Source organism: Pavona decussata, unplaced genomic scaffold (genome assembly GCF_977016875.1).
Source record: "Pavona decussata unplaced genomic scaffold, jaPavDecu1.1 SCAFFOLD_38, whole genome shotgun sequence".
In the NCBI taxonomy this organism is placed as follows: domain Eukaryota; kingdom Metazoa; phylum Cnidaria; class Anthozoa; order Scleractinia; family Agariciidae; genus Pavona; species Pavona decussata.
The window spans coordinates 470,656-614,034 of record NW_028145460.1 but is presented as its reverse complement, the minus strand read 5'-3'; the positions used below and the strand labels follow the sequence as shown (position 1 = coordinate 614,034).

Here is a 143,379-nt window from a genome sequence, read left to right as displayed (position 1 = left end):
TTGATACCCTCTTTTGTTGCAAACTGTTGTGTTTCTTGGTACGGCTATTTGTCTTTTGGTTCTTACTTTATTGTTGTAGCTTCTAAAAGAGCTGTGCAACCACAGGCGTCCCAAGCTCACGTTTAGAGAAAGCTTAAGAGCAATTCTCCAGGAAAGTGAAGCAAAGTTGGAAATGAAAATTTTTAACCCCCCTTCATTTTTTGTGTGGAGTAGTACCTGGAGGGATGAACAAAAACAGCCATATATGGATCGGCAGGTGCGTCGTTGCCATGGAAACCGCACTTGATCACGTCGGCCTGAGGTCTATGTTTTGACCCAAAAATTCACTCTCAAATAGTAAAAATAAACGAGTCTGGTTCTCGAGTGCATGAGAACCAATTCAAATGAAATTCATACTGATAGTAGAGGCACTATCCCAGTTTATGAAAATTGCCGTTAGAGTATTTTGGGTTCTATAATCAGGAAGACAATGTTCGCATTACTATGTTGTCTGTCAGCCATTTTGACAAGCAGGAAAAACAAGCACAACCATATTCGTTGTTTCTCCGAAAGTACTCTTTCCACATAAGCCAAATTAGCAGCAGAGCTTACATAGATATTGAAGTTTATAAATATTATAAAATCTATTTGGGGAAAATTATATTCTGGCCATGGCTGTTGAAGACCTCCGAGGCAAGTTGCAAAAAATTGCAAAATTGGAAATGTTGAGGTCTCCAGTATTTGGCTCAAACAGGCTTTAGATAGAGAATATCAGCTTCAGGTTTTTTTTATTCATCTTATCTGTTATCTACATTTGATTGATTAGGGTTTGGCCAACGAGTTTGATGAAATATAAATTAAAACAAAGCTTACCTTGCAACTTTTGGGAATTTCTTCAGGATGCTTTTGTTGTATAGTATGGGTCTCTCCTCAGTTCGCTCGCTCCATTTTCTTGACCAAATCTTGCACAGACTCTAGCAGAAAGGGCAAATCTAACTGGCTAGCCTCGCCGGACATCTACTTTTAGACCAAAGATGATGATGCATTAACCCGAATAAAGAACAGTCGAACAGGTCAAACACAGTTGTGTGTCGAGTATCGAAATAATTCATCAATACAATCCATCCAGGAAGTTAAATAGATGCATCAAGATCACAGCTGAGCAAATGCATGTCTGCAACGATTCTGAATAAAGTCTTTGCCTAAATCGAGCCGTACATTCCGTGGTGCATGGTTGAGAAGCGAAGAAATCGTTGTTTACGACCTGTTTACGACCAAACGTATGTAGACCGGAAATGCAAGCAGCAAACCTGCTGACCGGATGTACTTTTAAATGTGATATACGCGCTTTTTGTTTGCTTGTTTTTGTAGCTTTAGCTAAAGCGACATTGTCGCAATGGCATTATCTCTTCTTTAGATGTTTTTGGTACAATATGTCATTGATAGAGGGATAAAAGGACGACTTTTGATCCGCTTTTATGACTGTTTTACAGTGGTGAATAAAGAGGACAAAATAAAAGTGCTTTACTTATCGTTTTACGCAACCACATAAGCCGCCTATGTTTCCTGGGTTTGTTTGTTTGTTGTTTGTTTTTTTTTCCTAATTCATTGCTTATTGGATGTTAAGGATGGCCTGCATGTAAGATATATCGCTGATCTGGGGCATTAGCGTACACATTAGAAGATACGAAGTTGGAATGTTTGACCCACCTCTCCTCCAGAAATAAATAAGTCCTCTCCAAGCCGATAAATTTTCACATTCAGTATCTAATACGTACCTGCCCAAATTTTGGCATTCTTTCGGTTTGTTTATTTATTTCTTTATTTATATTTTGCTGTTGTTTTTTTTTTTTTGGTGGGGGGCAATCTCGTACCCAGGCTTCAGGCTTTTTGGTCAGCTGGGCAACGCCGGGAAGACTCTGGGGCAATTTTTTTGATTGGCTGTTCCGTAACGGTTTCCATTGTTTTACCGCAGAAATCCTGCGGTAATAAAATTCGATGTCCCCAGAGTCTTCCCGGCGTTGCCCCGCTGACCAAAAAGCCTGAAGACTCTGGGTACGAGATTGGGTGGGGGGAGGGGTGACCGGAAGTAAATTTGTGCCGTCGATCAAAAACACTGTAAGGGAAATTTGCATATCGTCATGCGAAGGAAAATATCCTGGTCGGGACAATGGAAAGTTGTTCTTTCAAATCCCAAAAGGGACGTTTGTGAGTGCAGTGGAAACAATATAAAACTCAGTGAATGTCAAAGGGATATTTCCAGGCACGTGCAAGCCTACGGACTTAGTATAAACCGTGATGAAATCAGCGACGAAATGGATCTTATTCTTTGCTGTGTAGGTAAATAAATGTAACATTTCACCCGCGAATTTTTCATTCTCTTGTCACGAATAGTTTATCATAACTGAAGCTGTAATTGCATTTTCACAGTTTAAAAAGCAATCTTTTTTTTTGGGGGGGGGGGGGGGGGAGGTGCAGCTATTGTGTATCATGCGTTCAATTTTCACCCAAGCTTCAGTTCAGCTTCATTTCCTTTGTTTTTGTTTTCATTCGGTTATTCCGTTTTCTTCTTTTTTTGTTTTGGCTTTCTTCACCATTGCCATTGTGAAACAACCCCATGACAAGAGGATATCATTACACTTACATCCAGTGTTACATCCCATTACATTGTGTTACATCCGGTCAGCAGTCGTGCTTCTCGGACTTCCGGCCTATGCGTTCAGTTTATTCACCATTCTTGGCTTGTCGACTATCGCAATATCTGACTCGATTTTAGCTAAAGACGTTGCTTTGGATTGTTCAAAGGCATGCATTTGCTTTGTACATTGATCTCGACACATTTACTTTACTTCCTGGTTGGATAATATCGATGAATTTAGGTGTTCGACGGCAGAAATCGCGAGTATCACGACAATGTTTTGGACCTTGTCAACTATTCTTTGTCAAGTGTATGCGGGCTACTTGTATCATCTTCTCTGGTCTGAAACACGGCAAACTGGATATTCGATGGGAGTAACTGTTAGTCTGCGCTAGATTTGGTCAAAAAACGGAGCGTGCGAAGGAGAGACACTGGAGAGAACAACGCGACGAAAGCATCCTGAAGAAATTCCCAAAACCTTCAAGGTAGGTTTTGTATTAATTTATATTTCATCAAATTTGTTGGCCAAAACCTTATTTACTAAATGTAGGTAGCAGACAAGATGATAAAAGATACTTTTGAAGCTAATTTTCTCTCTCTAAAGCCTGTTTGAGCCAAATACTAGAGCTCTCAAAATTACCAATTTTGCAATTTTTTGCAATTTGTCCCAGGTGTCTTCAGCACCCATGGCCAGAATATAGTTTTCCCCAAATTGATTTTATGATATTTAAAAACGTCAATATCTGCGTAATCTCTGCTGCTAATTTGGTTTATGTGGATAGAGTACTTTCGGAGAAATTAGGGATGTGGTTGTGCTTGTTTTTCCTACTTGTCTAAATGGCTGACAGGGAACATAGTAAGACGAGCATTTTCTTCTTGTTTATAAAACCCAAATTATTGTAACGGCGAATTTTATAAACTGGAAGAGTGGTTCTACCATCTGTATGAATTTCATTTGAATTGGTTCACATCCACCTGAGAACCAGTCTCGTTTACTTTTACTTTTTGAGAATGGAACTTTTGGTCAAAACATGGTCTCAACGCCGACGTCATTTAGTGCGGTTACCATGGCGACGATACATCTGCCGATCCAAATATGGTTGTTTTTGTTTATTCCTTAAGGTAACCTACCTCCACACAAAAATTGAAGGGGGGTTAAAATTTTTCATTTCCAACTTTGCTTCACTTTCCTGGAGAATTGCTCTTAATTATCTATTTATTCATATATGCGTCACGGCTGTGTGAGTTGGAACGTGACCTTTCATCTTACGCGGTGTTAGGTTACATGAGAACCGTTGAGAATTTGAGCGCTTTATAAGACGTTGTATGGGGAATAAAATATCGTTCATTTAGAACGCCAAATACATTAAAATATCCTCATTTTTTACGTAAGATGATTAAAACAAACTCGCCTCTTGTGTGTCCGTTGTGCTTTTGCGTTATTTTCGCTGTTTTGGGCTTTTTATGCCACCACTGTTCTCTCCTTCATTAAACGAAGAAGAGAACAGTGGTGGCATAAAAAGCCCAAAACAGCGAAAATAACGCAAAAGCACAACGGACACACAAGAGGTGAGTTTGTTTTAATCATCTTACGTAAAAAATGAGGATATTTCAATGTATTTAGCGTTCTAAATGAACGATATTTTATTCCCCATACAACGTCTTATAAAGCGCTCAAATTCTCAACGGTTCTCATGTAACCTAACACCGCGTAAGATTAAAGGTCACGTTCCAACTCACACAGCCGTGAAGCATATATGAATAAATAGATAATTAATTTTTCGCTTTCTCTAAACGTGAGCTTGGGACGCCTGTGGTGCAACGTGTATTACAAGTGAGACGGTTCTGCTTACTGATTACGAAGGTGTGTTTGTAAATTTTTCGCTTCACTTTATAACTTCACTAACTTCGGCGTTTGTATTGCGGGAACTCATTGGTGATCTCCCCCTATTTTTACAGTAGTCCATTGACTGTGTTTTGGCAGACAATGCTTGGTTCAGGCACCACTGTTAGCCCTTCTGAGTGAAGCCGATATTTTCTGTTATGTTGAGTAATAGTCTGGCAAAGTTACATCCTTGTTGTTCCTCGACTAATCTCGTACCCAGATCGATCCGGCTTCTCAGTCTTCGGGAGAGAACATCTTGTAAAATCCGTTTTGAGGGAAAAATGATCAACCGAGGTTCCACGCCGGAAATGCGAACGACGCCATTTTTGATGACGTCATTACATAGACAGAAATGTCTACGGCCCGGACTGCTCAACATTGTAGCAAAACGACTTTGCTCACGAATTGCCCAAGATAGACTTTCAAGATCAATTTGTCGCTATAAATGTCAGTAATATTCCACCTGCCGCATTCAGAAAAAAAAATGATGTTCAGTTTCTGGGAAAGAAGAAAGCCTCAGCTTAAGTTTTGTTCGCAATCGTGGCCAAAGAGAGCGCGCTGTCAAAACGTGCAGATGTTGTCGCACCATTTTCATGTGAAAGGTCAAAACCCCCGTGATATTTCCCCTTTACTCAGTGATAAGGCGGTTTATACGAGAAAAAATAAGCTGCGGCTCAGTCAACCCGTCGCTTAGGATGGTGTCTACTTTTGTTACTGCGCATACGTTCTACGCATCCCGAGATACTCGGGTTTCCTATGGGTGGTGCCTATTAATATAGGGATATTTGTTTGCGCGGTTTAAAACTATGCGGGTAGGCAGCATATAGCAAGTTTCCTTGGTCATAAACCACACAAAAGTACTTCTTTGTTATAGTAGGCACCGTCCTTAAATAATCTGCGTTGTACACGAAAATGTGCTGTTTATATGAAGGCTAGCCTAAGCCACCACGTCGCTAAGAGCAGCGACCTAAAGTCATTTTTGATACTTATCACAAGGTTCGGTTCGATTGTAATTCCAAGTACTTTCAATTTTTTTTTTTGCGTTAATTGTAGTGAATGTAAAATAGCTATACAACTAACGAGGGTTTTATAGTATTGCATTTTGCAACTTGGAGAATTTCCACTGGGATTTCTTATTTAATCACCGCTGGATTCCCAAGTTCAATTTTTAAACAAATTTAAAGTTATTTATGTAACCTGGTCGTTTCTAAGCCGTTTTTATTAATTGTTGCGAATATGATAAAGCTTACCTTTAGGAAACAAACCACCTTCGTCATTTACAGCGTCAAAATTTTCACTATAAAAACAAAATTGATATCTTACCAGTGTTTCAGTTTATCATTTTAGTGAAATTAGCCTTGATATTGAAACGTGATTCTAGCGATTGTGCATTTTTTGGATAAACACGTGCTTGTCATTTCTTGAATTAATAAACACGTCTTTTTGGATGTAGTTGTCTCGGTCTGTTGATTTATAATGCTGGTCATTGAAAGCTTACTGATTTTTTAGAGGGAGTGTGGGTGGGGTAAGTAAATCACACAGGGCTGGGTAAAGTGGAGTGTAAATAAACCAGTTAAAGTTAATTGGTAAATATCGGTATGAAAATAATTTGAACATTCTTTGTAACAAAGGTAAAACTGGCAGTTATCAAAGTAAAATTATTTTTCTGTATAGACCAAGCTTCCAGTGGTGTGTTGTTTGTGATCAGCTATCTGTAAAATAGAGGCCTGACTAGCACTCTGGAAAACTTGAAGAAGGCTAGTTTTAGTTTTCGGCTAACGACCAAATTTGTAAATAAAGATTATCGTATCGTATCGTATCGTTTGTATTCTTTCAATTTTCATGCGCAAATATGGCAATGGAAGAAGAGTATCGTCTGAGAGCTCGATAATGTATACCCTGGCTTGCAATTCATGAATTGTTTTGCTAAACTTTCAATTTGTATTCCTCCTTTTATCTAGCTAGCCTCCCACGCGCGCAGTCGTTTTTAAGCCGCGGCCACACGAGCGATTTTTTGCTCGCGCAGGTGATGCAATTTTTTCAAATTTTGTCGCGTCGCCAGCGCGAGATGAAAATCGCACGTGTAGCCACCCTCGAACTTGCGACGCGACAGGTGAAAAATCGCAAGAAAAAAGTCGCCAGAATTGAAATTTTCGCGACAAAATCGTCGAGATAGCGCCCGTGTAGCCACCCGGCAACTAAGCCTCGTCATCCGCTATAGCTCGGGAAACGCCGGGATATCAACGACTAAAATTTCCGTCAGAAGTTGATGGTAAAATCTTTGTTCCTTTCTCTTTGCGAGCCATGGACGGACCCGCGTTGACCTTTTCTCAATTTTCTTCTTCCTTCGTTTGCTTTTTATCGTCAAGAAGAAGAATGCAAATAAGCGATAAAACAATGTCCTCGTCCGAAAGGGCCGTCCGCCATGTCTGTTTACAGCGCCAGGTCTCTTAATTGAAGTATGCGATTCACGCGGCTTTCATGCAATTTGTCGCCAAACTCGCTAGAATTTGTCACTCGTGTAGCCACCCTCTCGCGCTGGCGACGCGACAAAATTTGAAAAAATTTCATCACCTGCACGAGCAAAAAATCGCTCGTGTAGTCGCGGCTTTAGGGGAGGAGGTAATACGAGTCCCTTAAAAACGACTGCGTGGGAGGCTACCTTTTATAGGGAATAGAGAAAAAGTTCTCGCCTTTCAGCAGCCAAAACTCTTTACCAATCTTGTTGATTTCTCATACTAAGCGGACGAACCTGTCGCAAAACAGTTATAAGGAAGTGTATCGGAATTGAGAACCTCGCCTCCAATTACTTGCAATCGAAGACGGTAACAATGGGGAGTAGGGGAGCTTGCCATTTACACGGAAAACCCGGTAATTCCGATTGGGAAATCAAAAGTTAAGTATGATTCCCTTTGGAACGTATCTAACATTATGGGCCACCGATTAAAGTGATCCAGGCTTACTGCGCATGCTCTTTTGTGTTTTCTAGTTGATGCTGACCGTCCATTCTGCACGCTACCCATCGTCTTTTAAGGACGGTGCCTCCTTTTGCTACTGCGCATACATTCTGCGCAGAATGGAATGATAGCAATGCATTCTCGACCCCAGTGCTTACGCTTCAAACAATCCTGCACAGAAAAGCTCTGGAGTCGAGAATGATAGCAATGTTGAGTGGCGAGAGTTGTGTGGGATTTTTTGCATGACGCGAGCAGCGCGCGCTCCAGAAATCGCCAACGACAGTCTTAAGGACGTTCGCGCTAATTGTTTATGCGCATCTTTAGTGCGCAAGTAACGTACACGCCACGCAATGTCACGCGCAATTCATGGTTGAGGATACAAGGAGGAACACGGGGGTAAACACACATGTCGGCCGATGTGACAGCATTAAAAAAGGGGAAAAGGGGGAAATTTATTTTCGTTGCACAGTTTTAAAAACGAAAACTCGACGTGAAACGATTAGACGGGTTAACGTTGCAACAAAAAGCCCAAGTAAAGGCGTTGATACGGTCCTGCGGGTATTTCGCGCGAAGAGATTTATATATCGATGTAACAAAATAATTGAAATGCAATACTTTATGTAGTCTATTCGTCAAACGAAGTCACCTTTAAGCTTTTTTTAAGTTTTGATAGTAAACGAGAAAGTCTTACTTTACAAGAGAGCAATTTTATTGATCACCAATCCCGTGTACAATCAATCTCCACATACCCATTCTAGGTAAATAAATAAGCTTACCTCTCACATTTTCGCCTCGCTAACGGCTATAGATACATTTTCTTGGCATTGGCTAAACAGCTGTATAAGTTTTGAAGGTAGGATAACAATAAACAACTTAAGCGATCAGAGTTTTGACAGCACACATTGACTCGAGCAATTATTGTGAGCTGTGCATGATGGGATAGATATCCCTGTTTAGGTTCCAGTGCTTCTCTGACCTGTCACGCAAAAACGTGACTTTGGAATCTGTCACCACAGCGGCTAGCTTGTCTTCATTATAACTCTCTTAGATGTCTGGTGACCCCCACTTTTTTTTCAATCGATCACTTTCTTTATTGATTGTCTACGTTTTAGAGAAAAATGAAAAAAATCCCTGGGGCAGAAGTTTGATTATTTTCTATTTTTCTGTCCACACGCCATCGAATTACACTCATTTTTGTCTGTGTGACGATCGCGAATGTCCTCTTTAAGGGCTACATTTAATTACAAGGATGACACCAGTTGGACTAATTTACGAAACATATACGCTTAGATAAAATTTGACTAAAATAGTTTGTCTCCAGTTCAGTCATCTTGAATATTTTAAACTTAAAACTGTGGAGATCATTTTGAGTTACGAAGGCCCAACTTTTCAAAATCAGGGTACTTTTCCAGCGCTGTATCTCTGAGACGAAGTCGGTGACCCCCAATTTTTTTTTGCATTTCTGACATCAATAACTTATTAGCTGACCATACCTAAAGTATGAAAAAAATCTGTTGGGCAGAACCTTTTCGCGCGAACGTCCTTAAGCAAAAGTTGTACCGTCTAAAACGGCCGTATGGTTGCCGCTAAGAAAGCAGAAATTCTTTTGTGTAGAATAATTGACCAAAAGTATCGCGTCATGGAATTCAAGAGATAAATGTAGATACTGTGTTGCTGAACCATCAAAGTGGGAGGAAACTGGAGACAACGCGTCGAATGGTCATTTCCGCGCACGGAATTGGCGTCTCATTAAACAAACTTTTACTTTGCGAATAGCATTTTCATCGTCTTCAAAACTGTTACCAATCGAGCCTTTTTTGTGCTTTTCCTTGATTTTGAATCTTAAAGAGCCTTTCCCCAGTCGAAAAACGGAAAATAACGTCTCAAAATAAGACTGTACTGGCACAAGGCACGCGCTCAAAACTCTTCTGTGACCCTTTCCTCATGATCATGCCGCATCTACTAGGCAAAGTGAAGGCAAGGGATCAACCTGCACACACACGAAGCTGATTTAACAAACAGATGTATCAACTTCGTTCCCTCGGTTCCCTCTCTTCGATTTCTCTTTCTTTAGTGAGGAAGAGAGAGGTTCCTGGCAACAGAAGTGGCTGAAATCCGTTACCTATCCATGGCAGGTCAGGAAGCCGGACGGTCCTCTGGACATAACGTTCCCTGGCGAACCCGGGCGTTTAGCGTCACCCAGTTTTCGACACTTAAGATTTGAATATACTTTTTGACCCGTAGCTTTATCACCGCGTGATTCTAAACTAAATCCTGATAGCAATTCTCGGAAGCTAGAGATATCTTTGCAATCATTCTCAGATGTCCAAACATTTTTATTCCTTAAAGTTTAACAGCGTTGATGCAGGAAAAGTCATAAATTTGGCCAACTGCTTTAGTGTGGACTGCACGAGAGAACTCTATATGTAACGGCATTGTACGCCAATCCCCGGACTCTGTGATTAATTTTAGTTAATTTTAGCTTATGACGTGGGTGTGTCTTTTTGGGAGAATCCAAAAACGGATTTGTGATCTTAGATCATTCGGAACATGGTGCATCACAGGAACCGACGAATCCTTGTCCAGAGTGGATTCGTTGGTTCCTTTGATGCACCATGATCCGAATGATCTAAGATCACAAATCCGTTTTTGGATTCTCCCAAAAAAAAACGCGCCCAGCTTGTTAGCCACAAATCGCACGTGATATAGAGCAACATAGCTTCGCCCAAAACCGCATTTTAGTTAGTTGGAATCGATCGTGTTAGCGAACAGATTCCCCCCCCCCCCCCCCCGGGGGTGTCTTGAGGTCTCCTCGCCACTTCTTACTACTTGTTTTACTATTATTATTTACTCTAAACTTATGTACGATCCTAGTCTATTATTCACTGTAACTTTCTATGTTTGTATGTCGTGGTGAGTAAATAAATAAGTTTTTTTAAGAATATTTCCCGTAGAAGAACACTGAAGTTTTGGTCTGGAATCGGCATAGCGGGACTGTTATGTAAGTCATTTGACTTCCTTTTCCTTTTCTATAGTTTTAGCATCTTTTTACTTCCGATTGTATTTTCGCTAATTTTTGTTTTCATCGTTCATTTTTGTACTTTCGACCACGTGGCATATGGCCTTCTGTTGTCAGTTTTATGGTGCTGTCCGTGAGTAGATTTCTTCGTGATCAGTCAAGCTTCGCTAGTTCGCTGAAAAACCAGAGTTATCTAGCAAAAACTTAGACAGTACCCCCCCTCCAAAAGTAAAAAATTAGTTCTAAGCCCCCCTCAGTTATGTTAAAAATAACGTCGCACCCCCCCCCCCCCCCCCACCAACACACACACACACGCACTCACTCCTCGCCGCCACCATTACCATAGATGCCTTTAAGTACATACCTTTTATATTGTCATGCTACTGTAAGCGTAAGCTTACTTGTTGGATGTCGTTGTCTGGAACAAATAATACCTCATATGAGTGTTGAACAAAGCCATCCGTTTCGGAGTCATCTGAATCCAACTCAGAGTTGTTTTCGGAAGTGCTTGTGTGAGAATCAGAGTCGCATTCGGAATCACTGGATAGGAGTTCTGTGTCACTGTCATTGGCACTAGTTCTTTCGTTGTTTCGTATTCCAGTTTGCGAGAAATCAAGAGCACGTGCTACCAGCACGGCTTTGCTTCCAGATACAGGAAGATTGTTCTGCTTAAGGTAGATCTTAATTTGTCCGGCTGTGAGGGATTTGAATTCATTTTCTTCTTTCCAGTTAATGTCTGGAAGGGTATTGCGCTCAGTTTCCCTTTTTTGAGCTTTCAATGCAATAAACTCACGGTGTTGAACAAAACGTTGGAGAGTGATTTCATCAACCATCAACTTCTCACACACCTCCTGCAGTTCGTTAGCGTTGGAAGAGGTTAACATACCAGAATCGACTAACTTCTTGACTCGGCACACTTGGAAGTTGTCGATCGATTTCTTCACTCAGACTGGTCACATTGGATGGAATATACCCGCGTGGTAAGGCTGCTGTGTCACTAAGATCAGGAACAGGGAACCAATTTGCAGGGACACCAGCTGTCCACCCTTCCTTTTCACACGAATTACATGTGGGCTCACAAGCAAACTTCAGGTATTCTAAGAAGTATTGCCCTTGTCGTACATGACCGTCCTTAAGCTTCTGAAGCTTCAAGCACATAGCATTTCCGTTTATCAGCAGATGCCTTTCTCCACTGAACGAGATATTTGGCAAGAAACTGTACGATCTTCTCTTCTCTGTTTAACTTTATTCACATTTCGAATAAAACTTAAGGCCCCTCCCTCTGTCAAAATGAGTGATTTTACTTTGAGCCCCCTATCTTGGCAGCAATTTTAGGTAATGCCCCCCTCTCGTTTTTCAGCCCCCCCCCCCCCCCCCCCCTCCTGATAATTATTGCACAGTCCCTTATCGTTTAAGCTTAATTAATTGTTTTTATTCGCTATTTTCTTGTTCTGTTCTTGTTTATTTGTTGATTTTGTACCTTAGATTCGCTTTAGAGTTTGCTATTTTGTGATGGAATGGATCGGAATGTTAGATACTATTTTTTAGGTTTTAGCTTAGTTTCTTCGTATGTATTGTTGATTTCAGATTACGATATGATCTTGGATTCGTGGCTTGTCGTAATAAATTTCAGGTGATTGGCCGTAAAGTATTTCCCGCGTTATTGGTGTGTCGTAACTCGAGCGAAGTTAAAAAATCGTTGAATAGCTTTGAGTGCCGGCCGCTACACTATACACATCACATTAGAACAGGGCGTTTCAACAAGCAATTTCACATGTGCATTTACGGTCCGTGAGATCTAGTGGTAATTCTTAGAAAACCAGGATGTTTTATGTTTCTTAGAATCAAGGCCTTCGACGTCAAAACACTTCAATACAGGCCTTCTGATTGGTTAATATTCTTAGTAGACCCGACATAAACATCACAAGTTTAAAACAAGTCACAAGGCTTCATTGTTTTAAGACTTCGGTTGTTTTAAGGTGTGTTCAACTCGAAACTGTTTCGTTGTTTCCTACAATAATCATGGATATTCAAACATTGTTGCACAATCTTCATGAAGAAGTATCCTGTTCTGTGTGTATGACCAAGTTCACTGATCCAAAGCAGTTGCCATGTTTACACAGCTTTTGCCTTCACTGCCTGCAAAGGATTCAACAAACGAGCGGAATTCGAGAAACTATTTCATGTCCAGAGTGTAGGCAGAACTTCAGGATTCCTAGAGACGGTGATCTTAACGCTTTGCCGACAAACTTCCGTCTCAATAGTTTGTTGGACGTGTTAGCCATAAAAGAGTGCAATACAAGCGGCGTCAAGTGCGGAAATTGCGACAAAAGAAGCGGAGAAAGCTACTACTGCTTCCAATGTTGCTCCTTCTGGTGCGATGACTGCATCAGTCTGCATAATGGCATCAGAGCCAATAAAGAACATCATACTCTGGCTTTGAAAGACTTTCAAGATGAAGACTTTGAGAACATTTTAAAGCAGCCACCATTTTGTGGAAAGCCAGGTCACGAGAAGAAAGAATTAGAGTTCTTTTGCAATGTTTGTAGAGTTGTTATTTGTACGAGCTGTGCTTTAACAGATCACGACGGTCACGCGAAGAAGCCTTTGGAATCAGCCGCAAATGAGCGAAAGTTAAGAGTCAAGTCAGCGATTGAATCTCAGCAACGAAGAGCGCAGGAGAAGATGAATAAATTAACTGAACTCGATGAAAACTGCGTTAAAGTTCAAGAACAAGCCGCTAGAGTGAAAAGTGACGTGCAGCAGTTTGTTGACAGTGTTTTTGCAGTCATCGAAGCGAAAAGCATGAAAATCTTTGATGACGTGGAAAACAACGTGAAAGAATCACTCGAGCGTCTGGGAATGCAAAGGCAAGAGATTGAGCAACAACTGAAAATGCACGAAACAACAATCGAGAAAAGCAAAATACTTTTAAATCGAAGCACAAGCGCTCAAGTCATGCAGGCAAACGAATTTCTAGACAAACTATTTCAGGAGGAAGGTGACCAAGACGACACAGCTGACCGTGACGGCGGAATTAGTTTTCCCGTCGAGTTTCATTTCGTGAAACGTCAACAGTTTTTTGATCATGTGAACACTGGAAAAATTGGCTCCCTTCAGTTTATTACAATGACTTCTCAGGAACAGTCAACTGCTGAAGGCAAAGGAATCCGTGAAGCAACTGTTGGACTTGAAGCACAGATTGTTGTAACAACAAGGAACGCTCAAGGAGAACAGTGTTACGAAGAGCGTGACTGCGTAACGGTGGAAATCAGAAATCGTCAAGGCCATGACTGTGCGACTAAAGCGCAAGTCCAAGATAACAAAAATGGCACTTACGACATCAGATACTTTGCCAAAGAAACCGTACCATGCCAGGCATCAGTGGAGGTGAATGGAGAACATGTTCGTGGCAGTCCTTTTGAGGTTCAAGTAAAACCAAGACAGTTCAGACCCGTGTTATCTTTTGGACAACAAGGTACGTCTGCTGGAATGTTCAGCAATCCTTGGGGGATAGCAGTGAATGAAAAAAATGAGATTGCAGTGACTGAGACTGATAACCATAGGATCCAGGTTTTTAGTAGTAATGGAACCCACCTAGGATCTTTTGGTAAAAAAGGTGATCAGCGGGGAGAGTTAAACTTTGCTACTGGGATAGCTTTTCACAATGATAGCATTATAGTAGGGGACACTAGTAACCATCGCATTCAACTATTTAGTTATCAGGGTGAATTCCTTGGACAGTTTGGAGGACAAGGAAATCTTGATCACCAGCTCAAGCGTCCTCTTGGTTTGTCTATTGACAGTGATGGCAACATTATTGTTGCTGATAGCGATAACAAATTAATCAAGATCTTTTCACGTGATGGTCAGTTTTTGCGTAAAATTGGCACAGAGGGCTCTTTCATTAGACCAATTCACTGCATCCAACATGAGAACTATCTTGTAGTGTCAGACTTCGGTGATTATTGTGTAAAAGTTTTTAGTAGAGAGGGAAATTTTCTGTATAAATTTGGACAGAAGGGTGATGGGGACGGGGAGTTCAATTCATCTGAGTGCCTGTCAGTGAACAAGGCAGGACAACTGTTGGTTTGTGATACAGGAAATCATAGAATCCAAGTGTTCGAATTGAGCGGAAAGTTTGTAACAAAGTTTGGAACACTGGGCTGTAAGACTGGAGAGTTAAACGTCCCAGTCTCTACAGCAATACTGAGTGATGGTAAGATAGTTGCATCCGACTTTTGTAATCATCGTGTTCAGATTTTTGAATAGATATTTTTCACAGGGCAGTAGGACTGGAGAGTTTAACAGAACAGTCCCAGTATAGCAGTACTGAGTGATGGTAAGATAGTTGTATCCGTCAATCATTATCATTGTTTTCAAATTTTTGAATAGATATATTTCTCTGTGATATTACATAAATTATTGATATTTATTACAAAGACACGAGTGTTTTACTGGAAAATATCCTCACTAGTGAGGATATTGATGACGTTATTTCCCTCTTTTAATGGTAGTTTATGCAAACAGTCAGTTCCACAAGTCAACAGTATAGTTTGAAGATAAAAATCGTGAGAAATATATTTTTTCTGATTTTAATGCTAAAACCATTATCTTTTTAATGTGTTGTTATTTTTACTAGTTAAGAATTGAGGTTTCATTTGAGGTAATCTTGGTGTTAAAACAATCAAGAGTCTTTTTGAAATACTAGTAGGTGCTTTAAACTTTGACTTATTCGAGTTTTCAACAATTGAAAGATAGAGAGGTGAAAAAATTTGTATTTTTTCATTTTTGATGCTTTTATTGTAGTCTCTTATTTATGAGCCTCCTGCTCAGACGTTTTTTTGGTCGTTACGTCACGCACTCTACATCATCCGACTTTCTTTGGGTCGTCACGTCACGCAATCACTTACTCGCCTCTTGATTAGTCATTTGTAATACAATGCATGGATGCTGATTGGATTTTTAAAAAGGTGAACGGCTGAAAACGGGAGAAGCCGATCTCTTCTCAGAGATCTCTTAAAAACGGACGTTTGTGGGGAGGATTGCGTGACGTGACGAGCCAGAGAACGTCCGCGTAGAAGTCTATAATTAATTGAAAACCAGTTTAGTTGCAAAGAAAGAGCAAAATGTATTCTATAAAAAGTTAATTTTCTAGTTTGTTATGATTTGAAACGTAGGAAAATGTGTATATAATTATTTTTTTTCAATCTTTACTTATTAATGTTTGAATGCTTAATCAAAATAAGCCAAGTCAGGGAAAAGGCCCTGGCCTAGGAACGAGATTGCAAAATAAACATTAGACGATTGTAGCCTGATTTGTTTTAACTAATGTTGTGACCGCTTACGAGCAAACCTGAGGACCTTTAATTTTTGCAGGACTTAGATGTTGTGAAAATGAAACAAAATTTGCCACTTTAGGACACTGCCTCCTTTTCTTACTGTGCATACGATCTGCGCATCTCTAGAGGGCCTAAGAAACTCGAGTTTTTTAAGGACAATGCTTAATAATACAAAAGTATGTTTTGTGTGGTTTGTGACCCGTAAGTAAAACTAAACAAATAACCACATTGGCGCAGTTGTTAATTTAAGTGTATCAGATGACTGATCTTTTTCATCAGTGCTGCCCCGATACGGTTGTTTGATCATTTCTATTTTTTAGACAACGGCCCTCCAAGCTCCGTGGGTACACCCAACGAAAGTTACGAGAAGAATGCTTCTATCTCCCCTCTTCTGTAGCTCTGCACAGGTCACTCAGCCTTAAACACGTGCACGCGTGAAATCCCCCCTCCCCGGCCACGAGGAGAGGCAACGCCGAGGGCGATAAAGTCCCCCTCCCCCACGTTTCAGAACTGACTGACCAGAACCGGTCGGTTCACAAAATGCAGCAATTTGAAGGAATGATTTTTAAAACACGCTTTGCACTCGCGCCTATTGGATACGAGATCAACATAGCCAATGACGCGCGCTAGTGGCCATAGTCTTCGTGTAGCCAACTCGGCGCTACGCGCCATGATAGCTTTCTACTAGACTGTCTTTCTACTATCATATATCCAACGCGCGCAAGTCTCGGAGTAAAATATGATAAGATGCGCATTACAGTCATGTGTGTTTACACAAAATTGCAGCTTAGTTTACCGTTTACGTTATGCTTTACAACAGGGAACGGATTCATGCGGACGGTATGTTTTTTACAGCGTCTCTGCCACAAAGTAAAAGGTGCGCTTCCTGTTATACCAAAAAATGTCTCCCTAAGAGTATTTCCTATTATGCTTGCGCACTTTACCAGCACGTGCAGTATGTTTCTTTTTTCAGGTGCGACCAAATTTTGTTGTCAGCGATTGGTTTCAGTTTCTAATCCATACTCAACACTAACTTCACACGTAGTTCTCAAATTTGTAAGAAATTCTTTAATTGGGAAAAGCGGTTTGACGGTCCTCTTTAACGAATAAAAATGATGAAATTCGAAAGCGTACTTATAAATCATGGAAAGAAGTACACGCTAAAGGTGAGCCCTATTTTGCAAATATTACTTTAGCGTTTGCTTCATAGGCGGCGGAGGGGGAGGGGCAGGGGGGCTGAAGCCCCTCTAAACGAAAATTTGGGGGGCTCAGCCCCCCACGTTTCGGTCCCGAAAATATCGGTAACGCAGCAGAAAATTGGTTTGGCAAAATATTCCGGTTAGTGATCTTTTCACAAATTGTTTCACAATGGTCGCGCTTGGCGAAATATTATTTTCTAGGACTCTTTAAACAGCTCCATCCCGATTTCGAGAAGCCAATCAACTGCTGCCTTTTTTCCATTTAACTCTGAGACAGCCAGCCTCATCGCTTTAAATGTCCAAAGGATTACTATCGAGTGCAATACTATGAAGCTTGCGACAAAATTAAAACGGAATTAGAAAGCTGGTTCAACCAAGCCAAGTTAAAGCCAGTCTCTAACTTAGAGAAACTTCTTGTGGGCGCAGCAAACAGCGACGACTTCAGCGAACAAACTGATATAGATTGTGGCCGGCTTGGGCGCCAGCTTTACCTCGTGCATGACGCAGTGAAAACTACGCTTCCCGAAGTACGTCAGGTTACAAATGTAAGCCAGAGAGAACCATTTGCGAAGCTTTTAACAAAACTTCTGTCATCAAAACGCTACTAGGGGAGAGGTCCACAAACTGCTACGATTGTATTCGACATTACCAGTGGCATCGGCGACTTCCGAGCGCGCGTTTTCTTCCCTACGTCACCTAAAAACCTACCTTAGAAGCACCATGAATCAGAATCGTCTAAATAACTGCCTCCTCTTGCATTGTCATAAATCTACTACGGACACATTGGACACTGTAGACATTGTAAAGAAGTTTGTTCGTGCAAACGAACAACGCAAAAGACATTTTGGAAAATACGAGTAGACTAGAGGTATGTGCTTGACTTTGTGTACGATGAGCACCCCCATGTTTCAAAACGCTCCGCCGCCTCTGTGTGTGGACGCTACAAACAAACCAGGGATGTGTTGCTAACTAAACACGAGTGTTAGCTTGCTGCTTGTTGAAAATGTCGACGTCGATTGAAACTCTTGACCACTCAAAATCATGGGATAAAACTTGCTCTCGTTCTTAGTAGTACCCTTAGTGTTACTTCGAAAGTTTAAAGAAAGTTTAAAGACAGGCTGTTCCGTTATGTACAAAATTTTACCGAGGTAAGATTTCTGCACAACCCCATAGGTATACATTTTGCGACTCACGTTAAATCCGTGAGCCCCAAAATTAAATATCACACAGTCTACGCAGGATTCTAGTCATATCCTGCACGTATTTCTTGTGGGTGTTTTGTTGTTCACACCCTTACGGGTATGTGATTTTTATTGTAAAAGTTATGTATAAATAAGTTTCCCATGTAATCTTGTTCAAACTCCCTGATGAAGTCTGCAGCCTACAGACGAAACCGGTCAGAGAATAAAAATTGGGTCAACAAGATTTCGTTGCTGTGTGCTGCTCACTAGTACCTTGTTAAAAATTAAAAAATTAAAAATTAAAAATTCTTTATAGCATTTTCTGATTTTCCCTTTGAATTTTCAGTCGAGGAGAAAGTTGGCAGTCTGTAAGGAATTAGCTGACCCTGGATCAGTGTTTTGTCAAACTCAGACAAAAGATGAACACATTATTCAGACAAAAGAGCTCAGCGAAAAATCAGTAACTTAATTCACATATAAGATAACAAAATTCTTACCTTTTTTCTTTGTAATTTCCTATGGCAATGAGGTAAATTGACAAGGCGCTTTCTGAACTCTTGTTGGCAAAACCAATAGGAGCAAGCCCTTAACAGCAACTTGATCTTTCCCTAAAGATATTAAAAAAAAAAAACTGAGAATGACATACCGTATTTTCTCGATTAAACGCCGGCTTCGTATAAACGCGGCGTTTATATGTAGTATATATTTCCCTTCGTTGAGCCTAATTCACTGACTACCTGCAAAAAAGTATATTATTTATATTCGTTTTTTTATCAAAAATGTTACCTAGGGGCCCCTCTATCCGATTTCAAGTGTGACCTTGAATTCTGAAAACCAAATTTCCATAGCTCAAAACTTCCATAATGTTAGTCACACCACACATACACTGACACTCTCATCAAACCCAAATCATAATATTGTCAAAACTATTTACATTGACAACTTTCATTGGTAAATGCATGATATTTGTCTCTTCAAGTATGCAAACCCTCCCCCCCCCCCCCCCCCTGGGACGTGAGATTTTGTAATTACTGGTAGTCCTTCCCATTCCCTATTGCAAAATCCACTTTAGAACATAGCGCCTAGCTGGTTTGTTTTTAAACCATTATACACTCAAATATGTAATATTGTTGGGCTCCTCTTTATAAGCATAAGGTTTGCTTTTCCCACCATTAATAACTTCACTTGGAGTCTGAACTTTACATCACGGCATGTTTATCATGCGGACTGAATGGTGTTCATGTTATTTGCAAGCATCCTTTTGAATTAATCCATTCCATTTAGTGTTTCACTGCAGTTGTTTCAGTTTTGTAAAAAAAAAATTACTATAAAACAAAAACAGAAATGTTGGACGATGTTGAAGACGATGTTTGATAAAAATCAAACTTCGTTCAATATCATCCAACATCATGCACTGATCGTGGAAAATGGTGGCCAATTCAAACGAGTGCAACTGTTGGATTCAACAAAGTTGGACGATGTTGCATTAAATCAATATGTTGCAACCGTTTTGCCGGGCCTTTAATTCCCAAGCCTTTCAGACCAGGTGGTAAAGTAGCAGACGTCTTTTCGCGGTGCTACCCCTGTCTCTAGCCTGCGTGGACACTAGACGCCTTTTCCGGTTTTGGTTTCACGCATCGCGAAACGACGCCGGGCTGTTTACTTCGGCTAGGGGTAAAGCGGCTCTTGCAGGTTGAAATAAGGCAGGTTTGAATGCTGTCAAGGCCCGGCCAAACAATTGCAACATATCCAACATTGTTGGACGATGTTGCACTGTGTTGAACGAGGTGGCCAAACGAATGCAACATTGTTTTTCTCACCTGAGAACAGAAGAAATGTTGGACCATGTTGAAGGCGATCTTTGATGGAAATCAAACTTCGTTCAACATCGTGCAACATGGTGGCCAAACGAGTGCAGCGTGTTGGACGATGTTGCATTAAACAATCACAGTGATGGGAAACCTTTGTGAATTATAATATATAAATAAATAAATAAACGTTGCATCCGTTTGGCAAGGCCTTAAGGCAACAAATTGCACTCTGTCTAGCCTCCAAGCCGGGATGTAGTTGGTTTTATGCTAAATAGTATACTGAGCGTTGCACTAATATTTACCTGGGCCCAGTTGCTTGAAGCATGGTTAGCGCTATCCCGGGTTAGCGCTAGCCATGCTTCGAGCAACTCAGCCCTGCACGCGAAGTAGGTTTACGGACAGCCGGCGAAAACAAACTCTTCTTCTTGTTAATTTGTGCTTTGCTTGCATCGTACACTTACTTACAGGGCGTGTAACATTCTCACTGCTGGGCAATTTCTTGGGCAAGGTTTCAAGATTAGAAGGGACAGCTCTATGGACGTTAATTATGTATACATTTTGCTACTGACAAACAATTTGCGCTCGCCGTTTTTGGAAGCTGAAGAGGGTTAGCATGACAGTTGAGCATCCATAATTAATCGTATGGGGCTGTGCAAACACTTTCCGTTTCTCGAACTGGGCCTACAAGTTCCAGATTTCCAAACCGGCGTAATAAGTCGATGAGAATCGATCGGTCGGAAAGATACCAATCGATGGCACTATTCAATCAATATAATTTCTGAAAACATTGCTCGTAAATTTCTAAAAAAAGTTGTCGAAAAGTCTGTTAGAAAAAATCCTTAGAAAGCAACAAGTAGCTGGTTCCCTAGCCTTATTTTGCCTCATCACTGACAAATCAGGCTTTTTCCGTTGTTTTGCAATTTATTTATTATAATCCGTCAAGAGTGCTATCTACAATGAATGTGTAATTGTAGCTAGTACCGAATTGTTAGTAACAAAAAGTTGATCACCTATTAGCTATCAGCAACCACCCGGATCATATGACCTACTCAGATGGCCAAGCGTGTTAGAAATATTTTACTTAACACGAGCTGAGCTGTGTGGTTGTTAAATGTCAAACATTCATCAAGTGTTTTGTTTAACCTCTGACGAGTTCCATAACTGAACACACTCCGAAGTATCTAGTTTTCGTCAGGGTTTAGGAAGGGACGGTTCGCAGTTATCTAATATGAGACATTACTAAAGCCCTATTCAGACTTAAAGTGCCCTTGTCAGGGCTCAGTGCCCGGGCACTAAAAAGGACGATGTTCAGACTCCTTGGTGCCCAAGGAGCAATTTCTCGTTCGTCAATTTAGCGCCCGCCATTTTCTTTCCAGTATTGTCCGGAGCCCGTGAGGAAAAAAATGCGGGAACCGACAAAATCCTAAACAGGCCAAAGCCTGTGCCGAGGAACGGTGCACGTGTGCTATCCTTGGAGGTACCAGATTTTTGCCGGGCACCGTAATAAAGCCATGTTCACATTAGTGCCAGTGCTCGAGAACCGGTCACAGGCACCTAGTCTGAACGAGGCCCAAGATCGAGACTTCTAATGATCTTTTTCATCATCATAGGCTTGCTTAAAGCGGTTTCCAATTGAGTGTCTAAAAGCAAACCCAAAGTAATTACTTTGGCCAATAGCAACAGATGTAAACAACACAACGAGCCAATCAGAATTCGAAGCAAATACATGTAACTGGCGCCAAGCGCGGGAAAACGCTTGCGGGGAAAACGCGATTGGTTTTGGTTTGGATTCCATTGATTCAGAAAGTGGCGGAAGTTTTGTTAACCAATCACAGAGCGTAGTAATGCAAGATCAAAGCAAACGCGAAATTATTTTCGACACTCAATTGACAACCGCCCTCCACCTTTCTAGTTAGAGCTAAATACCACGTACGAACTGTACAAAACATTCGTTTCAAAATATCCACGGTTTCAAACGTTTCTCTGGATCTCTTGCTAAGAAATCAAAGAACAAGCAAGTCTAATACGAACTTCTTGCGGCCGCAGCCGTTGCTTGCATCTAAAATGCAATCAACTTTTTTTCAACAGTCCGCAAGGTTTAAGCTAATTAGGCTAAAACGGGAAAGCTAAACTGAAACAGTTAACGTTCAATAAAAGGCTCATGCTTCCGTGCAAAAACCCGCAAACAAACAAACAAACAAAAAAAAACGATGCTCCAAACACGAAAAGTTACCCAAAACCTTGTTACAAACATTGTATCTTTTCTGAACTCAATTAAGTGCTAAATTGCTGACGTCAACAAGGTCAGGTTTGATAGTGTACTCGACACTCCCCTAACCAACCCTAACCAAACATGAGTTGAGCCCCCCTCCCCCCAGGGGTATTTTTCACATTTTACTGAGATAAGATGAGATACACGTCTAAGCCAACCGGAGGTAACTTAGTCTGACAATAACCAGGCGTCCCGATAGTGGAGAGAGGTGGGAAAATCCGGGAATATGCGAGCAGGACATTGGAGTGGGAAGGAGTTCCTGCGTCTCTTCGTCGCTTGCGTATCAATTCTACTGCGCCTCTGGAAACAGCTCCAGTTAATGAGGGATGTATGGTTTATTTGGGTCCCTTGGTTTATATCCTGGAAGCTAATTTTTGCGATTACTGAATCGAGACAGTTTGTTACATTTTTATAGTACAGACCAAGAAATGGCCAAATTCCCACGACAGGTTATCCTTTCCTTGACATTATCTACAACTTAAAGGGGCAGTGTAACTGATTTCAGTTTAGTGTGCCTTTGAATAGCGAAAAAAAAAAACATATTTGTTTTCTTTTGCTGTGGATGGCTTGAATGGAAATGGTAACAAATTGAACATATTAATATTAGCCATTTTGTTCAAGATTTTCCCGTGTATATTTCAGTTAGAGAAATTGCTAAAAACTGATTTCTAGTTTCTTCTTCATTGGAGAAATCAGTCAACTTTTTTTCTTTCCAGTGCTCTGCGAACAATTTCATGTTAGAGAAAACGTTCTATGCTAAACATTTGAGTAGTTTTTATCAAAAGACAGCAAAACCTCCGTGACCATGCCCCTTTAAACATATCGAGCTCTATTAAACGAAAAAGCAGCAAACAAATAAACTACGAACAGGGACTTACGCGCTACAGTTTTCCGGCTTTGATGACAAAGTATCTTCCATTGTCTATAGTTTCTTAAGTCTACGATTTCTTAAGTTGATGATTGAACTTTCATGGGTGAAACCAGTGAGTTGAAAGAGGCCGGGCACTGCCCTTTCGTCTGCAACTGGAATTGCATAAGCCTACAACTCCCTTTTGTATACCTGCTAACTTTTTCTGAGTCAAACGCGTGAGATTTTTGTCTCGTCATGACCGGGATTTCCGAAAACGTCCGAGGCACTTCCGAAGATTTACGACGATTTTCCGGAGACTTCCGAACGTTGCCGAAAATGTCCGTTGATATTCCGATGACCTTTGAACACTTACGATTCGAACGGATGGTAGATATTTGATAGCTTTTGTGATTGTTATAAGGAGCAAAGAAATAATACATAAGAAATCTGAGATAAAATGAAATTTTTTAGAACAACTCGTCCGGATTTGTGAGTCAGGCGTGAGAAATTGTCCTTGATGCGTGAGATCGATGTCTTTAGTCTGCAAGCGTGAGACTCACGCATAATGCGTGAGAGTTGGCAGGTATACTTTTGTCGTTTGCCTACTAAGTTAATTCTCAGTTCGTAAGAATTTTTTTTACAATTACGTATATCACCCCCACCTTTGCTTTGAAGAACTTAAGCTAGTCTGCAAGTTAAAATGTTTTTGTATGCCATTCGAAGCTCTTTCCGCATGAAGCCGTAAATAATTGGGTTGACCACACTGCTGCATGCAAACGTTACAATCTGCCAGTAGTACAAGCGTCGTGGGAGGGAATATTGACCGTTAAATGCTTCAAAAATATCGAGACAGATGGAAGGGGTCCAACAGGCAAGAAATGCAACAAGCGTGATGAAAAGCATCTTCGTTATTTTTGCCTCGTTTATGAATGATCGCGAAGCCTCTTGCACCACTTCAGACTTTGCCATCTCCGCAAAATGCTCGCGAACTGTTTTGTAAACTCTAAAGTAGCAAAAAGTCATGGTTGGGAATACAATGACACTTACTGCAAGATAAGCGCAGAGTGTGTACAGATTAACGCCTTGGCTGTATGCCATGTCAAGGTAGCAGCAGAATTTTCCGGGATGAAACCGAAAGGGTCGATTTGTAAACGAAAACACGGCAACCACGACCACGGTGGAGAGGACCCAGGCCAGCGCTATCGATAGCAAAATGTTCCTCCTGACGTACAGCTTCCGATAGACGTCTATTGACTTACAAATCTTGAAAAAGCGATTGATGGCGATCAGCGTCATGGTGAACACGGACGCACAGACAAGGATGAAGATGAGGCTTCCTTGAACCTGGCACAGGGTCTCACCGTAAATCCACTTTCCTTCTGTCAGAGCTCCAAAGGAGAAAGACATGCACAGGCCGCCAAACAACATGTCAGTGACCGCCAGACTTGTTATGTAGTAGTTCTGCGGCAATCGAAATCCTCTCGTCTTGTAGAGAGACAAGCACAACAGAGCATTACCCAAGAACGCGGACAATACGATGAAGACACAGGCTGTTGATTCCCATGCAACAACACCAACCGCTCTGTCTTCTAACGATTTCGCTAGCTCCCTCTCTCTCTCTGATGCATTCGCCATTTGCAACTGACAGGCAACGCTGTAGGCTATTTACGCGGACTCTTTTGTATAGGTACAAGAGCGACAGCTCGGTTAGAAATCGAATGAACGAAGCAGGCGAAGTAGTTAAACTCTTGTAAACACTTCCGCAGCTAACAATAAGAAATAAGATACTCTCGGTGTCACTTTGGGCGGAAAGCGAAACTTTTCCGTGACGGACCTGAACAAAATGAGCAAAGAAAAAGCTAAACAGGAAGAGCCTTCCCATCTCTCGCGGACTGATTTCGTGGAAACTAAGGAAATTTCAAGTTTCCAGGTCAACTGATCAACTTCCGCCGACATAAAAATAAAAATAAATAAATCACTCCAGCTGTGAGGTCACGAATCTATTGATAACGTTGGGATTATCAGCACATGAGAGCAAATGAACTGATTATTAAAGGGTACAAGTAGAGGCCCATATAATGTCTACAATTGAACTTCTTTATTACCAGGATAATATTTATTTCAGTTAATTTCCTACTTTTTATTGATTTGTTTATTTTACTCTTCCCTTCGGCAATTGCTCCCTCTAAATACGTATTTCGCGGAAACAAGCCGGAATCGTTTTGGATTATTCGATTACTCCGGCCACTTTGATCATAAATATTATCACCTTTCCGGTCCTGAGGAAGTAAGGATGTATTGGTGACTGAAACACCAATTGCACTTGGCAAACAGCGTTTCAAGATCCTTGTAAAGTTTACGAGATGTTAAAAATGCTACGACTGCCAGACCACTTTATATAATGGTGGGCCGAAAATCAGTTTGAATTTAACCGTACGTGACGGAATGACGACAAATCAGAGCGACCCAGGAAATGATGATACCGGCACATTGCTGAGCACCATTTTAATAGAAACGAACCGCAGAATGGACTGGGCTTCCAAGTGCGTTTGATACCTACAGTACGGATTACTATCAACGAATCACTTTAAACTGGTTTTATACGAACTTACTGAAAACAAACGTCACGCAAGAACTGTTGCCAACAACTACCTGCACCAAGCAAACGACCTACTGACGGGAAATGAACGAAACAGACGAACAATAGACAAACCAACTAATTTTTCTAACAATAGTCCGACGGACATTTGACTATAAAAGCCCAATCATTTTTATAGTCTGCTGGGTTTTTCAAGCCCTACCCTGACCCTATTTCAGACCTAAGTATGCAATTTTCTGTTAGCCTTTTTCAGACCTGGCTTCATCAAATTCAGACCTGGTTTCTAGAATCCATGCAATGCCCATACAGTTCCCACGTGCTGATTGCCATGGGCTTCTGTTCGTAGCTATCCGGTCTAAACTGGTACAGACAATAAAAATGACGCCAGATGTAACGCACGCTCTTTCACAACGGAAAAATGATCAAAACTCTTACATATAGAACATAAAATGACACCATAAAATGTCAAAACTTGGCAGTGAAACCACTCTCCTGCGGTTTGTGATTCCGCTTGAGTTTTGAACATTTTATTACATCATTTCGTATAAAAAGCTAGTTAATCTACTTACTAATGAAATGTTTTCATTGAAACGAGCCTGGTAAATGAATGAGAACGATAAATTATTCTAGAAAGTGACAGAGGCATACTCGGAAAAAAAAGAAAACGAGTGCTCCTATCAGGAGTCGAACTAGTAATTGGAAGGTCTCAGATTCGACTCCTGATAGGAGCACTCGGATTTCTTTTCTCCGAGTATCCCTGTGTCACTTTCTAGAATAATTCAGTCTCAACATTAAAACGTGTTTTAAGCTTTCTCAAATCGTGATGGTTATTGCCCAGGCTATTATTGCCTTTCACTAGCATGCTTGGCTGTCATGTCAGGCTGCCGAAAGAGGTTGGGGTAAAGTAAAGGATGTCACAAGGGAATCATGCGCAAGGACCAGGATGTTTTTTCGTCTAGGGTGTCACGCAAGTCCGTCAGCTCGTAAGCTCGTGATTTGTGTGTCGTCGCTTGTATGAAATCATACTTCTGCACGGAAGATTGAAACAAATTCCTCCAGCATTCATGGGTCGCCTTGGTGAATTTGTGGTTGTTGTGCTAATCGCCATCTTATCTTACCATGTCCTTAAAACACTGTAAGACTGATATTCTTTTTGTTTTAGTATCGTGTGTGAATGGAAGTCGACTGATAAAAGGAACTGTCTTCTTTTCGTTTTTAGGGTTACTGTTGGATTTTTCACTCACGCCATAAACCACTCTCCTGGGCCTTGTAGAAAAATAGAAGGTAAGCAAGTAACGTTTAAGTCTGTAAGTCTGCCGGTAAGCGAACACTGACTGGTAGGTAGTTTCTCTTGCTTTCTTAGCTAAATTGGATTTAAGATCCGATCCTGCTTCGATTACTGTGTACGTTCAAATTTAAAAAAAAAAACTGTTGCTTAATACTAGCTTTCACAGCAACATGCGAAAATACTCTTTAGAGCAAAGAGCCATATCAGGTATGAATGGCGAGATTTGGTCTGTTTTAATATCTCTGGCCTTTAATATCATATACCTTCATACACATTCACAGTGATCGGAAACCTTTGTGAATTATAATATATAAATAAATACCTGCCAACTCTCACGCATTGTACGTGAGACTCACGCCTGCAGACTAAAGACAGCGATCTCACGCATCAAGGACAATTTCTCACTCCTGACTCACAAATCCGGACGAGTTGTTTTAAACTGAACTTCATTTCATTTCAGATTTGTTATGTATTATTTCTTTGCCCTTTATAACAATCGCAAAAGCTTTCAAATGTCTACAATCCGTTCGAATCGTAAGTGCATGTTCAAAGTTCGTCAAATATCTTCGGACATTCTCGGCAACGTTCGGAAGTCTTCGTAAAATCGTCGAGAATCTTCGGAAGTGGCTCGGACGTTTTCGGAAATCCCGCTCATGACGAGGCAAAAATCTCACGCGTTTGACTCAGAAAAAGTTGGCAGATACACTGATATTATCAGTGTATAAACTGATTTGTGACTTAAGGGAGTTGTCGTCGCATTTGCATTCTTACGCTTGGATGGAATACATTACGCGTGGAGTCACGAAACACTTCCGCTTGCCTTTTAGTTGTCACGAAACACTTTTCCAGACCTCATGGAACTTGAATTTTCTTGTACGACTTTCTTTGCAAGAGAAAGATTGGGAGTTATATACAGGTAGTGTCATAAAATGCTCCCTATAAATAACAAGTCTGATCTCATTTTATCTTTTAGTAAATGGTTCAGAGGATCTCGCTCTTCTTCCTGATGGACTGGTATTTTTATCTTCCGTAAGTGTGTGCATCACTCTGTTCGCAGCTGCTTTGATTTTTTTTTTCTTTTTTTTTTTTTCATTTTTATTTGCTTTACATACCACAATATTTACAATATTGAACACTGCTTACACTATTTACAATAAATACAATACTTACAATACTGACAGTACTTAGTGTTTACATTTTTTTTATTTAAGGCAAATTTTATTGACAGGGTACAACATTTACACAACACACAGTAGCAATACGTAAAGTACACTTACATTGATACTTGCGCAAACAATCTACACTACTAATACAATTTTACATGCACTAGTAAGGATGCATACATTACAATACAAACACTACTTAAATTAGGGTATATTAATAACATTGCTAATTTTATTACAGATAATCATTAACATCAGCAGCATATAAAATTAAAGTAAAAGAGTCCACGTGCGATGAAAATTCGGGAGTGCTTTTTTTGCAACTGCAATTTCTTTAAGGATTTCAAGTTTTCCGGAAATGGACAAAAGAAAGGTTTGAAAATCCAAAACATCTCCGCGAAGGCTTGTGCAAAAAATGCAATATTTGGCCATTACTAAACAATAATTTAGGACTTGCCAGTGCTTTGCGCTATCATGCCAGCCGTAGAGTATATGGCTTGTGGATAATGTTATTGTTTCATTTGTTTTATGGTACCACCAGTCTTGAAACAGCATCCAGAAATCGATTGTTAGCGTACAATTTATTAGCAGGTGGTGCAACGTTTGTTCTTCTGCGTTGCATAAGTTACATATGGGGCTTTCTGAAATGCCGTCTGGATAAAGTGTAGCATGGGTTGGAAGAATGTTATGAATAACTTTATACTGGAAAATTATTATTTTTACTTCATTTGTGGCTGCAAATGGCATAAGATAAACTTTCTGGATGGAATTTTCTGTAAATCCGTGGCGAAGAATTTTGGTTTCAGCAGTGGGAGGAACGAAGATAATGTTTAAAAGAGAGGAGTAAATAGAACTGGTTTTTAGGGTATTGACAGTGGTATCGTGTGTGACGTTCAAAATAGGGTTTTTCGGGATAGATTTCCAATTTTTTGGGATTGCATTAACCAGGCCATAGTACGTGGTGAAAGGAACTTTTAAATTGAATGTTATTGCAAGTTCATGCAACTTCAAAAAATCCTGATTTTGGTTTAATAAATCGCTTATCTTGATGATGCCGGTGTCATACCACTTTTTATAAAAAACATTTTTTTTTCCTACTAGAATTTTCCTATTATTCCACAGTATTTCGTTATTAGGATTAGCTTTGGAATCGATGCCCGTTGAGATTTTGAACTCGCACCAAAAATCTAGCGCTTCTTTTTAAAATGTCGGAAGCTTATCATCAAGGTCTAGTATATTTGTTGAAAAGTTGCATTTTGTTAGAAAGGCGAGACCACCATATTTGTGCAAGAGCTAGTTAGGATTTATTTTCCAGGAGGCTTGAGACTCGTCTTGAATTCTGTACACCCAAGTAATTTTGAGCGCTTTTTCAATTCTCCTTTTTCCTCTTCTCCAATTATGGTGTTTCATTTGATCTTATGGGGTTTTCCTGCCCAAATAGAGTTGAAAATTAGCTTGTTTATTTCTTGAACGTAGTGATCTGGAACAGGGAGCACGGAGGCTGAGTAAATTAATCTGGATAACCCAATTGTTTTAACAATGTTAATCCTTCCATAAAGAGTTAGATTTCTCCGTTGCCAAGTATTCAGCGTTTTCTCGAGGTTAAGTATTTTTTCACTGAAGTTTAGCCTGTTAGCACTTTTTTGGTTGTGAGAAAAGAAAACACGGAGAGCGTTGATAGGGTCTTTTGGTCACTTAAAACCAGACGGTTCATCTGTTCTGTCTTTCCATTCACCTAACCACATTGCTTCGGTTTTACTGGTGTTTATTTCTAGGCCAGAATGTTCTTTGAAAGCGTGTAACACTCCTTATAGACTGGTAACGGAGTCATAGTCACGAACAAATACTGTTGTGTCGTCGGCATATTGACTTATTTTAAGCTCATGCTTGTTGACTTGGATACCTTTAATAGTGGGATCATTTTTTATATATCTAGATAGGAGTTCTATACCGAAAACAAAGAGGATGCCAGACAATGGACAACCTTGTCTGACTCCCCGCTGTAGGGAGAGAAAGGTTGAAGCATGACCGTTATTCAGAACACAGCTGGTAACATTATTATAGAAAAATTTTATCCAGTTTTGAATGTCATGGCCGAAGTTGAAGAGCTGAAGTGTTTCCATTGAGGAAGTTACAATCAATGGAATCAAACGCTTTTTTGAAATCCAAGAAAACGGAAATACCTTTTTGCTTTAGTTTATCTGCATAATGTATCAAGTCGTAATTAGCCTTACATTTTCACCGATGTAGCGGCCTTTAACATAACCTGTTTGATCGGGGTTTATTAAAGTTGGCGGGACTTTTTCAATTCTCTTGGCTATAGCTTTAGTGAGAATCTTGTAGTCGGCGTTCAAGAGAGAGATGGGCCTTAGATTTTCCAGAATAGTTTTATCCGCTTGGATTTTTTGGGATAAGCGAGATTATTCCTCGTCTTTGGCTTATAGAAAGTATACCATGCTAAGAAGCAAAGTTGTAGCTGACTAGTAGCTCATGACAGATGTCGGGCCAAAAGAATCGATAAAATTCAGCCGGAAAACCATCAGTGCCCGGGGTTTTGTTATTGTCGAGGTCCTTAGGCGCATTTATGCATTCTTCTTCGGTTACTACTCCTTTGCAAGATTTCTTTTCTTCTTCTCTTAGTGCGGATACATTTTCTGGGTTAAAAAAGGCGAGTTTTTGAAAATTTCGGGATTGATGTTGGTGGAACAGTATAACGACTCATAAAACTTTTTTTCTTCTTCTAAGATTTTGAACTGATCTTCTAAGTAACGATTTTCCCCAACTTTGAGTTTTGTGACTGATTTAATATCATGATGACGTTTTTCTAAGCTGTAGAAATACTTTGTGTTGCGTTCCCCTTCTTCGTGCCATCTCACTTTGCTTCTTAGAATTGCGCCTTTGGTTTTCGTTAACCAAATTTTTTTAAGACGTGATCTAGTACGTTGAAGTTCCAGTACGATTTTTTTTGTTGTGCGGATTGTTTTCTGCTTTAGCCTGAAGGTCGTTTACTTTTTTGTGCATTGATATTTCTTCATCCCGGTATTTTTTCACTTTTCGTTTAGAATACTTGATTGTGAAACCTCCTATTTCCATTTTTATGAGGTCCCATTTTAAACCTAAATCATGAGTCTCGTTGTATTTCTCCTTAAACAATGGAATGTTCATTTTAAGTGCTGTTACATATGCTTCGTCTTTAAGAAGGGCTGTATTAAATTTCCAGAAACCAGGTCCTCTTTTTTGCTTTAGGTAATTAGACTGGAGAACCAGAGACACAGCGGAGTGATCAGATTCGGGTGCGTGTACGATGTCACATTTCTTTGCAAATTGAATTAACCCGTGTGAAACTAAGAAAAAGTCTAATCGACATTGAATTTTGAAAGATTTGGTTCTCCCTGTGAAACGCTGCTTTTCTTTGTTAAGACTACGCCATATATCACTTAAATTATACAAATCACACAGCGTGTTGATTTCTTAGATGACAGCTGATTTTTTTTATACAGGTTTTCCGCCTCTTTTGTCATTTGAGGTAAACGCGCAATTGAAGTCTCCTCCAATTACAATTGTGTCTTGCGCGAATTCTTCGAGTTGTTGGTTTAGTCTTTTGAAAAAACAACTTGTTGGGCGACATCGTTAGGTGCGTAAATGTTGACGAGAACAATAACTTTCTCTTCTAGCGACAACTTTAGAATAATGAACCTTCCTTGTTTGTAAGGAATGGCTTTTTCAACTTTGAAATTCACAGAGGGCTTAATTAGTGTTATGACACCTTTACTGTGGTTTGTGCCGTGACTAAAGAAAGCCTTGCCACTCCATTCGTTTTCCCAGATAGTTTCAAGCTCTTTGGAGCAGTATGATTCTTGCAAAAACATGACATGATTTTGATTGTGTAGCCAGAGAAAAACAGTTCGGCTAGCGACAGGCATTTTAGGTCGAAAGCATTGGCAGTATCGTCAGCGTTCAGTTTGTTGGTGGATTAAAGGAACACAAGCCAGGCGGAGTTGACAGTTTACGGCCCAGGCAATTTTTTTTTAAGCCCACTTCACAAGAGGTCAGATACAAGATGGCAGATACTATAGAACTATCCAATGTAGTCTGTTACAAAAGCCTTATCGGCTTCCTTGGGCTTCTTTGCCTCGTTAATGTTTTGTTAATATCGTATTTGTTTGTGTGTATATGTAAGGCAAATCAATAAACTGAAACCAAATCAACTACTATAAATCACACACTTAGTTACTTTTTCCTACTTTTTTAAGTTAGAAAAAGAAATGCCCGAAAAAAGAGTTAAACACGATTGCCAAGCGGATTCCCTTACTACTAAACCACCGATGCCTGGCTGCTACAATCAGCAACTTTTTGGCTAGATATCCTAACCCCAAATATAAAGGCCAACCTCAAGCTACCTAAGCGAAATAAGACTAACTGGAGTGATATTTAGGCTAACCAGAGTGTTATTTTGTTAGTTTCCAGTCTGTCTTCAGTGGGTAAGTATCCACCATCTTGAAGTGGGCATGAAAAAAAAAACAATACTAATAAAATTCTCGGGTCCATTCTCGTCCTCAGAGCCTCCTGTTCTTCTTAGCTGGCGGGGCCTTGGTCCTCGTGCCTAGCCTCCGGTGGTCAAGAGGGCCAGGCGGCTCAGGAGATGAGATTGGCCTGGGTTGTGAACTGCAAAGTGGGCCGGCGGGCTGCTGGGCCATGGGGCCATGGGGCCTTGAGCTGGGAAGTGTCCCATGGGCCGCCGGTCCGTGGGCTTTGAGGGAGGCCACAGGCTGTGGGCCACCAGGCAGCAGGCTGCCTCTTAGCAAAATCCAGGTCAACACAGCTCACAATTTTTTTGGCCAATTTCTCGCCATTTCTATGTGGTCATGCATCCGAGCCACGCGAAGGTCTAAGCATTTACAGCTGTCAAAGCAAAGGCAGCACCCTCTCCTCAGTTGTTGTAAGACCCTGAGTGTTGGTCCTGCTGAGGTTGAAACCCAGGCCCTCATTCTCAGCAGTCGGTTGCTCCACCAAATGAGCTAACCATATGGCATCTACCTTTGGGTGGAAGAAGTTTTGTAGTGCTACTGCTTAACCCTTTAATCCCTTATATCAAAGAACAAATTTCCTATCTTGTCCCCAAGAGGAGAAGAGAAGTTGTTTAATATCAAGAAAATTCACCTTGGGTGATCATATCCTTTAAATTCTTATGACTTCAGGGGTTGAATAAGCATTGATATTACAAGGAGAAATTTGATGCTGATCTCTGTTGGGGCTTAAAGGGTTAAGGGTACAAAACTATCAAGTGACCACTGTTTGCGTTAAAGCGGCACATTTTACAGTAGAGAACCAAAAGATAAGGCAGGAAGTATTTGCTAGTAGACTTGTTTGTAATTTCTTAGGGGGTTGAGAATTTGAGCCATGTCAACACAGCAACATTCTGGTACCTTTTGGCTTGTTTTTCAAAAATTCCACTCATCATCCCTGGCCCCACGATTTTGTTTATAAGGGCCCCCCCCCCCCTCCCCCTGGGGCAGTTGGTGGACATCAATTGGGGTCATTGGATCTAACTCTGACTCTGTCTGACCCCTGGGAACTTACTTTTTAGAATGGTTTAACATTGAAAACTGAAAAGCTTAGTGGTTTCTTGATGCATTACAATTATTGTTTTCTCCCTGATTTTTAAATAGGGAATTCGCTCCAAACTTGGTTTATGGTACGATCCGGAGCTTGACAAGCGAGATACTAAGCTGCTAACCTTTGACTTCAACAAACCCAGTCAGGCTCCAGTTGAACTAACCCTGAAGAACTTCAATCGCACGGGGTTTAACCCGCATGGAATGAGCGTGTATTTGGACCAAGCCTCAGGCGCGGTGTCCCTGTTTGTGATCAATCACCGGCCGGACGCTCAAGCTATTGAAATATTTGATTTCGAGCGAGAAACTCATTCACTTATTCATCGCCGTTCTGTTGTGGACGACTTGATCTGGAGTCCAAATAATCTGTATGCAGTAGGTAAGGATCACTGATGATTCGCCTTATCAGGGTGCATGTGGGTGTACCGGAAATGACCATCATAGCACTTAGTTCAGAGTTATGATAGAAAATGACATTACGGTAAGGGCACATATTTAAGGTGGCCTGAAAATTGCAAGAGCCTGTAGGTACACAGACTTGGATCGACTGACAGAATGGCGAATCGACAATTGACAGTGAGGAAAAAAGAACATTTGCATAAACAGACACGTCAACTTTCTTGTGGACTAAGCACTTGACTTACCGACTGACTGTCGGCATGCCCGACTTGCTGATGGCCTGATGACACTGAACCCACTGACTGATTGACTGAATGAATGAGAGAAAGATTGACTGATTGTGTCACTGCTTGAAGAGGAACAAACATACACACGAAATGTTGCACGAGCAGACACAGATGAGAGACGGAGTAGGAAAAATCTGTCTCTCAGACGGAGCAGAGCAGGACAGATGTGTCCCAGACGGTGAGAACAAATGGACCGAAGCAGTAGTAAATGGACAGACTCACTAACTGACTGACAGACTGACTGACAGACTGGCTCGACATCGCAGAGAGGATGGTCTTCTCTTCATCTGAATATCTCGCTATTAAATTTTAGAACACTCTTGCGGGGCTCATGTTTTGTGAAAAGTTAACATTAATAGTCACGTTTGCTTAGTAAATTTTTGTGGCTTCTGCCTTCTGGGAAGGCGGTAGCCAGTACTAAGTTACCGTGTTGTACGTAAGTCCGTAAATAGGAAGCTTTCGGAATTGCAGAATTTACCCGAAGTCGGGTCGAGTTCACCACGACAGGTTGACGGGATCTAAGTCGGCTTTATTCGTAGATCCTTGTATTTCAATTCAAAATGGCTGCCGCGTCTCTCATGCGTGAATTTTCATGGTGGCGGTTTGTGGTTCTTGGAACGAAAACACAGGTGTCCAATGTTGTAAACCAAAAGAACAACTTCCAAGCAACACTCAACTGCTTAAAAAGAGGAAATCAATGAGTTCATAGTGGAGAAATGTCTGTTCGAGATTGTGTCAAGGCGAAACATGTGCGATCGGAAACAAGATCTGCAAATCATCACATGAGCTGAAGACGTTCTCGGAATTTTTCTGTGATCCTGGGAATCCACCTTACAAAGTACCATTGCCGAAGTTGAATGTTAATTTTACCGTGCTTTATGTTAAATTGGTCGATTTGTCATATTTCAAATAGCTTTGGCGAAATTTTCGAAAAACGAGAAATTGTGCTTAAGTGACTCGCAGTTCGCTTGGATCGGTCGACTCTTCACATAGCTTCACTCGAGGCGAAAATTGAACGAATTTGCTTTTCAGGCGTGAACACAGGTCTGTCAGAATAAATTTTTCAGTGAATTAAGAAAGCTTATTGTCTGTTTATCTGTGTGTCTTGATTCACGGAATTGTTTCACCCTGCGATCTTATGTAAACCATGGAAGAGCCAAACCATCTAGATCTATTACTGTCCCCTGTGTAGTAAAGTGTAAAAAAACCGGAATCCTCCAGCGCATACCAAATTCGCCCATATGACAACACAATCAAATTACGCTGCATAATTTTGGCACTGACTAGAGCTGTTCATTTACCCCTCTGAATTTTATACAACATTGCTTTTTTACTGCAATATTCTACAAAAATAAAGCAGTAGCCACATGCAGTCATAGACTGCCTTTTATTCTTTGATTTGAGCTAATTCTCAAATAATTATTGAATTGTTGAGGTGATTACCTTTTTATTCTTCCCATCGCTCACAGGTCCCGATAGCTTTTATGTCACCAACGACAATTTCTTCCACTTTGACAACACTGTACTGCGTTTTGCACATATATTGTTTCTTCATTACTGGTTGCATGGCAACGTCGTGTTTTTTGATGGATTCAAAGGGAAAGTGGCTTTTGGAGGAGGACGCCCCAATGGCATTAGCATGGACAAAGATGAAAGGTAAAATGTGGCCGGAAGTTTGGGGTTATGGACGTATTCGAATCTAATAAAAGTCGGAAATATATGAAATTCATATATTTGAACTGGGGATTAAACAATTTTAAATGACAGACCACCGCAGTTACGTACGCAACCTAGTCTACGGAGTATGGCAGAACTCGACGAGATCTCACGTGTGCAAAGGTATTTTACTGGCGTGCACCGCGTGCAACATGTTCTTCGAAGTCACCGGCGTACACTGGCGGGTGCAGGTTGCTGCATTTCAGTAAAATGGTTTCACTTCAAGATTCTAACAATGTGCCAGTCGATTTGTTTGTCCCGCCGCTAGTCGTCTTGCTGTTTCTCCCGCTGTCAGTCACATAAATTGACTTTGTATTTTGTTGTCTTCAAAATGTGTTTTTGTTTTTATTATAAGCAGTTGGCGATGCAACTTCCCGCCAAACAAACGATGGTCGCAGCACAGCTTCACAAACCTGAGTTTTCCTGTGGTGCTGCGTACGGACGGACGTACGTACGTACGGTCGTACAGATGGACAGAAGCGATGTCATAACTAACCAAAATTTTTGACTTTGATGCATTACCAATTTTGTTACCAATGGGGCACGCGGAGCTCCGCTATAAAACCTCACCTGGAGATTCGTAGTCTCAGGGGTTGAATGATTTATTTTCGTTTGCATTTAACATGAAAAACCCTTTTTTAAGTTTTATTCATTTTAGAAACATTACTGTAGGACAAACGTTTCTCAATATATACTTAAGAAAGAGTAGAAATGTTGTATTCTGAACGGTATGTAGTAAGGCCGGGCTATTTTCCAGCAAGTTCCTTTAGTAAACTACATTTTGGCGTTCTTCAATAAACGTTTGGCGTGCACGCAAAACTTGCGCCAATGATACTTGTTCTGAATTCCTGAAGTTTTTCGGCCTTTCTTTTCGTAGCTGTTTAAGTTGCATACATAACGTACCGCGATGGTCTCTCATTTATTCAGTATTTGAATATCTAACAAATAGGATTGAAATTGAATCTTGAAAGAAACAGAAATTTGCTTTGTGAAAGAAGGAAAAGGACACACTGGTTCGTATTTCTGAGAGCTGAAATAATTTCTTAGCTTCACCAACAAAGGAGCTAGAGAGGAGAAATTTGAATTTACTTCAGGATTTCTGCCAAGGGTAATTAATTGTCCAAACCGGAAGTTTCGCAAAAGGCAAATTTTAAATTAAGTTAACTTGTATCGATATATCTCGCCCGCGGCATTCGCTTGTAGGAAATACGTGAAGTCTTGCATAAAATCAGTTTGGACGGCTATCCAATTTGGTGCTCGTGTATTCATTATTATACTTCCACCTTACTCTTTGTCCGTTTTCTTAAAATTAACTTATCCACGTCCTTCTTCTTTAGAAACATTCCAGGACTGACGAATAATATATTCGTATCTAATTACCGGGCGGGTAGCAATACTCCTAGTTGCTTCATGTTACATAAACTGGGTTAAGCTCCGGCCGTGTGGGCCACTCAGGCTTGTAAAGGGACTTCACCTACCTTACTTTTAATTTAAAGCCACTAGCTTGCTTCTATTTGTGCTGTAATGTTATCGAGAGTGCCACACTCAGCAGCTAAATTCCTTCCCATTCCTTGTAGGTTTGTTTTTGTACCCAACCATTCTTCTCAAAGCGTTGTAATTTATAGACGTCGCCAGGACAACACCTTAGAGGAGTCTCAGGTACGTAGGGTAGACATACGGGGACGTCTCGCAGTGAAATCTCGCTTCTCAAACTCATTAATAATTAATAAAGAGAAAACAAAGAAAATCGATACCGTGACTGAAAGAGGTTTGAAAATGTGATCTTAGTTGTCATAAAATTTGGTGAACTTTTGATGGTTTAGAAGCTTTATCATAGTTAATTGAGGGACTGGTTATGAAACCTTGACATGACAACAATGGTGCTGCAATTTATGTTGGAAGGGCCGCGACCGTGCACAATCCTTTGTTTTAACGTTCACACTACAGTTGAATATCTTAACAGAAACGTTTCTATTGGTCAGTTGCTCCAACACATTTCAAAATCTGGTGTGGTTTGTGTACGGTCAAGGCCAAAAGTGCTGTACAGGCCCGCAAATGATCCCCAAATTGAACCGCAAATGATCACCTCCGGACGGGAAATGATCCCCAGATTGGACCGCAAATGATCCCCGATCGCCTCACCATAAATATAGGATACAATGGACTCAAATTTGGACAGTGGATTTCAACTTTATAGAACTCATTTTTTTTTCACACCTGTCGTTATATTTAAACTATGTGCATGCAAATTTTACAACTTTAAAAATCATAATATAGCAGCACAGTACAACAGAACAATTTACCTTTAAAGTGTAACATGCATGTATATGATTTACTTATACCATTGCAATGCCTAAAATGTGCAAGAATTGTACGAAACTCTTCCAAATTAAAAAAATTAAAGAACGGGTCAGTTAAGACTTTCCGGCTAGATTTTAATTTTTTATTTGTTTGTTTGTTTTTTTTCGAAAAAGGAAGGAGAGTTGGTAAATGCGCTTCAGATGGCGGTCAAATCTCGCCCACTATTGTCGCCTTTGTTCTTAAGAGCGGCGGTCAGGAAAAATCGAGCAAAATCTGAATTTTCTGGCGAAACTTAGCAGAGTCGATTTCTTTCATCTTTTGTCCATAATAAGGTTTTACTAAAGTAAGAATCATGGTGTGGCTTAAATTGGCCAGAAACATTTGCGTTTTGAGAAAATCAGGAAAATCGATCGAAGCCTTGTGAACTGAAAAATGATTGAATTTAAAACCGGAAAATCGCCACTTTTCATTGTCTCCCCGTTTGTTTTAGAAGAAGCGTACGAAAATCGGGATTTCTTATATCGAAAGACAATCTCTTTCTGATATGATAACCGATGAATTTGTGTTTGTTATGATATCTGGCAAATTTAAACAATTTAAAACCAGCGGCATATTTTTACAGCTGGTTTACTCTGTAATGTAGTGTCAAAGGTCAAGCACACATTTCAGTATGTGGTATAACTCGAAATATTCTCACACTTTGGCTTTCAGTAACAATTGCCTTGATGTACTTCATACCTAAATATCAGGCTGGGTTCTCCATTGAGATTTTCACAAAAGGTCGTTAAAGTTGGCTAATTTCGACCACGACATCGTTTGGCGACCAAATGACTGCCAGTGAAAACAAACCGACGCGACGGGCAAACTGCTAATTACAGCTTCAGGGCCTTCAATAATGTTTCTATCTTGCTTTATCAGAAAGATTTCTGTTTTCCCCTCGCTTCCTTTTAACCATTATCGACGGGAAGAGAAGAAATCGAAAAGATTCAGACATGTCTAACAATGTTGCGTGACAGCAAATATGCAAATTAGTTAGATGGTCACTGAGATATGGCAGTAGGCAGTAGGGAAGGGGTGGGGGGCGGGAAGAATTGCTTTAACAGGCCCGTAGTCAGGCTAAAACAACTGGGATGGGGAAAGCAAATTGGAAACATCAAAAAAGGGGCAGATATAGTAAGCAAAACAATAACTTTGCACTTGCATCACACTTTTTGGTACATTAAACTTCTTTTCGACCCTTTGCCGTCACTGAACGGACTACCACGTGAAATTGCCAAACTTGTTCACGTTTAAGGACGTAAAAAGACGACGACAAATTTCCCTTTCTCTTTTTCCAGTGAACTTGGAATCAGGCAGTAAGAATATGTCCGCAAGAAGATTTGTCTAAAATTAAAAAAAAAAAAAAGGTGGGAGCTGGAATTATCGCGATGAAGTTTAAAAGAACGCGAATTCTCTTTGTCTTTTCGAATTCGCTACCATCACCGTCATGTTATCTTTAACTCCCTACTAAAAGACACAAATCGGTCATGAGGATTTTGGTTCTTATTTCCGATTCACAAGGAAGGACTGCCTTTGCTGCTGTTGTATAAAAGCCAAATGTTAGCGGAGGAAACTGTCAGGTAATAAACAATTTATTAAGGGTTGTGAAAAGGCACTTGCATCGTCAGAATTCAAGATTGATTGTTGTACATTATTACTGTTTTTTAATTATTTATTTTTTTGACACATTGTTTTTTACGCTTCTTAAAATTCTGGGGGGGGGGGGTCGCGGCTCGAGTCCCCCCCTGCCCCTCCCCTTGTTACGGACGCGTTTAACAGTATGGCTTTATATACCAGCTGCTTATCTGGAATAACGAACTCTTTGTGACAACTTTTGCGCAAATGACTAGTACCCGTAGTTCTTTATTGAATTTTCTTTTTCGTAGCGACCAGCAACAAAAACCGTCAACGCGAAAGATACACCGGAGGAACAGACTTAAAAAGATACACTCACTGATTTAAGTGTAGAGCGAAATTTTACTTCTTCCTAAGATAGAGGGGAAAGTGGGGTGGGGGTGGCTTAATTAAATACATAACCTTATTTCTTTTTAATTTCAGCCTCTTCATTTCACTTAGACCGTCATAAGCTGCTTCCCTTGTTCTAAAGATTAAAGGAAGGTGCATGCAGACCTAAAAATCCTAGCATTAGGGCGTGGCGAAGACACAAACTTCACACTTTTAAGAGCTGGGACCAGGCTTCTTTTCCTTCAATTGAAAAGTTTTCAATACTTTCCTTTAATAGGGATAATAAGTCTTTAGCATGGGCGTTACACAAGCCTGAAAAGCTGTAACTATGATGTCTTACTTTCCTCAAGAGAAGGACCTTTTTACGACGTAGTGAACAAAAAGTTGTCCACCACAGTCAGTAGCACTAGGACTAGGGTTCCAAGCACAGAAAATAAAAATAATAAATAAATAAATAAATAAATAACACTGAAAACTTCACGTTTAGTCTTATTAACGGCTTTCTCCGCATCTGATGAACTGAAAATACATCTGAATACTAATATTTTGTGCTGGAAAAGACCGAATGTGCAAAAAAGTAAAGTGTTACATCAGACGTTTTTACAGTTTATTATACATAAAAGGTAATGGAAATTATGTAAACGCATACCTGAACCAACTGGAATAAACAGTCCTAGTTTCTTCCATAGCAAATAACACGAATTTTTTTCAAGTCCTCGTTCTAGTTTTGCGGCTTTTTGCGCCTTGCTGTCATGGCTTGATACCGGCGGAGAAGTTTGACACTTATTTGAACTGACCTCGACGCCAGCCAATGCCCAGAGACGAACGGTGTCGAAGACAAATCGTCAATTCCGAAAGGTGAAGGAGATGAACATTCATGGTGAAGGAGATAAACATTCTTGTCAGAATAAGTTCAATTTCGGTTTCTACATCGGCTATTGACAAGGAAGCCTTGTGACCGGCGATGTTCCTTTTGCACTAGTTTACTTCAGTTGATCTGCTCCTGTCTCTGGGGTCGTAAGAGCAAGGACCTCCGACCAAGGAGCTAAAAGACCACCTCCATGCTTCCATGACAGCACAAGAATATCAGACCAAATTTAAAGTGACAAATTTTCCAGTTTCCTTAATTGAATTTATCTTACATTTACTTTACTAATTCAATTTACTTTGGTAAACACCAATGCGTGATATTATTAATATTCACTGATTATTGGTGATTTCGGAATTTGTAAAACGCAACCCTAACTATTTAGCGAATTAAAAACAGAATAGGAAAGTTTGACCGGTCTCCAATTTTTATTTCAGCGAGCATTTTACCATAGTCATAGGGGAGAACTTCAACCCCACAGATTTCCCTTTGATGCGGTTTCATTGGCAATCTGACACCTGAGCGAACTCAAGAAATGGACATCGAGACGCTTACTGCTCCTTACTAGATATGGTTTTATAAGCAAAAATCTCACAACGCAAACGAGAAAAATCGGTTCCCAGACCGGACTTTACCTTATTGTAATTAAAGATTAAAAGAAATTTGTTTTCATTACGCTTTTTTGGTATATGTAAAATTAGTCTGTTTATTGTCACGGTAACGCAACAACGGTTGTTTATTTAGCCGTTGTCGGAATTTTAAACGAATTATGGTGACTTCAAAACGGTCGTGTAAAGTGCTTAATTCAAAACCCAGGCTGATTTTAATACATTATCAAGAACAACGTTACATTACTTAAAAGGCAAAGTTTAAGAAAAATCGGCGTTATACCACATAGCGAAAACTATCTTTAAAATTTATCCGTTTTTGCGGGATTTTTCCTGTTTAGAAAAGGGACATTTTCCTAAGCTCTGTTTGCTTTTATTAATAATGGTTAAGTCTAGTTCAAACTTTGCTATAAACGTGCGGTGCTTCCGCTGTCAATACCGAGTATAAAAATACCATGGATCTTCTTTCCTTCCAGATGAAGAGTCAGTTCAGAATATTAATTTCGCACTGCCGTGCGGGTACTTTCGGGATCCTCGCGGGTCAAATTTGTTTATCTCAGTTTTCTAGAACGTTAAGCGCTCCTAGAGAAAACTGAAGGCGGCAAATTTGTTCTCTACTTAAAGGCTTTTTGTAGCCAGAAAATGAGCGAAATTGATTTCTCGAGTTCTGCCACCAAATGCTTGATATTTTCTGACCGCCGCTCTTAATCAGATCTTAGTCTTATACATAACTCAGTTTAGCTTCGGCCGTCCAATACGTTATCGTGTAATATGTTGATTTTGTCTTTCGTTTTCGTTTTGCCGCTGATTGGACTCCCAGTCAATCTTTAAGTTTTTTTTACAAAACACACTGTCGTCAGCATAGACCTGCAGAAGACCATTGTCCCCCTCATAGACGCCTTGAGAATAGCTGTCAATTTTTTTCCTCGGATTTTAGGCAAATTTGAACTTCAGCAATTCGCCCTTCTCCATACTTCAATTTTAATTCTTCGAGAACATCTGTTATTTTTGCGTCCATTTGCTGAAGGCTATGGAAGTTGCTTTGACGGGCTTCATGGCTCACCAATAAAATGCTGTCGAAATCGGCTTCTTCTTGTCTGTGGTTACTTGGGTAGATTATGGATAAGCCTTCTCCTTAGCTAGACACCCCAGTAACCGGAATATCGAAAATGTTCACCAGACCTGATAAGGCAACATAATTACCTCACTCGCAGGTAATGGACATCCGTCGAATTCGCGTCTTCCACCCACTATGATTCACGAATTCTCTAAAGTGAATGCGTTCGGGATGGGGGTGGCTGGGTCACTTCAGGGAAAGCTCACTACATCAGTGCGTGCGAAATTGTGGTACTCTCCGAAGAGGCTTTCTCATTCGAGTAAGTTGGCCTGTTCCAGTTAAGTATTTTTGAGTTGCACTGTCAAAATTTGTTTCGTATTGTTCGCCCTATTTGAAGACTGATGACGAATTGCGTACAATTCGTGCACATTTTAGGCGTTGTAATTGTGTACGTAGATTATGTACACAGGCATGTATGGTCCAGTTTATAACTAAATCGTTCTGTTGCACTGAGCTTTTACATTATAATTTTTAAAGTTGTGAAATTTGCATACAGATAGTTTAATATAACTGACTAATTTTTTTTAAATATGACGACTGGAGTTATTAAGGGAAAAAGTTGTTGCGTATAAAGTTGAAATCCACTGTCCAAATTTGAGTCCATTCCATTCTATATTTATGGTGAGGCGATCGGGGATCATTTGCGGTCCAATCTGGGGATCATTTCCCGTCCGGGGATCATTTGCGGTTCAATTTGGGGATCATTTCCGGTCCGGGGATCATTTGCGGGCCGCCTAGTGCTTTATTATGCACCAGTCCATGTAAACCCCAGCACCCCCCCCCCCCCCCCCGCCGGGACATAGCGGGGCATTTGACAAGCGCTCACTGCTAAAGTTGCAAAATGCCCCGTACCCTAAGGTCAGGTTTTTCCTCTAATTGAAGCTAATGACCCCGCTCCCCCGCTCTTGCTGAAGAAAAGTGGAAGACACAGGCTAATGTAAATGGTTTAAACTTTATTAATTTGTCAAGAAACACATGTTATCGCATACAGTGCTTTTCAAGTGCTCATTCAACTTTTCAACTTTATAAGGTGTTTGTATAAATTACATGTACAATTTCTTGGCGCCGCAGGTAACAAAGCTAATGTTAGGACGGCCAGGATGACAAAAAGAAAAGTGACCTTAACTGCTAAGTAAGAAGGTAGACTTATTTATAATATCAAAGATACAAGAATAAGGAAAGGTTTCTGGGAGGACTGAAATAATGAAGAACTTTTTTGAGCTTCTTGAAAAGCAACACAAGAGAAAAGACAAGGAAAACATGAAATAGGGTAGGAAGGAAAGGAATGACAAAACGGTAATATACAACTATGCCAGTTGTGATTTGACTTTTGTTACTAGAGATTCAAAATCGTTATACAAGTCCTCAGATTCTAGGATGTTAAATGGTACAATTTTGATTTTCTTTTTGAACAGCGATTTGGGTAATACACGGAGCTTATTGGTAACTCATTCCACAGCTTCACACCGGCGGCTCTAGAGAAAGATTATCTTTTTTATCTCCAGCTCTTTGGTATAGAGTACGAGTAAAATCTGCAACAAAAGATTTTTGTTCACAAAACAATAAATTATATTTATGTGTTCTTAGCATTATACAATGACCTTAAAGATGGATGGCATATTTAGCCAAAGATATAAGGTGATTAAGATAACACGACTCTTACCTTCTTTTCATGGCCAATTAAGCCGCCATCTTGTCGGATTAGCGATTCTTGAACCCAGTCAAGAATTGACATTGACATTTCAGTAGAAAATACCGTGGTCCACTCCCCCGCTGTTCTTGGATGGCGTGCAAAAGAGGTCAAAGTCCCTGATACCTGCGGCCCTTTCGCTCCTCAAATAACCGAAAATTCCCCGCAAATGCCCCGCTATGTCCCGGCCGGGGGGGGGGGGGGATGCGCGGGTTTACATTGACTGGTCCATTAAACACTCGAAAGATTGTTTCATCCGATTTTCAAAATCTCGAAGTTGGTTAAAAAAAATTATCGGCTGTGCCTCGTTTTTTCAACTTACTTCTTGGTGTCTGGGAATCAGATCAAACACTTTTTGAGTGTTTGAAATATTACATAACTCAGGCCGTTAATTTGTGGCTCGTGGGACGCAAGTGTCACTTTGAGTGGCCAAAAACATATTTGAATCGGTAGAATCGTTAAAATAATGGTTCCGTTTTGTTAACAATAACCCTATCAGTGCATAGAAACTAGTATTATTATGTTTAGCTGCAGATGGTTAGGATGAAAATGGATTGCAACTTGAAAAAAATTACCAATTTTTTCAAATTCTTCTTGTGTATTTTAGAGAAGTCGCTAAAAACTGATAACAGTTCTTCCTTGGAGAAATCCCTTAAGATGTGAGTCCATCAGGGGAAACATACAACTTCATCGAGTTAACGGGCCTGAAAGTTTCACGAACGTTTGGGAAAAGAGCCTCTGGTCTGACAGCTGGTAATGTGCTGTACTTTCTCTGAACAGGTTATTAAAGTTGGATCATTGATAGACAACATCAACATAGATCCCGTCACGGGAAATCAGTGGTTGGCAGCATTCCCTCAGGCTTTGCATATTGTTGAGTACACCAAAAACATCAGTCATCTCTGTCCTTCTCAAATTCTGACGCTGCAGCTTGGAGAGCCGTCTGCATCTGGGATAGCTTATCCTGATTACGAGCTTCGCGAGGTGTACGTGAATGATGGGAAGGAAGTGTCAGCTGCCACAGTAGCAACTGTTTATAAAGATCGCCTTCTGATTGGCTCTCTGTCCGGCGACATGCTGTACTGTGAAGTGAAGTTCTATTGAGCAAGCCAAGAGTGTTATAATCAAGTTAGAAATAGCCTGGAAGACTGGACGTTAAAACTCGGCAGATCAATGTGAAATGTAGAGTGTAGGCTTAGGTTTACTTGAACGCTTGATTTTCTTAATGAGGCCCAGACCAAGAGGCGGGTTCGTCCCTCTCCAAAACTCCTATGAGCCTTTGTGATCTGTACGTCACTTATACGGATGCGGCTTTGTTAACTTGTGTCAATTTTATGAAATGAATGAGTTGCAACTCTTGAATGCTAAGTAGCTTCGTATTTGATTGTTTTGTGTACATGAGATTTTTAAATTAATTTTTGTCTATTGCTAATACCCGCCAAGATTAGCTAATGCTATACGCGGTTTGTGCAAATTGTCTGTATATGTTGGTTGAAAATAATTAAAAAAAAGTGTGAAAAGTGTAAGTGTAACCAAATGAGGTACAATTGCAATTATAAACGCAGCTTATGTATGCGCAGCTGCTAGAAGGAAGCCAGCTGAGGAGAAATTCAAGCTTGAACGGGATTCAAACCCGTGATCTCTGCGATAGCGACGCAATCAAACCCATTAGGAGCGGGTGGTTTTGTCAGTTTGCAATATACCAGTGTAACTGAATAAATGAAAGTGAAAACGGTATCTCAGTTTTCATGAGTTCGAATCCCATTAAACCTGATTGTTTTTTTTTTGCGGGCCTCTGTAATCATCTTTGTTCATGCTTTGACTTTAGTACTTTAACATACTCTACCGAGTTAATTCTCTCTCCTCTGAGCCAGCTAGGCGTTTGTTATATAATCCACTTGCCAGCCGGGAATTTTTTTTGTTCCTTGTTTTTCCAAGGAAATTGGTGATATGTTTTTGCCAGCCATGTAGGAAAATAATTAGGAAACTTTTTCCCGGGACTACATTAAAAGCTGCATGTAACTAATTTTGAAATTTTTGAGCTCCATTCTCATCTCCAGAGCACCCACGGATTTAAAAATTGTTACGCGAAGACTAGCGTAGAAGACTAGGGCCTACGATGCAACCGCTGACCGAAAGATTATAGACTCTGAGAACGCAATCTCGCACCCAGAGTCCTCAGGCTTTTTGGTCAGCGGGTGAGCGCCTGGCGCCCACCCGCTGACCAAAAAGCCTGAGGACTCTGGATGCGAGATTGACGAGGAGGATGTTTATGCCTTTGTAGTTTTGTCAATCTGCGCATGATCACATACAGTATATATTATTAACTGCTGACTTACCATCGTTAGATTTCTTTTACCACACTTTTCTGATTGTGGTCAGAAATTCAAGGGAGTCCCGTCCAAAATCTATATCTACTGCGAAGTTCTTCCTCGAGATAAATTTCGCGCTGACGAAAGTCTCTTTCACGTGTTTGTGGACGAATTACTGGAACCAGTAAGTCCGCTATTTTGTTTGTTTTGACAAACTTAGTTTGATCGACCTCGCTAGGTGTGTTTAATTTAACCCTTAGTTTATCTCTTGGATAGTGCTAATCGTGCTTTCAGAAACAGAAACTAATCGAAGGTTAAATTTTCGTCCTGCATTAAAGCGATTTAATCCTCGATTATCGCCAATTGGCTTTCCAGGAACTCGGGTCTGTATGTTAACATACTTACCTTGCAGGCACCACAACCAACTTATTACTAAATATAGTGACATATTCAATAGGAAATTTTTGAAACAAAGCCCCTTTATACAAATAACTTCTCACACACATACTTTGCAACCACTGCAATTCTACCACCAAAAAGTTAACATACGTACATTGCAACCGTTGCACACCCGCAACCAACATCTATTAATTACTAACTGGTCACATATTTACTTGACAACTTTTGCAACCAACACCCTTTGTACGACTAATATCCCACGTACATACTTTGCAGCTTCTGTAACCAAGAACCTTTCTATCACTAAATGTTAAACTACTTCACCTTGAAATCCTTGCAACCAAAGCAACCAGCATGTTTTATTACTAAATTAAATTGTCACATATTAACTTCGTAACTTTTGCAACCACCAAGACTCCTTTTGTCACCAAGTACTAAGATAGTTACCTTGCAACCCTTGAAACCATCGCAACCAACATCTATTACTAAATAGTCGCATAGATAATTGACTTTCGTAACCACTGCAAATACCACCCTTTGTACAACTTATTTTCCACATACATACTTTGCAATCACTGCGGCCAAGACCTTCGAACCTTGCAACCACCTCAACCAACGTCTATTTATCACTAAATAGTCACGTATTAAATTGCCAACTTTCGCAACCACTGCAACGAACACCCTTTATAAAACTAATAACCTGCATGTATACTTTGCGAGCAACACCATTTCGATCACCAAATGTTAAGATACCTACCTTGTAACCTTTGCAACCACCGCCTTTATTTTACCAAATAATTGGCAACTTTTGGCACTGCAACCAACACCCTTTGCAAAACTAATTTCCCGCATATATACTTTGTAACGACTGCAACCGAGACCTTTTCTATCACCGAATGTTAAAATAATTATCTGGCAGCCACCGAAACCTACATCTATTTATTACTAAATAGTCACACATTCAATGGTCAACTTTTGCGACCACTCCAAACAATACTCTTTCTATCACCACGTCGTAACATACTTACCTTTTAACCCTTGCAACCACTGCAACCAACGTCTATTTGATGTAAAGTATATGAAATAATTCATATATGAACTGCGGATATAGAGGAAAGTGAGAAGTGATCATCGCAGTGAATTTTCCAATTTATGCAATTGGAAATTGGAAGCCTGAAAAAAATTCAGGCTTCAACGGGATTCGAACCCGTGACCTCCGCGTTACCGGTGCGATGCTCTACCAACTGAGCTATGAAGCCACACATTGGAAGCCTGAATTTTTTTCAGGCTTCCAATTTCCAATTGCATAAATTGGAAAATTCACTGCGATGATCACTTCTCACTTTCATCTATATCCGCAGTTCATATATGAATTATTTCATATACTTTACATCGTTTCACTCCTCTTACGGGAAAATGGGAACCTACAATTGACCTTGCTCCCAATGTGTGGCTTCATAGCTCAGTTGGTAGAGCATCGCACCGGTAACGCGGAGGTCACGGGTTCGAATCCCGTTGAAGCCTGAATTTTTTTCAGGCTTCCAATTTCCAATTGCATAAATTGGAAAATTCACTGCGATGATCACTTCTCACTTTCAACGTCTATTTATTAGGAAATAGTCCCACATTTAGTGCGCAACTTTTGCAACCACTGCAAGCAACACCATTTGTAAAACTAATTTCCCGCATACATACATTTAACCACTGCAACTAATACGCTTTCCATCACCAAATGTTAACATACTTCCCTTGTAACCCTTGCAGCCACTCCAACCAACATCTATTTATTACTAAATTGTCACATATTTAATTTTGAACTTTTGCAACCACTGCAACTAACACCCTTTGTGCGACAAGTTTCTAGCAAACATACTTTGCAACCACTGCAACTAATGCCCATTCCATCAGCAAATATTAATATGGTTAACTGGTATGTCTTCCAACCTCTGCAACCAGCATCTATTTGTTACTTAATAGTCACATATTTAAATGCAACCACTGCAACCAACAGCTTTTGTACACTGACTAATTTCCCACATACATTCTTTGGGGCTACTGCAACCAAGACCCTTTCTATAACCAAAAGCTAACATATTTACCTTGCAAATAGCGCAAGCAAAATCTATTTATTACTTGATAGTCACACATTCAATGGGAAACTTTTGCATCTATCGTAACCAATACCCTTTCTATCACCAAATGTTGAAATAGCTATGTTGGAACCCTCGCAACCACTACAACCAGGGGTGTAGTTCCCTTCAAGCCAGTAAGCCCGCGCTTACAAACTTTTCTTGGTATATTTATTATGCGATTATATTTTTTTAATTCATAGAACTAGTTTTTTTGGGTAATTTTTTGGAGGAAACGTAGAAGGCCTCCCAAAGTACAATTGGAAAACTCTGGGAACGAGCTTGAAAAGATGGCCGAATGGGGCTGATGCTTTACATGTCTACGGTGCAGCGTTCCAAGTCGTAGTTCAGGCGCCTGAGATCTTGTCCCAGAGTGGCTATGGAAAGGCAAGGGGCTACTTATCCTCCATCGAGCAGTTTGATTTTTGCTCTATGTGCATCAGAGCATTGTCCTTTCCAATACAGTTGCCTTGTAAACAATGTTACAAGGAAAGAATCCGGCGACGGAGTTGCGATAAATATCATGAAAAGTGAGAGAGGCGATCCCTCGGTTTGGGAAACACATTACAGCCGAGTTTGACATTCGGCCATGCCGCATGACCAAATGGCATGGCATGCCAAGAGCAACCGGAAGGCATGCGCAGCAACACAGGATGATTGTTACAAACCCAGAGTCCTACTGGAAAAGAGCTGTGTACCTCCCTTATTGATCGTCTCATTCAAGAAGCGAATGCCAAGCTCTTGTCACAGGAGGATCGCCTCCTTGGCCAGTATCTTCTCCCAAAAACTGCAAGGATTAAGCAACAACGTCCAAGATAAGATGTATGCGGTGTACACGAGCGATCTGACAACGAGATTTTGCGGTGGAAAACAAAGTGCCTGTACTCAACTAGGCGGAACGACCAGCAACCCTGGCTGACACTGTCGACGCGTTATTGAAACGTAAACACCATCCTCACGATTCTTCTCACCGGATGCCTGTGTCAACCGCAACTCCTAAGCGCAGTTGTTTAGCACGATGAGTAGAGTCAAGACTTATCTACGGGCAACCATGAACACAGAGCGACTCTCGGGTCTTGCACTAATGCACGCGTACAAGGACATAACCACTGATGGGGAGGCCATGGCTCGTGTAACTTGCGATCAGGCGTTCTTTTTTCTTTTTCAGACGGCGGTGTGACTCTCGCGCTGCCACACTTTCGCGCTCCCCCGAAAAAAGAACGCCTGATCGCAGGTTATGGCTCGTGCGTTTTGCGGCACGAAGAACAGGATGCTAAACTTCGGATTCCCAGAAAACTTGACTTAAGAAAGTTAGTTCGGCATCCAGTCCAGTAGTACTGGATTGTACTGTACAATCCCTGATAACTTCAAATTAGATGGCGTTTAATTGCCGAGAATTCATGAGGATATTTTATATTAAAGTGCTTTGTCTTAAACATAAGCCACCCTGAGCTGCACCCGCGAGGTATGGAACGGGCTTACAAACTAAAAATGACTAGCCGCGCCCCTGACAACGAACATCTATTTATTACTAAATAGTCACATACTGATTAAATTGGTAACTTTTGCAACCACTGTAACCAACACCCTGTGTACAACTAATTTCCCACATACATACTTTGAAGCTACTGCAACCAAGACCCTTTGTATCACCAAAACCTAACATATTTACCTTGCAATAACCACAACCAAAATGTATTTATTACGATCAGAGTCAGATATTAAATTGGTAACTTTTGCAAACACTGCAACCAACATCCTTTCTGCAACTAATTCCCACATACACTCTGTTTTTTTTTTTTTTTTTTTTATAAGAACGTCTAATTTTGGAGCTGAGGCTGAACGTTCTTATATTTTTTGGAAAATGATCAAAACTCTTATACCCCTCTTACAGAACATAAAATGACACCATAAAATGTCAAAACTTGGCAGTGAAACCACTCGCCTGAGGTTTGTGATTCCGCTTGAGTTTTGAACATTTTATTACATAATTTTATTGTATAAAAAGCTGCCGTCAATTTGTTAAACTATGTTAGTTAATCTACTTACTAATGAAATTTTTCTTACAACATTGAAACGTATATGAAATAAATGTGATGGTATATTTCTAGCCTGGTAAATGAACCGAGTAATCGGAAGGTCTTAGATTCGACTCCTGATAGGAGCACTCGGATTTCTTTTTTCCGAGTATGCCTGTGTCACTTTCTAGAATAATTCATCATTTTCAACATTAAAACGTGTTTTAAGCTTTTCTCCAATCGTGATGGTTATTGCCCAGGCTATTATTGCCTTTCACTAGCATGCTTGGCTGTCATGTCAGGCTGCCGAAAGAGGTTGGGGTAAAGTAAAGAATGTCACAAGGGAATCATGCGCAAGGACCAAGATGTTTTTCCGTCTAGGGTGTCACGCAAGCCCGTCAGCTCGTAAGCTCGTGATTTGTGTGTCGTCGCTTGTATGAAATCATACTTCTGCACGGAAGATTGAAACAAATTCCTCCAGCATTCATGGGTCGACTTGGTGAATTTGTGGTTGTTGTGCTAATCGCCATCTTATCTTACCATGTCCTTAAAACACTGTAAGAATGATATTCTTGTTGTTTTAGTTACGTGTGAATGGAAGTCGAATGACAAAAGGAACTGTCTTCTTTTCGTTTTTAGGGTTACTGTTGGATTTTTCACTCACACCATAAACCACTCTCCTGGGCCTTGTAGAAAAATAGAAGGTAAGCAAGTAACGTTTAAGTCTGTAAGTCTGCCGGTAAGCGAACACTGGTAGGTAGTTTCTCTTGCTTTCTTAGCTAAATTAAATTTAAGATCCGATCCTGTATCGATTACTGTGTACGTTCAAATTTAAAAAAAAAACTGTTGCTTAATACTAGCTTTGACAGCCACATGCGAAAATACACTTTAAAGCAAAGAGCCATTTCAGGTATGAATGGCGAGATTTGGTCTGTTTTAATCTCTCCATTCGCTGTTCTGACCTTTAATATCAGTGCATAAACTGATTAGTGACTGATGAGGGAGTTGTCGTCTCATTTGCATTCTTACGCTTGGATGGAATATATTACGCGCGGAGTCACGCAACACTTCCGCTTGCCTTTAGTTGTCACGAAACACTTTTCCAGACCTCATGGAACTTGAATTTTCTTGTACGACTTTCTTTGCAAGAGAAAGATTGGGAGTTATATACAGGTAGTGTCTCTCACTCATAAAATGCTCCCTATAAATAACAAGTCTGATCTCATTTTATCTTTTAGTAAATGGTTCAGAGGATCTCGCTCTTCTTCCTGACGGACTGGTATTTGTATCTTCGGTAAGTGTGTGCATCACTCAGTTAACTGATGCAGGTGCTTTGATAGTGATTTGACAAAACCATTTTAAAATTGTGAATACTTAATTCCATGTAAGCAAAATGCTCACATGATACCCAGAGGGAGACTGTATGGTTCCAGAAAATACCCATATCTCCTCTACAGAATGTTTGTTGGTTTGAATCCTCTCCCCCCACTGGAATTTCCAGTTTAGCTATATACTTCCCTGTAAGAAGTTAGCCCCTCCCTGCTCCCACATTCCTTGGGGTGGGTATGGATATTTGTTGAAACTACACATTTGTTTTGCATTATTGAAGAGCAATTTAGTGTTACAACAGTATAAGTCACTGCAGGGAAAAAACATACCTCTGTGTTTAAAGTGAAAACAATGCTGTGTTGGAAGGTACAAAACAAACATGATGGCAGTTGCTCCCTGATTTTGCAGATTAGCACAGGTTTTGCTAAAAGGTGAACTGCAGCCCTACGTTCAGTTCACAGCTCCATGGCGTGCGGCCCAGTTGACAGTTCACGGCCCAGGGATTTTTTTTTTTTTACGCCCACGTCACAAGGAGTCAGATACAAGATGGCGGATACCATAGAATTATCCAATGTAGTGAGTTACAAAAGCCTTATTGGTTTCCTTGGGCTACTTTGCCTGGTTAATGTTTTGTTAATATCGTATTTGTTTGTGTGTATATGTGAGGAAAATCAATAAACTGAAACCAAATTAACTACTATAAATCAGTTACTTAGTTACTTTATCCTACCTTTTAAAGTTAGAAAAAGAAATGCCAAAAAAGAGTTAAACACGGTTGCTAAGCGGATAAACCACCGATGCCTGGCCCCTACAATCAGCAACTTTTTGGCTAGATATCCTAACCCTAAATATAAATGCCAACCTCAAGCTACCTAAGCTAAATAAGACTAACTGGAGTGATATTTAGGCTAACCAGAGTGTTATTTTGCTAGTTTCCAGTCTGTCATGGTAAGTAATCCACCATCTTGAAGTGGGCATAAAAAAAAAAAAACAATACTAATAAAATTCTCGGGTCCATTCTCGTCCTCAGACTGAGAGCCTCCTGTTCTTCTAAGTTGGCGGGGCCTTTGTCCTCCTGCCCAGCCTCTGGTGGTTAAGAGGGCCAGGCGGCTCAGGAGATGAGATTGGCCTGGGTTGTGAACTGCAAAGTGGGCCTGCTGCCTGGTGGGCCATGGGGCCTTGAGCTGGGAAGTGGCCCATAGGCTGCTGGGCCGTGGGCTTTGAGGGAGGCCACAGGCTGTGGGCCACCAGGTAGCAGGCTGCCTTTTAGCAAAATCCAGATCAACACAGCTCACTATTTATTTGGCCAATCAAACAAGGGAAACTTGTAGGGTACAGGAAATGGTCATCTCGCCATTTCTATGTGGTCATGCATCCGAGCCACGTGAAGGTCTAACCATTTGCAGCTGTCAAAGCAAAGGCAGCACTCTCTCCTCAGTTGTTCTAAGACCATGAGTGTTGGTCCGGCTGAGGTTGAAACTAACGCCCTCCTTCTCAGCAGTCCATTGTTCCACGAAATGAGCTAACCATATGGCATCCACTTGAATCCTAATATGCTAGTGAGATTAGTATAAGTTGTATTACAGTTAATTGCCTCATGCTACAGAATCTGAAGCTAAGTGCCTGCAGGCAGGCCTAGTACAGGGGTGATTGTCTACCCTTGGGTGGCAGAAGTTGTGTAGTGCTACTGCTTAACTTTTTAATCCCTTATATCAAAGAACAAATTTTCCTATCTTGTCCCCAAGAGGAGAAGAGAAGTTATTTGATATCAAGATAATTCACCTTGGGTGATCATATCCTTATTCTCATGACCTCAGGGGTTAAACAAGCATTTATATTACAAGGAGAAATTTGATGCTGATCACTGTTGGGGCTTAAAGGGTTAAAAAACTATCAAGTGACCACTGTTTGCCTTAAAGCGGCACATTTTACAGTAGTGAACCAAAAGATTAGAGACAGGTTCAGTATTTGCTAGTAGACTTGTTTGTAATTTCTTAGGGGGTTGAGAATTTGAGCCATGTCAACACAACAACATTCTGGTACCTTTTGGCTTGTTTTTCAAAACTTCCACCCATCATCCTCGGCCCCACGATTTTGTTTATGAGAACCCCCCCCCCCCCCTTCCCCCTGGGGCTGACGGTGGACATCCATTGGGGTCATTGGATCTAACTCTGACTCTGTCGGACCCCTGGGAACTTACTTTTTAGTACAGAATGGTTTAACATTGAAAACTGAAAAGCTTAGTGGTTTCTTGATGCATTACAATTATTGTTTTCTCCCTAATTTTTTAATAGGGAATTCGCTATAAAATTGGTTTATGGTACGATCCGGAGCTTGACAAGCGAGATAGTAAGCTGCTAACCTTTGACTTCAACAAACCCAGTCAGGCTCCAGTTAAACTAACCCTGAAGAACTTCAATCGCACGGGGTTTAACCCGCATGGAATGAGCGTGTATTTGGACCAAGCCTCAGGCGCGGTGTCCCTGTTTGTGATCAATCACCGGCCGGACGCTCAAGCTATTGAAATATTTGATTTCGAGCGAGAAACTCATTCACTTATTCATCGCCGTTCTGTTGTGGACGTCTTGATCTGGAGTCCAAATAATCTGTATGCAGTAGGTAAGGATCACAGATGATTCGCCTTATCAGGGTGCATGTGGGTGTACCGGAAATGACCATCATAGCTCTTAGTTCAGAGTTATGATAGAAAATATGACATTACTTAAGGGCACATATTTAGCTTGAGAAAGGTGGCCTGAAAATCGCAAGAGCCTGTAGGTACACAGACTTGGATCGACTGACAGAATGGTGACAATTGACAGTGGGGAAAGAACATTTGCATGAACAGACACGCCAACTTCCTAGTGGACTAAGCACTTGACTTACCGACTGACTGACGGCTGAATGACTGTCGGCATGCCCGACTTGCTGATGGCCTGATGACAATCCACTGACTGAGCTTCTGATCCTAGGAGGTCCAACAAGTACTTATCATCTGAATATCTCGCTTACCTTAAAACGCTCTTGCAGGGTTCATGTTCTGCTAAAAGTTAACATTAGTAGTACACATTTGCTTAGTGAGTTTTCATTGATTTGAGCTAATTCTCAAATAATTGTTGAACTGTTGAGGTGATTACCTTTTTATTCTTCCCCATTGCTCACAGGTCCCGATAAATTTTATGTCACCAACGACAATTTCTTCCATTTTGACAACACTGTACTGCGTTTTGTACATACGTTGTTTCTCCATTACTGGTTGCATGGCAACGTCGTGTTTTTTGATGGATTCAAAGGGAAAGTGGCTTTTGGAGGAGGACACCCCAATGGCATCAGCATGGACAAAGATGAAAGGTAAAATGTGCCCGGAAGTTTGGGGGTTATTGACCTATTCGAATCTGATGAACGTGAAATATATGAAATTCATATGTTTGAACTGGAGATGAGATAATTTTAAATGAGAGATCATCGTAGTTACTTACGTAACCCAGTCTACAGAGAATGGCAGAACTCGAAGAGTTCTCGCGCATCAGTGCAAAGGTATTTTACTGGCGTGCGCCGTTTGCAGCAGTCTTCGGAGTCACCGGCGTGCACTGGGGCATGCAGGTTGCTGCATGTCAGTAAAATGGTTTCACTTTAAGATTCTGATAATGTGCCATTCGACTTGTTTCTCCCACCGCTAGTCGTCTTTCTGTTTCTCCCGCTGTCGGTCACATAAATTGACTTTGTATTTTGTTGTCTTCAGAATGTGTTTTTGTTTTTACTATGAGCAGTTGGCGATGCAACTTCCGGCCAAACAAACGATGGTCGCAGCACAGCTTCACACACCTGAGTTTTCCTGTAGTGCTGCGTACGGACGGACGGACGGACGTACGGCCGTACGGATGGACAGAAGTGACGTCATAGCTAACCAAAATTTCTGGCATTGATGCATTACCAATTTTGTTACTAATGGGGCGCGCGGAGCTCCGCTATAAAACCTCACCTGGAGATTCGTAGTCTCAGGGGTAGAATGATTTATTTTCGTTTGCATTTAACATGAAAAAGTTACTGTAGGTATTCTGAACTGTATATAGTAAGGGCTATTTTCCAGCAAGGTCCTTTAGTAAACTACATTTTGGGGTTCTTCATTAACAGTTTGGCCTGCCCGCAAAACTTGCGCCAACGATACTTGTTCTGAATTCCTGAAGTTTTTCAGCCTTTCTTTTCGTAGCTGTTTAAGTTGCATACATAACTGCGATGGTCTCTCATTTATTCTTGAATCTTGAAAGAAACAGAAATTTGCTTTATGAAAGAAGGAAAAGGACACACTGGGTCGTATTTCTGAGAGCTGAAATAACTTCTTAGCTTCACCAACAAAGGAGCTAGAAAGGGAGAAATTTGAATTTACTTCAGGATTTCTGCCAAGGGCAATAAATTGTCCAAGCCGGAAGTTTCGCAAAAGGCAAATTTTAAGTTAAGTTAAATTGTATCGATATATCTCGCCCGTGGGAAATACTTGAAGTCTTGCATAAAATCAGTTTGGACGGCTATCCAATTTGGTGCTCGTGTATTCTTTATTGTATTTCCACCTTACCCTTTGTCCGTTTTCTTAAAATTAACTTGTCCGCGTCCTTCTTCTTTAGAAACATTCCAGGACTCGCGAACAATATATTCGGATCTAATGACGGGTGTTCTATTATATCAAGATTGCCTTAAGACACACAGGTCGATTATTGTGATTATACGAGTGGATTATTTGTTAAGATGCCAGATGTTTTTCTAATTTAACAGCGGGCAACTGGACTTTTGTCTAAACAAACTTTTGCTGGATGGAATGCAACTGAATCAGAAGCTTGAAATGCGCTTTTCCAATAAATTATTCCCTTTTTAAAAATCCACTGTGGAGGCGAAGTAGTATGGTGGTTAGTGCGTCGGACTTTCAATCGGAAGATCGGAGGGTCACTAGTTTGAGGTCAGGGTGGTCTCTTCATTGCCGTGTTGTTTCCTTAGACAAGAAATTTTGCTCCACCTTGTCTCTCTTTACCCAGGTGTATAAATGGGTCCTGGAGACGTACTGCTGGGGGTAACCCTGTGATGGACTAGCATCCCATCCAGGGGGGAGTAGCAATACTCCTAGTTGCTTCATGTTACAGAAACTGGGTTAAGCTCCGGCCGTGTGGGCCACTCAGGCTTGTAAAGGGACTTCACCTACCTTACTTTTTATTTAAAGCCTCTAACTTGCTTCTATTTGTGCTGTAATGTTATCGAGAGTGCCACACTCAGCAGCTAAATTCCTTCCCATTCCTTGTAGGTTTGTTTTTGTACCCGACCATTCTTCTCAAAGCGTTGTAGTTTATAGACGTCGCCAGGACAACACCTTAGAGGAGTCTCAGGTACGTAGGGTAGACATACGGGGACGTCTTGCAGTGAAATCTCGCTTCTCAAACTCATTAATAATTCATGAAGAGAAAACAAAGAAACTCAATACCGTGACTGAAGGAGGTTTGAAAGTGTGATCTTCATTGTCATAAAATTTGGTCAACTTTTGATGGTTTAGAAGCTTCATCATAGTAAATTGAGGGACTGGTTATGAAACCTTGACATGGCAACAATGGTGCTGCAATTTATGTTGGAAGGGCCGCGACCGTGCACAATCCTTTGTTTTAACGTTCACAAAACAGTTGAATATCTTAACAGGAACGTTTCTATTGGTCAGTTGCCCCAACACATTTCAAAATCTGGTGTGGTTTGTGCACGGTCAAGGCCAAAAGTGCTAACAAAAACATATAACAAAGAAGTTTGCCCATCTTCATAACCATTGCCTAGTGCTTTATTAAACACTCGAACGATTGTTTCATCCGATTTTCAAACTCTCGAAGTTGGTTTTAAAAAAATTATCGGCTGTGCCTCGTTTTTTCAACTTACTTCTCGCTGTCTGGGAATCAGATCAAACACTTTTAGAGTGTTTGATATATTACATAACTCAGGTCGTTGATTTGTGGCTCGTGGCACGCAAGTGTCATTTTGAGTGGCCAAAAACATATTTAAATCGATAGAATCGATAAAATAATTGTTCAGTTTTGTTAATAACAACCCTACTAGTGCACAGAAACTAGTATTATGTTTAGCTGCGTATGGTTAGGATGGAAATGGATTGCAACTGGACAAAAATTGCCAATTTTTGCAAATTCTTCTTGTGTATTAGAGAAGTCGCTAAAAACAGATTACAGTTAGTTCTTCCTTGGAGAAATCCCTTAAGCCGCCGTTACACGTTGAAACTTTTAGCTGAAACTTGTGTGCAACGGCGAACGAGACCAGTTTCACGAAGTGGTGTTACACGGTGAAACTCTTGTTTTTTCACCATTGCGACCGTTGCGAGCCGTTGCTGAAGTAGGAAGCGGTTCTACTTTTCGTGAAACTTGTCTCGCAACGGAAATTCGAAAAAGTTTCACAAAAACCGACCCTGTTACACGGTGCAGTGCCTGCTGAAACTTGTTTCGCAGCGCCGTTGCACACAAGTTTCAGCTAAAAGTTTCAATGTGTAACGGTGGCTTTAAGATGTGAGTCCATCCGGGGAAACATACAACCCCATCGGGTTAACGGGCCTGAAAGTTTCATGGACGTTTGAGAAAAGAGCCTCTGCTCTGACAGCTGGTAATTTACTGTACTTTCTCTGAACAGGTTATTAAAGTTGGATCATTGATAGACAACATCAACATAGATCCCGTCACCGGAAATCAGTGGATGGCGGCAATCCCTCAGGCTTTTCATATTATTGAGTACAGCAAGAACATCAGTCATCTGTGTCCTTCTCAAATTCTGACGCTGCAGCTTGGAGAGCCGTCTGCATCCGGGATAGCTTATCCTGATTACGAGCTTCGCGAGGTGTACGTGAATGATGGAAAGGAAATGTCAGCCTCCACAGTTGCAACTGTTTATAAAGATCGCCTTCTGATTGGCTCTCTGTCCGGCAACATGCTGTACTGTGAAGTGAAGTTCTATTGAGCAAGCCAAGAGTGTTGTAATCAAGTTAGAAATGGCCTGGAATACTGGACGTTAAAACTCGGCTGATCAATGTGAAATGTAGAGTGTAGGCTTAAATTTACTTGAACGCTTGATTTTCTTAATGAGGCCCAGACCAAGAAGTGGGTTCGTCCCTCTCCAAAACTCCTACGAGCATTTGTGATCTGTAAGTCATTTATATGGATGCGGCTTTGTTAACTTGTGTCAATTTTATGAAAGGAATGAGTTGCAACTCTTGAATGCTTAGTAGCTTCGTATTTGATTATTTTGTGTACATGAGATTTTTAACCAAATGAGGGACAATCGCAATTATGAACGCAGCTTATACATTTGCGAGTTTTTATTTGCGGGCCTCTTTATTCATCTTTGTTCATGCGTTGACTTAAGCACTTTAACATACTCTACAGAGTTCTCTCTCCTCAAAGCCAACTAGGCGTTTATTATACAATGAACTTACCAGCCAGGAACTGCATCATTGAACCTTACCCCCAGCCAGGAATTTTTTTGTTCCCTGTTGTTCCCAGCCATGTAGAAAAAAAATTAGAAAACTTTTACCCATGACTACATTAAAAACTGCGTGTAACTCATTTTGATTTTTTTTAGAGCTTCATTCTCGTCCCGGATTTTAAAATTGTTGCGCGAGAACAAGCAGGAGGAGCCTACGATGCAACCGCTGACCAAAAGATCGTAGAATTTGTAGTTTTGTCAATCTGCGCATGAACACATATACACTAACTGCTTACTTACCATTGATAGATTTCTCTCACTACTCTTTTCTGATTGTGGTCAGAAATTCAGCGAGTCTCGTTTAAAATCTATATCCACTGCGAAGTTCTTCCTCGAGACAAATTTCGCGCTGACGAAAGTCTCTTTCGCGTGATTGTGAACGAATTACTGGGACCAGTAAGTCCGCAAATTTTGTTTATTTTGACAAACTTAGTTTGATCGACCTCGCTAGGTGTGTTTAATTTAACCCTTAGTTTATCTCTTGGATAGTGCTAATCGTGCTTTCAGAAAAAGGAACTACTCGAAGAGTAAATTTTCTTCCTGTATTAAAGCGACTAGTAATCCTCGATTAGCGCTAACTTGATCGGCTTTCCAGGAACCCGGGCCTGTATGTTAACATACTTAGCTTGCAGCCACCACAACCAACCTATTACTAAATATAGTCATATATCCAATAGGAAATTTTTGAAACAAACACCCTTTCTACAACTAATTTCCCACACACATACTTAGCAATGCTACCGCCAAAATGTTAATATACGTACGTTGCAACCCTTGCAACAAACGCAACCAACATCTATTTATTACTAACTGGTCACATATTTAATTGACAAATTTTGCAGCCAACACCCTTTGTACGACCAATATCCCACATACATACTTTGCAGCTACTGTAACCAAGATCCTTTCCTTTTTATCACTAAATGTTAAAATACCTTGCAACCACCGGCAGCCAACATGTGTTTATTACTAAATTAGCCACATATTAACTTCACAACTTTTGTAACCACTGCAACCAACGCCCTTCCTACAACTAATTTCCCGCATACATACTTTGTAAGAAGTGCAACCAAGACTCCTTCTGTCACCAAGTACTAAGATACTTACCTTGCAACCCTTGAAACCACCGAAACCAACATCTATTACTAATTAGTATAAATCTACTAGTGTTGTATCACGAATGCCGTTCTCTGATTGGCTACGCTACTCGCTATCTATTCTGTGATAGATAGTGAGTAGCGATTTTCAACAAAATGGCGCTCGCTTCTTCGCGTTTTCGAAGTGCCTGCGATGAGGAAATAGATAATTTACTTGTTTAGTTTTGAACGACTAGTAGATTTATACTAAAACAATTAGATTATTCGCTCTCGATTTCTATGCGTGATAGTTGATTCGGGCTTCGCCCTCATCAACTATCACGCGATAGAAATCTCGAGCTCATAATCTAATTGTTAAATAGTCGCATAGACAATTGGCGACTTTCGTAACCACTGCAAACACCACCCTTTGTACAACTTATTTTCCATATACGTACATTTGCAATCACTGCGGCCAAGACCTTAGAACCTTGCAACCACCTCAACCAACGTCTATTTATCACTAAATAGTCACGTATTAAATTGGCAACTTTCGCAACCACTGCAACGAACACCCTTTGTAAAACCAATAACCCGCATGTATACTTTGCAACCACTGGAAGCAACACCATTTCGATCACCAAATGTAAAGATACCTATCTAAATCTTGTAACCCTTGCAATCAAGACCCCTTTTGTCCCCAAATAAGATACTTACGGCCTCGACCAGAACCACCACAACTAAATAGTCACATATTGAAATTGGCAACGTTTGCAACCACTGCAACCAAGCCCCTTTTGAAATGTTAAAATACCTTCTTTCAAACCCTTGCAACCACCTCAACCAACGTCTTTTTATCACTCAGTAAATAGTCACGTATTAAATTGGCAACTTTCGCAACCACTGCAACGAACACCCTTTGTACAACAAATTTTCTGCATACATTCTTTGCATCTACTGCAATTAAGACCCTTTCCATCACCAAATGATAACATACTTACTTTGCAACCCTTGCAACCACCGCAACACACCTCTATTTATTACTAAATGGTCACATATTTAATTGGCAACTTTTGTAACCACTGCAACCAACACGCTCTTACAACAAATTTCCCGAATATATACTTTGCAAGCACCTCAACGAAGACCCTTTCTATCTCAAATGTTAAAATACTTACCTTGCATCGCTTGTGACCACCGGAGCCAACATCTATTTTTTACTAAATAGTCACCTATTTAATTGGCAGGTTTTGCAACCACTGCAACCAGCAGCCTCTGTACAACTATATACTTTGCAGCCACTTAAACCAAGACCCTTTATATCACCAAACGTTAAGATACTAGCTTACAACCACCTCTACCAAAAACTCTTTGTTACTAAATAGTCGCCTTTTTTATTGGCAACTTTTGCAACCAGGCACCACCAGGGAAGATGAGAGACCCTGGGAACGAGGTTGCCGTTGTGCCCGTAAAACATACACGCAGTGTCACACGCAGTACATACAGTTTTCCTTCCCTTCCAATTAATTTCTCCGTATCTTCCTAGCGATTGAATTCTTTGGCTTTCGATGATTGATTTTTAAATTGGAAGATGGATTATAAAGAGCAACATCATCTTACAGATCACAACTATTGGATCTCGTGTGGTAAGTCATTCAGTCATTCAGGACGAAGATCCTTTTATTATGTTACTCTTGTTTATATATTGGAAATGCACAGCTGATCGTAAGTTTAATTATCTGGTGTAGTTCAGTGATTAGTAGAGTATAGGTTTGAGGTTCCCAATATGCATGGGTTGGTGACTGCATGAGTTTAAAACAGGGAACATAGACACCTTGGAATATATTCAATGATATTAATATTCCTATTAAAAGTGAATCAGCCATATTTTCGCATAGCTTCACTGTCATGAAGGAAAAAAGTAAGTTAATGTGAAAAAGAAGTCGAACCCATAGTGACAGCCAACGAAACAGCACAGCTTTTACTTATTACAGCTGAAATCTTATAAGTGATGTAATTAAAATAAGCTCTGCTATTTCGTCCCCTGTTTGTGTGGGTTAATTCACCTGTAGTGTAGTGGTTATCACGTCTGCCTTGAATGCAGGTTCAAATCCTCACCAGTGAACCATATTTTCACAAAGTACGTTATATCTTGGTTTTACACTTTAAAACAGGGATACCACATACAGTGTATAATAATTTTTTTTTATATTATATCTATTATATATTATTATATATTATTATTATATCATTCTGTTATTATTATTATTATATCTGTTACATTATGCAACGTTGTAACCACAGGAACAATGAATGATAGTGAATTGCGTCAGACTATAATCTGTACTTTGTACTTGACTCTCCCTTAGTGGAAGCTGAATAAACCACTTATTAATCACAGAAGATTGACTCCTAATAGCAATCCAGGGGTCATATTCAACATGGTGACAGTGATGGGATTCGAACCCAGACCCCTGAAGAGACTGGTTTAACTGGATTTGAGTTTGATTCGAGGACCCTAATTCAGTAGAATTCAGTAGCTTTGATTCAAGGCTGTTTACTGGAGCACTAAGATGCGAGTGATTTCCATTGTAAGGGTTGTATCACAATTATTTAAAAGGGGGATGCAGACCCAGGGGAATTTGACATTTCTGTGGAAGCCAGTGTCAAATTCTCCACCCCCAGACACCAGCCTACTGAATGTCAAATTCCTGCCCCAAGGGTTACTTTTTCTATTAGCATCAGATCTTACTAATTAACGGATGGGAAGGATGTGGCTTTTACAACCTCACATGATGTTCACTGCAGTTCGCAAGAAACGATATGTGAAAATGTACGGAAAAGTAAAACAGATTTGCTTACTTGTCTTTTGGAGACTCTTTTGCTCATGGTGAGGAGATGCTTAACAGACAAGCAGAGAAGTCCTTTGCTCCTGGTGACTTCTGGGTATTACCAAGATAGTGGATGACTCATTTCCAGGTTCTTTCAGTCTTCCAAGATGGTGACCGTGTCAAAATCCCTCCTACCCAGGGAAAAGCTCTCTGAGTCAATTGACCGTAGGTAGCCCATCCACCCTCCCCTCCCCCTTCCCCACTCTGGGGGGTGACATTGATAGGTGCATCAAAACATGCTGCATGTAATGAAATTGCCACCTGGCTAGGCCAGTCGGTAATCAGTAATCAGCAGCGACTGCTTCATCAATGGGTAGGGCGTGGCTTTAAACCCTGGTTGCCAGCATTCAAATAAATTATATGTAAATTTCATATTTTTCACTCCCATAATTATTGTCAAATATTTTATGATTTGTGTTTAGAGCCTCCAAAAACCAATGGACCAGTATCAGAGTTCATGACTCCTTTGGATGACGTGATCCTAGATTTCATGACCGAGCAAGATATTCCTGGGGCAAGTTTTGCTTTGAGTAGAGATGGAAATAGGGTCTATTGCCAAGGTAAAGTAATTTGGTATGAGAGAATCTGAACTTGTTAATGCAGGGCTTCTGATATTATGCGATGTTGCGATTTCGCATAATTGACCTAAAATCGCAACAAATCGCATAATTCATGAAAAATCGCAGAATTTGTACAAAATCGCACAATTTAAGAAAAGAAGAGCAAAAATCTTGCTTAATGTTAAGTTCTCCGATAATTTGAATGTTATCTCAAGGAGTTTTTTCTTTTAAAAGGCATCAAAAATCACCTGGAAGCGTTCATTTGTTGAACAAGCGAACAAACAGGCATTCTATGCTTCATTTTACATGTGGGGACCTGGTGCTGGTTTTCAATATTAAGCGAGTGATCATTGGCACGAAATAAACAATCCCTTTATGTAAATACACCAATCACAATCATTGATATATTTTTAAGTTGTCATTTGATCCCTTCATACTTGCGATGTAGGTATTGGTGTGTAAACTGCTCGATAGTCCCTTGCAATATGTATTTATCCTCATTATGGATAGGTTTGTTGTTAAAACGCCGAGCGCTTCTTTGCAGGAGAAAAAAAGATCGCACCTTCCTGTAAATATTTCCGCGAAAGACAGGGCAAGAAAGGGCCCCGAAGGAATGTTTCATGTTGACGATGGTCTGTTGTTTTGCTCTTCGTGCAACATAGTGGTTGATCATTTCTTTGTGACCTTGAAGCCGAGTCACACAAGCAGAACGCGGAAAAAAATGCGGGTGGGAAGCAACAAACGCTGACGTGACCAGACTAGTAAATAATTAAAATTGTATCTGATTTTCAATTATTTGAAATGAGGCAACAAATGATTTATTTCAGCTGTTTCTTCATTTCTTCGTGCTCTAATTGCCTCTTTAACAGCAAAAAATGGATTGTGCTCCTCTTAGACCTTATAAAACAAGGTTAAATCAGCTAAAATGAAATCGCATAATTTGCCGCATAATAAACCTTTCTTGCCGCATAATGAGACTTAAAAGTGCCGCATAATTTCCAAATTTTTATCGCACCCTATCAGAAGCCCTGTTAATGGGTAAGAGCCTGGTTTTCATAATTGAATAATGTTACTGAGGTACCTGGAGCATGGCTTGCAATCCTACCTGAGAATGTAAGAGCACAAGCTGATGACAGCAGAAACTATTTCAGGTCTTTACAGCCAGTTAGCTTGAGCATACCAGTGAAAATTTTTTTTATTAAAAACTGGATCATTGTATAATGCAATTTGTGTGATTTGATTGCCTTAGTGGGCATGGTATATGAGCCATTATATATACCATGCCCCAGAAATAGAGACCATTCAATTGCCTTCTAATATTTTTTGCAAAGCGAAATCAGCAAAATCTTGTAAGATTCTTGATTGTTTTTTATCAAAACAATTATTCCAAGGCCCCCCTCACGCTTGGTGAATATAAGATGATTATAGCCAACGAGGCACTACGCGCTTTGTTGGCTATCCATCATTTCATATCCAATGCGTGCGCGTGAAATAATTGTTCATTAAATGGGTTTCTGTTAGGCAATATACATGTACTGTACGAATGATAAAAATCTTTCCCAGATTTGTGTTACAACGAACAACATAAGTCATAAAGATGAATCCTACAAATTGCTTTCAAGCAACAGACTTAAGTATTGAAAAAGAAACAATTAAAGCTAGTCCTTTGTATTCAAACTAGCTTCTAATACCCACTGTGGCACTTTTCTTTTATCTTAGTTTGACTTTCTTTGAGAACAACTGACCCATCAGTTCGAAAAGTATCATAAATTCAAACTAGTGCAAAGGATTAAAACACGGAATTCATTTTTTTCTTGGTAGGTTATGGTAGCGCTGGTGCAGGAAGGAAAGTTCAACCTGATTTCATGTTTAGGATTGCCAGTATCAGCAAGACAATCACAGCAGTAGGTATCATGAGACTTGTTCAGGAAGGCAAACTGTCATTAGAAGACAGAGTGTTTGGACCGCAAGGTAATAAGTGATCTAACATTTTATAATTTGTGAAGAGAAAACAAATGAAATCGCTACTGTAAAGGAGGTTTGGAAATTTGATGATCTTAATTGTCATAAAATTTGGTGAACTTTAGCCTTGAATTTCTCTAAGAATTATTAATGGTTTGAGAAGCTGTATCAAACACTCAATCAAGAGTGTTTCATCCGTTTTCCAAAGACCTCGACACTGGTTAAAAAGAACTTGACTGCACTTGGAAATTGGAATTGGATGAAACACTCTTCCTTGTGTGATATATTACATGATGAACTGCGCAGTGCTGTGTCATTTGTATATGGAAAAAAATAACATGAAACTCATTTGTGTTTATTCAAAAGGAATTCTGAGTGAGTACAGTCCAACAGCAAATGCAGACAGTCGACTTGTGGATATTACTATAAAGCACCTCTTGCATCACTCTGCTGGCTGGGATAGAGACAGGGCTGGGGACCCTGTGTTCTGGAAGGTTGGCAAGCACATGAATGTTGAGGAACCTGTGACTCCTAAGGTACTGATACAGTATATGATGGGAAAGAAGCTGCAATTTGCTCCAGGTATTAAATGATATTAAATTTGTACATTGCTTAGTAAATTGGTTTCGTGCACAACAAACCCACACAAAGCTTACAAGTGATCATTTGTAGTAATGTGCAATTTGGCAATACCAAAAGGTTTGTATTAATGGGAGAAAAAACATAATCGTTCCTTAGTAGTTGTATTTTGTCGCCCTTGTGGCACACAATGGTGAATTTTAGCAATTTATAGGATTTTTGCACATAGCTGTTTACCAAAATGAAAGTTTATTACTGCAGTTACGGTTTTGAGCCACAAGAACTGACTAAAAATTAATACAATGACTAGTAAGTATGTTCACATTCATTTTGAACTTAAATTCCTCAGAATAAATTATTCACATTCAGGGTTCATAACACTGTTCTGGTATTGCTTTACATTTCTTTAGTTTTTAAAACTACAAACGATCTCACGGTTTGTGTGGAGAGCCTATGGCTCATGTGGTGCAAAAAGACCAGTGATGACAATTCTTGCTTTAGTTCATCATAGTAACCAGATGCATCTCTGTGAATATGCCGAGTATTAGAAAAGTGTGTACTTCTTTTTCCCACATATGATGAGACCATTTTTCATAAACTTTTGAATAATGACTCTTGCATTCGAATCTGTGAATGAAACACACACTTCTTTCCAGAAATGCACCTATCCCTGAATTTGGGTACTTTACATAAAACCTGTAGGCCTTTTTGTCATTTTCATATGACTTCATGTTTGACAGAATTTTGTGTGTTTTAGTGAGAATTAAGGTTAGGGGACACCTTGTGATGTCTATCATACAGTTCACGAATCTCATTTGGGTACATTTCTGGACATATCTTAGAAACACAATGACTATTGAGTGACTATTGAGTATTGCTGTGTGTTCCTCTTTTTGAAATAATTTATTGTTTGAAAAACAAAATTAAAAAAATTACCATCTTTCTCTTTTATAATTGTAGCAAATTTTTTGGTGTTTTCTCCCCAACGGGAGGAGGGAGAAGGTATTCCTTGGAATTTTTGGCTGGGGACTGTGTACTGGCTTGGTTTTCTAAACACTGACCTACCTGATTCAGACCAAATTAAGTACAGTAATCTCCCGTAACTTTTTTCAGACCTGGCCTCTTAAATTGATAACCAGTTTCAGATCTGATTTCCAGCCTAAATACCGACCCGTTTCTGTAAAATCCATACCCGTTTTCAGACTTTCAGACCAAAATGGTTAAAATCTATACCCTATAAGCACCCGCATAAAAGAACAAGTGGATTAAGAACCTCCAGGCTGAAATTTGTCATTTTTGACACCTGGGTCCGATTGTTCGAAAGGCGGTTAACGCTAATCCACGACTAAAACTTAATCGAGGTTTTCATCTCGCTCGTTTATAATGGTTTAAAGGGCTAATTTCAAGCTAAAGGTTAAGAAAGGTCTAAGGCAAAACTAACGGACAAAAATCTTTTGGGAGAAACTTTATTAGTTATTAATGGAACTCGCATCAAAGTTCACGTTAATCCGGGATTAGCTTAATCGGGCTGTGAACAATTGGGCCCTGCTATATAAGTACCTTATTTACAATAAATATATGAAGATTATTCAGGCTGACCTTAAAAAGTAGGTTCTTAAATATGGGTGTTCACTGTATAGGAGATTACTGCCTCCGGGTCTTTCCTCCTTCGTTCTGAGCTTTACTATACATTTGTTTGATTTTGCTTTAAAGGAAATAGCCACGCTTATTCCAACCTAGGTTATACCGTTTTGGGGCAGGTGATTGAAAGAGTAACAGGACAAGGCTATGAAGAGTTCATGATGAACATTCTGAAGTGTGTGGGAATAAACCAAATGAAAATTGGAAGAACTCAAAAGAAAGAGCTCAGTCCTGAAGAGGTGAGAGGACATTCAATCTTTTTCCCTTCCCTGAAACATAAAGGAAAACAATTAACGAGAACAACAACAACAACATTTGCAGACTGCTCTGTATATTTTCTTTACAGTAAAGTTCCGAAAGTAATTAACCAGCGTGCGAAAGCTGCTGAATCAAATAAAAAATTGAAACTACTTAGTGTAACAACAGAATGATTTCCAGACGAAAACCGGCTGTGACTCACTATTAGGGCTAAAGGGTTAAAGAGAAACAAGAAAACAAACTTCTGGGGCCAGGGTCAGGTTGTATAAAGCATCTTAAGATAAGTGGGAGTTTTTCTGCAACCTTTCTCTGTGTTCTGTAGTATTAAGTAGCAGTTATCTTTATTGACTCAAACACAAGAGCAAACACAAGAAGAGCGCGAGAAAATCTTTCGGAAGGCGGGGAACGACTGCAGAAAATCCCAGTTATCTTAAGATGCTGTATGCAACCGGCCCAGGGGCCCGTTTCTCGAAAGGCCCGGTAACTTATCGGGCCCGATAAGTAATTTTGGTGACAAATCTTTCTTAACAGAAGTCAATTTTTGTTAGCTTTGAATACTAAATTTTAAAATAATATTATTCTATGAAAATATTGGCGAAGTACCATGTCTGTAATCGTTGTGTAATTGGCGAAAAAAACATTTAAAAATATACTTAACGGGCCCGGTAAGTTACCGGAACTTTCGAGAAACGGGCCCCAGGGTAGTAAGTTATGAGGACTTTGGAGAGACGAGCCCCTTGCCTTGAAAGGTAAAATGTCCTGTGTTACAAACCTTTAAGCCGGAGTATTTCTCTATCGCCTTTTCAGGTGGAGTATTTTCACAATCGTCATCCAAGGCTGGTAAAATCAATATTCCCCGACGGGGGTAGAGTGCCTCCACAGTACGGGAGATGGACTATAGAGGAAGCTGATGCGCATGGCGGGTGGGTCGCGAGCGCTGGTGACCTGTTGAAGTTCCTCATTGCTCTTGAGCGTGGTGTAAATGGCAGCAGCATGATCACGTCTCAAAATTTTAAAGCGATGCTCGGGAAGCCGCCATTCGCGGATAAAGACGCGGAGGAATGGTACGGGTTTGGTCTTGACATCCGGGACAACGGTGGCACTTGGGGGCACAGCGGACAAATGGAGGGTACCTCGGGTGTGTTGACGCGCCACTGTGGAGGGTATGCTTGGGCGCTGTTGTTTAATTCTTGGGCTAAAGACTTGGATTTGGACGGCTTGGTTAAGTACGCGTTGAGTCGTACTGCGCATGTCGCACGACAGCATGTCACTTCTGATGCCATACCAAACTCGTTAGTCCCTTTGCCCTCACGCGTCGGGTCGCTGACCAGTGGGAGCGAAGTCTCTACGAAGGGGATTGGAGATATCCCAGAATTGATTTCGACTGCCGACAAACGTCAGGTGATTAAAGTCATGGTACCACTCGACCATTTCTGGCCTTTATATGAAGATTTAAAGCGACAAAGATTTGATTTGACATGGCTTAACGCCTTTAAGATTGAGGATGTCGTGTATTTTAACACGATTTTCTTTCAAAGCAATGGAATCTCCACCACAACTGTGTGCATCGCATTAACAGCCGACTCATGCCGCGAATATCTTGAGAGTCTTGTAAACCTTCGACCCTTTCATATCGAGACTTTTGTTCACAGCAATGAGCTTCTTTACGCTGTACTTTTAACTCCGACAAGTGGAGTATCGTGGGTAGTAAACTATGATCTTACTGTTGCCCAGCATAGGAAAAACATGCCGGTGATGTTTAATAGTGGCTATAACCTAACAGTGCAATGCCTAACCGAATTCAAAGGTCGACTGCATGTTACAGCTCTTTACGAAAGAGTACCTGACGGCGAATGCGTAGCTGAGTTTGACCTAAAACCGGATTACTACCAGTTTGAATTTAACAGGCAAGCAAAGCAGGGTGGGACGTTATCTTATGTCAGGGCCTATCACGTGAAAGGCCAGCCTCGGTTTAGTGTTATCTGGACCAATCGAAGTGCGGAGCTCAGTGGAACGAGGCATAACGTGTCTAAATACGGTTTTTTGTTCGAGCTGGGACAGGCAGCAAAAAATAATTTTTATGCGCAGTGCATCAGCTGTTATGTAAATGAAGATGTTCTTAATTTTGTTGCGTCGTGGAATAAATGAAGCTGACAAGAGGGAATGTGACTACACTTAACTTTGGTCTTAAAGAAATGCAAACCTTTCTGATGAAATCAGTTTTTTTTTTTAATTCGTACATTACAGATATTTTTTAAACGTTTTTTGAAGTTTCCTGTTGTTATCTGTTTTCGTTGGTCTGTCAACAAATGCACGCGGTATTCAAAGGAGAGGTCTGGAGCGAATGTATATGCGGAGATTAGAACTGGGGAGCCGGAGACGCTAGCAAAGCCACACACCAGAGGCCACACCAGGGCGAATACATCCGCCCTGCTCACACGCTTGTGAGGCTAGCGCTTAGCGCACGTGGATCCACGCTCTCGGTGCTTCGCGCCTTTCGATTGAAGATGAGAAATAAAAAATAAACACTGTTTTGCAGTCTAATCTGGGAGCAATAAGTTGTTTAACAACCCGGAGGCTATCTTCCTGGATTTTTACTTCAAGCTGTATCACTATACCTCCCCGGGGTTTCAACTCTTCGATCCTCTCCCGTTTAAAGAGAATCGAATCCCAGCAATCCGTTTAATTTTTCCAACTTTGACGACAGCGTGAAAAAATCCTACCTAACACTGCGTTTTCTCTTATTTAATGATTAGATTATACATTACAGAAGCACCTAAAACGTACTTCTCGATCTGCAGTCTCTTTATACAGGAGCCTTTGAGCCCTGAAATATGTAACCAAAGAACTAAGGGCTATCAGGCTTGTCCTTCCTGAAGACAAAATCTACAGGTGGGACAGGTGAGGCAGGCCCTCTAATATACCGATGCTTCTTGCGAGATTTGCCCTGGTACATCCACGATTGATCTGTAAACAAGTTCAAGTTAGGACAAGTGTGCACATTGATCGCCGCGCCTTCTTTTCTTTCGCGCGGTTCGGGAGAGATGTTCGTGCTAGCTCCCATTTTAAAATGTCCTAATTTTGCGGCTGCGCCGTTCGTCCTTCGAACCCGCAGTGTTGAGGGAGGGAGGGCGGGGAGTGGTTTCTCTATAAACGATTGAACTTTAGCTTTTACGGCATTTGTTTCTGATCTAGCCCGGCTTTGAAACTGCTGAACAGTCGACACCTTTCGTCTGCCTATGTCACCAGGTTCGGATCGCGCTTGTAATCGCTCGATGATTTCGGTGATGTCTTCGGACGAGTCTCCTGCTTCGCTTGACGAATGAGTTGGAAAGCATAATCGGTCTGATTCCTTCTTCACCTGCTGATTGTTAGTAAAATATGATAATGAAGATGACATGAGAGGTAACTCGCTTGATGATTCAGTGTGTTTCGAAGTGTCACGTTCGTCAAAATTTGTTTCTATACTTGCATTTGGATTTTCCGCTGCAGAACTAGCGTCGAATATGTTTGACTTCTTTGACCTTGCCGAATCAATGTCCCAATTTATTATTTCGTGACTTCTAGAGTGACGCTTAAGTGATTTCTCCGTTAAAACGGGAAAGAGGCTCTCCCTCGAAGCCGTGGATTCTGCCCCTTGTTCGCTAAATGGCACATCAAATTTACTTCCACTTACTTTCCTACAGTTTTTTCTCTTTGAATTTGTCTCATAAATTTGGCGTTTCAAGCGGTCAAGTCTCTCTCTTTGGTCTACAGACAAGATAAAATCTTCAAGCACATCGCTATCTGAGAGGCTTCTACTCCTGGTTAACCCTGCGTGTACCGCGGCAGGAAGTTGTAATTTCTCCGAAGGATCCTGCTTATTAAAGTTTCGCTTCCCATTCAGCAAATGTTCGCCATGCGTGGAAACCCTGTGACGTTTGCTTTGCAGGCGATCGCTGTTTGGTTCTTTTCCAATTGTTGAACCCGAAGATGATTGCTGAAATTTCTCATTATGGTTCATTCGAGACATAACTGGAAATGAGAGTACCTCTGACATTCTTTCACTATCACTAATGTTGCTTAACGTAGATCCCTTTCCGTCACACATATTCTCGTCACTCTGCCGTTGTGCAATGTCTGAAGTAGTCTGTCGAAAGGCCAATGTTGGTGTCGGGTTACTCGCACAAACGCTTTGCTCAGTTTGCTGTCTTCCGACTTCGCTGGTGCTTCTTCTTCGCGTTTCTGTAAATGTGGTTAAGGTGGCTTTAGGCGGCGAATGTGCTTCACTTTTCCGTCCATTTTTCCCTTTCAAATGCGTGGTTTCTATCTCCAGGTCATGAGACGCGAACGCATTTGACAACGCTAGGTACCTTTCTTCCGCATTTAGTGCCTTTTCTCGGCGCTTGTTACGTCGTAAGTGTGCGGATCTGTGTTCGGCCCCGTCGTCCGCTTCTCGCTTATACCAACCCATCAAACTCGGAGCATTAAAGCTCTCGACAGTGTTTACTTGTCCATTTCCCGAAGAACGCTGAGATCTGGCATTTGTTTCAACGGATGGACTAATCCGATTTTCGTCCATGACGAGTCGAAATGGAACGTCGTTCGTGAGCTCCGTTTACCAGCCCTTGCCCTTACGCACGGAAGTGTAAAATTTTGATTACTGACGTCCGCCTTTGAATGCAATTACCGTCGCGTTGGCTTTCTTCTCGCGCTGTTAATGTTATCATCTAATATTGGTCATGACAGGCATTAATGTTCTTCACGCCACTGGGTATTTTACATAATTAAAATATCATATTCAGTGTCACATCATCACGAATATCTTGTGACTACTTAATACAATGGGTTATGTATATTGAAACAATTCTCCCTCTCTCATCTGCTTCTACCTAAACTTCCCGTGCTATTAAAACAATTAAGTGTTACACAAGGTTTAAATCAATCCATGCGTTTTTGTTGCCATTCAATTTCCGAATTATGGTAATAAATACACCGTTCTGCTTCAGTTGTACACAAACAGTGTAAACAATTCTACGTTAACAGGCGCTAATTAAGTAATAAAAAAATTGAAAATATAAAACGACGTATTGAAGGCATCATGAACTCATTTTCAAGTTTAAAATAACTGTTGAAGTGGAAGTAATTTATACTTTCAATTACTGGTAATACTTTGGGTTCTAATTTTCTTTTTAGGCGTTGACAGATGTCAATAATTAATTGAGCGTGCAGTCGATCGTAAAATAAATACTTCAGCACGACTTGAGCCCGACTGTGTCAGTTTACATGCGTTTTATAGTTTGGGTTTCATTTCGTGAATGAATAACATTTCGTAGATTAGACAATCCAGTTTTCCTGGGAATTTATTTAGAACCGCAAAAGCTGATTAGTCAGCTCTGATCTCGACTCAATTCGTGCTTAAAGTATTTATTTGTCAATATTTGTCATTCTTACTGCACACTCAAGCATTAACACCTTTGAACGCTTAATTACAACCTTGAATGTACTCTGGCTTCTGACTCTAACAATTAATTATATTCTGATCGCAAGTGTGATTATATTCCGACCCTGTTCCGACGCGTTCAAAGTATAAATTACTTCAACGTCAATCGTTCGTGATGATTTTAACTATTAAAGTGATGCCTTAATTTCGAAACGTTGTACATTTTCGCTAATTTTTACCTATTAATTGCATTTTTTTAACCTCCAATTTGTTGAGCAGTCTTCAAGCCCACAGAAGCTTATGACCCTTATAATCATAAATGACTTTCCAAAGACATAAGTTTCCCTTAAGGCGGGGGTCTACATGAAAGCCGTTTTCACGCCGCTTAAAATCATTTTCTTTCTTCTATCCCTTCCTTAAACCTCCGAAAATTCCATCCAAATTCACCTTAATGATAAATTTTGCTGATTATTTCAATGTGGCCAATTTAGCCTCCTTCAAGTTTAAGTTTAGGCTCGATTTCCAGCCGCTGTTCGGGAAACGAGCCTGCGCTCCTCCCCCGAAAAGACAAAGGAACAAAGACTAGACTGGACTCGAGAGAGCGGCGGAAATCGAGCCTAGTTTAAGTTTCAAGTTTATTTTTCTGCCACAATAAAAAGAATTATGAAGACAGTGCAGTAATGAAATAAAGAAAATGCTGCAAGTATAAGCAGGATCTGTTGAAGATCTAATCAGCCAAAAATATCTGCAAGGCTGATTTGACTGCGTAGAAAACTCAGGACGACAACGACAGGATAGAGACCAAACCGAGAATCAAAAAAATGCAACCGTTTCCAATTCCAACTGTTTCGAGCTGGTTGGCTCTCGTCAGCACGGTGTAGCACAGCAAAAAGTCAAGAACTTGGTAGACAACTGACCTCGCGTTCAGTTGTTGTCGTTTTCGACGCAGTCAGATCATCCTTGCCGTTAATTGAGCTATTTAATAAATAAAGGTGGCGAGGAAGCCCATGAGAAACCACAACGCTTTTAAATAATGGGCTCCGTCTATTGTGTATATTAAACGCCAGATTAACAGTAGAATAATGAAAGAATCAATGCCAGAGTAGAAATAGAACAGAGAAATAGAACCTCCCTCCCCCCCCCCCCCCCGACCCCCAACTTGAAATAGGGGGAAGGGGAAGGAAAAGGAGAACAAAGGCCTACCACCAATTGGCACCCTAAGTAGCGTTGACTTTTGTTCCTTCATGATGTGCATGCAGTACAGTGGACGACAAGGTATATCTGGGACTAGCTAACATGACGTACATGACCTGCTGCGCGGTTGCATGTGCAAAATGGCGGTCGTACAGAAGCTCACAAGAAAGTTGTTTCTTTCTGCATTTTGTCTCCAAGGAAGTCATCATAACACTCCTTTTCATAACGTAGCTCAACACTCGGTGGCATTTGCAAGGCCTTCACTATATATTCGCTGTCATTTGAGAAGGCATATTTGGTCAAGTTCCCGACAGGATGACTTTTGTAAAGCGTTATCAGACGCTGAGAAAATAGTGGGTTATCCAACGTCATTCTTGAATTTAAGATATCTGTTGAACGACGAGATCTCGAATGTTGCGATGTACATGAAAAGGTTCGCCATGAGCAAGCATCCTCTGCTGCGGACAGCTCGCGGCTTCATTTCTGATGAAAATCAAACTATGCAGACACGAGGCCTTCTGGTACTGCTCATTTCCAAGGCTTCTCGACCGTGTTTGAAGAATGACTGGATCACAGATCAGGAGTTAGTGGCTGATATTTATTCCAACCAGAGACAGCTGGCTGACATCACAGAGACCATACACACAGGTACATACACATCGAAATAAATTTATGTGATGAGATAACAATATAATTATTGGACAACCATCAATCCTCCATCGTTTAAGCCTGGTTTACACGTATGACGCAAGCATGAGCATAAGCAAAAGAAACCTATGTGTAAACCGGTGCGACGCAAACATAAGTTCCCTGTGCTTGCACTTTTGTTTATGCTTGCGTCGTTCTGGTTTACACATACAATAAGTACAGACCAGCCAGTGCTTTGTAAAATGTTTTGCGATCATATTTAAGCTAATTGGATTTTTCTAACACGCGCCGGCGTGAGTCCATTCGTTTATGGTATTTGTGGCGTCACAGCAAGAACTGAAAAAATGATATCTCCGGTTCTCTGTGACAGAATTGGCTGATTCAAACGGTAAAATTCTCTTCATTCATAGACAAGATTTTCCTTCAAAGTGTCTGTGATGCGTCGATAACATTTATTTGATTTTTCTGCAAAGAAAAGTTTTGGTTTTTCAGCACGCGCCGGCCTGAGTCCATTGTGAAATGTTATTGTCTTTGAAGCGTCACGGCAAGAACTGAAAAAAACGATATCTCCTGTTCTTTTTGGCAGAATTCGCTGATTCAAACGGTGAAATGCTCTCTCTTCAAAGCCAGGATTTTTTTTCAAAGTTTCTATGATGCGCCGATCACATTTTTTGAACGTTATGCGCCGAACATTATGCGTTATTTTTTGGCAAGTGAACGTTTATAAAATTATGCCGCCGCGAGCGTAAGCTGAATTGCAGGTCAAGAAACCAAGTGCTTTAGAAAAGACAATAAAAATATCAAGTGGTTCCCTCTTAACGTGAGGCTTATCATTTTGGCAACATTTTTGATTTAATGAGGAGATTTGGGCAATACTTGATACTCATGTACTCGATATGATGCTCGACAGCGGTCAACAACAAACAGGCGACATAAACACAAGATGATCGACGGACATGCAGCTTGACCACCAGTTTTTAGGTAATATTTGAAATGCCCATTGAAATCAACAATGACCTTTTCACAATAGAAGAAACAATAGGCTAGCTCATACATACTAATGATCGCGTATGGGTATAAGTCAATACGCGTATGCGTATAAGTCATTACGCGTATGCGTATATACGCATACATGTATCATACGCGTTTTACGCGCAAATTTTGGTTCGCTTAATTCTGAGCTGCTCTGTACGATGCAATGATGCAAGCATAAGCACAAGCACAAGTGAATGGAACAATTTCCATTCTTTTGTGCTTATGCTTGCATCCTATGTGTAAACAGAAGGGAGGCAAGCATAAACACAAGCATAAGGAAAGGAAACTGAAAAACAGTGACAAGTTGTCAGCATACATTCTAGTTACTCATGCACTGCCGTTTTCTGCCATGTTGGAATCAAATCTTCACCAAAAGGCAGACCGGCCAAGCGGTTGCGCCAAATTGTTATGCTTCTGTGCTTGCGTACGTCACCTTATGCTTATGCTTATCGTACAGGTAAACATCCTTGTGCTTATGCTTTTGCTTGCATTGTACTTGTAAACCAGGCTTTAGGGGATGTTCCATGTTTTATCCGCACTCCCTCCCCCAAGAATGGTAGAAATCCAACGTCTCAAGTTTTTTTGTGCACCCTTACAAAACAACAACAACAACAACAACAATAAATAAAAAAAGAGGGTTGTTTCTTTTGATGATTTTAGTGATTTCAAGTGCTTTCATGCCACTGATCTTCTACATCATCAGTCTGGTATCATGTCAACAACAACAATCTTTATTTGTACGCTCTTGCCTTGTGTGATGTTCATTATTAAAATATTAGAAATAAAATTAGAGTACATGTACTGGCTGCCTGGAATAATCATAAGGGCTAGCAGAGCCAGGCAACCAGTTGACATCAGAGCATTAAATGAAAAGAAGTGAAGTTACTACTTCTTTTAGTTTTAGTAGCCAGTCTATTAATGTGTATGAGCCTCACATATGAGAGCCATCATCCTTCAGTCTAGCCAGGATTCAAACCCTTAAACTGCCACTTTTCACACTGATAACGTAGAGCTCAACAAAATTCTCTCCATTTCTAGCCAACTTGGTACATGCAGGAGTAGTCAACATGTCCAGTGTTTCATCATCAAGTGAGTCTTACCAGGGTGACATAGAATTTGGAAACAAGATGGCTGTGTTGAGTGGCGACTTTCTTCTAGCCAATGCTTGCACAGGGTTGGCAGAACTAAAGGACACTGAAGTTGTGTGCATGATCTCAAAGGTGATTGGACATTTGATGGAAGGAGAATTCTTGAAGAGCACATTCAATGCTGAAAACTTGAACTTAGATTTTTGGAATGAGTTGGTGTTCAAATGTAAAGGAAGCTTGATGGCACACAGCTGTAAAGCAGCGCTGAAGATTGTTTCACACTCAGCAGAGGTATGGGTTACTTTCAGGAAATAGGTAAAACTATTGTACTGAACTCAGATGAACAGGTACCACTAAGTCCCCAAATAGATTGTAGTCTCCCTTTTTACCCCTCTCCTCCCAATTCCCCCTCCCCCCTCCCCACTTTTGGAGATGGTGTCTTTATTTCATAACCACTCCAAACCAGAAGTAAAAACTGCAAAAAAATAAAAACTTTCGTCCTCAAATTTAATGAGCCATGTACATGTAGGCTTGTTGATAACAAATACATGTAGTACTCCAGGTAATGTTGAGATTTTCAAATTTCAAAGCCAATAAATTTTGTCTCTGGGGTTCATCATATGGGTGGTGTCTGCTGTAACCTCCTAACCCCTTAACAAGGTGTGCATTAATTGATGACACTTCTTATGACCACTTGCTTATTATAAATAAAATAAATAAATAATTTCATCACTGTATATATAAAAATTAATGGTTAATGACAGTATCCCCTTTGTTATTGCACATACATGTGTGTTCTGAACATCTTGAGATCGTCCGAGAACTTGGCTTTCTTTAGGATGGTGCATACTAATACAAAGGTACAGTAATTGTGCACAGCTTATGACTGTGGTAAAAACAAATCTTACCGTACATTATAGCAAGGGTTGTTGGAATCCAAAAAGAAAATTGCATGAAATATTTCGGAGATAATAATATTGAGCTTCAATTTGGACAGAACAGGCCATATATTGCTCTATACATTAATTATTTTAAAGTCTTTTAGAATCTTTGTTGCTCGATTCTCTGAAAAATGCATGGTTACATATACTGTACTCCCCTGGCCCAATTTTATTTTGGGATTCCAACAGTCCTTGCTAAAATAGTCTTTTCCGGCATGCATAGTTATAAACTGCACAGAAATACCTCTGTTCCTGTATTAAGAGGCACAGCAATTTAACCTGAGGAGTCACAAAGTCTTTGAACCAAAAAGCTGTTTCATGTACATGTACTTTTGCCAACCACAGCGGCAGCAAACTGCCCAATTAACTAACCAGAACTCACAGTAAGTACATGTGATTTACTCCTCAACACAGGAAAACATGTCTGATAGAGACACAGACCATAGTAAAGATGACCATAGTAAGCACAAAATAATACTTCTGACACTTGTTTGAAAAAATTGTTCTATTATTAACAGATTAATAATTTAATGATTGACATGGCCTGGAAAAGGACTGTCAGCAACTGGGTGGTGGGATTAGGGACAAGCTCCAAATTTCTAAGAAATGCACTCATGCAACATTGTCTCAGCACAGCCTCTTGCTAGTCAAGTCTCCACCTGGAGCAGTGATGCCATAGGGTTGTTTGTTTACCAAGTGTTATGGTGCACGGGTGAACATTTGGCACCTTACTTAAAAAAACAATCAGCTTCAGGAACACAGGGCTTGTAGCCCTGGTCGGCACCCTATTCAGTAGAAATGAAAACTCCGCAGTGTGGTAATTGTGCAGTAGGCTAATCACCTTGGCTCATAAAAAGAAATTGCCATGGATAATTTACAGAAAACTAGAGATCCATTCAGGACAAGTCAAAATAAATAAATTGTCTCCTTTTTAACAAGTGAAGTTTGTAACCGGAGTTTAGTAAGGTCATTTCATTACGACCCATGGCACAGTGGTGAGAGCACTTGGACCACCCACCAATGTGACCCTGGTTAAATTCCCAGACTCAGTATCATATGTGGGTTGAGTTTGTTGTTAGTTCTTGTCCAAGGACCATAGGTTTGTAAGACTATAAGCACCACTAAGCACCACCTATTCTCAAGGAGGAGAAAAAGGAACGATGAGGATGATGAATCATCGGCATTGAACACTAACTGCTACTGAATGGTAGTTTCTTCTAAGCAGAGAGGGGCAAAGTTTCACTGAAAATTTGAAAGCTCTGTTTTACAAAAGAAATGAAAGAAAACAGAAAAAAGAGAAAAAACATCAGTCTACTCTGCCAGCGGTACTTTTCTTTTTTCTTTTTTTACTCTGGGGCCATGCCCCAGGCCGCGTTAGAAAATTCAAGTTACGGTAATTTAAAGTTAAGATAACTAAACTCTTTGCAAATAATTTCATTTATTCTGATGGCCTATGCTGTGTAATAATAATTTGTGTGATCTTTCCAAAGAAAAATTATGAGCATGTTTATCACTAAGTTAAATGTGACCTACATGTACCCATTGTTATATTACAAATGAATGTGTTTTTATGTACAGTGGACGTTTGTCTTCTCAGAGGATACTGGCTCTTACAGGGTTGCCATTTATCAGGATAAAAAAGTTCCCTCACTTGTCACTACCAGAAACCAGTTTCCACTGACCATCCAAGACAAATCCTTTGCATGCCTTTGACAAAAAGCCTGCTGCAGAAATCAATTACATCATTAATATATTTTGAAGTCACATAACCCTAATGCCAACAAGGAAATCCTTTTGTAAACCTTGTGACACGAAAAAATACTTCCCTGATCTTTTCACTGGTGTTAAAAAAAAAAAAAAAAAAAAAAACGTTTTCCCTGACTTTTCCCTGACCGTGACAACCCAGTCTTGTCATGTCAACCCTTCTTAATTGATTTTGTTGCAAATAATTCCTTTCAGCTTCAGGACAAGGCTTTTGAATTTGGTAAGAACCTGGCTTTTGCTCACCAGTTGAAGGAGGATCTTCAGACACTTCATGAACAGAAGTCTCATGTTGTCCCGTATAGTGCTCCTGTGATTCTCTCCAGCGGGCGAAAGGAAGTAAAAACTCTGCTTAATCAAATCTTTGTGGAGAAGGGCACAGAAGAACTTGATCATCTCCATCAGCAATTGACCAGTGAAGTCGCAAATGGAGAATCAATCCCACAGATAAAAGAATTGTGTTTATTTTATGCAAGCAGAGCACTGGAGTCGTTGAACCTGTTTCCAAACTCTGAAGCTAAGCAAGCCTTGGTGAATATTACCAACTCATGTACCATTCAAGAGCTGTAACAAATATGAAATTGGTATCACTTAGAGGGGGTGAAGATGCATGTAAGAGGCAATAATTTGTACCACAAATTGTGCAATAACTGCCCCCTTAAATACATGTAACCTTTGGAATAAATACCCCTCCTCTCAACCAGTATTTGAAACAAGTGCTCCCCCTCCCCCACCTCCCCTTGCTAAGTAAATACAAGTGTAAGTAACTAGTAACCTTCATTGAAGTGTCAAGATTTATTCCAGTACATAACCAGCACTAATTGGGGTCACTATATACAATATTGAAATACTAGAATTAAAAAAATAAAATATATACATAAATCATCTTAAAATTCTGAAATTCTTCAACCTACAATCTACAATCTACCCTTGAATATCTGTAGTTATCCCATCTCCTGTGCCTCGGTGTTTTTATTTATTGTTAATTTTTTCTCAAGACAAGAGCTGGGACAGCAAAAGTCAGTACACTTTTTTTTTTGCAAGAATATTTTTTTCTAGGCTCGATTTCCGCCGCTCTCTCGAGTCCGGTCTTTGTTCCTCCCCGAGAGAGTCTTTTCGGGGGAGGAGCGCGGGCTCGTTTCCCGAACAGCGGCTGGAAATCGAGCCTAATTTTTTTCCGGCGCAGGCCAATCTCGTACCCAGAGTCCTCAGGCTTTTTGGTCAGCGGGGCGGCTGGCGCCGCCCCGCTGACCAAAAAGCCTGAGGACCCTGGGTACGAGATTGGGCGCAGGCTAAATATTCTTATTTTTCTGCCGATGTAAGGCTGAAAAATATTCTTGTGAATATTCTTAGATTTAAGCGTATGACATTTCCGTTTTAGAATGTATTTGGGTATCAATTACAAGTGTTTAGTGTCCAGATCTGTATCGAACTGTCATTGGCATCGAACATTTCGCTAGCGCGGGTTTTAAACTTTTTATCGTTATGTTGGCTAGTTTTGCCGTTTAGAGAGAGGAAAAATTTTATTCAGTTTTTTCAACACAAAAAATTATATCCTTCTCAAAATCTCAGCCTCGGGTTTATTCTTAAAATATTCTTAAAATTTCGCAAATTTCAGCCTCGATATTCTTATAAAATAAATTCTCACACACACACAAAAAATAATAGTAAAAAAAACAATTCGTTCAACTTGTAAATTGTGGCCGAAGTACATTGTATCCAGGAACTAAATTGCAACGGCGTTCTCGAAAGGAAGGAGAATGAAAAATTTACCGTCGTGTGCTCACGTTCTCCACAACACCTTGAATTTGATCATTTCACGTAAAACAACGCACGTGTAGAGCGATTGTTTTTGCTCATTGAACTTATTGCTAAGTTCCCTTATTTAGACAGCTGATCACGGTCTGTGGTTTCATGGGGTGAAAGTCCACAAATCCCATGGTCAACCAAGAAGTGAGCAAAAATTGTGTTTCGGTACAAAGGTCTAGTTTAATCCTCGAGAGCGAATGAAGTCATTCGATCCTGAACTTCTGTAGTCGTCTTAGTAATCCTCTGAAGGAAAGGCGTATTTTAAGCACTCAAGGCTGATAACCTGCATGTTTGTTTGGTCGTAAAGCGACGCGTCTGTCTAGCTGTCTGTCATAATTCAAACTGTTCTAATCTCGCAGTGTGAAGTCATTCTTACGTAACTGTTCGGTGTTATTACTTCGTTGTCGTCGTAACTACGAGAAGAAGACATTTCGAAGGAAGTCCGCGGGGCCGTCAAGATGGGAAATAATCAATGCCGTAAATGTCATGTCGAGCTTCGGAATGATTCCTGGAAGCCTTACTGTCGCGGGTAAGCTTAACCTTTTACCTCTTAGACACAAATATCCCTGTTTGATGGTAGCTAACCGATATACTGAGACTCAAACGCACTTTAAACTCGATCGAAATTTTAAGTTTTCATTCGATGTCCATTCCTCTTTTTCAGGGAGAACCCTACCCGAGAAATAATGATACAATCGCCGTTCTGTATGACTATTACATTTTTTTGTACCAAATACCTTTCCCGGGAGTTTATTTTGACGTTTTCGTGAACAGCTTGTTGCCTTGTGTTCTGTTTGTTTATTGTCATACGTCCTTTCGGCCCACAAAAGAATTTTGAATCTGTTGCCGGCTCCCTTTTTTTCAAAAGATTTTCCAAATTTGATATGTTTTGCATGCATCTTAAGTAGATCTGACAAATACATCAACCTTTACGAGGACGTCTTCTAAAACCTATCAGACCCTATCAGCTTGAGCTAGTTGTAGACACATGATACTCACGCGGGGAAGATTTGTTCAAAGCATGTTTGGATTGCGTTGTGAATATTTCGGCTTTCGTTTTTCTTTTTCTTCGTTTTTAAACCAGCTGACGGACTCACTTTTACGAGAGAAAGAGTGGTACGTGATAGAAAACGAAATATTTTATGTGTCTGACCTTGGCGACCGGCGAATACAAATATGTACACGTATTTGGGTTTCCAATGGACAAAGGTCAAGCTATGTACCGGCTTGAGCAATTATGATGCAAAAAGCCACACAAATGCAAAACACATATCATTGAAAGCGAATATTAGCAATGTGTTTGGTTATTTGACGCGGTAATGTCAGCTGATAGAGCGTCGGGTGCTTTAAAGATTCCCGGTAAATTACCAACAGGGGTTCCTTGATCTGCACGAAAGCGTTTTGTGCCCGAAAGCAAGGAAGGGTTTATATGTGACCGAGGGGAGAAAATATTCAAAGATTTTTGTGTAATCGTGCTGCTTGTGCGCGTACAGGAAAGACTATGTACTGCCTTTTAAAAAGATAGAATGATGAAATGTCTGTTTTCTTTCCGATCTGAATAATTCGACCCTTCAGGTGATGTCCACGTGGGTTGAGGGTGGGTTTTCTTAGGCAATAAACCTCTTTCATAAATGGAGGGCTTAATTGTTATTCTTTTGTATGCATTTAAATTAGCCTTCCTGGCCTCGCTAGCATGTGTAAAAACAAAAGTATTTTCACTCAAAAGCGAGGTCAAGAAGGCTTATTTGCATGCACATAAAAGAATACTAATTATGCCCTCCATTATGAAAGAGGTCTATAGCCCAAATTCGATATACTTAAAATTTAGCCTGAAACAATAAACATCACTTCGAGGCTCCGGGGAATAAATTGTAGAGTTTATATCGGTTTATTCCCCGGAGCCTCGAAGTGACGTTAATTGTGGCATGTTTCAGGCTGAATTTTAGTATATCGTAATTGTTGTGATTGTTTCGCAAACTCGATGTATAAGATCATTAAACCCTATGCCCGAGGGAAATGCCGACGGAATTTTTCTAAATTGGTAACTATGAACTTGGAGACCATATGTGATACACCATATAAAAAATATTCTCTAGGGTAAGCTATAAATCACACCAACATAGATGGAGGAGGTCACATATTAGGGTGAGAAGTGTCCAAAAAGAAAAAAAGAAAAACATCAAACATTTTCTTACTCTTTGTACATATTGGTTATTTCCTTAAAATATAGCTTAATGTACAGCTCTCAGTGCATTGCTTGCTGTAACATATCAACTGAACCCTTAATGCAACGGGAAAAGTTTGAGGGGTGGTAAATCAAGTCTCATATAGGAGGGGGGCATAATTTTATGCCTTGTAATTCATAGCTATTTCCAAGATCCTTTGGTTGTGTAAGTTCATGGCACTCTTGGACGGGAGAGGGCTAAAGAAAATAAAAAGAGCAATAATAATCTTCGGTCACATTATTTGAGGGTCTCATGAAATAGTTTTAATAGTGCTGATTTCTAATCTCTGTGTGATTGCTAAATTATAGTATCCAGTGTCGTATCCATTCATGTTCACGTTTGCATATGGAGGAAGACTTAACCCCCGGGCGTAACTGACGCGACACTGTTGATGGAGTCCATCAATCATCCATTTATCCTATTTGTCACTCCAGATACCCCCTCGAGTTTTCTGTTGTATGGTATATAAAGTATCGAATTCAATGTCTTTGTCCAGTGCATTTGTTTATCACACACAAGTACAAAAGGCAAGGAAAAAGTGTGGTGGCGAAGGCTAAAGGAAAGCAGTAGTCTCCCTTGTGCCATTTGAAGCTCTATATTCTATTGCAACACAGTCATCTTGTCTCTAAACTAGTTAACTACTTCCCCTGGAAGCTGGGGTAGGAGGAATAATTACATCCCTGCATAAATTATGTACAGGTATGTGCGGCCCTCTGGGAATCCTTGGCCCTTGTCCCTTTTGGTTGGGTCACCAGGAGAAATAGGCGAATCACTTCATTTAACAATACCCCTTCTATCCACTGAGCCATCCAGACGTGAGTGGAGAGAAAACGCATCGATCTACGTCGGCCGGAAGCACCTTGTCAACCCAGATCCAACTCATAATATCGAACACACGCAATGAGCACTGAAAACCGGGATTGGATAGCGACCTCGGATTTGCATCTTCACAAATGAATTAGAAAAAGAATTGACAAGAATGGTTCTTTTTGCAGATGTTATCAACGAGCATTTCCATTTTGCGATTACTGCAAAAATCCAATACACAAAGGCCAGGAGAGAATAGGCAACTATCACAAGTTTCCGTGAGTAACTTCTTTTTCTTCGGATCGTTTACTTATCTAACCAAGTGCCATCAAAATTGCAAGGTTAGTGCCCGGGGGGGGGGGGGGGGGGAGGTACTCCTCGGAATTCTTGGAGGGGGTGTGCCGCCCGGGTCTTCAAATCCCGACCCTATTTCAGACCTAAACATGCCATTTTCCACACCCGTTTTCAGACCTGACCTCTTAAAATTAATACCAGTTTTCAGACCTAATTATGCAACAGTGCCGAACGGAAGTTGACGCAAGGAGTAAAAGTAAGCTGGAATGACATAGTTTATCTGTTTCTTTTTCTCGCTATCAGTTAGTCGTTTCAGTTACGTACTTAGAAGAAAAATATGTTTGTAAGCATTCGTAAATGTTCCCGGCCCCAAAAACCCGACCCGATTTCAGACCGTAATTGTCAAAATCTATACCCGTTTTCAGACCAAAACGGCTCAAAAACCATGCCCTTTGGGGCGGCACATACCTATATAGCTTATATAGGGGAGTACGCTCCCCCCGGGGGTTAGTGATAAGATATTAGCTCCAGGGCCCCTATGGATACCAGTCTCGTAGCTGGAGCTGAATGAGCTACCCCTTCCTCACCGTTAATTCTTTTCGTTTGAAAAGTGGCATCATTGACCTATCAAATGGTAATATTTCTCGCATGCTAATTTCCAACGTTCCCAAAAGCATCATTGTTACGATTTCTCTTGACACACACTTTTCCAGGAATGTTTTTGAAGCCGTTCAAAAAACTCGCAGCACGTGTTTTATCGGGTCTAAAACCACGAGGCGCAGCCGAGTGGCTTTAAATCCCAGTAAAACCACTGCTGCTCGTGTTTTAAACATTACATAAACATCACCAGGGGAAAGTACAGCTCAATCGCTTCCATTTGAATTTTGACAGTTAAGGATTTCATCCAAGGGATCAAAAGTAGTTAGAAACACCTTGAAGTATAAAAAACAGCACAAAAAGAAAAAAAAAAAAAAAAAAAAAAAACTACATGTATTCATTATGCTGTAACAGAGGAAAGTACTGCTCATTCACTTGAAGCGGCACCACAGGTCACACTTTAGGATTTTGTCTACAGACAAAAGAAGTTAGAATCATTTTGTAATACGACATTAAAACAGCTTCATGTGGAAATGCTCACCTTAGGGATAGCATCGGCTCCATGGTAACGAATCGCAGCTTTTAACCCTGTAAAAAAGCAACAATATTAACCCACTCCGTCAGATATGAGATATCATGCGATATCATGCCTTATCATCCCCAGCTCTTTTCGCGGCGGGCCAAAAAGGCGTCTGCTCTCGCAGGCTTACCCCCATCACACGTTTGAATTTGTTTCAAGAAGTAATTAATCATTATTTTGTTGTTGACAGCTGTTACAGTATGGAGACACAGAAATGCTGTGAGTGTTTTGCCAACCTCCATCGCGAACAGGGAGATGGAATTTATTGTGTAAAGTAGGTGTCAGTGTTCATGTATGTTGCACGGTCAGTTTTAAAGGGAGGGGTTTACATTCCAGTGCATGTGCATGAATCTAATTGTTTTTTTCTCTTTCTTATCAACTCTATGGCCTTAAAAATCCCACTCACATGTACTTTAGTAATAATTAATCCAAGCAAAATGACTGATGACCAAAATTCACAAAAATAATTGTACTCATATCAGCGATATTGAATTTAGCATTGACCCGTAGGATTTATCCCACGGTCGATGTGTTTACAGTTATTTGCATGCGAAATAACGCAATCATATGAAAATATTACCACCCGAGTTACCTATTCCCTTCGGAATGGTTCATAAACAACGAATTAAATTAAACAGGCTTGGGTCATAGCGAGCAAAGGCGAAAAAGTATTTTGATTCATGGACATGCGCAGAACCGTGAACCCCTCCCTTTAAGATGGTTGTTAGGGACTTTACTGAAAAGCACGACGGCAACGCAAACGAAAACGTCACTTAGAAATAAAAATTGACGTTATCTGATCTACTTTAAAGACCATTCCAACCCGTTCAACTTCAGTGTACAATGTGAATGAATTATTCTGGACAATGATTAGTAGCAAAGAGGTTCAAGTCCAGAAAGAGAAAGAAAAATCCCCGTCGTGTGCCACGTTCTTCTTAGAACTTTGATAATTTGGTCATTTCACGTCGTTGTCCTGCAGAGAACGTCAAACAAATGTACTAATTTTTAACGCACACGCAGAGCCATTGTTAAGCTCATTATACCTTTTGTTTGTTTGTTTGTTTTTTTTGACGTTCTCGTTGCCTTCACCGTTGAGTTTTCGTAAGGTGTTCTATTGCATGACCACATTACAGTGATCCGACTATATGTAGTATTAATAGCTTAATCCTTTGAAAGAGACACCCAAACCCTTGTAAACTAACTTTCCAGTTAACCTGGCCCTTTTCTCACATTAAGTACCTTTTAGGGCTTTACGTGAAGTGCAAAAACAACGAAAGGGAAAGAGCAAGGGACAGGCACACCCCCAAACCAAAAAATAGGCTCTTCAGTGCTAATAGCAGCTCTCGTGATGCAAAAGTGTGGACCAGGTCGAATGACAAAGGTCAAATTTTGGAGAGATAAAATTTCCAAATTTTATGTCATGTTAGTTGGCAAAAATCTTAGATGAAAAATATTGTAAAAGGCCCTGTTCGCACTAAGACGAAAATTTGAGTTTAGCGCTTGCAAAAAAAATGAAAATTTTGTAATCACCAATTTTTTGTTTTCGTAATCCTGTTCGCACATGAAGATGCGAATTTTTTTTTAGTAACAGATGTCAATCAATTTACCATGTTATGTTGTGAATCCGCTCGAGTTTGCTGCGATGGAAACTGTAAGAAGTACTGCTGTTGCGTAGCGATTTGGGAATCGTAATAACTTTCACTACCCTGATCTTGATCTTGGTAGCACTGCGAGCCATAATAGTTGAAGTACCATGGATCCATGTTGCTTGTGTGAGGATCCATCTAGCTCAATTAAAATGGCGGGAAGTCATACGGTCACGTTCGCTTCGTAATCCATATGTTGCGAAATTTGATGACCCAATGACGGATGGATGTCAAGGAACAAAGGATTTTCTCTCCTGACAAAATTTTTACAGCCTCCAAAGCTAGTCGACGGAATCTTTGAAGTTTCGTTGCCCTTGCAAAAATTTTGGTGCGTGCAAAAAATCGTTCGCACTAGAAATGGCTTCGCGTTGACAGATTTTTTGGCAAATCAAACAAAATTTCGCGTAGTGCGAACAGGCCCAAAAAGCATCTAATTTCGAAATCACAGTTCATTTCAGACCCATTTCAGCTAGAAAAAGACCAAATGCCAAATTCTAGCGAAACTTACTCTTCACACCCGATGAAAATTACACTGAAATCTTTACCTTATGACTGGGGTTGATATGTGATTTAGAAGCTACTTTCTTAGTCTTGAAATTTTAGTTTTGTTAAGCCCGCAGAAAGTAGACGCGCTGTTTCGACTTTTTGCGACATCAGGAAATTGGTTGCATGGGGAGATGGTAATACGGCCGGCAACAAACTAGCCTCCCACGCAGTCATTTTTAGGGGACTATTGTTAGTATTAGTATTACTAAAAACGACTGCGTGGGAGGCTAGCAACAAACAACCGCGATTTGAACGCAACATTTGTTGCACAACAAGTTGCAAGAGAATGAACATTGCTCGTATTGCGCACGCAACAAATTTTCACGTTGCAAAAAGTAGATAACGGCGTCTACTTTCTGCAACATAAACATTTAATTTGTTGCGCGCGGTAGCGGTAATATGCGTAACAAACAACGCAACTTGCAACGCACCATTTGTTGCGCGACAAGTTGCCAGAAAATGTTGCTCGTATTACTTGGCCTTTAATAACACCCAAATTTCATGAACTCTCGATGTATCTTCTGTAGGTGTTATGACGTAAAGAACGCACCTCCCCTCAAGATGCACATCAAGTACCGGGACAACGAATTCAGCCTACACTCTCGAGACGACAGGGTGCTGGACACGCTTAAGGTGTTCTCAGACGGCTTGTACAAAGCTATACAGGGAAATGTAGGCCCACGCATGATCAAAGACAGCGCCAGTGCAGAGGAGCAACAAAGCAGCGGTTACTGGGATTATACTAAGTCGTGTTTGGACTATTCCGTTAGGGGAGTTAGTAACTTTGTTGGTAAAAAACTCCTCCTCAAGGACTAAGAGACTTTCACATTAATCAACTGTAAATTCTGAGGGCGTTTACTATGGTGGGTGGTACGAAGACATGTCTTTGTATTTTGTTGCTTAATATTTTTTATATATTTTAATATTTTAAAGTGGTTTATACTTCGCGATTCAGACGCATCCAATGCACTTCAGTCTCCAAAAAATCGGCAAAAATCGCAGTACATCGTCCCACTAACCACATTAACAACACGCTGTACAGTTTGCCTTAAGAGGCGAATGGTCTTCAGTCGAACACAGTGCAGGACACTTTCTATTTGGCCAAAATTTTCGGTTCAATCGGTCAGAATGCAAATGAAATGTACGATGATATACCGAAAATTTTCCGGAATAAAACCTACGGAGGTATTCATCTTTTCTTGTTCCAGCCGATTTGAACGGACATTACCGTCCTGATTTGGACAAAAATTTCCATTCTTAGTTTTTGGCCTTCATTTACCATCCAGTATGGTTTATTTTTATCCACTAATGCGAATGGAATGAAATCGAGGCTCTTCTTCTGGATTAAAAGCCTTTCCATTTGGCAAGGAAACTCTCCAGAGTTAGAAACCAAAAATTTTGGCGGAATGGAAAGCACCCCCGATTGCCACCTGTAACCTTGAAGAACTGCATTAGATGAAGCAGAAATACGACTATGAAATTGAGATGATACATTTATCGAAAGCAAAGTCGCACAGACCTTACAACAGATTACTAAAGAAAAAGAATCCGTGTTCATATCCTTTTTTATGATCCAAGTTTAAAATTGTTGTAAATAAGTGTGAAATAAAGATTGTATGGGGTCAGGACGGAGTTTTCAGTTCAAACTAGAATTGTGAGAAGTAAGGTTACACTAAGGAATTGGTATGAAGCTTGAGGAGAGTGGACTGGAGGCTTTAAGGCAGTGTTTTGTTATTGATTGACTGATCAATTGATATATTTTTAATTAAGTTGAACGTTCCCCTTTTTTTCTGTCTACTTCAAAATCATCCCACCCTGAGAGATCATTTCAGGCGTGTATCTTGACATAGCTTTGCCAGCACTTACTAAAACAACAAAGGAACCATGCACAATGCATTAAAACTTTGCATCTTTTAAGAAATGAACAGAAGAACTAGTAACAGTAGATCTTCAGCTTTACTGCTCTATTGTCACTGTTTCAGGTAACCCGCAGCATCATTGGTTTTGTGTCTAGGTGCATTGTTCTGTTGTTCGTTCTTTTGTCCCCCTCGACCAATAATGTAAGGCATTGCAAACGGTGAAGGTCGCCCCAGTTGTAAGCCTATGCTCATTGATACGCTTGTGGTCCTACCGCCTGTCCTTGTTGAAAGTTTGTACTGTATATGCGTTGGTCCTGTATAACGTACGTAAGAACACACCCAACACATTTAAACTTATGATCGATAGATGATCAAATAATGTCGAAGGTCGTGACTTTCCTGAGTAAGAAGCCAAAATACTGGTTTGTGTTTTATTAGCAAACATCAATCAAGAATCATCAATTTTGCCATCTGATGGTAAACACCGAGTTTTCTTGTGACCCTCACTCTCTAAAGAGGTCATTGTTCTCAGAAATTGAGGTTATAAACACTTTTAAAAGCTCGCCTAACTGGGCCAGCCTCTGTGCATGCGGGCAGATGATAATGCCCGTTCGCACTGACCGAAAGGAGGTTTTCGGACACGCTAAGTCCATTGACAGCTTCCCAACGAGTTCCCGGGGAACCCAACCCCGCCGAGGGGGTGAAGGAGCCAAAAGTTGACTCGGCATGGCGAGAAATCCCTTGGGACACATTATAATTTACAAATAGCGGCCTAAAAAAAGTTGCACCTTTAGCGTCCACCTTCCCTACTTCCCTCAGGGTTTCTACTTTGCTTGTGGTCCTTTGGGAAGTCCTGAACCATGCGGGTCTAAAGTCATGACCAATTTTTCTGGACAGTAAAAAAATTTCTTTAGAGAAACGGGCAGCTTAATTGCGGCTCAGAAAAATTTCTCGATTTTGGCAATGGTCAAAGATTGTTGTCCCCCTTTAGTCTATGTTTGCCTATTTTTTGACATCTCTATGATCATTTTCACATCAAAATAATTGGCTCAATGGAGTTGGGACGTTTGGCAAAAAAAAATCGTTTTGTAGGGTCATTTTCAGAGCCCTCCCTCCTCCCACCTTTTTTGCATTTTAGCTTCTGTAGTGAATGATGGTAATTAAAAGCTAATTGCTTTCGTAAACAAACAGCTATTTCTTGTGTTCCTTTAAGTAAGAAACTGAAACATGCTTTACAAACCTTAAGGATGACTGCAATAGCATCTCTTTTGCGTCACGCGGACTAAACTCCACCACTAGTTTCAAGTTTAATAGTTTTTGCCTTTTCAATATTTATAAATGGGCTTGAAGTTTGGACGATCTTTTGCCAGTGGCAGTAGCGGTGGCTAATCTTCTCCTGCGTGCAATGTTTGTAACTATCTCAATCGTCTTAATTCATTTGTAACTGGTGCTCAAAATTATTCCTTTTGAGGCCGCCTATTCGAGAAAAGGCGGTATATGACTTGTGCAGATAAACCTGCTGTGTCTTCTTATGGATCACTGAAAAATAATCCACAAATGAGGCACCAGTTGTAATAAGACTGAGGAAAAACAAGACAAAACAGTGAAAATAAAATACAGAGTCAAAACTAGTGTTGGGTTCGGTACTTTTTTTAAACTCAAGTCGAGAACCTAAGGAACAAAAGCCTAACTCTTTCTTAATAGTGCTATTGCAATTCCCACATCGATCTTTTTTATAACGAGAAGACGATTTTAAAGTTTACCCGATCACCGGTATTTTGTTGTAGCTGGAATTACCAGTACACCTAATGTGTGGCGGCGAGACTCCGCTCTTAGCAGAATCAAGCATGACCAGCAGCGTTTTATGGGCTAGATGAAGTTTCACGTTACCGCCTAACCATAAGAAGCCGAAGAGCGAAACAGCTGTCCACGACTGCTTTCTTTTTCAAGGATAAAAAAAGTTAAAAGTGAATATGAATATGGCCTAGATCTCTTTTGGTCTTGTACGGCCGACAGGAAGGGCGGATTTTACCCTATGAAAATGAAACCCACAGGCAAAATAGCACTTTAAAGAATGATTCCTTTCTGGTCTGATGACAACTGAAGATTGCGTCATCATCTTTGAACGGCGGCCATTTTGAATTCGTAGTCTAGGATTTGTCGTTTTTTACAGACATGGTTTAAGCAAACAAAGTTCAGGAAATGTTTAAAAGAGCTTAAAAGAACTACCCCAAAGTTCAATCTTGTTATCAAAAAACAGAGACAATAAAATATCTCAGAAAACCTACAAGTCAAAATGCAGTCATTGTTCAAAGTTTGATTGACTTTTGCCTTCATATTTACAAATTTCGCTTAGACAGATTCTGCCCTCCCCCACCCCTCCCCATTCTCCATCAAACCCAGTCTGGGTCAGGAGCCAATTAACCGGAGCGTACAACTCCTATATATTCGTGTCACGGCGTTTTTACAGACCTGTTTATTTTTAGATTGAAGTTTCCACAAATTCAGTCACTCACGGGAGCCCTACTATACTCATTCTTAAACTTTGCATAATTCTCATGTGAACTGGAATTAAAAATTTCGCAGGACACAGCATTCCCATGCGAATATAAAAATAGATTGATCTTTAAAAACGCCGTAGGAAAAGGTGAGTATGGGAGCTGTAGGCTCCGGGTAATCGGCTCCTTTCTGGATAGAGTAACGAAATAACTTAGCTTTACTTAATGACTTTCCATTTGGCACAAGTTATAATGGAATTGCAATTTAAATACAGTCACCTCTCTCGTTGCGGCCACGCCTCCTAAGCTATAGACACCTCCTGATAAATATCCACTTTCTGAAAAACCACTTTGCTTCAGTCAAAAACTCTTTTATAAAGTATCTCGAGAGCTCTTCAGTTATCGCTTCTACATTTGAGAAATTTGCTAACACACTGAGGCATTTCTAACTGTATGTGGCTGGACACGGAGATACTGGGATGATGATGGGTAAATTAGTGTTAACGAAAGAACTGTTGTCTATTTACGTAATATATCAAACACATGAAGGTGTGTTTCATTAGATATCCAAACACTGAGAAGTAGGTTGAAAAAATGAGGCGCAGCTGAGTTCTTTTAAACGACTTCGAGGTGTTTGGATATCCGATGAAACACACTTTCGAGTGTTATGGCTTCTCAAATGATCAATAATTCTTCGAGAAATTCAAGGCTAAAGTTGGCAAAATGTTATGGTAATTAGGAACAGATATCCCAACCACGGTCACAGTAGTGATTTTCTTTGTTTTCTCTCGATGAATTATTAATGAGTTTGAGAAATGATTTTAACTGGTAATCAGATGCTGGCAATAACGCTATATATCTTGTAAGTCAATTCAGTTTTGGGCTTTTTGTGATATATTTTTTTGTCCACCTCCCGCAAGCAAGCACGTTTTCGTGCACCAAGAGAGAGATGTTGGTACAATTCAAAAAGGTTCACGCTCCAATTATACTTCCTTCAAACAACTACCAGGGTACTGTTTGATATTAGTGCACTGTGCAATTATTAATATCAAGAAAGTAGACAACTGGTGGTCCAACCATAGAGAAGTTAAGAAGTTCAGTAAAATCTCTAACATCTGCCGTAACAAAAATCTGCGCACTGTCTCTTGCTCATTTACAATGCATCCGGCTTGAACAGCATAATAAATTTCACTAAAGAGCGTTTTCACTCACGTGACTACCGGCCATATTGGTTTACTAAAACAAAAGAAAGTTTGTGCATAAACATAGAGTTCAATTCCCAGAGGTTTAGTTTGGGACACCAACATGGCCACCATTTCTTTGTTTTGGGACACCAACGTGACCGCCGTGACGTCATGTGAAAACACTCTTTACGAAACGCTCAATAGCCAAAGCTTGAACCTATGTTTATAAACTTCCTAGTTGGTCTTGTCCGTAGAAACGACACTGATTAACCTATACAAGAATTCTTGGAAAATCATGCATATGCATTTGGAACCATAAGATTAATTCTGCGCATAACAAAGGTTAAATAAGACACTGAAAATGTATGCTTTCAGAAACAAGAGGCTTCCAATATGCAGCAAGATATGCTGGAACTATTGTTGTAAAGTGATACGACCGGGAAAAGATACGTGGATAGCCTTTTTCTTGAACATAGATTACATACATATTCTAATGTCTGTAAAAAGGAAAGAAATTAAGGAAATTAAAGTTTTCCTTTAAAAAAAGATACCTCAAGTCATCTTTCATTCAGTATTTTATCCAGGCATAGACTGAACGGTTAGCGTAATTTGTACGCAAGCTTTGCATCTCATAGTGAGAGGAATTAATATCAGGGGCACCCAACGGATCGTTTCGGTAAATTATCTGTTCGGAAGGTCCTTAATCCCCTACAATTTCCTGAGGGGAATTTTCACCTCGAACTTTCCTGATACGGATTGATAAAAATGTCGTTTCGGGTACCGAAAAAAGGTCAGCAAAGATTTTCGGAAAGGAAACAAGACCTAAGGTTTTCGGGAAATGGACAAAAATGCCCTAGTAATTTCGAAAAGACTGAAGTTCCCCTAGAATGACCGAACAGATAAAAATATTATAGCGCAGCCTAAAATGAACCTACAGAGCTTTAAAGGCACCCCAGATAGCCTAAAATAGCGTTTCAAAGGATCTGAGAGAAAACTGTCGTTGGGTGCCCCTGTTAATATCGACAAACGCGCTGAAGCGGCAGTTTCAAGTCGAAGTTATCTGGCAAACAAACCTTTTCAATTGACCACAAGGTTGGTCAACCCATTTATTATGATACGGAAAGAGCATGACACATCGCTCCAGGCCGCCGTTTGGATCACCGGGGAGCCACCACGTAAACTGTCCCTCTAGAGCAATACCATCAACCCAGTACCACTTTAGATCGATCTCGCTTTGGTAAAGCCCAATCCAAATTTCAAAGTTCGAGGCTAACCACACTAAGTGGTTATTATCGTTGGCTGATCTGATTACTGGAAGGTCCGCCCCGAACTTCTGGCAGGTTGCTCGAGCTACAGGCCAGGTTGCGGTGACAGCGTAGTCAATAAACACACAATTGTTCTCGTGCTTTCTCCAGCCTGGCGGACAAGCTGATTCGGCAAGACATGAAAAAGAAAACAAAAGAAGAAGAGGAAAGAAATGTTGTAAAGGGGCCAAGAGGAACTACCCCAAAGGCCAATTTTTATCGCAAATAGGGACAAAATGAAAAATCAAAATGTGGTTATTTTTTAGCTGAGAACCACTTTCAAAGCTAACTGGTTTATTTAAGATTATACATAAATACTAAAATTATTGATTGACGACCCATTCAATGTACCGTGGGTAAGCTTCATCCAGATCATTTTTAATTGACTGGCTTGTCATGAAATCTTTCCCTCCAAACTTGATAGCAACGGTACACCAATTTATGTTAGAACGGTAGCGACCGTGCACAATCCTTTGTTGTAACGTTCAAACTGCTGGTGAATATTTCACAGGAACGTTTCTATTGGTCTGTTGCTAGTCTAACATCGGGACCTAAAAAATATTGCAGGCCTTAATTCAATGCTCCGTATACAGCAGCTGTGTTTTAAACAGCGATTTCTTCAAACCAGGTCATAAAAACATGTCTTTGCTTTCTAATTAGCAGAAATACAATAAATGAAATACTATCTTCACAATGTCGCCCATAAAATCCTTTGACACAGCTGCAGTCATATCTGGCCATTTGGTCAATGCACGTTCCTCCGTTTAAACATGGGCTGCTGGCACACTCATCTATATCTAAAAATTGTGCAAAAAAATATAATAATAATAATAATAATAATGATAATGATAATGATAATGATAATGATAATAATAATAAAATAAAAAAAAAAACACCGTCAAAATTTCTCGCTGAGTTATCACCTGTTTTGACTTTAGGCAAACAACAGAAGATGGTTAAGAGGGAGAGTCTAGGGGTACTATGACACTTTTCCTACACTACTCTCAACCCTCTTGGCTAGTTTGTACTCTGCCTAGAATTTATAATTATATGAATATGTCTGTAATTTTTTATTTGTTTTTTTTAGCTTAGGATACGAAATTGTAAATAAGTATGGTTTTTTGTTTGTTTTTGTTTTCGATAAGATTGTAAATTAACTTGGAGTAATATTCAAGAAGGTGTCTCAACAAACGCGGCGAAACTTGTGTGAATATTTATAAAATGGACAATGTACTCTAGAGAGGACTTTGTAATTAAAGCCGGAAGCACGAATGAAGTAATGAGCCGGACAAAGTTCAACTTTGTCCTCACTTTTAAAACTTTGAATAATAAAATTAAGGTGACAGATTCTTAACCAAACATAAGCTTTGTTAGCCTTGTATTTGCAAATAGGAGTTCTTTCTTTTTAAAGATCATAACTTGCGTAATAAAAGCCAACTATTTTGTCGTTTTACTTCGCACGCAAATCATCTCGAAGATTTTTGAAAAAAGTCTAATTTTATGAGGGATAACCGACATCAAAACAATGTGTAAAACGAATAGATTCCATATGGTGGCGCGCGGATGTGTACTCTAACAGCGCACAGAGTCTGTCAAAACATGGTAAGTACGTCTATTTTCCTGCAGCTCGTTGCTTACTTCGTCGTTTTTACCACGTTTTGACGTCACCTGCAACGATGACGGCAATGAGAGCAAAAACATCACTATTGAAAAAAAATCGCGTTTTTTTAAACGTTGACGCGATTATTCCAACGCGCTTTGAATGTCATATGTAGGTGAACTTTCCAGGATTTGAATTTTTGGAGACCAAACCCAAGTTTAGAAAGAGAAAGGACAATTCGTCGTGGTGTGTTTACGTCCTCTATAAGACGTCCCATCAGAAAATTTCACGTTTTAGGCGTGCAGTGATGACAAAGAAGTGTACCAAAAAATGCAATACACGTGCAGAGTTGTTGTTTTGGTTATTAAGCCTATTGCTTTTTTAACGTTCTCGTTACGTCGCCGTCATCGTTGCTAAAGCTCCCTATTATCAGAGTACACACGCACTGCCAAAATGCAATCTGTTTGTTGAATATTGCACGTTTCTTGTTTATATGTTTGATACAATTTATTGTACTATCTTACTTTAACTATAATATTAATTTGGAAAATTGCCTGCGATTATTCTTGGTTTAATTCACTTCTCCCAAATGCTAGGTTTATATTTGAGTAATTTTTGTTTTAAGCATGTTAAGTTTTATTTACCGTGATTTCGCCACGTGCCCACCAAAAGCCATCTGTTTCCAAGTGAAGGAAAAATATGAAGACCGATGGACGATCCTATGAAGATAAAGATGAGTATTTCCCACTTCAGTGTAGAATTCATGGCAACTACGTTTCACTAAAGCAACAGGAATCCCTTTGAGAGCTAATCTAAGGTATGATTTACTGGAAGAATGGAGATATCACCACGCTTACACGTAGAGGTAAGTGGTTAAGATGAATGCGGTCTTCTTCTTTGAACAAACAAAACTGGGAAAATCACAAGGTTATATTGAAGCAATTGAATACTGCGCCTTAATTGAAACGGTAAATTGTGGACATTACAGCCTCAAAACTTTTTTCACCGTTTTTTTTTTCTTGTCCATAGAGTGATCCGCCGCCACGTCTGTGCAAAATCACGTTTTTATAAATATCAGTCCTTAAGCACCTCTTCTTGACCTTTTAATCTCATTTCCAGATTTAAAAGGCCAGGAGAGAGACTGCAATATCCGTGTCTTACCTCCCCAAATATTTCTGTCGTTGTCAGTATCTTGGATTTCTGGAGCTGGGTTCCTGGTAAAGCGAGTTTCAGGTACAAAAGGAACTTCCTGGACAAATTTAATTCCAGGCGTCTGTCTGATTTTCGCCCACGTCGTTTGATGTATCACGTGCCAATTAAGTCCATAAACGTCTGTGCTTTCCATGTACTGCCTGCCGCGTTTGCTTACACCGTAAAGACGTTTTCTCTGATAATCAAATGCCAGAATTGTAAACAAACGAGGATCAAGACCTAGAAAAAATAACGTCTCCTATTAATACAGTGGTACAGGCAGATGTAACGGCATTATTTGAAACAAATCGAGAAGCCTAACTCAAGAAAAAAAGGAAACAGGACCATTCGTAAAGGTAGCGTCGTCCGAAGTTATCCACATCAAGAGACAAAGAGAAAAATTTAAAATGAGTAATGTGCTACATTTCATTTTGCATGATAAAATAACGTTTACAGTGACGGTCATAAATTTCGATATATTTAGTCAAGATATCAGTTGAATGTGGAACACTTGACACTGAACACTTGAACACTGGGAAGCAAAAGACGACTTCAAGTAATCATATTATTTTGAACAGCTAGAAGACCCTAGGGACGAGTAGAAAATCTCCAGATGCTTGAAGATCCTACAAACAATATCTTTAGGATCTTCATCCTAGATCTAAATCATAATTTTGAAATGTTTTCTTTTACATTCCTACCTGTGCTGGACACACCATGATTAACTGAACGAAAACATGTGCTTCTTGGAAACCTGATGAGATAATCACACCAGCCGTTATTACGACACTTTATTAGCATCTGTTACATTATTGTCGCTACTAACAGAAGACTGCTTTGACTAATGGGCATGAAATGCGTAATGTTATAAACAAGCAAGCAAACAAAAAATAATTAAAAGAGGTTCTAAAACAAAGCTGACTTTGTGAGTTTAATGTTTCAATTCGTAACAATATTAGGCGAAAATTATCTTCTTGAAGCGGCATTTCAAGCGAAGAGACATTTTGTTCTTTTCTTCAGAAGGTTGATAAGAACCTGTATAAACGTTTCTCGAAGTCTCCTTACCCCTCCTCTTGATATTCACCAAAGCACATAAAAACAATTGATTGGCTGCTGTCATTTATACAGAGAAACCCACGCTTCACGATTGCTACACTTTCTGTAAAAAAATAAAATAGAACTGAATTTAGGTATAGATTACGTTACGTGGATTAAATTTCGATGAAATTCCAGCTCTTACAAGTTTACTTTATCCGTCAATGACTGGCATTAAATGCAAAACATTGAAAGTTAATTTTTTTGCACTGATTTGATAAAAACCTGGTAACTGTTTTTGATGGCAATAGGAACTTTTAGTGTCTTTTAATCACATGTGGAGTCCATGTTGCTCAATTTCATGGCATAGAAAAATATTTGCTGACGTCATTGTTTACAGTTTGCGTCATTATTATGTATCAAACAATGTACTACGAACAAATGAACTCCATAGATTAAGAGAGCACAGCGGCTTTATAATCAGGGTACATGTCAGAGCGATTGCCTTGTTGAATATTCTTAAAGAAATAAGCTTTCAAATACTGTGAAATTTACAAAGAATGCATATCTGGATGGCAGTACAATCGTGCCGACTTTGACTCAAATGTGTTTGGTAAGATCCTCCCATAACGGCAACCTCACCGCAACAGCCAGGAAATTCTCTTCACATTTTGTCGACAAGAGTTCTTTGGCTATTTATTCTTTACCTACAGAGTACCTTTTTCTTCGACAGGATTCCCATAAAGCTCTACGCGCATACATCTCTCGCCTTGAGTACCGCTGAGGTCAAAAGTCACTCTTGAGGCTTTTTGAGGAATGACAAGGGTGTGTGAAATTACGTCGTCACTTGTGTTTCCTTGGAAACGCTACAAAAAGCAAGAACAACGAAAACAATAATGAAGAGTTGTGTTGAATATTTTACGTTACATGTTGTAAATCCACTGAAAGAACTCTTCGGCAACCACGAATTGTCTTACCCCGAGTATTTCTCTTCTAAAGCCTCTCGATTCGATCTTGAACGCTTATCTGGTTTTCGGTTATGTCTGTCAATTACCCAGGGAATCATTCCTCTTACTTACCACGTTTTCAGCCTTTCCAGTTTCTTTCATAACAGCACTTATGCACTGATCATGCGTGCACAACATGTGGACCCAATTCACCACAGAACACTTCATTTATTCATCATCCTATATTTTAATTAGCGTTGTTGTTTTGGGTGAGTGGCTAGGTTATGAGAGCTGGAGCTAGAAAAATTATATTTTCACGCATTTGTTGGGAGCTGACCAAAATTACTCAGTAGTAGCAGCTACGATCTTAGATTTGTCAAATGTATAAACTCACATCTTTATCAACATACTCGGAGCTTTGAACATAGCTGACTCTACACATAAGATCGATGATGCATGGAGCAGGGATCGCGCATAGCTGAGAGTTTAACCGTGGTCAAACGTAAAAGAAAAATGAGGAAAGCCCGTTAAAGGTAAGCTTTTTCCTTTGGGAGCACAAAGACAATACGTTTTTATGAGTCTTAGTTTACTAAAACTGTGAAGTTTTTTTTTTTTTAAACTGAAGTAGGTGGACACTGATCGGCGTTGTGTCTTTGTTTTCTGTTTGGATGTGTGACATCCGGAAAAATAATTTACCAATTACAATGGGTCCAACCTTTTCTTGTATATCGTAAAATGATTTAGTAAACTCACAGACTCAAGTTCTCTTCTCTTGAGCTCTCACAGTAAAAACTTATCTTTAATGGATTTTTCTTCTTTTTTGTTACGTTGGGCTGAAGATAAGGTAAAAGCTCTTCACCCCAATGTAGCTTGGGTTCGATTTCCGAACACGCATCATATCGGTGGGTTGAGTTTCGTTGTGCTTCCCATCCATTTTATCGTAGTACTCCCGTTTCCTCCACTCATCAAAAACCAACATTTATAACTTTCAATTCGATCTGCAGAGTCTCCTTAGTGTGCTCTGCGTCAAATACACTGACATTTACTGAAAGGCCGTTTTTAGCATTATAGTTGCCTGATTATCACAGAAAAAGGCGTGGCAACGCCCAATTTTATTTTTAGTGCTCAATCCCCCTTGCTAAGATCTGCGTTTCTTGAATGGTCATAAACTGCGCGAAAATACCTCTGTATTAGGAGAAACCGTCCGCAAACTTTAATTCTAGTGATTCAATTTGTTTTCATTGTCAAACCCAACAAATTTTGAAACTAATGACAGACCTCTAGCATAAGCCTAAAAACTTCCTCTGAAGGATTATTAGACGATACCAAGTGAAATGACCTTTTTAAGTTGTAGTAAAGGGTGCATGCGCATTTCTCCCATGTACTTAACGATCCTATGAGAAAATAGGTCTGTAAAAAAGATCAACCTGTATGTCAGCGCTTAGAGAACCCTCCTTTGGAACAACAGACACACTGTAATGATATTCCAAATGCTGACTTTCTGTCTTTTGAATATACCTTCGTCTTTCCATTCTCTTCATAGTTAACCCCGTCAAATGCCAGGTAGACGAATTCAGGAGGCATCTCGCATTCTTTGTCAGGCTGACACATTTTCCCCTGAATTGAAACCTGTTGAAGTAGAAAAAGCGATTATGTTAGTACACTTGACGGTAAATGGCAACATTTTGATTTGTTGAGTCTGTTTTGCAGTGAAGGACTGCTGTTTGCGTTCTTCCAGAATCTATGCTTAAAGTATTTCTCGAATTCCGTAACATTATCATTCAAATAACAGCTACTTAGCTGCAATTTACCGTTCGTGGTTTTAAAAAAACAGACGGCAGACTTGTCTAGTACGTACTTAGACACTGTTCGGAATACATATAAAAGATACATATTTTAAACTTTTTACCTTGGTGATTGAATACTCTCTCTGTAGGTCAATCGTCAATGCCCTGACGGAATCCGTCTCATTAACACACCACGCTTTTTCTGGTCCTGCGTTAAGACGGGACTGATACCGTGTCCCTCCTGTTGTTTCACTGGAAGCAGTTATCTGAGAATCTTTGATGTCGCCAGACTCCATACCTAGGGGGCGTGGTACTATAAAGCGTACATTAGCGCACTTAACTAAAATAAAATGATATACAGCACAAAACCAATTTTCATCCAAAGAAATAGTGAAAAGTACCCTGGTCCCAGAGGTTTTTCTTGATTTTTCCCCACGTGTTCGCCGCTTCGCGGCTCTCTCACGTGGGGAAAAACCAAGAAAAAACTCTGGGACTAGGGTAATTGAAAAAATCAATAGTCGTATAATCCAATTTTTAAGCAACTTCAACATATTTTATCGGTGGAAAATCTTGAACTAATGGTTCCGTTTAGTTACCAAGAGCTCTTCTAGAATAGACTACAACAAGTTTTAAGCAATGTTTCTTAAATACACAGGAAGAACATTATAATTTCAAGTTATATTGCAAATCATAGATAACGTTGCGTCTTTAAGATATGGATAATTGCATAAATATGTAGAAGTTGTTTAAAAAATGTATATACAAGCTTGGTTGTTTTCTCTCTTTCTTTGGACGATAATGCTCTTTCAGTGTATTTTAGAGAAATCGCTAAATAGCTGATTATAGTTTCTCCTGCGAGAAAAACCATTCTCGGTGCTCTTTAGAAGAGCAAGTTGATAAATACCTTTAGTTCAGCAGTTTTTACCAAAACACAAAAAAATCTCTGTAAGAGTTCTCCTAATAAGGGCGACTACCTCTAAGATCCTCAAATTCAATTTTTATCTAAAAAATACATCTTGCTGTTAAGTTTTCGATCAACTAATCTTGGCAAGTGGGTAAGAAATATAAAATACTTACGGAGAAATTTAACCAGCTTAAAACTTTCTTATTCGAACTTTTCTCACCCCGGCAATTTTACAAGCCGTGCAGCTGTTAGTTCTGGAGAATAAGAATCATCTAATCTAATTCGTTACTTATAAACAATGATGCTCCACGTGTATAATATGATAAATTGCAATCATAAAATTTAATTAATGTAATAAATCTGAGGGCACAAAGTTAATCTTCTTTGAGCACTCATCGCAACATGCGATTCAGCCCAAGTTCTGAGGAATAAATTACAAAAGTGGCTCATACGAACAGGCTCTTGTACATATCAGTGGAAAATTCCATCCCTAGTCTGTGAAAATCTGTTAAATATTTGGTTGCAATCCAGTTTCAGTTCCACAAGTGAGAGGTGAAAGTTGTGACATTACGACTTAAACACGGCCATATTTCCCTCGAACATATATGCATGTCACCAACGAATGTTAGCAACAAACCAATAAATGAGACAACTATCGCTTTCAAATTTCTCCACGAAGTAAGATTAAATGTTTCCGATTAGGTTGTAACAGAAAAGCTGGAAGGGTTTCGTTAAAGCGTTCATGCAACGAGATAAGTCCATCGCATTCAAACAAATTCACTGTCCACCATGTTTTTTTCTTAGCCGAAAATTGTCGAAAACGGAGATAATTGGTTCCTAGCAGTCAGCGACTGTGGCCGAGAGTAATACTTCCATGGCAACCTCAAAATGGGTGTTATTTCTTTTCTTACCTGGCGTACATTGTTGGTGTAAGTTTGAGGAGCATCACCCTAATAATTCTCGAGATATTCTTGATTTTGTGATTTATCTTTGAACTGAGACGATTCGTGACGTCATCAGCTTTTTAACAAAAACTTGAATATCTCTGAGGCGAGAGAAGATACTCTAAAAGAAAAAACAGTATTCTTTTCTCTTTTAAAGGCCTTTCAAAAAGGCATAAATTATTTTGCACTTCATATGCACTTTAAAGTGGCTTGAGCCAATAAACGACCTGGTCAGCGACTAAGAAAACAACATGATGGGCAGTGATTTTGTTTCAATGTGATGGGCTCATCCGTTGCATGACCCTTCCAATCTTTCTCTTATAATCAGATCGGTAAGAAATGTTTAATCTTGCTTCGTGGAGAAATTTGAAAGCGATAACTATCTCATTTCTTGGTTTGTTGCTAACATTCGTTGGCGACATGTTAGATGGAAGTATGGCCGTGTTAATCGTAATGGCACAAACAGAAACTGACACTGGATTGCAGCCAAATGTTTTAACAGATTTTCACAGACTAGGGATGGAACTTTCTACTGCGGATTTGTACAAGAGAATGTGAGTACGAGCCATATGTTTGCAATTTATTCCTCAAAACTTGGGTTAAAATCGCGTGTTGCGATAAGTGTTCAAAGTAGATAAATTTTGTGCCCTCGGATACAGTACAGTACAGTAATTAAAGCTTCTGATTGCAATTCATCGTATTATAAACGTGAAGAGTAATCTTTGTAACTAGCGAAATAGGAGGTTTTGAATGAACCGTATTCTCTAAAACTAACTGCTGCAAGTCTTGTAAATTTCACGATCACGCAACTGCATTTCGAGCACAGCCTGGGAGGCGAAAAGTTCAAATCACAACATTTTAAGACAGCTACCTACTTGTCAAGAGAAGTTGATGGAAGAGTCATTAATGAAATCTATATTTTAAGATAAAAAGTGAATATGGGTGTCTTATAATAGTCGCTCTTAAAGGAGCTGTATCATGGGAGATCGATGGGAGATATCATGATTTTTGGCCAAAATTCACCAACTTTAAATTTTGAACACTGTGTTACTTAATTTCTCAATCGCTAATTTAAAGAAATATTACTAGTAATTCTAAGACGAAAGGTTGAACCAAAATATAGTACAACCGGCGATTTTTAGTGCGTTACAACAGCGAAATTTGAAAACGTCTGCCAGACGTTTTCAAATTTGAACCCCTCTCTATCTTGGTCATCTGCTGGCGAAAATATCCGTGGATAGTTTCTTTGCATTCTGATAGCCTTTTAATGGAATTTTGTCATTATATCTTGGCTGCTATCAACTGAATAGCGTCTTTCCGATTTTCAATGTGTTACTAAAAATAGCGTGATACTGTCCCTTAAATGACGATCTGTAATTGCTGTTTCGTGCTTAAAAACATAACAATATAAAGTTTTACTTTAGTGCAAACAACACACTGTTACTACTTACCATTTCCTTTTTCCTTAAGGTAACATCCATAAAACTCGACCGCCATTATTGACACGTTAGTGATCCACGAGCGCGGATTGATTCGTAAAAACTGGCTGACGATTGGTGGCTGGAAAATTACTACTTTTTCTAGAGTATACATGTCGTTACCTGGAAATTCCTAAAGAGGGAGAAAATGAGAATTAGTTGCACAAGTTTAAGATGAAAACAACATAATTTTTGCAGATGGTCTTAACTGAATGTCATAAGTGTAACAATTTATTTTAGGAGAAAATTTTGATGCGGTCGGGAAAACTGCCAGAGCATATTTGAGTTGCTTAGGTTTTTAGCCTTCTTGGCAAAACAAGTTTGTAAAGCTGACTACTATGTGCTTGTTTCCGATCTTACTTCTGTGGTCCAGAATGTATGGCCGTTGCGGCAATAAAAATAGAAAAGCGATTATGAGTTACAAATACTACTTAACTCTTTTTAGTCCTAAACAGCCTGTGCAAACCAGAAGCCCATTACCTGGAGAGTACAGCTGCTGTACATTCTTGTCATGGCATTTCCGTTCCCTCAGTTATTGTTAGAAACTAAGACTCCCACGGTAGGCTAGGTAAACAATCATGAACTGATGTGGACCGGCATTTAAAATGTTGAGGGAAAAAGTAATCTAAAAACAGACCAGTCTGTGAAAGCAGATCGCTTTATTTATTTCGCTTCTATCTAGTTTTGTTTCTGGTGTTATCGTTTCTCTTAGTGGACCTAAATGTCAACATTTTTGGACTTACTTTACCCACTCCAAGTTTTATTATCATAGGATAAATGCTCCTGAAGAAAATGAAAGAGAAGGGGCAGGGGATCTACTGGCCTTACTTGAAAATACAAGAAGGCCTAAGCTTCCACTACACAGGACAATGTTCCTGGATGAACATTTAAGAGGGTCATAGGGTCTATTTTTATATATTTTTAGTTAAAAGATAGCGATCTATGCTAAGCCAGTATTGATAATTACCTTTCCCTTTCCAGTTTTTTTATCTTTTAAAATCTTCCAAATTATCTCGTCATCGCTGGAGGACACTTGGAACGAACTCACATGAGCATCACGTGATCCCTCGATGGACAACTACAAGAAATACGAATTTTTTCCTCAAGGTTTTTTCTAAAAAGTATTTACTAGGGTAATAGTCTACAGACTCCCGAGAAATAAAAGCTGACACTATTTGAACAAAACAAGGTTGCAACGAATGATCACAAGCTTGTTAAAAGCAAAATCGGGTGACGTGTGCTAAACTTAATGATGCGCCTTTTGTAAATTAGGTTAATCTAATAGATATGAACAAGAACATTTGTTATCTAAGTAAAAATAACTTCTACGCTTTTTCTAACCGAAGAGTTGATTGGCTTATGCAAAATCTACCCCGACTAATTGGAAAAATAAAATCAGATTGGTATTCTCGTGGAGTATTTGCCACATACAGGCGTCCCTTCTAAAAGTAGGCTGTCATTAATGAAGATAGACCTTTTCATCCATTTTTCTTTGTTTTTTTTTGTCGTGTCATTTCATTCTTCAAAACGGTCCTGATGGGCTCACTAACTTACCGCTTCAACTTTAACCCTGGAGCGGAAGTCGATTTGCAGAAAGTGGTTCCGGTCAAACTGAAGAAATCCTTCTTCCACCATGAACGCACCAATAGAGCCAGGTCTGGAATGGTAAGGAGCATTTCCTCCTCTGTTCGGTTGGGTCTTCATGTAAGACGAAGAAGATAGCTGACTTTCCTTGATCCGACCGTCTCTCATCCCCAATGGACGAAATCTAGAGCACGCTAGACAAAGGAAAATGAGATTTGTTGATATTCTGGCGGTCTATCCAGTTGAGCATACCTTGTAACTCAATATTTCTTCATTCACTAAAACCTTGGTGTCTGCCCTGATCGTTTTGGTCCCGAAGAAATCCTCATTTACACTTAACACTGAACAAGAGGAGAAAATGGTAAAGCTCAGGGAGGATATCGATAAGTGTTTATCTTAAGCTATTTCTGCTTCAGTCACAGCCAATGGACAAAAATTGTTTTGTCTTTAAAGTAAGCCCTGCTATCGAATACGTCATGATGAAACATGGCCCAATGAAAGTTCCAATATCTGCCTCTGACCGTAACACACTTTCTAACGCATTGTATAGACTTCAAAGAAGTGGAGGTATCGTTTAATTTAAATTCAAATGAAGGCTTTCCAATAGTACTAGTCCAACTTTGTTTGTTGCTGCTTTGCTTTCTTGGTTGCAAGGTTTGGTTGGTTCGCTTTTTTCCACAATCTTTCAAAGTAAACTTTGTTTTACTGTGTTTGTGTTTGTTTGTTCGTTTGCTTTTTTATTCCTTAAGGCCGGCAAAAGCTACTAACTTGGTGCGTAGTACACAAAAGAAGAGTATGCTTGTTCCGTTTGGGACGCTGCACCAGGACTTTCATCTTCCGAAGTGTACTCTACTGTCACAAAGATTGATGTTTCTGCAGTCTTCCCAGATGAGGTTATCTTCTGCTGATCAACGTGGAACTTGACAGCGAGGAAAATATTTTCACAAGGAGCCGGTTTCGCAAACTAAAATTGATAAATGTTAATGAATGCAAAAGGACCATTATCTGGTCCATTCGTCTTTAGAGAGAGACTTTATTGACGACTATTGAACATATTTTTTGAAGATTATGACGCACTTTAGCCGGCTGTCACTGGTCTCGACCACTTTGCAGGACTTATACTTTGACAGATTAATAGAACCATTCTTTATCGCTTGATACAACAATAACGGTACCAAAAACATGCCTAAACATTTGTGAACAAGTAACGGTCATTATGTTGACATTAAAGGTTACCATAGCAACAGTATGACCTATTAAAAACACTCTTAATTTTATCTTTAAGTGGTTATAACTTTAAAACGAGTTCGGTGGCCCCCATATGTTATTATGGAACTGTTATATCAGCATGTTAAGATACAATTTTTCAGAAAGTTTTAAAAATTCCACCAGAAGGGTTGACATTTAAATAAAAACCTTAAATTCTCGAAAATTTAGGGTGGCTCTGAACCCCTCTGATGGAATTTTTAAAACTTTGCAAAAAATTGCTCACCAATAGTTAAAATTTTTTGGTGTAATTATTGTTGTATCAACTGAGAAAGACTGGTAGCATCGATCCGTCAAAGTGTAAGTGTTGTTAAGTAATGGACACCGATGCCAGCCACCTGAAAGAGGTTTAAAATCATGGACAAACCCAACACTTAAGGGGTTATTAAATGGTGTCATTTTCCTAGATCTTAAAAAGGCTTTTGACACCATGGATCACGAAATCCTTCTGCAGAAATTGAAATTTTCTTGTATGTGCCAGGCCAGCCTAAACTGGTTTGCTTCATACCTCACTAAAAAAACTCAGAAGACGTTTCTTGAGGGAGTACTGTCAGATAGCAGCACAATTAAATGCCGAATACCACAGGGATCTATTCTTGGTCCGTTACTTTTTATTGTTTGCATTAATGATCTCCCATCATGTGATCTCTATTCTAAAGTGCGGTGCATGCAGATGATATCAGCTTAACTGTTGCACATTTTGATGAATGTACCCTGGAACAACTGATGAACCATGATTTACATGAAATTCATTCTTGGCTAATAACTAATAAACTAATCAACTTAGATCGGTTTTAAGGTAGCCCCTCAATACATTGCCGTTGAAAGGCCCTCGAAAGGTATTATTGTATTTCCACGTTAGGTTGGAAGTCCAGGTTAACACCAGCATCAGTTCAGAGTTGTAAGAATGGAAAATAGTGGCATAGAAGTGTAATTCTACCTTTACAATTAAGGCCGATTCCTGGTCAACCAAGCCAGTGTATTGTGGTCCATTTATGACTTGAGCAGAGTTGAATTTGAGTGTTGAAGGAAAGGACCACCTTGCAACAATGTTACCGGCTGCCCCTCGAGAACTTGGTTTGTGAGCTATGGTAAGGTGATTGGTGACTAAGCCACTGCGGAAAATCCAGAACATCATACACAAAACTAGCTCTTGGTTAAGGTTAAAAAATTGGAAAGAAAAACAAGAAAAGAAACAAAGAAGTCCTTTGTTATTTCTCGGCATGATCAGATAAATGGAAAAAGATTTTTTTCTCTATAGCTAATAGTAAGTTAATAATAATAATAATAATAATAATAATAATAATAATAATAATAATAATAAAATTATTAAGCTTAATAATGTTATTATCCAAAACTTGCATCGGTTACACGTGTCTGCTGTCCTTTAAATCTATGTTAATATTTCAATCTACTCAAATTTGAGTTAATGAGTTACTTTATCAAGTTTTTTTTAATTACTTGTATTTATTATTTTAATTAATTTCACGATTCATTCCTCCTTTTTATTGTGATTAACATTCAACCCAGAACCCCCTTGAAAACCACTTTGTGAAGGGGCTTTCTGGTTAAATTAATTGATAAATAATATTAAAATAATAAAATAACAAAGGTTTAGGATAAGGCACGTTCGAACATTGAATGGATTTGTGACTTTACGTGTATTGCAATCACACTTAATAAAAAAAAGAAAAAAAAAAAAAAAGAAAAAACGACACCCACCTTTGCACAACAGGTTCAGAAAGATTGGCCAATGACACGCTCACGTCAAGTTTAGGTTGTCCTCTACTTGTAGCAACACAATGCCCTTGAGAAAGAGCCTAAAAGTGTGGTATATAATTACATCTATTTATTTATCTATTTATTTATTTATTTATTGTTCATTTATTTATTTATTTATTATATTTTATTATTGTTTTAGTATACACCAAAACAGTAAGACAGGCACCCTCTCGTGTTCGTTTAGAATCAGCGAAACTTCTTTGTGATGTCGTAAAGTGCCTATGAGGTTTTAAACACGTTTAGCTTACTTGAAAGACCTTTCAAAGTAAATAGGAATGGTTTTACCTCTTTTTGTAATAACCTTTCTTGTTCCAAAGATGTTAAAGTTAAACGTTGAAAAAATGTGATGTCGTCATAATGGTTACACTATGGGGGAAAAGTCACAAAATCAAGAATATCTCTGGAAATATTGCATTAATGTAGTTCAAACTTGGCAGCATTAATGTAACTTGAGAAAAACAAAGTAGTGCATACTCTCTCATGTGGGAATGACATTCCTATTCCTTAATTGTTGATGAGAAGGCTAAGCACAATATAGATATGCGTCCTTCTCAAACAGGATGTTCTCTTTTGTATAAAAAATCACAAAAAGCAATGTGAGGTTCAAAGCAGAAAGGACTGGAGCCAAAAGTGTTGCCATAGGAACATCACACTATAGATCAACCTGTGTCTTTCTCCCGCAATAAAAGGAACCTTGGCCTGGCTAAGCCGCCAGTCATTTCATTGCAGACACTGAGCTGTGAACATCGCAGAGTCCGTGCGGCAAGATACAATAAAATATTGACAGATTAAATTTAAATTCCTATGCGTATTTGCCTCGTTAATAAAGCTAGAGATTTGCTCATTTGTTTTAGCCGCTCAATTATAATATATTTTGTCAAAAATATTCTTTTAACAGCTTAGGTTAATTTTGTCAAAAAATGTTTGGCTTTATTACTTGAAATACCGATTCCACAACGTTTACTTCCTACTTGCTCACTATGTCCGCCATCCCTAATGTGACGTTGAAGCGGTTACTGTGTGACAAAGGTGAGAGGAGCTATCCCTTTTGTATTCCTGGTCCTTGTTTGAGGCACAATACTGGTGGCAAGTTTTATTTACCTAAGCCCATTCTTTCCAAAGACATTCATGATTTTATGATTTGTCTCCATGATGTAACCACTGGAACAAAAGAAGGCATCGCAAAACTAAAAACACCAACATTCCTTATTTTAAAAAGCCTTTCAAATAAGCTTAACTTGTCTTCTACTTCATAGGCACTTTAAAGTTGCTTTACCCATCCTTTTAATTTCAAAATTTTAATTTTACTGTCGAAACATGTTTTCAAATTTAAAAAGTGTTGTGTGGTTTCTTAGAATATCGACATATATATCTGCTACTATCAAGACCTTTTGGCAATATACATTTTCAATTTACATATACTTTACAATCAACAAAAGTTATACGTACTTGATAATAATTCGTGTACATATCGCGACACAAAATCAATTTTAAACATTTGAACAAGCATTACTTGCCTTGTAGGAAGAAGTTGGTTGCTGCCAGAAATTTTAAAAGAAAATGGTTTTCGATTTGTTCTGTAATGATTTGGTTAGAAAGAAAATCCGAGTTCTCCCATCCGGAGTGGAACCAATGACCTTGGTTCAACTCGTGTTGAGAGAACTTCAATTTTCATTGTCCGAGTATGCCTGTATAACTGAATGAAAAATTAATCTATCATATTAATGTTCGTTTACAAAAACGTAAGTGGAAAAAGTAACAAAGCGATTTGTCCAGCCAACAAATTTTTGTTCTACTGTGTTTATATATATGTTTGCAGTAATCCCGAAGGGAATGACATAATTTTTCTTAAGCGTGTGTAAGGTGCGCTATACACGTGCACTAAAGCTTCTCCGCTGATTCTTGTTTTCGATCGGACTTACCATCCCTTGTCTCCAAATCAATAGAAGTAAAAGCAGTGTCATCGTAGTCTCGAAAGATTTTAAATGAAGTTTCACTCCCTAAAATAAAAGAAGGAACGCAAGAAATATAAAGAAATTGTTAATCAAAACAAGCAGGCCATTAATTAGAAATCATTCATCTAGCGTGATAAATAAGTAAAAAGGAGAAAAAGATAAACAGTGAAAACATCAAGACTTAAAAAGCCAGAAATTTAATCACCTGACCTGTATCGTTAAAATTTAAAATGGATTATTTATAGTTTAAAAGTTTTTGTTTAAGCCTTTGCAGTTTGTAGACACACCGTCTGAGAACTTAAATGTAACTTGTTTGCTTGTGAATATTAAGTTCACTTGGCAATCAACTTACGAGCAGAAACACATCTTTTGTAGCAACATTAAGAAGGCAAACACCATAATACCATGCCAACTTACCAAAATAATTACACATTTTATTCTTCTCGTCACCGTGCAGAAAATATTTTTCTTTAACATGATTGAAACTTCATTAACGTAAAGAGGATCGACTCCCGAGTCAATTACTAGCAAGATCATTAAAATCAACGATTCGCGCCGTATAATTTTTTTTGTATAGATGTCTTTCTATTGACTCTCAATGATCATTAATTTGTTGGGCAATAAGACTTGCAAGTTAATACTGCACCTGGCAAGAGATTTGGGAAACGCGTGCTTGCTAAACGACGTATTCTTCGTTCGTTTCAACTTCTGTAATCTACTGATCTAGCCAACGTTTATTGAAATGGCAGCTGCTACAGGGATTTTGACTTTTTTGGTTAAAAATTTTTGCATCAATATCATACAGTTACAAAAAGAAGATTGAAAGAGAAAGAAATCAACTAAATTCTTGAAAATAATATGTCATGATGTGCTCTAGTGGAAAATGCGATATGTTTAAAAAATGTCAACCTAATCTTCTAAAGTCCATCTATGGTTACAGACAATCAGGACAGTTTTAGTACAATGGTGGCAGTTTATAACAAAACTGGACCTTCATTTATGGTCGGCACTGTTAATACTAAAACCTTTGGGGGTTTGAAATGACACTTTGCCTTTAAGAGTCGTAAAACTACCCACCTCAGTCTGCTTTTTATATTTATTCCAAGGTATTGATTGCTTTGTTGGTTTCCATCACGTTATTCAGCAAGCATAGAATAATAATCATCAAACGAGGTCTACATCATATTGTAAAAATTTCCTTTAACTTCAAGTAAGAAGCACAGCGCCTGTTAATCCCGGTTGTATTTTCATTTTAAAGTGATCTGTATACATTGTTAGTGACGCTCTCTTCATTTTGGGGTTAACTTGAAGACTTATAACCGATAACCAACTAGCAGATATCAACCGCACAACCGTTCGTATCATTCCAATTTGACTGGAACAAAATAATCTGAAAATTACTATCAGTAGGACCCTCAAATAACACGATGTTTATCACCATGTTTTTTCTTCTCGGTTTTAACTATAGGACTCATCAATCAATACAAAATGAAGTTCAAATGAAGTCAATCATGTTCTGATCGATGCCTTTGTGTATGGAAATTTGCGACGTAATGATAAAGGGAAAGAAAAGCTTAGCTAAATAGACCTACCATATTGTTAGCACCGTGTTTTTCAGTTTTTTTGGCAAGATTAAAAAGTCAAATATAGTGTGCACCATATTAGCCCCTCTTCTACTTACGTTTCAGTAGAAATATGGGTTAATTTTTCTGAAATGAAAATGAGATGAAGTCGATACAATTGACACACTTTATATTATAGCTAATCATCAAAATTCTCCACGAGAAAGGTAACCGATAGCAATAACCAAAACTTCGGCAGTTTATACTTGTGTGAACCTAGAATAATATAAGACTCCCATTCAGACACTTGATAGTTCGACGTAATTCTTAATTATTACTTCAGTTATTTTCCTATGCAACCCTATAAACTAAAATAGATTCAGTGGCCGAGTTTTTGACTATATGCTTACAATTGCAAAAGTCGAGAATATTTAATACTCACATTAGGAAACTGTGTTGCAGGATCCTTTCGAAAACCGTTGAAAAAACACATCTGTAAACTCCTCAGCTCAATAAAACTCCTCAACTTGCAAATCAAACTCTCTCACACATGTGCAACTCATTTTCGGGGTGGGCATACTTAGGGACTCGTAAACTAAGTTGGGAGTCTCTAACATGTTATCAGGTAAATAGGGCGTGTTTGCGACGCAACAAATCACATGAGATTGTTTGAAGTGAGGACACGCATGCGTGAAAGCATGTAAAAGGTGATTCGTTGTGTCAAAAACACGCCGGCATTTACCTGATAACATGTTGGAGACAAAATATATTTATACATTTATTTTTACATAGGAATGGGTTAAGATTTTGTTCTTTCGGTTCTCGACCTGAATTTAAAAAAAAGTACCGACATAAACACTAGTTTTATTTTCACTGTTTTGTCTTGTTTTTTTACTTTCTTTTCTGCCTCGTCTGTCGATTAGTTTTAGTGATTCATGAGTGTGCACACTGAGGTTCATCTGCCCAAGTTCATATACCGCCTCTTTTTGAATACGCGGCAAAACCAACAAATTAATGAAGACTATTGAGATGCTTAAGATAATCCATCGCTATACTGCCCGCTTATAAATATTGAAAAGGCAAAAACTATTCAACTTAAAATTCTGTGTTTTGTAAAAGAAACTTATGGCTATTGCAGTCATCCTTAAGGTGCAAGTTTGTAAAGAATATTTCAGAGGGACAAGAAAGAGCTGTTTGTTTGCCAAAACAATTAGCTTTTAATTATACATCATTCACCAACAGAAGCTAAACTGTAAAACAGGTTATAAACTTTTACCATGCCAAGGTGAGCTCTAACGACAAGGCTTAATTAGCTAAACATTTGCATTTTTCGTAATTTATATACAACGTAGTTTTAGCAGAAACGTTGGGTTTTTTTTTGTACATTTAATTTACATTTTTTTAACAAGAATAACTTTTTATTTCTTATCATTTATCACAAAATAACCTGAAAATTCCTCTAAGAAGGACCTTCAAATATTACGACATTTATGACGATGTTTTGTCTTCGCGGTTTACTGCTGGACTCATCAAATATGCTTTTCACAAACTTTCCATTGAACATCGACTCCCCGTTGATTTCTTATTATTATATTGTAAAGTGTTTGACTATAAATGCTTGGGAAAAAAATAGGGGGTTGCTACAGCCTGTTTTATTTCTCTAGCTCTGAAGAACAATTGTTCAATATGAATTATAGTTCAAAGGAGGTTCAATCTACGTTCTGGTGGGTATTTTTAATGTAAGGATACCTGCAACGTAATGTCAAAGAAAATATCTCACACTGCTTTGTTCAGTCTTTTTTGTAGATGCAAACATTAAACATAGTGTGCATTATTTTAGTCGCCTATTCTACTTTTTTGTTGAAATATGAGTATATTTTACTGAAATGAGAAGGGGATGAACTGTACACAACTGACACACTTATAATATTGTTAGCTATCATCAAAACTCTCCACGAACGAGGTAACCAATAGCAATAACCAAAACTCCAGCAGTTTTAAATATTTTTGCATGAACTAAGAATAACATTCACATTTATAAACCCTTGATAGTTCGAAGTACTCTTTTCTTTTCTTTTTTTTCTGGTTTAAGTCATATGTCCCGTGCAAACTTGCAAACATGCAAACTTCCGAAAATAATATTGACTGTGTACTTAAAGTTACTCCTTAATTTATTTAAGTCTCGGTAGAAATACAAGTAAAATTTGTGATTGTCAATGTTATGAAGATGAAATCGATACGAGCAAGGCAACCGATAGAAATGGACGAAATTCTAACTACATTTAATTGCGAGAAACGAAAGTAAAACTCATATTCATGCTTGTACAAATGCCAGCCAAAAAGCTGAAATTGTTTCACGCTTCAATTTTATGCAATTAAAACTATGCAAAATGGGCTAAAACCGTGCTCTAGTAAATAAATTACTAGCTTAATGAGTTGGTAGAGCACTGCATTGGCATCGCAGAGGTCCTCCTTTCATCTAGAGTGGTACTGATTTGAGCAATTGGCATGACCTCGGAACAACTAACCGCGGGAAATATACTGAGCAAGGTCTTTTTCTGTACGCTAAATTCTATCAGGTCAGAACTTCCTGGATATTTTGCCAGACAGGCACCTTATATTCAAGAACAATTAAGTATACATTAACTATAATAATTGATCTCCTTGGATCTCCACTGCACTTTAACACCCTAAGTGAGTAGAGTCTTTGTTTGCTTTCTTCACTATATATTCTACATGATGGTCCTAATTCAAATCTGAGCTAATAATTACACCAAGTAATTTATGGCTAGGTACTGTTCCAATAGTATTGTTGCCAGCCCACCACAATTGGGTTAAGTATAAATTTTTGGCTGTACATGAAATTTATTGTCACTCATTAGCCTACATTTAACTGGGTTAAATTTCATCCTGTGGTCTGCAGAATAAGTATACATGTTTAAAATCACTAGCAACATAATTAAGTAAACTTATGCTATTCCTAGGACGGATCCCTAGCGCGGTTGTGTCGTCCACGAATTTGATACATAAATTCCAGGAGCGAAGGAGATTATTAGTCATAATGGTGAACACACCCAATTTATTGCCTTGAGGAATTTCGCCTTTACGTGATTTTCATTCTGAGACGGCATTCCCGATATTGAATGCTTGTGAAAGACACTGAAAAATGCCTTAACCCCGATCTAGACGGGGCTGATTGTGATTGCTGAAAACAAAACTGCCTGTCAAAACTTGCTTGCCATGGTAACATCAAAGGAAATTAACACTAAACTACCACATCAAATTTTTCCAGATAAATTTCTGAAAAAGTCTCAAATATTAAAAGAAAAAGTTATTCAGGTTCAAAGTCGCCGCCACAATCATCCTCAGCCATCCCTCCTCGGTCTAGATAGGGTTTATCCGGTCCCCTTTAATGTTTGGAGTTTCTATATGGCCAGGCTAGCCCCTGTCTTTGTACAGATTGTCTTCATAAAAAAAAAAATTTAAGCTCTGAAAATAGATATAAGTACGTAAATTATGATCATCCGGGTGAGTGTAGTCCTGAGAAGGACTGTTTGTGGTGACTTTGACTGACCGGTTTCGACAACCTGAGCGGAAGTCATCTTTAGAGTCAAGTGAATTGTGAAACGTCAGTAGGTGGTATATACGTCTCTGGTTGTTAACCTGATTGGTCAACGAAGTCCAGATGTTATTGGTCGTTTGTCAGTAAGCCGTGATGTTATTGGCTGTGAAGACTGAAAAAAGTGATTGGCGCGTTTCGATCCGTCTTTTGTTAGTCAAAAAGTCCGTGGGTCTATTGTTAGTAAAATGTCTATTGTTTGTCTGTTTCGTTGTTGTTGTCAATAAGTCGTTTGTATGGTGCAGGTAGTTGCAGGCACGGTTGAGTGGCATTTGTTCTAAGCTAGTTACAAAAATAGATATATATATAGTCTGCATGGGGTTCGACTGTTTACAGACTGAGACCTCAATTTTCTGTACAGTTATCACCTGGCAGCAGCGTTGTGGATGCACCGCAGATTTTTAAAAGAACTTCGACAGGAGGCAGCCGGTATAGTAGACTGTTGCAGTAGTCAGATTTAAATGCGATTAAGGCATGAACTAAGAACTGTGCCATTCTGGCTAATTTATTTCTGACTCTACCAGCGTCGGGAAGTGCTAGCCATGCACTATACCAGATACTGGGGAAAATTCAGGTGAAGCCCAACAACAGTGGGAGAAATTCTAACCGCTAGAGGCTCTTTTTTAACAAATGCGTAATGTTTCGATCATTCTTCACAGAACTTCGGACTACAGGCTTGTTTTAGTCTTCTGACTTAAACACATCGACAATTTAGTGCTGTAATAGCGAACCAGTTTTTATCAATTTGGTCGGGGGAGGGGGGGGGGGGGGGGGCAAGGTGGCCGGTGTCTAGCTTAAGCGAGTTAAACTTTGGTCGATCTCATCGGTGTCCTTACGCAGTCCGATCAGCCTTGCAGAAATTTGAGTCATTTATATATTTTTGGCTGGTTAGATCTTTTACGGATCCTGCGTATACTTGCAGCATTTTCGTTTGCGGTTCCTTGCATACTGCTTACTTTGTAAGGAGGTTCGATTGTACCTGGGGATAGCTCTGTTCATCTTCTGCTGTAAGGGCCATTCGTATTACTCAGTTTAGTGTCAATTTTAAATGCTCTGGGAATTGTTCACTTTTCAATGTTCGGATACCATACCTTTGTCTTGGACTACTGATAAGATAACACGACCGGTTACACTGTTCTCGACAGGTTATAAAGATTCTGCGTCAGTTTTATAGTTTTTATTTTAATATAATACAAATGAATAAGCCAAGAAGCTGAAATTGTTTCACCTTCAATTTTATGCAATTAAAACTATGCAAAATGGGATAAAATCTTGCTCTAGTAAAGAAATTACTAGCTTAATGAGCGGTTTTTCATTGAGTTAGTTTCAATTTTTAACCGATGTGATAATTCCAACTAATCACAATAACCGCAAACAACACAATCAAACAATGAGAACTCGATGCAACTAGAAGTAAATGTCGCCCAAGGCTGTGGACTTTAAATGCTTCAAGGCTTCAAAAAGAGGTAAGAAAAACCTTAATAAAGTACAGCACAGTAGCATTCATTCTCATACTGAAATCATTGCTAGGCTAGACTTTCATCTTACTTGTACAGTATAATAAGCAGAACCTCAAGAATATACTACACAGCGTTTATCGCAACATAGCTAGTGACCACATGGAAGATCACTCCATTTTCCCAAATTGTCACACCTCAGGATTGCATCGTATCAGTTGATTTCTGGAAGCAAATACAACGTATAATTTACATGTAATGATAATTGCCTTAAAAAAGAGCGCTACATAAATCTCATTTGAACTACCAAGCTGTTTTCACAAACACTGATTCAGATTTCAGACTTATCTTACACAGCATAATAAACAACACCAAAGGAAAGCACTGATCGACAATGTTTATTTCAATTGCACACATAAGGCCTCAGTTAACCGCCGGGCACAGACTCAAACGCAAGATCCACTTCGTACAGTGCCGTAAATAGTTGAATGGTCACACTTTAAAGTTTCATCCACAGACTCAAAAATTGGAACAGCATTCTCAAGCTTTTCCTCTAATTGTGATAGTGATAAATGGAAATGCCAGCTTTATTTGGAACTTAACTGGCAAATAAACCGGAATTGTTTTTTTTCGCAACCAGCGTCATTCCATTTTCCTACTTCAAACATGTTGCCACATCGATCGTAACTGGCGCTTGGTTCTCCAGGGTTCCACCAAGTAAACCCTCCCGCTAGTGGAGTATCATCAACCCAGTACCACTTCTGGTCGACATCGCTTCGATATAACCCTAGCCAAACAGACTTCCACGGCTTTACGGCCAAGGCCACGCTTCTTATGAAGTCATTGTCCTTGCGTGATCTGATTACTGGGAGGTCTGCACCGAGATTCTGGCACGTAGATCGAGCTACAAACCAGGTGGAAATGTGGTTACCATCAATGAAGAAACACGACGTTTCATGCTTGATCCAGCCTGGTGGACAACCTGGTCCGACGCAACATGAAAAAGAAAACAAAAATAAAGCTCAGAAAGTTTGTTCATGACATTACTGAGTGCTGGTCTAAAATGGCTTACTTCAACAGGAATTCCACCTTCATGAACGACTGGGGTAATAACTGTAAGTAAGCCTGACACAGGCTTGTAACCAGCAAGGGACTGCAATGAAAGATATCCATCCCAAGTTCACTGCTGTAAAACGACTGAGCTTGCACACGACTTAGCAACTTCCGGCCACTTCCGAGGCGCTGCAGGAGGTGAACATTGCATCCATGTATGAATAAATGATTCTTTAGAATCTACACTCACCTTACCCTGTTACCGCCGTCAAACAAATAAGTTAATTACAATTAAAAAGGCAAAAAAAAAAAAGAAATGATAAAAGACGCACAAAGGCCACTTAACAGCTCTCTGGGTGCATGTCACGAGACGAATTTTCAATAATAGTAAGTAGACTCTTACCGAACGGTAAAGTTAGAGGTAACGAAATAATCTTTGGGCTGAAAGTAAATCTGAAACCATTTTCTTAAAGCATTAACTTACAATTCACGGCAGCTTCCTATAAAAAAAAAGGTGTGATTGGGCACCCGTCACACGTTTGACCACTATGCTGGTCACGTGCATCCAACATGGCTGAACGCGTTACCACGATGTCCGTTAATTTTGGCCTTCTGCTCTGCCTATTTCTTATCTTGAATGGCATAAAACAAAACAAAACATCAATGAAGCCACTAAGCAATTGTAGCAACCTATATTTTGCTTCTCAAGAAGCTTGCAGGATTGAAATTCAATCTTTTCACTCTCTGGCACGGCGTCCAGCAAAACACCAAGCAATCGGAGCTTTCCAGAAAGGCTTTATTACGTGCAAGCTTCTACTTCATGGCTCTCTAGCCTTGGCTCTAATAGCGCTCGCCGGAGATGTTGAACTCAACCCTGGATATAGGAGTTTGGAGGATGTTAGGAGTTCACGAGGATTGAGGATTGCTCATCTAAATATTCGAAGCCTTAGGAACAGATCAGACTCGCTGCGCCCGGGGGGTTTGGATAACGGAACGATCGATATTCTGACACTCAGTGAGACTTGGCTGGATGACTGCTATGAAGATTCTCATGTTATTATTCCAGGATACAATTGCATTCGCCTGGATAGGTCTGAAGCCAAAGAAAGATTTGGTGGAGTAGCAATCTATGTAAAGGAAGGCTTGTCGTTTCGTGTTAGGAATGATCTTTACTCAGCCGCAAATGAATGTCTATGGATTGAGCTATCGCGCACTAAATGTCACCCAGTATTGATTTGTTGTGCATATAGAACTCCCGGTTTTGACTTTGCGAACTTTATTTCAAGCTTGGAGATATCTATGACGAAAGTTAACCTGGATAAATGTGATTTCGTGCTTCTTGGTGACCTTAATGCAAATATGCTGCCATATTCAAGAAAGAAAGAAAAACAAGAGCTTAAAAAATTTGCAACTTCACACGATCTTACGCAACTCATTACTGAGGCCACCCGAGTGACGGAAACCTGTCAAACTTTGCTTGACGTGATTTTAGTGAACAACGATCACCGCATCACTGACTCCGGTGTTGTTCCTGTTTCTCTGAGTGATCACTACCTCGTCTATTGTGTTTTAAAAGCAGGTGTAATTAAGGCACCACCGAAGACAATTGAATACCGCTCTTATAAAAACTTTGATGCGAACACCTTCCTAGCGGACTTGAATAACGTCCCATGGCACATCATTGAAAACGAGGAAGACATCGACGACGCTGTGTTTATTTGGAATCAGTTGTTCTCTGAAATAGCTGACCTGCATACGCCTGTGAAAAGGCGAAGAATACGAGGTGTTCCGCTCCCGTGGTTGAATGATAAAATCAGCGAGGTGATGAAGGATCGTGATTTTCACCATCGTAAAGCTGTGAAAACCAATTCTGCTTTTCACTGGGCTCGCTATAGGAAGCTAAGAAAGGGATTTCCCTTCATTTTGTGTCAGTCTTGTGACGTCACAAGTTGTCTAATTTGCATAAGCCTAAATCTTGAATAACTCGGCAACCAAGAATGCTATCGCAATAAAATAAATGCCATTCTTCATCATTTTGAAAGCTCTTCCTAATAAGCTAATAAAAGATTTCGTGTCATATCCCCTTATAAAGTAGAGATAAATATGGTGGTTTATTTTAACCACCAAAGTGAGTCTTTGTTAGAAATACATCATAATTTTTTGGCATCAAATGAAAACTCGGAAAAAAAAATCCGAGCTCCAGATGGGATTTGAGCCCACGACCCTCCCATACAAATACCAAAATCGGTAAAATGTAAAGACTAAAGCGGATCAAAATCCGTAAGTTTTTGCGCCGCATATACATACCGTTTAGTAATCATGCCATTGAAAACGATTTAGGAAGTTTAGCTGCAATTTGATGAAATAACGCTCATAAAATTGCCTTTTCACCCGTATATCAGGTTTCTGGTAAAGGTTTAGAGTCTAATCTGTTACAGAGGATGTGCTTCTCAAGGGTCATTCAAACAGTTTTCTTCCTTGCTCATTCGAAAGTTTGTGTATATTTAGGAAAAACTGAATTCATCCATGAGCATAAAGTTATATAACTGTGCGTTTTGTATTTATTTTGTATTTGCTTTTGTTGTTGAAGATGGCTAGAAGAATAGAAGATGGTTTCAATTTTTGTTGACGAAAATGCCCCCTTAAGACCTGAACAAGGCCGCTGGTGGTGTTTTACTGATGCTAAATGTGATACTGACCGCAATGCCGCCCATGAAATCCTTTGGCACAGCTGCAGTCTTATCCTGTAATATGGTTAATGCACGTTCCTCCGTTTAAACAAGGGCTGCTGGCACACTCATCTATGTCTAAAAACATTTTACAAAAATTTTACTACGTAGAAATTCCTCCCTGAGCTACCACCTATCAAAACCTTCACACAAACGACAGAAGATAGTCAAGAGGGAGAGTCTAGGGGCACTAGGACGCCATACCCACACTACTCTCAGTCCTCTTGACCAGTTTGTACTAGATTTTGCGTAGTTGGAGAATTATTCTAAAAGGTGTCTTAACAAACTCGACATTTGTGGGAATAGTTTATGCCGTGATCAATTGAGTTTTTGTATGCACTATTATGCAACTGGCTGTGTAAGACTCGTTTTGATTGGTCTCAGGGACATTGGGATTAAGGTACAGACGCACGTGTGACGTGACGAGTCGCACAGTTATATTTGTCTTCCCTCGTTGAACTTTGAATAAATTACGTTGACAGATTGTTAGCCAATCATAACCGTTGCTACCGGTGTATTTGCAAATGGGCGCTTTTCTTGACATAATAAAAGTCAAATATTTCCCGTCAATTTTCACGCAAATAATCACAAAAACAAATAGGTTTTATCTGGTCGCGTGTGTGGACTCTGAAAACGCGTAGGGGATACACTGCAACACAAACTTTATTAATTCAACAAACAAGTTTTTTCAGAATTAATTTACATTTTCAAGGAAAAGGAAAAGGATGTCAAAACATGGTGAGGACATCAGTCGGACTACTTTCCCACAGCTCGTTGCTTACTTCTTTGATTTTACCACATTTTGACGTCACCCATGCGTTATTCGGATACAATTTATTGTGCGATCTTACTTTAACTATCATTTAAATTTTTTATTTAAGTTTTTATTTTATTACTTTTGGTTTTAAGTGTCCAAAGTTTTATTTACCGTGATTTCGCCACGTGCCAACCAAAAGCCATTTGTTGCCAGATGAAGGAAAAATGTGAAGACCAAGGGATGATCCTACGAAGAAAAAAAAAAACAATTGCAATTCTTTGAAAGATAACCTGGAATACCCTCCAGTAAATCATGGAGATGTTTTCATGCTTATATAGGTAAGTGGTTAAGATGTATTCCGTCTTTCTTTCACGAAACAAACCTGGGAAAATCACAGAGTTAAATTGATGTAGCTGAATACTGTGCGTTAATTGTCCACAGAGTTAACAGCCACCACTTCTGTGCAAAATCGCATTTTTCAAATATCAGTCCTTGAAATCCTCTTCTTGACCTTTAATCTCATTTCCAGATTTAAAACTGAGGCCGGGAGAGAGACTGCAATATCCGTGGCTTACCTCCCCAAAAATTTCCATCGTTGTCAGTATCTTGGATTTCTGGAGCTGGGTTCCTGGTAAAGCGAGTTTCAGGTACAAAAGGAACTTCCTGGACAAATTTAATTCCGGGCGTCTGTCTGAGTTTTGCCCACGTCGATTGAAGTATCACGTGCCAATTAAGTCCAGAAATACCTGTGCTTTCCATGTACTGCCTACCACGTTTGCTTACACCGTAAAGACGTTTTCTCTGAGAATCGAATGCCAGAATTGTTAACAAACGAGGATCAAGACCTATAAAAAATAACGTTTTCTATTAATACGGTGGTACTAGAAGATGTAACACATTTATTTACATTACATTAAATCGAGAAGCCTAAACTAACGAAATGGAAAAATAGGGGCCATTTGTAAAGATAGTGTCTGCCGAAGCTATCCGCATAGAGGGACGGAGAGAAAAATGTAACCTGTGCTTGAAAAGCAATTAATGAGAGTCATATGCCGTGAGGGTCATCATTTTCGTTAGCAATCGTCAAGATATTTCTTCAACGTGAAACACTTCACGTTCGTTTTCCCAAGCTGGGAAACTTAAGACGGCTAATTATAAATCATTTTATTTTGAATAGTTAGAAGACGTTGGCGAGTGGTGAAAATCTTGTAACAGTGTCCGGGATTGTTCTTAGACGTTGAATCTTCTTTCGCAGTCAGCGAACGTGAAACGAAAAAATTATCATAAATTTAAACCAGAGGTTGAATTTTCTTTATTGTTTCCAAATAGGAAATATCAAGTTAGTGTATGACATTTTTGTCGTCTTTGACCAAAAAGCAGTTGACAAACAATTTTTTTTGGATCGTTATCCTCTGAATCCTATGTTGAAAACTGTCTTCTCGGTCTCTTACTGACATTCCTACCTGTGCTGGACACACCATGATTAACTGACCGAAAACACGTGCTCCTTGGAAACCTGATGAGATAAACACCCCAGCCATTACACCTACACTTTATTAGCAACTGTTATATTTTTGTCACTACCAAAAGAAGAGAATGATCCATGCACATTAAATGATTTAGATTTTCTAAAAAAGCTGACTTTGTGAGTTTAATGAACAACTATAACAATCTTAGGCGTGAATTATCTTCTTTAAGCGGCATTAGAAGCGACGAAACATTGTGGTTTTTGTTCAGTAGGTTGGTAAGGACCTGTGAAAACGTTTTCCTAAGTCTCCTTACCCCTCCTCGTCATATTCGCCAAAGCACAGAAAAACAATTGTTTGGCTGCCGTCATTTACACACAAAAACCCACGCTTCACGACTGCCACACTTTCTGAAAAAAAAAAAAATGAATTGAGGTTTAAATTACGTTACGAGGATTAAACTCAGACGAAATCTCAGCTCTCTCGTATCTACTTTATTCTTCGATAACTGGCATTAAATGCAATACATTCAAAGTCAATCTTTGACACTGATTTGATAAAATACTGGTGGCTGGTTTTGACGGCAATAGAAACATCTAGTGTCTTCAGGATCACGGATGTATTCATGTGGTATAGGAGAGTCTTTGCTGACGTCATTGTTTACAGTTTGTCCAATTAGCACGTATCAAACCATATACAACGAACAAATGGATACCACAGAATAAGAGAGCATGTCAAACAAGCATGCTAAACAAGGCGAATTAATATCAGTAAGATTTGTTAAATATTCTTAATTTAATAATTAGCTTTGTACAATTCTGAAATTTACAAAGAATGTATGTCTGGATGGCAAGAGTTGCCAACCCGTCATACATACTTTGTACAATCTTGATACTTTGAATTTTCTTTTCTTGAATAAGCTATGTAACATATCATTCTCAAAGTTTCGGAGAGCACTAACTTTACTAAGCATTTTAATTGATAGTGCGCATTTATTTGAAGCTAGTTTTGTCATTTATGCTAATTAATGCTAATAAGGCTGAGATATATTGTCCATATCAGAATTTGTTAAACATCTAAGCATTGAATATCTGTCTATAACAACCACCCCGCTACAGAGGCCAGGTTTTCTTATTCCAACGGCCAATCTCTTCCTCAAATGATTTTAATGGCAACCTTACTGCAACAGCTAGCAAATTCTGTTCACACGTAGTATGGATGTTCCAAAACAATTACCTGTTTCTTCGACGGGTTTCCCAAAAAGCTCTACTCGCATACATCTCTCGCCTTGAGTACCGCTGAGGTCAAAAGTAACTCTGGAGGCTTTTTGAGGAACAACAAGGGTATGTGTAATTACGTGGTCCACTGGGTTTCCTTGGAAACGCTACAAAAACAAAAAAACCAACAACAACAGAAACAATAATGAACAGTTGTGTTGAATGTTTTGCGTTGCATGTTGTGAACGCACTGAGAAAACTCTTCTCCGGTAATCACTATTTACCATACCCCGGGCACTTCTGCTCTAAAGCCCCTCGATTCGATATTGATCTCCAATCTTTTTTTTGTTGTGTCCGTCAATTTTCTATGGAATTATTCCTCATAGTTACCACGTTCTCAGCCCAAGTAGTTACTTTCATAACAGTATTCTCTGATCACACAGCATATGCACTCAAAACACCACGGAACGATTCATTTGGTCATCATCGTTTATTTTAATTAGCATTGTTGTTTTCAGGTGAGTGGCCAGGTTTGTTAGGAGAGCTGGAGCTAAAACAAAACTGTTATCTTAGTGATTCAGGTTTTTTTCATTGTCAAACTCAACCAATTTTGAGACTAATGAACAGCCTCCTAGTATAATCCGTATAATCATAGGTAATAGAAGTAAAACGACCTTGACTGGTGGTAGCAAAGGGCGACTGCACATTTCTGCCATCTAGTTAGCAATACAACGAGAAAAATGGTCTGTAAATAGGCTAGGAGTGTAGCTCAGAATTTAGAGAGCCCTATTGTTGAGCAGCAGACACGCTGTTGTAATATCCCAAATGTTAATTTTTTGTCTTTTCAATATACCTTCCTCTTTCCATTTTCTTCATAGTTAACCCCATCAAATGCAAGGTAGACGAATTCAGGAGGCATCTCGCATTCTTTGCCAGGCTGGCACACTTTCCCCTGGATTGAAACCTGTTGAAGTAAAAATAACTGTTATGTTAGTACACTTTACAGTAAATGGCAACATTCTGATTTTAAGCAAAACTCAGAGCAGATAGCCTGCGAGAGACATCGTACAGCTGACAGAGAGCTAGGTTTTGATAGATTGAAAAAAAAAAAAAAAAAAAAAAAAAAGACGTGTAAGTGGAAACGATACAAATATTTAAACCTGACGGAAATACAAGTGTTATAGTTCTCAATTTCAGTAAAATACGCCGAAACACTCAACCGCTTAAAATAAATTGAACTTTCTATAAAAGCAACGATGAAACACGTGAGGTAGTAATCGATTTTAAGGACCTGGTCTGTTTACCCGTTACTCATTTTCTTGTTTGACTGTGAAGAACTGCTGTTTGGGAATCTTTCAAAGACCGGGATTTATAGTATTTATCGAATACCTTAACATTATAATTGACATAATAGCTAATTGTCTGCAATTTACTTTTCGGTGGTTCAAAACTGTGTCGACTTGACTTGTACATGATACTTAGACACTGTTCGGAAGACATGTAAAAGATACATATGCTAAACCTTTTACCTTAGTGATTGAATACTCTCTCTGTAGGTCAATCGTCAATGTCCTGATAGAATCCGTCTCATTAACACACCACGCTTTTTCTGGTCCCGAGTTAAGACGGGAATGATCCCGTGTCCCGCCTGCTGTTTCACTGGAAGCAGTTATCTGAGAATCTATGATGGCGCCAGATTCCATACCCAGGGGACGTGGTACTATAAAGCGTAAATTAGTGTAATTAACTAAAATAAAACGAATACAAAGAACTAATTTACATTCCACAATATATTTTAGAGGTTCATCGCCCGAAAAACAGAACCCGTCAAAACTTTTATAATCCATTTTTTGAACATCTTCGACATATTCATGAATTCATCTATATGTTAAGGGGTCAATGGTATTGTAGCGGACTTGTATCTACCCTTGTTAGGAATCAATTGCAACGTCCGACCCCGCCTTCCACGGAGTTTTTGCAATGTGTAGTTTGTGTGATTAAACATGTCGGCTTGTTGTGTTTTTGAATCTGTTTGAGCTTCAGTGCCTCGTGACCCGAGATATGGATTCTTCACATTGGTGCCAACGGTGGTCTGTGAACTTCTAAAAGGGCAGAAAAAAACTCTAAGGTTAGATTTAGAGAACGGAGAAAACACACTCGTGGAGGTACTACATATTAAGCCGGTTAAGTCTGCAAATCCATTTTAAAGATACAACATTGGCGATTTAAGCCTCGTGAAAACACCAGGGCTGACAGCAGCATAGATTACCACATCATCAGCCATTTCACCCACAGTAACAGAAACAGCAGGAGCACAGCCTCGTGGACGATATTTAAATCCCTTCCGTAGCGAAGACAGTTCTTCAAGCCTGCCACATTCTTCAGATTTTACAGGTTAGTGAAAAGTCAGAAAACCGGTCACACTTCCAGAAGACGTCGATGACGAACAACCGTTCAAGGAAAACTTAATGCTTTTTAAGCGCTGTACGATCGTTAACGCTGGAGTGAGGAGAAGAAGGCATTTTTTAGCAAGGCTCTGATACCAGTTCATTTCGTTCATCGTCAGTATGAAGCTGCTAATCATGGAATGCGAATGTTGGATCTCTTTGGCGCTTGTCTTGAAGACCAAGTTTTGTTTATTGAAAGAACTTTAGTTTCTGCAGGAGAGAGAAGCGTTGTGCTCGTACGAATCCTAAACGCTTGTGATAAAACGTATCGGTGCTCAAAACTGTTGTAGTTGTGGCCAAACCAGGAACCAGTGTTGCAGAGTTCCCCTGGGCAGACCCACATTGCTCCGAATGTGAAGTTGATAAGACCCAGCGAGGGGAAGAGAACCATGGGGAGACACTGACAGGTCCACTCAGAGAGCTGTGGAATCGACGCGCAGAACAGTTGACTGAAGAGGAAAAGCCAAGCAGTCGCTGAGCTGTTACACTGACAAAACAATGTATATCCTCGTTGTCGGAGCAAGATCTCGGTAGAAAATTTTGGAAACAGCTAGACCACATAGACATAGCCAACGCAAGACCCATTAGGCAGTAACTTCGCAGCACCCCACCAACAAAACATGCAAATACTGGGCAGTACCTGTCAAAACTAAGAAGCCTACCCACTGCTATGCATTAACAATTCCCTGTGTGCTCTTCATGGGCCAATTTTTTGTTGTTGCTAATTTTACCTGAGTAGCAAAGACTGAACTGACCAGGACTTTGCCTGGACACCCGAGTGCCAGCCTTCATTTGACACATTGAACGACTTTCTCTTGTCTTATCCAGATTTTACGGCAGAGTTCATACTCTACACAAATGCTACCAATTATCGTATTGGAGCAATCTTAAGTAAGTCAAAAAATGGAGTGGGACATCCTGTTGCTTAAACAAGGCTGAGAGAAACTCTTGTGTCACACGAAAAGAGCTGCTTACTATTGTGGAATTTGTGAAGCATTTTCGTCACTCTTTACCAGGCCGGAAAATTTGCATTAGGAATAAACACGTGCCTCTTCACTCAGTACTTAAAGTTAAAGAGGCCAAGGGACAGCTAGCAAGGTGCACAGAGTTAATGAGTTAGTTTAGGTATGAGATCGAGTATCGAGAGAGCCAGCGGTATCAAAATGATGACGGAATGTCACGAAGACTTTGTAAAGGAAGATTGTGGAAATGGTAAGTGTTTCTTTTCAAAGTGATGTTTCACCTGGTGAGTGGTGAATTTCTGCTGCAGCATACAGAAATTACTGAAGGACAGCCAGAACTGTCTTTACTTAGTACTGAAAATTTCTCAGCCGATCACTTAACTCCATGTACCAGACGATTCGATCGCAATCGACTTGGACTCGAGAGTACCTCCATGACCAGCAAGTTGCAGATCCAAGTCTGAAGGTGATATAAAGTCTAGTAAGAAATTAAAGACGCAAGCTCTTTAAGATTGAGGAGGGAAGATGGGTTTACCTATGACCGTACTTGTACACGGACATACTTCTTGTCGTCAAGGACTATTTTACAAAGTGCACTAAAAGCTATGCCATTCCAAATCAAGAAGCTGTCACGAGTTTGTGTGTCGTTTTTTAGTTCCTCGAGAAATACATAGCGATCAAGAACTAATTTCGAGTCCAAAGTTATGAAAGAAGTTTGTAAACTCTTGGACATTGAGAAGACCAGAATCTCCGCAGACGGACGGTTAGGTGGAACTGTCAGTTGGAGACAGCGTCTGGCTAGACATCACTCGATGGAGGAAAGGGAGGAGATCAAGCTGAACTGACCATGGGGGAGGGGCCTTACCTATTTGTGTCTGTGCTGTTCGATGTCACATACTGCATACAAAGAAGCCAAAGAAAAAAGGCGGAGCTTATTCACTCAGAACGTCTCAAGCAATAACGGGACCTGTCTGAATTTCGAGGGAGAGGGAGTCAAACTGTTACACCTGTTTTATCTCAAGTGGTGAATGCTGGTGACTTGAGCCTGTTGTTCTTGGTGGCTCCGTATCAACTGTAAAGGCGATCCTGTTAGCAGCACCATAATGGAGTCTCTTACTCCTGTCTGTGGCAGAAGTCCACCTACGACACTGAACCACGAAGCAGAATCTTATGTGGAGAGCAGTGGAGCTGTGGCCGATATGAGAAGTGATGCAGATGTAGAAACACCTCCTCGAGTCCGGTCAGCTAGCTACACCAGCTTTGGCCCACGAAGTACAGTGAGACGGAGTGGGACCAAAGGACTCCTTTTGGTGAACACTCTCCATAGAATGCACAGAGCCGTTATAGAAGAGAAAAAGAAAACCAAAACGTTACGGCGATTGGGTATAACCCTTTAATTAGCCTGTAAATTGAACAGTTTACTGCATTCTTAAACATTTCTATTTTAAACAGCATTTGTCACAATTATTTAAGCAATAGAGGACTTTTTCCGTGTTTACATAGCCTCATCTAAACACGAGGGTGGTTGGAAGAATTCGAGACAGTTATGCAAACCCGAGACGCAGGCGAGGGTTTGCATAACTTTCGAGAATTCTCCCAACTCCCCGAGTGTTTAGATGAGGCTATGTAAACACGGGAAAAAAGTCCTCGATTGCTTTTATAAAATATTTCTAAGAAAAATAGTCCGACAAATGAAGGGAAATTTTGTTTATTTATTTCTTGATTGAAATAGATGTTCTCAGTACACGCTCTGGACAATCATTTTTGCTACTAGCCAATGAAAACGCGCATCTGACAAAAAAAAATAAAAATTTGCGTTATAAAAGCCAAAATCAAGTTGAAATTTGTGGCAAGCGTCAGCAAGCCCCGTGTGGATGATGGCGATTTCAGCTTTGAATTCTCGTAAATCTTACAGAAAAATACCAAAAATTCGGTGAAAACTAGAAGAAATGTTCGAAATATACGATTCTGTAAGGAAAGAACTTCAAGATGAGGAGTTTATTTAAGCTGAAAATGAATGTTACTGTGCATGGTCGCTCTTGAAAGTTACGTGAACTCAGGGTGAACTTTGCCAATGTGGCAGCCTGAGATGGCCGACAAGTCGAGTCGCTCATCGTGCCTTGTGAAGTTTTGCTGTTTATGAATCATAGCACAAGCAGCGGATCCAGACTGTGAAGCTGTTGCTGGTAATAGTAATCGTAACAGTAGATTATTACGCTGAGAAAGTCCCAGAGAAAATACATTTTAAACAAATTTGACAGCCAAAACACGGCAACCGGCCGTACAAAGTTTGATTTGAAACATTTATAGTCTGCAGCTTACAGTTTTGTGTTCGTTTTCGTGTACATTTTTTGAATAAAGAATGTCTTTTAGGGAATTTTATTGTGGTACTCAGATACAAAAATTACCTTGAAAAATGTTTACTACGTATTTGTTGCATATTTTGTCGTCTTCACTTGAGCTCCCTCGACGAGGTCGTCTAGCGAGGCAGGCAAAGCGCTGTGGTTCTTCTTTCTTTCGCTTTTTTTCTCTCGGGTTCAGGGGGGAGGAGATAGGCAAACCCCGATCAAAATTTTGGGAACTTTTTCAGCATTTCCTTAACAGTTGTACTTGAAATTACTTTGCAAGTCTTGCGAAAGCTTTGAAATGTTTTCAAATTGTGCCGGGAGACACAGAAAGCATGACGTCACAACCATGTTTACATGCTGTCATATAAACACACCTATCGACCAATGAGAGCGCGCGTACTATCTCAAATATTTTATAAAATACCATGTATTTGTTCCTTCGTGTGTATGTTTGAATGAATCGCTAAAAACCTGATTATAGTTTGATTTTCCTACAAGAAATCACTTAATCTTTCCTCTCGGCGTTCTATGGAAGACATTTAGCGTTAGCAGAAAAGGATCTTGTTAAATTTTTCGACAGTGTTGATCAAAAAGCACAGACATCTCGGTAACAGTGCCCTTTTATGATGGTCTGAGATTGCTGTTACTTGCTAAGAAGATGGAACAAGATAAAGTTTTACTTTTGTGCAAACAACATACAGTTACTTCCTACCATTTCTTTTGTCCATAAGGTAACATCCAAAAAACTCGACCGCCATTATTGACACGTTAGTGATCCACGAGCGCGGATTGATTCGTAAAAACTGACTGACGATTGGTGGCTGGAAAATTACTACTTTTTCGGCGGTAGACTTGTCGTTAGCTGGAAATTCCTAATAAAGGAAAAAAAGAGAATTACTTGTATAAATTTTATATGAAAGCAGCGTCAATTTCACAAGGCCTCGACTGAATATTATGAGGGATAGCAATTTATTTTTCCAGGAAAGTTTGATGTCGTCGGGAAAACTGCCACAGGATATTTGACTTGTTTAGGTGTTGAATTTTTTTGGCAAAAGGGGCTTGTAAAGTTGAGAACTCTGTGTTTGTTTTCGATCTTACCACTGTGGCCTAGAATGTATAAAAATGTTCAAATGGCTGTTGGCAATAAATATAGAAAAGTGTTTATGAGTCACACATATAATTTATCCTCGTTTAGTCCTATACAGCCTGTTGAGACCAGAAACCCATTACCTAGTGTGTACGACTGGTATATATTCGTGTCACTGCGTTTTCACAGCCTTGGGTATTGTAAGATTGAAGTTCCCTAAAACTCAGACTCTCATTATAGCCTTTGTAACCTATCAAGAACTAATGTGGACCGATATTTATCTGCCGAGGGAAATTGCCTTGAAAGCAGATGGTTCCTTGTCATGTCGGTCTATGCTCCTGCCCAGGAGCCCAATTGAAGTTTCCATGGTAACCGCATTTTGAGGGCCATTGTTACCGCTCATTTTCATTTTTATACCATTTTGTCGTTTTTCTGTTGTTTTATTAGTTTACTCTATTTCTGCAGTTTCTGAGTACACAGCATAAAAGCAAAAGAAAAATGGAGAGGAAGAGAGGAGGAATCTACTGACCATACTTAGAAACATAACAAAGCTTCCACTACACAGTGCAGTTTCCTTAGATGGACATTAAAGGTCATGGTGTTCATTTAAATGGCGATCTACGCTAGACCTTAATTCATAATTACCTTTGCCTTCCCAGTTCTTTTTTCTTTTAAAACCTTCCAGATTATCTCATCATTGCTAAAGGACACTTGGAACGAACTAACACGACCGTCACGTGATCCCTTGATGGACAGCTGGAAGAAGGAAGACTTTTTCTTAAACATTTACTAAGTTAGCAGTCTACAGGTGACCACGAAAAAAAGGCTGACGCTATTTAGCAAAAAAAGGTTGCAAAAGTGCTAAATGCAAATCAGGTGATGTTCGCTAAAATTATCACTGAGTTTTTTTAAAATTATAATGTTTATCTAATAGATGTAAACAATAGCGTTATATATCTGAGTAATGACTTCTATGCATTACCTTCATAGAAGAATTGATTTTTTTATGCAACATCTGAAGCGAGTTATTATCGCAGTGTACGCATTTTTAGTGTCCCTTCGAAAGGTATAGGCTGTCGCTAACGGAGATAGGTCTTTCCATTCGTTTTTCCTCGTTTGTGTGTTCGTTAACTTATTGTCATTTCAGTCTTCGGAACGGTCCTGATTTGCTCACTAACTTACCGCTTCAACTTTAACCCTGGAGCGGAAGTCGATTTGCAGGAAGTGATTGCGGTCAAACTGAAGAAATCCTTCTTCCACCATGAACACACCCACAGAGCCAGGTCTGGAATAGTAAGGAGCATTTCCTACTCTGTTCAGTTGGGTCTTCATGTGAGACGAAGAAGATAGCTGACTTTCCTTGATCCGACCGTCTCTCATCCCCAGCGGACGAAAACTGGAGCACACTAGACAAACAGAATGAGCTGTTTCGATACTCTGGTAATTTATGCAGCGGAACAAACCTTGGAACTCAATATTTCTTCATTTTGGTGGCTTAGAAACTTAAGTTTACACTTGATACCGAAAAAGAGAGGAAAGTTTTAGATTGGGAGAGGATATCCCCGAGTATATGCCCTATTTGATAAGAGATTCATCTTAAGTTATTACTGCTTCAGTCACAGGCAGTTGGTACCAGTTACTTTGTCTTTAAGGTAAGCCCTGACATCAAACATGTAATAATGAAACATGATACAATGAAAGTGATAATGTCTCCCGCTAACCACGTAGCTCTTTTTATAATAAAATTTCGATATAACGCGGGCGCTGATTGGTTGAAACAGCGTGCTTTATCAGAGTACAGATGCACGGAGCAACGGTGTCACGCCATCAACCCGTTTGTGAAATTCCTGGACTTCTCTCTCGGTTTTATTTATTTATTATTATTATAATTTTTCGATCCAGACGTCTTTTGTAACCTAGAAAACGTAAACGAGCTGGACATAGACCATCCTGTGCGCACACAAGGTAAAAAAAAAAACAGTACAAATAACACGGTGATTGAAAGTGAAGTTTCCGAAGAAGTTAGCGACTAAAACACAGAGCCAAGTAGAAATATCAACAAACCGAGATTTGCAAACATGTCAACCGACGAAATGGTCGAAATTACATCGAAGGCAGAGACGATAAACACCAAAGATAGCATAAAATGGACAGCTCAAGTTTTAGAACGAAAGATGTAAAAATGTCACAAGCTTAAACAAGTGTTAAAAGGTCCCGTAAACGCTCGTTGGCTATATTCTCGTACAAAAAGATCAAACAAAAAATTGAGAGAACTGAAAATTTAATTAGCTAACGAATACACAAATATATAAGCTTACAAGATCCTTACATTTTTGGTGCAAGTTCTATCACGCCGCATCATAGCCACCTCCGCTCACCGCAGTGAAGCAAGCCTCAGAAATTACAACGCTCGCCCTTCGAGTGAACAACTTACAGCTTGTTCAGATATCCTCTCTGGAGCATTGAGTGGGAAGCCACAGCAGTCACAGCAGCCCTTTTCCTAACGGTGTCAACAGTTCGAGCACTCCTCTTGCTCCCGTGAATTCGACTGTTGTTCATTCACAAAACACAGCGCAGCAGTTGGTTTATTACCGGCCGCAAGCTTTAAAGCAGTTTGTTTTCGAATTGCCATGTTGATGACGTCCAGATTTTCACGAGCCACAAATCCACCTGATTTCAATGAACATTTTACTTTTCCATCCTGATTTTTGAAAGGGACAACTGAAGAAGCGCTGACGCTAGGTGGCGTTACATTCGAACTGAGCAAAGTTTGCAAACTTTGATGCCTTGTTTTAACATGTCTGACAGCTTTCGTGTTGTTCAACCAATCAAATCATTTGAAACATTCTAACAAGGATTGTGATTGGCTTATTTTAGCGTGCTTTATCAGAGTACAGATGCACGCTGACGCCAGATCTGTTCGTTCGGAAAATGAAGTTGGTTTTGAAAATGAGGGTGAATGCGGGGGGAAATAAAAGAATTCTTTATCATAAAACAAATAAAGAAGCCTCGGCTGTGCTCTGTTCTGTTGTAAAGCACTTAGGAAGCGGCTAGAGCACTCAAGAAGTAGGGAGAAACACTCGACTACGTCTCGTGTTTCCCCCTACACTTCTTTCGTGCTCTAGCCGCTTCCTGCGTGCTTTACAACAGAACAGAGCACAGTCGAGGCTTCTTTATTTGTTAATTAAGGCACTGTATAGACTTTAAAGAATTGACGATATGGTCCAGACAGCAGCAACAATGTTGAAATCGTTAAAAACAAAACGACTTTTTTTAATTTTCCAAACATGTTTCGACGGTACAGCCGTCATCGTCAGTATTACGAAAACAAGTGTTGAATTTTATAGCGCGCAAGTCACAATGCATACGTTACATTACGTTACAGAATATTACGGTACATGGATTCAAAGATACAACGGACCTAGAATGCACGTGCACCTGACCAAAATGACTGTAAGTCAAGGTGCTCACAAGGAAAGTGTCAAATTAATGTGTTTGACCTGCTGATTGAGGTCGGGCATTTCCCATTTTATGTACATAGATTCTTTAAGCTTAACTTGAAATTTAGTAGCTGCAGAATCTAAAATTTGAAACAATCTGTTGAATTCTGCAAATGTTTGGAGATGTAAGACGAGCTGTCTGGGTATAAGTGCTCGTGGACGCGCGTAGAAAATGTCTGCTGGTTTCACCAACGTAACAAGCATTACAACTTGCACAAGAAAATTTATACACGATGCGCGTACGGAGCGTCTCAGGGAGAGGATCTTTCCCGTAGAACAAGTGCTTAAATTTGAACGTAGAAAAAATAAGGTTGATATCAATAGGTTCACAGAATCGACTGATGAGTTTACGCACTCTATTCTGTGTGATAACGGCCAATGTAGGGGATCTTGCCTTCCCCTTCTCCTGCTTTGGATATGTAACGATGGATTAACCTACTTAAGACATGTTCATGATATAGATTCTTACGAAAGATTTCAATTAATTTCTGAATATCATTGTGAAAACCCAACCAGATGTTATTGATCTTAAACGTCTTGTCGGGTGAGGGTTTTGATCAGCCCTATTTTGTAGCAAAGGGGTGTAAAACAGAGAAAAATTGGTAAGCACACCCGTGAAGGTCTTTTACGATAAGTGGTGGCGACAGGGAAGTTTGGGGCTTTATTGTCTAATAGCCCATCGAGTGGGGTAGATCATGGTTAATTTCCTTCTCCATTGTGAAATAAATATTTGGGTGTTGACTGTTAATGAAATTAAAGATAAGGTCAGTATCCTGACAAGGCAAAATGTGTCCTATACATAACGACGGTAGAATAATGCTACAGAATCCTTGTATTGTTCCAGCCACAGCTTCTCATGGTGTCCCATGAAAATATTGGCAAGAACGGCGACTAAGGGGGAGCCCATGGCTACACCATCAATCTGATCGTAAAATGTGCCCTTAAACAAGAAATGGGTTTCGGTGGTCGCAAAAGAGAAAAGTCTTTTCAGGTCAGAGGCGCTGAGTTTGAAGCCTGGATTTCCTTTGTTGATGTAATTGTCCGCCAGGTCAATACGTTCATCCAAAGGAATGTTGGTAAATAGCCTCTCCACATCAAACGACACCATATAATTCCCCTTCATGGTAAACCTGTTAATATCACGAACAAATGTGAAGCGATATCCGAAGCAACGTGCTCAGATGGAATGTGAGATTGAAGAAGTTGCTTACAAATTTTGCCGGGTTGTAATTGAGGCTTTCCTTGTAGGCACCTTGACTAACAGTCATTTTATTTAGGTGAACGTGCATTCTAGCTCCATTGTTACTTTGAATACACGCAACGTAATATTCTGTAACGTCAAGTAACGTTCGCAATGTGACTTGCGCGCTATGAAATTCAACACTTGTTTCATAACCGTCATACTGACGATGACAGATTTACCGTCAAAACATGTCATGCCGTTTTGTTTTTGAAGAACTGAAGATATCTTTTAATGATAATTCAACCGAAAACTTTTCAATACTACTTGTCTAACTTTGCTTCTTGGTTTTTTGGTTGCTTGGTAGCCAGATTTGGTTGGTTTGCCTTTATCCACATCTCCACAAAGTAAACTTTGTTTTATTGTACTTGTGGTCTTTTGTTTGTTTGCTTTTTTAATTACATTAAAGTAAAAGGTACTAACTTGGTGCGTAGTAAGCAAAAGACGAGTATGCTTGTTCAGTTTGTGGCGCTGCATCAGGACTTTCATCTTCCCAAGTGTACTCTACTGTTACAAAGATCGACGTTTCTGCAGTCTTCCCAGATGAGGTTATCTTCTGCTGATCAACATGGAACTTGACAGCGAGGAAAATATTTTCACAGGGAGCCAGTTGCACAAACTGAAATCGATAAATGTTGATGAATGCAAAAGGACCATTATCAGCTGCATCCATCATTGGGATGACACTTTATTAAACTTTTTTTTTTAATTATGATCCAAAGAAAAGAGGTTTCTTGCCATGGGTAAATCCCACATTAACGAAAAAGTCAGTTATGTTGTTAGGTTATCAATTTCAGTGAGAAAATCGGATCCAAATTATCCTTCCAATACACAGAACTTGAAAGGCCTTCGAAAGCGACGAAAGATACTTTGGTATTTCTACGTTAGGTTAATAGTCCAGTTTAACCGTTTGCCGGCAGTTCAGAATGAACTAGACTTGCAGTTAAGTGTGATTTTACCTTTACAATTAAGGCCGATTCGTGGTCAACCAAGCCAGTGTATTGTGGTCCATTTATTGCTTGAGCAGAGTTGAATTTGAGCGTTGCAGGAAAGGACCAACTCACAACAATGTTAGCGGCTGCCCCTCGGGAACTTGGTTTGTGAGCAATGGTAAGGTGATTGGTGACTAAGCCACTGTCGAAAAATTAAACCGTCAAAAACTAGCTCCTTGTTATAAGATTTTAAAAAAAAATGCAAAGAAAAGCAAGAAAAGAGAGTAATAAATCGTTTGGTAGATAAACCATTTATGTCCTGGCATGTTATGAGATGTTACAGACCAACTGATATATGTAAAATATCCTTAATAATGTTAAAAACCCAAAGTTGCATTGGTTACACGTAATAATTGCTATCCTTTGAATGGTCTCCTGAAGAGAGCTTTCATGTTGAGAATAAGGCGCATTATAATCTTATTTTGCAATCAGACTTTGAAAAAACGACACCCACCTTTGCAGAATGGGTCCAGAGAGATTGGCCAACGACAAGGTCACGTCAAGTTTAGGTTTCCCTCCGCTCCTAGCAACACAATTCTCTTGGGAAACAGCCTAAAAGTGGTGGTAAAGTCAAAGATAAACTTTCATGTTGACGAAGGATCTTTGCTGTAGGTTCACTTATAAGTAGACATGGTTTTATTCCCCGTATTCCTCGTTCCTAATATACATATATAAATACTGTATTTGAGAGAACCACTAACCCTATATACCACAACGAATCATATTTCTACTGAATAATTGTTTGAAAGAGTGGGATTTAAGGCCACGTCCTCCTTCATACCAGACGAATGTGATAATCACTACGCCACCAAGACAACCATGCTGGTAACGCAGTAATCAAAGGGGTCATTGTGTGCTTTAAGGATGGGGTCTCTCGGGGAAATTCTCTTTCAAGGTGACACGTTAGTGAAAGCCTCCACATTTGCAATTCGTCTGAGGATCACGTCAATGATGCACAACCCAAAGGCTACTAATTTAAGTGGGTTACAGGGCAAGATCCAGTGAAGGAAACAGGTTATTTTTAATTGATAAATATTGCATATGAGAGAGCTACTAGCTAACAACCCAAATTATGGAATCATATTTTTTCTGAATGTTTTTTTGAAAGAAAATTCGCTCTGAGTTAGATTTTAACCAACGTCCCCCAGCACACTAGACGGGGGTGATAGCCATTACACCACCAGTACTAAAGCTTGCATTATGGTTTGCACCTACCATCCCTTGTCTCCAAATTAATAGTAGTAAAAGTAGTGCCATCGTAAACTTTCAGATGAAACTAGAAGTTTCATTCCCTAAGAGAATAGAGGGAACGCAAGAAAGTTATTGTTTCATGTACTCAAAACAAGGAGGCCATTTCTGCATCTACAATCAATTAAGTTGGTAAAATCGCGAGATATCACACCAACTGATAAAATATAAATAATAATAGCAATAATAATGTTAAAAATCCAAGAGTTTAAAAGCGTGCAATAACGAGAACTGAATAAAACTAATACGGCAGAGTATTAAAAGCTATCAAGCCACAAAGATCTAAAACTATCTACGGACGTTAAATTTACAATGTCTTTGGGGAGGGAGTTCCATTCGCTGATTGTTCGCGGGAAGAAGGAAAACTTGAAAACATCTTTCTTTGCCCTGGGTACTATAAACTTAAAAGAGTGGTGGGTAGCTACTGAAAAATCGGTCAATTTGTGGGAGAGTTTATAGACCTTTATACATAAAAGATAGTCTGGCGGTTTTACTTCTAGTGGTTAGGGTTTCCCCGAATTAAGTTCCTGCAGCATTTCAGTCACGCTTGCATATGGGTTGTAGTTGCCAGCTCAGAATCGTGCTGCCTTTCTATGAACTCTCTACAGCTTTTCGATGCCCTTCTCGTGGTACGGATCTGATTCGGCACTTCCATATTCGAGGGTTGGTCGGAGTAAGGTCTTATACGCCGTTTACCTTACCGATCTGGGACAGTTTGATAAGTTTCGCCGCACAACGCCAAGGACTTTAGATGCTTTGCTTGAGACTGTGGATTTTTTACAAGTCATTCAACTAGCGTGGTAAATACTTAGAAAACATAAAAAAACTGCAGAAAAGCAAAAACATAAATATTCAAAAGGTAAAAAATGTTACCACACGACCTGTACCTTTCAAAAATACCTTACAATAGTTACAAAACAATTCCAGAACACCGGGAGAAAGAAATCAAATAACAAATGTTGTTCCTTTTCATATATGGTATATGTCACGATTTGAACTCATTCTCCCTTAAATTTTCGTGTTCAAAGCTATTGCGGAACACAGGTGTAGGTACAAGTAACTTTTTTCTAATTGCATAGGTTCGTAATCTTACACTTAATTTCTGAAACCATGACCCACAATACTAAAACTTTTACCCTTACCTTTACAGCAAGCGCAATTGTTGCAAATGCAAATGTATTGGTATGCCTTTTTTCAGAAGATGCAAGCATTTAAAATCACCAAAAAATGTGAACATCGAAAGAAAAATGTTAAGGTGGGACTTAACCTTAATTTGAATGAAATTTGAAGAGGTTTTAAGAAGGGATAGAAGAAAGAAAATGATTTTTGGAAAACCAACAGACAGTTGATATCCACGCAAGAGCACCCTAGGCTGATAGTGGACTAACTTGGTGTCCATCTATTAATTATTAACTACAAATTCTTATTTGAAAACTTCACAAAATCTTTAATATTTATTATTTCTCTTAATTTTACCAATCCTTCTAGAAAAACTATCTCCTCCCAAGTATACCCAAACATTCACAAAACACCCTACAACATAGATTCGCGGGATGGACATAGAGTTTTTAGATTGCTTGAAACGTGAACGAGATATTTCCATTAAATATGGCGTTTAGGTTACGTCCCCCCTTAAGTATTGTTTACTGATTAAACTGTTTTTTACTCTAGACGCGCCTGTTAAGATGAATCGGGCATACTTATCAATTAAGGGCTACCATTCAAGTTGCCATGGGCAAAGTAACTAATGGCCACAAGTTTAATTGTATTTGACTACAAGAACTGAAATAAAAATCGATTGATTTATAACCTGTTGAAGATTGACCAATCTCCAAAATGTCTCAGTGATAGCTCGACCTTTTCTTCTGTTGTTTCGTTTTCAGGGGATGGAAAAATTAAAATTATGAAATAGTGTCAACTAGTACGTGATTTAATCTCCGAAATTTATTATACACAGCAGATGTATTTAGATGTTTTGACTTTAAAACGAATTTGCATTTCACATAACTATAAAGTTAAACTGGGAACACTTCTTTTGCCTATGGAGTATTATCAATCCTTTCGATAAAAATGCCCGAAATTTCAACTTCGCGCAATTTTAAGAACCCATTGGGAGAATAAAACTCGCTTTCACAAGAGGTTGAAACATCTGCAAGTGCAAAAAAAAAAAAAAATAAAAAATACTCCCAATACATGTAAATTAATGGCCTAAAAATATTTATTTTAAAACCACCGCCAGGCCATATTCAGTGATAACGAGCTATGTACCTCAAACACTGACGATACCTTTTCGGCGGTGTGTTCCTTCCTCGATCTTCAAATTAACACTGTTG

At 39.6% G+C, this 143,379-nt stretch overlaps 10 protein-coding genes across 10 annotated transcripts; 6 read left to right on the top strand and 4 right to left on the bottom strand.

The window, feature by feature from the left end:
• Positions 1-11,969: 11,969 nt before the first annotated feature.
• LOC146483439 (E3 ubiquitin-protein ligase TRIM71-like) lies at positions 11,970-15,796 on the top strand. Its single transcript, XM_085105616.1, has one exon. The coding sequence runs from the start codon at positions 12,501-12,503 to the stop codon at positions 14,748-14,750; it is 2,250 nt and encodes a 749-aa protein (XP_084961742.1). The 5' UTR covers positions 11,970-12,500; the 3' UTR covers positions 14,751-15,796.
• A 6,807-nt stretch (positions 15,797-22,603) lies between these two features.
• LOC146483438 (melatonin receptor type 1B-B-like) lies at positions 22,604-25,193 on the bottom strand. The gene has a single exon (XM_085105615.1). The coding sequence runs from the start codon at positions 24,766-24,768 to the stop codon at positions 23,812-23,814; it is 957 nt and encodes a 318-aa protein (XP_084961741.1). The 5' UTR covers positions 24,769-25,193; the 3' UTR covers positions 22,604-23,811.
• Positions 25,194-26,687: 1,494 nt separating this feature from the next.
• LOC146483437 (serum paraoxonase/arylesterase 1-like) lies at positions 26,688-46,314 on the top strand. The gene is made up of 7 exons (XM_085105693.1): positions 26,688-26,867; positions 26,952-27,016; positions 27,994-28,049; positions 33,853-34,177; positions 35,954-36,140; positions 37,778-37,859; positions 45,569-46,314. The coding sequence occupies exons 1-7, from the start codon at positions 26,797-26,799 to the stop codon at positions 45,890-45,892; spliced, it is 1,110 nt and encodes a 369-aa protein (XP_084961819.1). The 5' UTR covers positions 26,688-26,796; the 3' UTR covers positions 45,893-46,314.
• A 5,699-nt stretch (positions 46,315-52,013) lies between these two features.
• LOC146483436 (serum paraoxonase/lactonase 3-like) lies at positions 52,014-60,302 on the top strand. Its single transcript, XM_085105694.1, has 7 exons — positions 52,014-52,203; positions 52,286-52,350; positions 52,885-52,940; positions 55,270-55,594; positions 56,140-56,326; positions 58,266-58,347; positions 59,636-60,302. Exons 1-7 carry the CDS (start codon positions 52,133-52,135, stop codon positions 59,957-59,959), a joined length of 1,110 nt encoding a protein of 369 aa, XP_084961820.1. The 5' UTR covers positions 52,014-52,132; the 3' UTR covers positions 59,960-60,302.
• Positions 60,303-63,020: 2,718 nt separating this feature from the next.
• LOC146483435 (uncharacterized) lies at positions 63,021-71,610 on the top strand. The gene is made up of 6 exons (XM_085105613.1): positions 63,021-63,206; positions 64,874-65,011; positions 66,833-66,982; positions 67,340-67,555; positions 69,266-69,432; positions 70,259-71,610. The coding sequence occupies exons 1-6, from the start codon at positions 63,152-63,154 to the stop codon at positions 71,597-71,599; spliced, it is 2,067 nt and encodes a 688-aa protein (XP_084961739.1). The 5' UTR covers positions 63,021-63,151; the 3' UTR covers positions 71,600-71,610.
• Positions 71,611-72,181: 571 nt separating this feature from the next.
• Positions 72,182-74,202, bottom strand: LOC146483434 (uncharacterized). Its single transcript, XM_085105614.1, has one exon. It carries the CDS (start codon positions 74,010-74,012, stop codon positions 72,300-72,302), a length of 1,713 nt encoding a protein of 570 aa, XP_084961740.1. The 5' UTR covers positions 74,013-74,202; the 3' UTR covers positions 72,182-72,299.
• Positions 74,203-76,179: 1,977 nt separating this feature from the next.
• On the top strand, positions 76,180-82,320 carry LOC146483433 (all trans-polyprenyl-diphosphate synthase PDSS2-like). The gene is made up of 3 exons (XM_085105527.1): positions 76,180-76,715; positions 78,789-79,129; positions 81,739-82,320. Exons 1-3 carry the CDS (start codon positions 76,199-76,201, stop codon positions 82,108-82,110), a joined length of 1,230 nt encoding a protein of 409 aa, XP_084961653.1. The 5' UTR covers positions 76,180-76,198; the 3' UTR covers positions 82,111-82,320.
• A 1,173-nt stretch (positions 82,321-83,493) lies between these two features.
• Positions 83,494-91,672, top strand: LOC146483432 (uncharacterized). Its single transcript, XM_085105612.1, has 4 exons — positions 83,494-83,878; positions 86,570-86,659; positions 88,043-88,126; positions 90,572-91,672. The coding sequence occupies exons 1-4, from the start codon at positions 83,808-83,810 to the stop codon at positions 90,858-90,860; spliced, it is 534 nt and encodes a 177-aa protein (XP_084961738.1). The 5' UTR covers positions 83,494-83,807; the 3' UTR covers positions 90,861-91,672.
• Positions 91,673-96,345: 4,673 nt separating this feature from the next.
• Positions 96,346-113,401, bottom strand: LOC146483431 (uncharacterized). Its single transcript, XM_085105656.1, has 16 exons — positions 113,330-113,401; positions 111,348-111,445; positions 110,566-110,740; positions 109,128-109,323; positions 108,330-108,553; positions 107,743-107,853; positions 106,749-106,908; positions 103,572-103,762; positions 103,181-103,291; positions 101,434-101,581; positions 100,746-100,839; positions 100,382-100,434; positions 99,651-99,920; positions 99,134-99,208; positions 97,573-97,686; positions 96,346-97,013 (listed from the first exon to the last, which is right to left on the bottom strand). The coding sequence occupies exons 1-16, from the start codon at positions 113,369-113,371 to the stop codon at positions 96,631-96,633; spliced, it is 2,445 nt and encodes an 814-aa protein (XP_084961782.1). The 5' UTR covers positions 113,372-113,401; the 3' UTR covers positions 96,346-96,630.
• A 6,413-nt stretch (positions 113,402-119,814) lies between these two features.
• LOC146483430 (lactadherin-like) lies at positions 119,815-140,332 on the bottom strand. Its single transcript, XM_085105678.1, has 15 exons — positions 140,253-140,332; positions 139,766-139,940; positions 139,230-139,425; positions 135,249-135,472; positions 134,712-134,822; positions 133,692-133,851; positions 128,752-128,942; positions 128,076-128,186; positions 127,242-127,389; positions 126,322-126,415; positions 126,003-126,055; positions 125,115-125,384; positions 124,711-124,785; positions 123,753-123,860; positions 119,815-120,982 (listed from the first exon to the last, which is right to left on the bottom strand). Coding segments are annotated over exons 3-14 (1,506 nt in total). The 5' UTR covers positions 139,231-139,425; positions 139,766-139,940; positions 140,253-140,332; the 3' UTR covers positions 119,815-120,982; positions 123,753-123,792.
• Between the last annotated feature and the right edge of the window lie 3,047 nt (positions 140,333-143,379).

Bases quoted from the DNA above. Each gene is read 5' to 3' on its own strand.
- LOC146483439 (XM_085105616.1), top strand. From the start codon at position 12,501: ATGGATATTCAAACATTGTTGCACAATCTTCATGAAGAAGTATCCTGT.
- LOC146483438 (XM_085105615.1), bottom strand. From the start codon at position 24,768: ATGGCGAATGCATCAGAGAGAGAGAGGGAGCTAGCGAAATCGTTAGAA.
- LOC146483437 (XM_085105693.1), top strand. From the start codon at position 26,797: ATGGGTCGCCTTGGTGAATTTGTGGTTGTTGTGCTAATCGCCATCTTA. The intron at 28,050-33,852 runs GTAAGTGTGTGC...ATTTTTAAATAG, and splicing joins GACTGGTATTTTTATCTTCC to GGAATTCGCTCCAAACTTGG. The intron at 36,141-37,777 runs GTAAAATGTGGC...CATTCCTTGTAG, and splicing joins AGCATGGACAAAGATGAAAG to GTTTGTTTTTGTACCCAACC.
- LOC146483436 (XM_085105694.1), top strand. From the start codon at position 52,133: ATGGGTCGACTTGGTGAATTTGTGGTTGTTGTGCTAATCGCCATCTTA. The intron at 52,351-52,884 runs GTAAGCAAGTAA...TTTATCTTTTAG, and splicing joins GCCTTGTAGAAAAATAGAAG to TAAATGGTTCAGAGGATCTC. The intron at 56,327-58,265 runs GTAAAATGTGCC...CATTCCTTGTAG, and splicing joins AGCATGGACAAAGATGAAAG to GTTTGTTTTTGTACCCGACC.
- LOC146483435 (XM_085105613.1), top strand. From the start codon at position 63,152: ATGGATTATAAAGAGCAACATCATCTTACAGATCACAACTATTGGATC. The intron at 63,207-64,873 runs GTAAGTCATTCA...ATTTGTGTTTAG, and splicing joins CAACTATTGGATCTCGTGTG to AGCCTCCAAAAACCAATGGA. The intron at 69,433-70,258 runs GTGAGAGGACAT...TCGCCTTTTCAG, and splicing joins AAGAGCTCAGTCCTGAAGAG to GTGGAGTATTTTCACAATCG.
- LOC146483434 (XM_085105614.1), bottom strand. From the start codon at position 74,012: ATGGACGAAAATCGGATTAGTCCATCCGTTGAAACAAATGCCAGATCT.
- LOC146483433 (XM_085105527.1), top strand. From the start codon at position 76,199: ATGTGCAAAATGGCGGTCGTACAGAAGCTCACAAGAAAGTTGTTTCTT. The intron at 76,716-78,788 runs GTACATACACAT...CTCCATTTCTAG, and splicing joins CACAGAGACCATACACACAG to CCAACTTGGTACATGCAGGA. The intron at 79,130-81,738 runs GTATGGGTTACT...AATTCCTTTCAG, and splicing joins TTGTTTCACACTCAGCAGAG to CTTCAGGACAAGGCTTTTGA.
- LOC146483432 (XM_085105612.1), top strand. From the start codon at position 83,808: ATGGGAAATAATCAATGCCGTAAATGTCATGTCGAGCTTCGGAATGAT. The intron at 83,879-86,569 runs GTAAGCTTAACC...TTCTTTTTGCAG, and splicing joins TGGAAGCCTTACTGTCGCGG to ATGTTATCAACGAGCATTTC. The intron at 88,127-90,571 runs GTAGGTGTCAGT...TATCTTCTGTAG, and splicing joins GATGGAATTTATTGTGTAAA to GTGTTATGACGTAAAGAACG.
- LOC146483431 (XM_085105656.1), bottom strand. From the start codon at position 113,371: ATGACACTGCTTTTACTTCTATTGATTTGGAGACAAGGGATG. The intron at 109,324-110,565 runs GTAGAATTACAC...TATCAATTTTAG, and splicing joins AATCGGCCTTAATTGTAAAG to TTTGCGAAACCGGCTCCTTG. The intron at 99,209-99,650 runs GTAAGACACGGA...TTATCTTCATAG, and splicing joins CGACAGAAATATTTGGGGAG to GATCGTCCATCGGTCTTCAT.
- LOC146483430 (XM_085105678.1), bottom strand. The intron at 126,416-127,241 runs GTAATTGTTTTG...TTTTTTTTTCAG, and splicing joins GAAACCCGTCGAAGAAACAG to AAAGTGTGGCAGTCGTGAAG. The intron at 124,786-125,114 runs GTAAGCCACGGA...TTTTCTTCGTAG, and splicing joins CGATGGAAATTTTTGGGGAG to GATCATCCCTTGGTCTTCAC.